The sequence below is a fragment of the Zeus faber genome, assembly GCF_960531495.2.
Source record: "Zeus faber genome assembly, chromosome: 14".
Classification (NCBI taxonomy): domain Eukaryota; kingdom Metazoa; phylum Chordata; class Actinopteri; order Zeiformes; family Zeidae; genus Zeus; species Zeus faber.
In genome coordinates, this window is record NC_137200.1 from 23,631,385 (window position 1) to 23,775,563 (window position 144,179).

The 144,179-nt window shown below is 44.1% G+C and overlaps 7 protein-coding genes across 7 annotated transcripts; 1 reads left to right on the forward strand and 6 right to left on the reverse strand.

The window, feature by feature from the left end:
* Positions 1 to 15,621: 15,621 nt before the first annotated feature.
* pof1b (POF1B actin binding protein) lies at positions 15,622 to 40,772 on the reverse strand. The gene is made up of 14 exons (XM_080013537.1): positions 40,310 to 40,772; positions 33,828 to 33,911; positions 25,902 to 26,012; positions 24,249 to 24,445; positions 21,546 to 21,579; positions 21,123 to 21,203; positions 20,842 to 20,934; positions 20,622 to 20,735; positions 18,992 to 19,144; positions 18,359 to 18,481; positions 18,123 to 18,254; positions 17,213 to 17,283; positions 17,004 to 17,118; positions 15,622 to 16,615 (listed from the first exon to the last, which is right to left on the reverse strand). Exons 1-14 carry the CDS (start codon positions 40,700 to 40,702, stop codon positions 16,595 to 16,597), a joined length of 1,722 nt encoding a protein of 573 aa, XP_079869663.1. The 5' UTR covers positions 40,703 to 40,772; the 3' UTR covers positions 15,622 to 16,594.
* Positions 40,773 to 49,560: 8,788 nt separating this feature from the next.
* slc25a14 (solute carrier family 25 member 14) lies at positions 49,561 to 60,184 on the reverse strand. The gene is made up of 9 exons (XM_080014085.1): positions 60,068 to 60,184; positions 58,847 to 58,991; positions 57,095 to 57,233; positions 54,807 to 54,901; positions 53,018 to 53,103; positions 52,125 to 52,220; positions 51,870 to 51,994; positions 51,279 to 51,495; positions 49,561 to 49,864 (listed from the first exon to the last, which is right to left on the reverse strand). The coding sequence occupies exons 2-9, from the start codon at positions 58,908 to 58,910 to the stop codon at positions 49,823 to 49,825; spliced, it is 864 nt and encodes a 287-aa protein (XP_079870211.1). The 5' UTR covers positions 58,911 to 58,991; positions 60,068 to 60,184; the 3' UTR covers positions 49,561 to 49,822.
* A 6,716-nt stretch (positions 60,185 to 66,900) lies between these two features.
* On the reverse strand, positions 66,901 to 72,800 carry cnot8 (CCR4-NOT transcription complex, subunit 8). Its single transcript, XM_080014406.1, has 7 exons — positions 72,767 to 72,800; positions 70,884 to 71,118; positions 70,279 to 70,472; positions 68,780 to 68,941; positions 68,538 to 68,682; positions 68,314 to 68,424; positions 66,901 to 67,224 (listed from the first exon to the last, which is right to left on the reverse strand). The coding sequence occupies exons 2-7, from the start codon at positions 70,998 to 71,000 to the stop codon at positions 67,096 to 67,098; spliced, it is 858 nt and encodes a 285-aa protein (XP_079870532.1). The 5' UTR covers positions 71,001 to 71,118; positions 72,767 to 72,800; the 3' UTR covers positions 66,901 to 67,095.
* Positions 72,801 to 74,507: 1,707 nt separating this feature from the next.
* On the reverse strand, positions 74,508 to 75,793 carry gpr119 (G protein-coupled receptor 119; the record flags this gene model as incomplete). Its single annotated transcript, XM_080013538.1, has 2 exons — positions 75,316 to 75,793; positions 74,508 to 75,100 (listed from the first exon to the last, which is right to left on the reverse strand). Exons 1-2 carry the CDS (start codon positions 75,788 to 75,790, stop codon positions 74,508 to 74,510), a joined length of 1,068 nt encoding a protein of 355 aa, XP_079869664.1. The 5' UTR covers positions 75,791 to 75,793.
* Positions 75,794 to 77,125: 1,332 nt separating this feature from the next.
* Positions 77,126 to 99,002, reverse strand: gemin5 (gem (nuclear organelle) associated protein 5). The gene is made up of 29 exons (XM_080013539.1): positions 98,738 to 99,002; positions 98,209 to 98,363; positions 97,797 to 97,978; positions 97,289 to 97,416; positions 94,365 to 94,469; positions 94,139 to 94,271; positions 93,739 to 93,904; positions 93,254 to 93,466; positions 92,521 to 92,606; positions 91,886 to 91,968; positions 90,546 to 90,673; positions 90,109 to 90,182; positions 88,653 to 88,828; positions 88,272 to 88,411; positions 86,854 to 87,025; positions 86,400 to 86,534; positions 86,286 to 86,354; positions 86,042 to 86,098; positions 85,291 to 85,422; positions 84,618 to 84,713; positions 84,346 to 84,483; positions 83,625 to 83,772; positions 82,746 to 82,865; positions 82,258 to 82,468; positions 81,141 to 81,386; positions 80,305 to 80,467; positions 78,171 to 79,146; positions 77,511 to 77,598; positions 77,126 to 77,428 (listed from the first exon to the last, which is right to left on the reverse strand). The coding sequence occupies exons 1-29, from the start codon at positions 98,877 to 98,879 to the stop codon at positions 77,261 to 77,263; spliced, it is 4,830 nt and encodes a 1,609-aa protein (XP_079869665.1). The 5' UTR covers positions 98,880 to 99,002; the 3' UTR covers positions 77,126 to 77,260.
* Positions 99,003 to 99,104: 102 nt separating this feature from the next.
* On the forward strand, positions 99,105 to 103,886 carry mrpl22 (mitochondrial ribosomal protein L22). The gene is made up of 7 exons (XM_080014251.1): positions 99,105 to 99,188; positions 99,286 to 99,328; positions 101,052 to 101,169; positions 101,405 to 101,470; positions 102,277 to 102,354; positions 103,415 to 103,484; positions 103,634 to 103,886. Exons 1-7 carry the CDS (start codon positions 99,164 to 99,166, stop codon positions 103,840 to 103,842), a joined length of 609 nt encoding a protein of 202 aa, XP_079870377.1. The 5' UTR covers positions 99,105 to 99,163; the 3' UTR covers positions 103,843 to 103,886.
* Positions 103,887 to 133,492: 29,606 nt separating this feature from the next.
* LOC307239964 (uncharacterized protein) lies at positions 133,493 to 135,722 on the reverse strand (the record flags this gene model as incomplete). Its single annotated transcript, XM_080013540.1, has 3 exons — positions 133,493 to 133,530; positions 134,665 to 135,072; positions 135,530 to 135,722. 3 exons carry the CDS (start codon positions 135,720 to 135,722, stop codon positions 133,493 to 133,495), a joined length of 639 nt encoding a protein of 212 aa, XP_079869666.1.
* Positions 135,723 to 144,179: the final 8,457 nt, after the last annotated feature.

Genomic DNA, 144,179 nt, shown 5'->3' on the forward strand with positions numbered 1-144,179 from the left:
ATTTCCGTCTGAAACCCCGAAGAGTCGTCTGCTCTGCCGGGGAGGGAGGTCGTTCTGCTGTAAAGCCGTTAGTCCGTTTCGGAGACGAGGCCTCCAGGTTTGGACTTTTACGATGCCGAGGAACGGCCGTCTGGGTCGCTGCCTGATCTGACCAGATCTCCCCGTCCCGGACGTCCTCCGGGACATTCCTCTCCTCCGTCCGTAGGGATGCTCCTTCCTCTCCTCCGTCTTCAGAGGCATTCCTCTCCTCCGTCTTCAGAGACATTCATTAATCTCCTCCACCTTTGGAGACATTCCCCTGCTCCGGTAGAAACATTCCTCTCCTCCATCTGTAGAGACATTCCTTCCTCTCCTCCGTCTTCAGAGGCATGCCTCTCCTCCACCATTGGAGACGTTCCTCTCCTCCGTCTTTGGAGATGGAGAGGGATGTCTCTCCTCCACCTTTTGTTCCTCTCCATCTTTGGAAATGTTCATCTCCATCTTTGGAGACATTCCTCTCCTCCACCCTTGGATAAGTTCACCCCCTTCGTATTTAAAGACATTCATTCCTCTCCTCCATCATTCGATATGGTCATCTGCTCCATCATCAGACGTTCCTCTCCTCTGTCGTTAGATGCATTCCTCCTCGCCTCCATCTTTAGAGACTTTCCTCTCCACCACCTCTACTCCATCTTTGGAGACATTCCTCTCCTCCATCTTTGGAGACATTACCCTCCTCCATCTTCAGAGACATTCATTAATCTCCTCCACCTGTAGGGACATTCCTCCCTCTCCTCTGTCTTCAGAGACATGCCTCTCCTCCACCTTTGGAGACGTTCCTCTACTCCATCTTCAGAGATGGAGAGGAACATCTCTCCTCCACCTTTTGTTCCTCTCCATCTTTCGAAATGTTTGTCTCCATCTTTGGAGATATTCCTCTCCCCCACCCTTAAATAAGTTCACCACCTTTGTATTTAAAGACATTCATTCCTCTCCTCTGTCATTAGATACGGTCATCTCCTCCATCATCAGACGTTCCTCTACTCGTTAGATGCATTCCTCCTCGTCTCCATCTTTAGAGACTTTCCTCTCCTCCACCTCTACTCCATCTTTGGAGAAATTCACTATCCTCCACCTTTGGAGACGTTCCTCTCCTCCATCTTTAGAGCTGGAGAGGAACGTCTCTCCTCCACCTTTTGTTCCTCTCCATCTTTGGAGGCATTCCTCTCCTCCACCCTGAGGTAAGTTCACCATCTTCGTATTTAAAGACATACATTCCTCTCCTCCATCATTAGATATGGTCATCTCCTCCATCATCAGATGTTCCTCTCCTCCATCAATAGATGCATTCCTCCTCGCCTCCATCTTTAGAGACGTTCCTTTCCTCCACCTCTACTCCATCTTTGGAGACATTCACTATCCTCCATCGTTGGAGATGTTCCTCTCCTCCATCGTTGGAGACGTCCTTCTCCTCCACCATTGGAGATGTTCTTCTCCTCCATCTTTGGAGATGTTCCTCTCCTCCATCTTTGGAGACATTCCCCTCCTCCGTCTTCAGAGACATTCATTAATCTCCACCTGTAGAGACATTCCTTCCTCTCCTCTGTCCTCAGAAACAACCTCCATCTGCAGAGAAATTACATCCTCCTCCGTCTTCAGAGACATGCCTCTCCTCCACCTTTGGAGACGTTCCTTTCCTCCATCTTTAGAGATGGAGAGGAACGTCTCCACTCCACCTTTTCTTCCTCTCAATCATTTTAAATGTTCGTCTCCATCTTTGGAGACATTCCTCTCCTCCACCCTGAGATAAGTTCACCACCTTCGTATTTAAAGACATTCATTCCTCTCCTCCATCATTAGATATGGTCATCTGCTCCATCATCAGACGTTCCTCTCCTCTGTCTTTAGATGCATTCCTCCTCGCCTCCTTCACCTCTACTCCATCTTTGGAGACGCTCCTCTCGTCCATTGTTGCAGACGTTCCTCTTCTCCATCTTTGGAGACATTTCTCTCCTCCATCTTTGGAGACATTCCCCTCCTCCGTCTTCAGAGACATTCATTAATCTCCTCCATCTTTGGAGACATTACTTCCTCTCCTCCGTCTTCAGAAGCATGCCTCTCCTCCACCTTTGGAGATGTTCCTCGCCTCCATCTTCAGAGATGGAGAGGAACATCTCTCCTCCACCTATTGTTCCTCTCCATCTTTCAAAATGTCCGTCTCCATCTTTGGAGACATTCCTCTCCTCCACCCTTAGATAAGTTCACCACCTTCATATTTAAAGACATTCATTCATCTCCTCCATCATCAGACGTTCCTCTCCTCTGTCTTTAGATGAATTCCTCCTCGCCTCCATCTTCAGAGACTTTCCTCTCCTCCACCTCTCCTCCATCTTTGGAGATGTTTCTCTCCTCCATCTTTGGAGACATTTCTCTCCTCCATCTTTAGAGATATTTCTCTCCTCCATCTTTGGAGACATTTCCCTCCTCCATCTTTGGAGATGTTCCTCTCCTCCATCTTTGGAGACATTTCTCTCCTCCATCTTTGGAGATGTTCCCCTCCTCCGTCTTCAGAGACATTCATTTATCTCCTCTACCTGTAGAGACATTCCTTCCTCTCCTCTGTCTTCAGAGACATGCCTCTCCTCCACCGTTGCAAACGTCCCTCTCCTCCATCATTAGATATGGTTATCTCCTCCATCATCAGACGTTCCTCTCCTCTGTCTTGAGATACATTCCCCCTCGCCTTCATATTTTGAGATTTTCCTCTCCGCCACCACTCCTGCATCTTTGGAGACATTCATCTCCTCCATCATTGGAGACGTTCTTCTCAACCATCGTTGGAGACGTTCTTCTCCACCATCGTTGGAGACATTCTTCTCCTCCATCTTTGGAGATGTTCCTCTACACCATCTTTGGAGACGTTTGTCTCCTCCATCTTTCAATTTTAGAGGCTTTGCTCCATCGTTAGACATTTTATTGTTTTTTGTTTATTGAAACTGTGCCGTTAAAGGATCCAGGGTCAGACTGCAGCTTTGAAGATGCCCCCCCCCTCCAGAACCCCCCTTCCCCCTAAGATAGTGACGCCCCCCCACCCCCACCCCCACCCTCACCCCAAATCTAAATGGGGCTTTGATGTGGCTAGACAGTGCCTGCTGTTATTGTTGTACCCCGTCTTATCACCCCCCCCACTTTGCAGCACACACACACACACACGCACGCGCGCATGCATGCACGTACGCACGCACACACACACACACACGCACGCACGCACACACACACGCACGCGCGCATGCATGCACGTACGCACGCACACATACACACACATGCGCACATACACGCGTAAACATACAGACACGTGCACATGTGAGTTAACCCACATGTAAACGTGCACACACAAACAGAAAGGCACATACATGTGCAGAAATGCACAGATTTACACACACACACGCACACACACACATACACACACACACACACACAAGTATACATGCACACATACATGTGCATACACTCGTACTGTATGTAGAAACACACATCCATAAACACACACATAAACACACATTCATGCACACAAGTAAATACACACAACACTCAAAAATTCACATACACAAGGTGCATAAATACATAAATAAATAAATGTATAAATACATCCATGCGTACAGGTTCACAGTCTTATGGGCACACACAGGCACGCACGCACACACACACACACACACACACACACACACACACACACACACACACACAAAATGCACATGAATAGATGTGACTGGGAAGATTCCTGCCATTTCTTATAGGAGGGATTAAGAAAGTTCTAACGCTTCCTCCTCCCCTCCCCTCCTCTCCTCTGCTCCTCTCTCCTCCGCTCTACTCCCCCTCGTCCACTCTCCTCCTCCCCTCCCCTCCTTTGCTCTCCTCCTCTCTCCTCCTCTCTACTGCCCCTCGTCCACTCTCCTCCTCCCACCCCCCACCCTTCGTCCTCTCCCCTCTTCCTCCTCCTCCTCCTCCTCCTCCTCCTCTCCAGAAGGCCCCAGCAGCCTGGGACTCTAGTACTATCAGCTGCCCTCTGATAAGGATGATGGATGGGGCAGAACTCTGGCTCCACGGCCCCGGAAGCTTCCTGGGAGCGGAGAGATAGAGCGCCGGCCTGCCGGGTGGAGGCGGAGGGGGAGGCCTGCCAGGGAGGGGTGGGGGCGGGGGCAGATTAACTGTATTCTAGATTAGAGAATAAAAAGTTGTCTTCATCGAGATAGATGAAAGACTTTATTCAACTTGCAGTGTCACGGCAGATCACATCAAAAAAGAGGCAAAAAATATATATAAATAAGGACAGAATAGCCATTATAACAAAATGGCAAATTACAATAAACCTAATAAGAATTATTTATTATATTGTCAAAAATACATTTTGTTCATTTGCAAAATGTATTGTAAAATAACATTTTATCTGAAATACACAACAAAACCAAACCAAACCTGAATCCCATTCTATATATAGTTTTATTTTTTTGTAAAATCTTCGGGAAATAATTTGTCAACTTGAAAGCATTCGTCATTTTTGACAAAACGTCAAAAAGCAAATGTACGTGTGTGTGTGTGTGTGTGTGTGTGTGTGTGTGTGTGTGTGTGTGTGTGTGTGTCTTTTTTAAACATCCATCCGTCATTCTTTCTTTCTCCGTCACTGTTTTTACCTTTCTGCCCCACCCCCCTCCCCTCTCTCCATCTCTATAAAAAGGGGCAGTGTGTTGAGAGACGAGTGTTTCACTCGATTCGGGTTGGAGATAAAACTGCGTCAGGGAATCTTTGAGGAAAATGTTTCCAAATAACTCGGAAAAACCAATTTTCTTTAACCTCAGAAACAATTTATTTGGCTCCTAAACTATTTTGGTTGGCTCCCAAAAAAATAAATAAATAAAAAAGTTTTTCAGGCTCCATAAATGTTTCTGTTTTTTTTTTTTCCTCCCAGATTTTTATTGTCTGCCCTAATAAAAATAAAATTGGCAGAAAAAGATATTATAGACAAAATACATGACATATTTAGTGTAATAGGACACATCTTTAGTTGTTATTTTTGGCTCAATGGCACTTTGGTAATTGAATATTTTTGTATTTTAATTTGGAATTTTATATTTTAGAAATATTGCATTTTTAAATTTTAAAGTGACATTTTCAGCTTTTCACGTCTGTAACTGAAGACAATGTTCCTTAATGATCTGGTCCTGCGCGAACATTTCGGCTCCCGTTGACAATAATTGAGTGAATATTTTTTAATTTGTTTTCAAAGATAAAAACCCCCGGCATTGTTGTGGTGCCTGCGGGGCGGCCATGTTGGCTCGGCGGCGGCTAACCCCGCGGCCGCGCTGATTAGCTTAATGGTTTGTTTAGCCTCAGGAACGACAGAACGAACCGACGAACGGATGAACGTCTTATTAAAGGAGAGATTAAGAAGTGTGTGTTTACACAAAGGCGCACGCGCACTCACGCACAGAGACACACACACACACACACACACACACACACACACACACACACACACACACACACACACACACACACACACACACACACACACACACACACACACACACACACACACACACACACACACACACACACACACACACACCACTTTTTTTTTTTTTTTTCTTCCCAGAATTCCTTGGGGCTCTGGTCCGCGCGTCCAGATGATTTAGTCTGTTTAGTGTTTCTTCACTTAAACATTTACTTGTGAGCTGGAGCCGGAGCGAGGGATGAAGGATGAAAGATGAACTTTCTCTCCGTCTGGTTTGCTTCAGATACGGAACAATTTAACAATTTATTCAACCACAGAGAATTTTATTTATTTAAACTTTACACTCAATTAAAATAAACAGCATGCGATGATGTGAGCCACTTCCTGTCACGTTTCGGACGTTTCCATATTTTATTTATTATTCTTCAATTTTTGTTATTCTTCAATTTTAATTATTCAGTTATATATATCATTTATAATTTATAGTGTATAATATGGAATACTTAATCTTCGAGTCAATCTTTGTTTTGTGTATATTTTGAAACAATTATATCTTCCACCAAATTTTTTTGTGTATTTTCCAGTTTTAGTTTCTTTGAAAATTTAGAAAGAAAATATTTTATATCATATAAAATGTATCTCTCTCTGTCTATCGCTCTCTCTCCATCCATCCATCCATCATGTAAAAGTTTGGAGCCCTGTGCCGTCACACCTGAATGAGGCGCTACCCTGCATCTTATTAGAGTGGCCATCTGACGGACTACCACTTTAATGAAACGCAGACCAAACATTATTCGTTTACACATGGAAAATAACAGAGATAATAATAAAAGGTACCAAAAAATACAAAATTCCGTGCATCGGCGAAGGTGACAGCATATGAAGCCGTACAAAACACAACCGGACTACACTTCCCAGAAGGCATCCGGGCGAGACTCATTCAGACGTGTGCTAAAACAAACGCTCACACTGTGGAGTCGAGTCTGATTAGAAGGAGAGGTCAGGGGTCACCTGTGTGCGTGTGTGTGTGTGTGTGTGTGTGTGTGTGTGTGTGTGTGTGTGTGTGTGTGTGCGTGCGTGTGTGTGTGTGCGTGATTGTGTGGTGTAGGAAAATGGCCGACGTGATTAGTGACTGATGGTTAAATGATTTAATGATGATGAGTCTATTTAAATAGACTGCCTGAGGGGGAGAGAGAGAGAGAGAGAGAGAGGGAGGGATGGGGGGGAGTGATTTCAAGCACCTTCATTTCATTTTTAAAGAGAGAGATGGACAGGGGGAGAGAGAGGGTGAGGTGTGTGTGTGTGTGTGTGTGTGTGTGTGTGTGTGTGTGTGTGTGTGTGTGTGTGTGTGTGTGTGCTGACAGATCAGCTTTGTTTTATCTGAACGTCTGAAGTGAATGTGGAGGAGCAGGAGAGGAGGAGGGGGGGGGGAGGGGAAGTTTGGGTGGTGAGAGAGAGAGAGAGAGAGAATATTCCACTCTTCAATTGAAATTAATTCTGATCACATTACACTGGATCAAATCAGATTAGACCGGATTAAATCGCGTTAGGCTCCACGGCAGAGCAGTGCATTGTGGGTATTTAATCTGCAACATGTCGAACGTTAAAAAAAAAAAAAATAATCCCTTTTTTTTTTTAACCTGAAACATCCATGAAATCAAACTTTTTTCTCCCCACAGGAAGAAGTTTCCGCCGCGTTGATCCCCGTCGCCATGACAACGGCTGCGACACAGGACGACGGACAATATTCACAACAACCAAGTATCTACAGTATAACTCCTCCATAACCATCTACAGCAGTAAATAGGCTCCTGTATCTATTTGATATTTTATTTGACATAAAATGCTCAAATGAACATACAGAATGTATTCAGCATAACTTTAAACGCAGCTCCTTCATCAGGATGTAAGCATCAGAAATAGAAAGGTGTGATAGTACAGTGATAGTACAGCGCTATCACAGTACTATCACCGTACTATCACCGCACACAGCGTGGTGTCATACCGAGGGAGGGTGCGGGGGAGGGTGTTGGGATGAGAAGGAACAAGGTGGGAGTCGAAAGGTCAGCGACCAGGAGAGAGAGAGAGAGAGAGAGAGAGAGAGAGAGAGAGAGAGAGAGAGAGAGAGAGGAGTGACGGGCCGAGCGACATGACTGGAGAGAAAGAGAGAGATGTTTTTCAAATTGTTCTACTTTTATTTTAGTTCTTGGCCTCTATCAATCTATCTATTTATTTATCCATCTCTCTATCCATCAATCCATCTATCATCTATCTTTTTATCCATCCATCTATCTATCTATCTGTCCATTTCTCCATCTATGTATCCATCTATCTATCTATTTATCCATCAATCCATCTATCCATCAATCTGTCCATTTATCCATCTATTTATCCATATATCTATCTATCGATCATCTATCATCTCTCTATCGATCCATCTATCTATTTATTTATCTATCTATTTATCATCTTTCTATCTATTTATCCATCTATCTTTCTATCCATTTATCATCTATCTATTTATCCATCCATCCATCTATCTTTCTATCTATCCATCGATCTATCTCTCTGTCCATTTATCCATCTATCTATTTATCCATCTATCCATCTCTATCTACCCATCTTTCCATCTATCTATCATCTATATATCTATCTTTCTATCATCTATCTTTCTATACATATATCTATCTATCCATCTATCTATCCATCTATCCATCTATCTATCCATCTATCCATCTATCTATCCATCTATCGATGCATTCTATTTCTTGTTTGCTCTGGAGGTGTAAATGTATGTTTCCCACGTCATTAAAGCCTTTAGAATTTAATTGAGGGACGGAGAACTATACAGATGTAGATACACATCCCCATAAATAGACAAATACTGTATGTAGACATATCTAGAGGGACATAGTAATATGCAATTTAAACAGAGAATTACACATATATACGTACATAGAGAGAAGGAGAGATATATAGATGGAGACAGATGGATATATATATATATATATAGAACTAGAGAGACGTCTGTCTGTCTGTCTGTGGAGGCATAAAGACGCATCGATACATATACTGTATATATATACGTAAATATATATATATATATATATATATATATATATATATATATAGAGAGAGAGAGAGAGAGACATCGAGATGTATCTAGACACAGAGAGAAGATATAGCGATGTTTCCAAAGAGAGACGTTTAAAGAGGCTTGCCAAGTTGCTTGAGTGCTACAATTTTGTTCCAGAGCAAAATAATCAATATGAAATGAGAAAGGAGAGATGACGATAAAATAAAGCTGACTAAAAGTTTGATTTTAGGATAAAATGTAAACACGAAGTCGGGGAGTCCGGACTTTCAAACACGGCTCTGAGGAGCTTTTTAGAAATGATGAAATTGAAGTGGAAATGAAGTGGAATCTGCGGGAAGCCGCTCTCAGAACGGTCAAGTTTATTTATAAAGCACTTTATCACACACGGTGCTTCAGAATCAAATCAAAGACCAGGAGTTAGAAACTCACTCACACTCATACACATGCATCCATATACAGTGGACACATACAGCATATATATATATATATATATATATATATATATATATATAGGGTTGGTGTTCTCTAGTACTGTAGTACAGACAAAAGAGTCAAAACAGCAAAATATACCAGAATGTATACCCAAAAAATATATCCAGAATGTCTCTTTGCACAGGATAAATTCATTTAGAAGGTCATGGAAGGAGATCGGTGGCAGTATGGCTGCGAGTGTTGACTGAGGGGGTACATGTCAATATAAATATAGTTTTATTTCCCGACAGGATGAATAACGGTGTATACAGTAATGTGGACGTGGATAACAACGAGCAAGTTGCTCACAATCATCACACTGTTGTGAATCATTTATTACAATGTTTTTACAATATAATGCATAGTTACTCCTGGGTCTGGTTCGTAGCACTTTAAAATTGAAGTTGGTAATTTGTAACAATGTTAGTTTGTCGTTATTAGTAGTTTGTAGCAGTGCTAGTTTGTAATTATTTGCATTTTGTAGTAGTTTTAGTTTATAGTTATTAGTAGTTTGAAGTTGTTAGCAGTTTGTAGCGGTGTTAGTTTGGAGCTATAAGTAGTTTGTATTCTTGTTTGAAGTTATTTGCAGTTTGAAGTAGTTTTAGTTTGTAGTTATTAGTAGTTTGAAGTGGTTTTAGTTTGTAGCTACTGTATTAGTAGTTAGTAGTAGTTTTAGTCCATTGTTATTGATAAATTGGTTGGTTGGTGGTTGTTAGCAGTTTGTAGTAGTGTTAGTTTGTAGTTATAAGTAGTTTGTAGTAGTATTAGTTCGTAGTTATTAGTAGTTTGTAGCAGTATTCGTTTGTAGTTATTAGTTATTTGTAGCATTGTTAGTTTGTAGTTATCAGTAGATCGTAGCAGTTTCAGCTTGTAGTTATTAGTAATTTTTTTAATTGTTTTGCAGTGCTTGTTTTTATGAGTTGTTTGTACTAGTTCTAGTTTGTATTTATAAGTAGTTTTGAGTAGTGTTTGTTTGTAGTTATTTGTAGTTTGTAGCAGTGTTAGTTTAAAGTTAGTAGTAGCTTGTAGTTATTAGTAGTTTGTAGCAGTGTTAGTTTGGTTTGTATTTGTGTTTGTAGTTATTTACAGTTTGAAGTAGTTTTAGTTTGTAGTTATTAGTAGTTTGAAGTGGTTTTAGTTTGTAGCTACAGTATTAGTAGTTAGTAGTAGGTTTAGTCCATAGTTATTAATAAATTGTGGTTGTTAGCAGTTTGTAGTAGTGTTAGTTTGTAGGTATTAGTAGCTTGTAGTAGTGTTGGTTTGTAGTCATAAGTATTTTGTAGCAAATAGAACACGTACAATGAATAAAAGTTATAGTGCAGTGCAAGAAATGAATATAATAAACTTTGTTTTACTCCATTATAATACAGTGCACACAAAGCCACTAGTATTCAGATTGTAGCAGAGTTAGCTTGCAATTATTAGTAAATTGTAGTAGTTTTAGTTTGTGGTTATAAGTAGTTTGTAGCAGTGTTAGTTTGTAGTTAATCGTAGTTTGTAGCAGTGTTCGTTTGTAGTTTTTTGCAGTTTGTAGTAGTTTTTATTAGTAGTTTGAAGTTGGTTGTAGTAGTTTTAGTTTGTAGTTATGAGTAGTTTGTAGTTTTGTTAGTTTGTAGTTCTTAGTAGTTTGTAACAGTGTAAGTTTGTTGTTATTAGTAGTTTGTAGTAGTTTTAGTTTGTACTTATTAGTAGTTGGTAACAGTTTTAGTTTGTTGTTATTAGTAGTTTGTAGTACTTTTATGCTGTAGTTATAAGTAGTTTGTAGTTATAAGTAGTTGGTAGCAGTGTTAGTTTGTTGTTATTAGTAGTTTGTAGCAGTGTTAGTTTGCAGTTTGTAGTAGTTTTAGTTAGTAGTTATTAGTAGTTTTGTAGTTGTTTTAGTTTGTAGTTCTTAGTAGTTTGTAGTTCTTAGTAGTTTGTAGTGCTTAGTAGTTTGTAGTGCTTAGTAGTTTGCAGTTATTAGTAGTTTGTAACAGTGTTAGTTTGTTGTTATTAGTAGTTTGCAGTAGTTTTAGTTTGTAGTTATAAGTTGTTTATAGTTATTAGTAGTTGGTAACAGTGTTAGTTTGTTGTTATTAGTAGTTTGTAGTAGTTTTAGTTTGTAGTTATAAGAAGTTTGCAGTGATTAGTAGTTGGTAAGTGTTAATTTGTTGTTAATAGTAGTTTGTAGCAGTGTTAGTTTGTAGATTTTTGCAGTTTGTAGTAGTTTTAGTTAGTAGTTATTAGTAGTTGTGTAGTTGTTTTAGTTTGTAGTTATTAGTAGTTTGTAACAGTGTTAGGTTGTAGTTATACATAGCTTGTAGTAGCTTTAGTTTATATTTATTAGTAGTTTGTAGTAGTTTTAGTTCATAGTTATGAGAAGTGGTTATCTTGTAGTTTTTAGTAGTTTTAAGCAGTGTTATTTTGTAGTTATTTCTAGCTTTTAGTAGTTTTTGTTTGTAGCAGTGTTAGTTTGCAGTATTTCTACTTTTTAATTTATTTTCAGAGTTTTCTCCTCTGACCCAAGAAGCTTCATGATAAACATTAATGGACGATACTCATTAGAGAAGCACAAACACACACACACGCACGCACACACACACACACGCACAATCTAAACAACACACACACAGCCACTTAAACATATACAGGCAACACACTAAACATACAAAAAACACATAGCACGACATAAAGACACACACACACACACACACACACACACACACACACACACACACACAGACGCACTTCAAGAAAACAACATTCCCAGACTAAAGTGCCCGCGCACACACACACACACGACAGTATCCTCTTGTAATTGTTTATTTCAGTCGCGTCTTGTGTTTGTCTGAAGGAAAGAAACATCAATGAAAAGTCATTTAAGACAGATTGTGTGTGTGTGAGTGTGTGTGTGTGTGTGTGTGTGTGTGTGTGTGTGTATGTGTGTGTGTGTGTCTGTGTGACCCGTGGCCTTCTTTCCAGGACATTTCTCTTCTTTTTTCTTTTTTAGTTGTAGAGTTGAAGTAAACTACTGGTATGCAGCCCCCCCCCCGCCCCCCCAATCTATTAGAGCCCCCCGTAGAGAAGGATAGATAAGAAAGAGAGAGAGAGAGACAGATAGACAGATAGAGAGAGATACGGACACAGAGAGACAGGCTTTCTGTTTATTTTGTATCTAAAATTATTTTAAAGAATTACATATATCTTCACGCTGAACATAAATAAGGTCAAATTTAAGGACATAAATGCTGAATTTTACAAGATCTGGCAACGTCGAGAGTTATGATGTTATTTTTATCCATAACGCATAATCCACTGGGTGTTATCTTCCTCCACTTCTTTTTCTTTTCTTAATAATGTGTATTTATATACACACACATATATACTGTACATCTATATGTATATACAGGGGTTGCGGTTGTATTTATGTTTATATTTTACACTTTTATACATATAAAATTTAAACAATGCAGGATAAATATCCATAAACACAAGAGGATGATATTCTGAGAAGGATATTTTATATAGAAAAGCTAAATGTGTAATCAAGGAAACTACTGTAAGAAATATCTGTAATACAGAGGGCAACCAAGGACAAATGTTCTTTTATGACAATGATAATAAATATGAACATATAGAGATAAATATAGAATATTAATATTACTGTGCAGATGTCCAAAGGTACAATAGCTCGTGGTTTTTATGTAGAGTGTGTGTATTAAAATGTACAGTCATGGAGCAGTTGATTTACTGACCACAACAAAAACAAAACATGCACATCTGGTGATCCAGAAATTATTCAAAAGCGCTTCAGAAAAATGAAGTCACTGCATCGGGTGAGGATCCTGGAGGAGCTTTATTTAATTTGGCAATTTCCAAAAGAGTTCAAATGATTTCTTCACTTCACTTTATTGATTAATGTATTCATGTATTTGTTCAGATATCATACCAACGTAAGGAATGTGATGAGAGAAAACATGTGAAGGCTGGAATAAAAATAAAAAATAAAAAACACATATCTAGAAAATTATGTTTTTCATATTTAGAATTTTTGAATTATATTTAAACCATCAAAAAATTGAGCATTAGTGAACATATTTGAGGTGATACTCAAGAGATGATATATCAAATTGTATGAAATTGTATGGTTTTCAGATCTGTGGCGCCATCTGGTGGATATAATAAAAATAATAATAATAATAATAATAATACGTATAAAATAACACGAATATCTTGATAATCTTTCTTTTAAAGCGCTTATCTGAAATTAAATTTGATTGACAAAATAAGTTCAATCAGACCACCAATCAGACCTTTTTAGTTAAGTAAAAGTAGCTGCTCTTAAATGTACTTAAGTATTAAAAATGAAAGTACTTGTCATATGCAGTGTCCTAATATAAAGAGTCTATGATAATTCATAAAGTATTACAGGCTTTGTTATTTCAGGGTTATAACTTGATCCTTGATATAATCATTTATGCATAAAATATATACAGTATATATATATATATATATATATATATATATATATGTGTGTGTGTATATATATATATATATATATATATACACACACACACACAGTATATGCAGTATGAAATAATGTCTAATGTCTGTGAATACATTTATGTATATATGTGTATGTATGAATATACTGTATGTATGTGTGAATATATTTGAACGTGACTGTATAAATGTACGTGTATCTATGAATGTGTGTATGTATAAACTAATGGGTTTACAAATGTATGATTGGATGTGCGTGTAAGTATGAAGGCATGTGTATTTATGTGTGTATGTACAAATGTATGCGTGTAAGTATGCATGTTTGAATGTATGTGTGTAAATGAATGTGTGTGTGTGTGTGTGTGTGTGTGTGTCTGTGTGTGTGTATAAATGCGTGCATGTACAAATGTATGTGTGTAGGTATGTCTGAGTCTGTGTATGTTTGTATACATGTGTGTAAATGAATGTGTGTGTATAAATGTGTATATGTGTGTGTGTGTGTGTGTGTGTGTGTGTGTGTGTGTGTGTAAATGTATGTATGAATGTACTGTAATCTAATCTGTGTATGTTTGAATGTATGTGCGTAAGTGAATGTTAAATGTGTGTGTGTGTGTGTGTGTGTGTGTGTGTGTGTGTTTATAAAGGTATGTACGTCTGTATTCACATGTGTATGTATATTTGAATGTGTATATATAAATGAATGTGTATAAATGTATGTATGTGTGTTTAAATGTGTATAAAAAAAAGTGTATAAATGTGTGTATGAGTATGAATGAAAATGCATATGAATGCATGTATATATAAGTATGTACGCATGTACTAAAACAATTGTGAGTATAAATGTGTGTGTATGATTGAATGTGTGTGTGTGTGTGTGTGTGCGTGCGTGCGGAGACACAGGAGTCGGTTTTAATCACAGCGTTGGTCCTTTAATCTGAGGTTTAGTCCAGGGAACTCAAAGCTTCTTTCAGATCAAGAAAAGAAAAGAAAAGCGGCCTCATAGCAAAACAGAAACACGGCTCCCTACAGCCCTCTCACCGCTCCACAACGTCGCCGCATTTACTGTACGTATCTTTCAAGGAAAAGGCACAATTTCATTTGAAAAATTAAAAAAAGCACACGGCAAGCTTCATTAACGTGTTTTCCCTGTACAAACCCCCCCGAACGGTGAAGTTCTACGGAGGGAATCGGCAAAAAAAAAACAAAAAAAAACAAACTCATTTCACTTTGAATCCGCTGCCGGTGACCAAGCTGCTCCCGGGAGCCAAAAAGAAACAGGCAGCGTCCAGTCAGCACCGCCTGCTCGGTGTGGAATTCGACTTTTCAAACGGATTCCATCTTACTGACACGCAAAACGGCGTCTTTAAAATGAGTGACACCGTGGTTGATTTTATTTTTATTTTTTATTTTTTGAACTACTTCAACTGATAGAGGGTGCTCATTGGACGCAAACCTTTTTTCCCCAACATGCTTCAAACAAGTGACGGAGCGCCCCCGCCCAAACACACACTTTTAGATTCTTAACTACAGCAGAGTTGGGTATCGGAGAACCGGTTCCAAACTCACCGGACACGTGATTCAATTTGGACCATAACGTTGGGATCGTTTCGATTTGTATTGTTTTGTATGGGTGGAGTTGGTGGAGCAGTAATGGTTTAAAGACACCGGGGGCTTTATCAGGTAGGAATTGATGAGGGAAACCAATTGGAGAAATTCAACAAGAACGACAAAACAACGGCTTTTGAAACTGGTGAATTACCGGTGCGACACCCAGCTCTGTCCCCAACTCATTGACACCGTTTTACACCCGACCCCCCGCCCCCCCCCCCCCAAAAAAATTATAATATAATAAAAAAAAAAACTGATCATGCATCTCTCATGCCCCCTGCTGGACCAACGGGGTCCCCCACAAGTCTCAGGTCCAGGAGCCCGGGTGGAATTTAAAAGGTCAGCTCTGGTGTTTCTCGAACCGAGGAGCGACCGGCGTCAGAATCTTCCCGATCGATCCGGAGTTTCGAGAACAGTTTGAGCCGGAGTCTCTCTCCCCACCCCCACCCCCACCCCACCCGGGAATGTGAAGTTTTGACGGTCGCTACGCGTCGCCGCCGACCCCGTCGAGCTGCGCAGAGGAGCGGCCAAAGTACACAAAGGTTTTGCGCGAGAGGTCTTTCCGCGCGATTAACTGCGGCGGTTTTCCCGCCCGACGACACTCCCGAGCCGTCTTTTAAACTCTGGAAAAAAAAAAGAGAGTTATCCCCCAAATAGGAGCCGACGTCCGCTTCACATTCCCTGAACTGGATCAATTAAAAATATTCCGACTCCAATCGCTCCCAATGATTGAAAAATCTGGATTAAAAAAAAATAAATACCAGCTCTCCTTTAAATGCTGCTGGAGAATCGAGTCCCAAGACTCTCACGTCCAATAATAATGGTTAGTATTCATGATTATCTACCCTCGCTCAGTGTACACTCGGTACCCAGCACTTCTGAACACCTAAAGACAAAAAACTAAAACCTTAGCAAAGGCGCTACCGAATCTGATCATAGTAAACGGGGTAACTTACAACCGGGAAACAACCCCCCCCCCCCCCCCGCAAAAAAATAAAAAAACATGCTCTTTCATTTTCCCGCCAAAACATTCACAGGGGCACGGCAGACGTCTACAGGAATATTTACATGCAGGGTTATCACGCTAGTGACGCGCGGTTGTCCCCAGGGCTGGCTGGCGGCGGCGGCACGCGCTAGCTCGTAGCAGGAGCGGCTGCGTGCGCGCTGGCGACAGTTAGGGAGGGGCCGAAATTGTGTGTTAGCGAAACAACTTAGCGCGCCAACTTAGCACGCGGGCGTTTCCCGCTGGGCCGGAACCGCGGCGCGCACCGAATTTAGGGGCGGGGAGGGGTGGGGGGTCGAACCACCGGACCTGGAAGCCCTGAGGACAAGGCGAGGGGGGGAGGGTGGGGGAGGCATGCAAGGGGAGGGAGGGAGGTGAGGCGAGGAGGTGTGGATCTTGCGCTGGTCGGTTCATTCCTGTCGGAGAGAAGCAGTGTGTGTCTTTAGGGGGTGGTAATGATTTCCTGTTTTGAAAACAAACAGAAGAAGGCGGGTCAGCGCGCGGCGTCGCCCAACAGAAGACGCTTGGAGAGAGAGACGGGCGGCCGACGAAAGCCCAAACGCGGTCGGCTGTTTTGGAACGGCGACTGTTGCCACGGGCGACCGCCCCGCCCGGTTTTCAACTCGGAGAGGCGCCACGGAGAGGCCACGGCGGGAGAGATGGAAGGGGGAACGTCTATGCGGCGGGCAAACGGGGCGCGGTCAAGCACCGGCTGCGGACGTCGTCCGCAGCCGGTGCTTGACCGCGCCCCGTTTGCCCGCCGCAGTCCAAATTCGCGCATCATTCCCCCCTCGGGTCCCCCTTTTTTTTCGTGCGGATTTCGGAAAGGGGTTCTCTTCTCTCTTTTTCACCTGTTTGATGATCCCTCCGGACTTCTCGATGACGATGGTTTTGGCCTCCTTGATGGGAGACGTCATCAGGTAGTCGTCGCCCAGCAGTCCCAGGATGGGGTACTGGTTCCTGTACCTGGACACGGCCGCGGAGACACCGTTAGCCGTGGGGACTCGCATTTCGGGGGGGGGGGGATTCTGGGCGATAAAAAGGGAGGCGGGGCTTGTACTTTTTGGTGATGACGGTCTTGGTGACGTTGCGGGAGGTGTCGCTCATCTCCAGCCTCAGCTTCTGGATCTCCTGCGGGTCGGACAAGGGAGAGACCGGGCCTCACAAGGTCAGACACGAGGCCCCACAAGGTCAGACGAGGCCCCACAAGGTCAGACACGAGGCCCCACAAGGTCAGACGAGGCCTCACAAGGTCAGACGAGGCCTCACAAGGTCAGACGTGGCCCCACAAGGTCCGAGACGAGGCCTCACAGGGTCAGACGTGGCCTCACAAGTTTAGACACGAGGCCTCACAACGTCAAATGTGGCCCCAAAAGGTCAGACGAGGCCCCACAAGGTCAATCGAGGCCCCACAAAGCCAGACGTGGTCCCACAAGGTCTCACAAGGGTCTCACGTGGTCAGATCAGGCCTCACAAGGGCAGACGTAGCCTCACAAGGTCAGAGGGGTCGATTCAAGGTTTTTCGTGGGGAAACATAAGAGGGGAAAATAAACTGTCCCGATCCTGATTTACACTCCCGTGTGACTGGTCCCCCGACCAAAAATATTGATAAACAAACAGCGGTTGAAGTCCTTAATACTCTTGGCAAAATGCAGCTGCTGCAGCAATTTTCACCATAGAATGCACATTATGATTTTCCTGCTTCCTTTTTGAAACATATGCCCATAGATTTTACAACGTCAAATATAATTGAATGAATGATCATAAAATAAATGACTATAACAAATACAATGAAATGTTCAGGAATTAATACATATTAGAATATTATTCTATATATAAGAATAATAAATAAAGTTGTTTACTGATGACGTCCTTTTTGACCTGACATTTGAATCCGAGGGATTTTTAGCAGCCCTGTGTGTGTGTGTGTGTGTGCGCGTGTGCGTGCGTGTGCATGTGCGTGCACGGACCTGCTCCAGGTGCCTGATGGTCTTCTGCCGCTGTTCCAACGTGGAGGACAGCTCCGTGATCCTGAGCTGCTGCGAGCGATCGGAGGAGGAACGCTCCGTGCTGTGCTCCGTCTGGAACCTGGTCAGCTGGGTCTGGGGGGCGGAGCGGGGCGGAGGCGTTGATGCTGGTGACCTCACTGACATTTACCCGTCAATAAAGTGTAAATGGACTGAACACACAGAGCGGAGTGCCTCACCCTGAGACCCTGCAGCTCTCGCTCCTTCTCCTGCTGCAGAGCGCTCAGCTCCTCCCGGAAGCGGCGAGACAGCTCCTCCGTCTTCACCTGCAGCGACGCACTGCTGCTGCCCTGCCCTGCCAGCTGGGGGCGGAGGGGGGGGCGGAGAAGGGTGAGAACAAACGGAGCGGGGGCAGGGATCAGTTCGCGGCGGACAAATCGTACGCGAGTCGCTCGTTTTCCCGACCTGCTGTTAAAACTAGTCCTGTGTGACTCATCCGTCGATGAGACAAACGACAGCGTTTACCCCGCAGAACTTTTTATCTTATTAATCATTCATCAGATTCCATGATGCATCCTGGGAGGCATCCAAATAAGATTTGGAAGACAAACTCAAGCGGAGCTCCCTGCCAAGGCGTCGGAGGTGATGGCTGCTCCCAAACACCTGAGGGCGCCACCCTCCAGCTGCATGGGACTTCAACTTAACCAGGGTCACTTGGTGGCTGTGACAGTACTACCGTGTGTGGCACTGCCTGTAGCGTTCTTCCTGTGCATTCTTCCTGTGGTGGCACATTCTGGTGCGCTACTCCCTGCGGTATACTTCCTGAGTGCACTATTTGGTGTGTACTTCCTGCGTGCACTTCCTGCGCCCACCTTCTGCCGCAGCAGGTCGTTCTCCTGCTCTAGCGCCCTCTGCTGGCTCTCCAGCTCCTTCAGCCTGAAGTCCCGCTCGGAGTCGCTGCTCCTGCTGCTCAGCAGCTGAGCCTCCAGGGAGCGCTGTGAGGAGCCCGTCGTCTTCAGGGACACCTGAATACAACACATACATTAAAAGACACACACACACACACACACACACACACACACACACACACACACACACACACACACACACACACACACACACACACACACACACACACACACACACACACACACATATATACACACACACACACATATATACACACATATATAAACACACACACATATATATATACTGTATATAGCATACATATATATATTAAATGGGACCTATTATGCAAAAGTCACTTTTTCAGTGCTTGTGCACTTACATTTGGGTCTCTGATGGGCCTACTAACACACAAACTCTGAAATAAGACGACCCAGTCTGTTTTTTGTGGGGTCCCTATTTCAGAAAACATGTGATTCAACAGGCTGTTCGGGTTTGTGTCTCACTCCGACGTCGAGTCGAGACACGTTCGAATTAGTACCGCCCACCCCCCCCAATCTGAGTAACTCCACCCACGGCTGGAGCGCGAGCTGGAGCATCGAAGCTCAGTGCTAAGCATGGCCGGTGCTCTGTTGTTGGCTTATAGACCAGCACAAATCTTTAAGACCAGACGAGAGAAATGTAAGTATTTGCTGTGTGTTTCTTTCTGTGTGTGCGTGACCACGCTAGGTTGACTGTACTGGAGGCTGCGGTGCCCGATCCGCTCTGTTTCTCCAAACAAGACCATAGATGTATATATTTTGTTTAGTAAATTTTATTTTCCGACGTTTCCGTAATTGACTGAAACAAAAAAGCCCCAAGCCCCGGCGTATCCCACAGTGGCACCACCACCGCGGCAAGAGTCTGGACTAACTTTTAAGGTCTTTTAGATCTAATATGGGTGAAGATTCAGCAACTGGATTGCTAATTTCTCGCTTCAAATTTGTTCGGAAAAACTGAAAGCGAAATCAGTCAAAGTTAACAGAGTAAATACAACAGAACCCGCAAGTCATACTCAAACATCATTGGCTCACAGAACTAGGGGCCTCAGGAGGGTGGCTCCTCCCACTGAAACGGCCCCTTCAGGCAGGGTGGATTGGACGCATTTTAGAATGGCTCCAATGCATGAGTGGTATTTTCAGCAAAAAACTTTTAAAACATGTTTTGGGGACCTCAGAGACCATATATTAACTGAGTGAAAAGGAGTATAATCGGTCCTCTTTAAAAAGCACACACAAACATTAATACACACACAGTTTACTGTTTATTGCCATTTCTTTCTTGTTTATTGTTTATCTTTCAGGTTCATTGTAAAATGCACAACTTTATATTTTTTTTGCTATTTTTAGGTTAATTATATATCGCAAATTTGTATTTTATTTTGTACTTATATTGTTCTATTACCAATATGTTTTTTTTTCTAACTTATTTTAGGTTTATTGTATATTTCATTTTTTGTTACATTGCCAATTTTTAAGCATGTTAGCGTTTGGCACGTCTGTTATTTTTTAACGGTGAGTAATTTAAACACATCAAAGCTCAAAAGACGCTGACCTGCAGCTGCCTGTTGTTCTCCCTGACGGCCTCGAGGAGGCTATCGTACTGCTGAGCCTGGTCGGCCTTGAAGCTCAGATCCCTCTCCAGGGACTCCTTCTCGCCCTCCAGGCGCTTGGGCGAGAGACACAGGGGAGGTGGGGAGAGAGGTGAATAACCCCGGCAGAAAATGAGAGTAAAATCGCGTCGTATGTCGCTTTCGTTGCGGCTCGCCCCTCACCCGCAGGTCGTCCGACATGTGGATGAGCTCTTCCCTCAAGCTGCTGAACGTGGACAGCAGCAGGCGCATGCTCTTATCCGCCGTCAGACGGGTCTGAGGCGCGAGGGGAAAGGGAAAATTAAAAAAGAGAAATTAGTCTCGCGTTTTCGTTATTCTGCCTCGGACTGAATCGAATGCGGAGGGGCCGGCGGGACTAAATGGCGCATCGCGCGCCCGGATAAACCTCGGATTCGACACCGGAGTAAAGGGCAGATTTGACGGGAATGAAGAGTGAGTCTCACCTGCAGGAGGTATCTGATCTGCTGTTTGGTAAGTTCTGACGCTCCTCTGGGAATCAGAGACTCCACCTCCTCCTTCTCCAGCTGTGCGCACACACACACACACACACACACACACACACACACACACACACACACACACACACACACACACACACACACACACACACACACACACACACACACACACACACACACACACACACACACACACACACACACACACACAGTAAAATTCAAGGTGATGATTTTTTATTTATTTATTTTTGACCGCTTCGGGTTTCCTTTGAGGCTGTTGTGCAGCGGTTCAGACTCCCGACTTGACTGTCCCCGCAGAACGTCACGACGGACGGGATGAAAGCCCCCCTCCATTAAATACACCTGACCAGCGGGACCGGCGGGGGAGGGCGCTGTCGCGCTGCTTACCTTGTAGTCGTTGCTGGAGTCCAGCCGGTGCTTCCTGCGAGACAGGAAAGAGAAACACAATGAGAACGTTCCGCCGCACTCTGGAGGAAGGGAGGAGAGAGAGATGTTTGTGTTCTAATACGGTGAGAGCCACGCTGTGTCACTTTTCTACCTTGACATAAGAGCTGCAGAAACATTTTGATGCTACGCTGACCGTCAGTACCAAAAGTTACATAGTGCTGCTTCAACCAATAAGACGTGACGTTCTGATGGAAAAACGGAAACAGTCTCTTCCCATGGCAACTCTGCGTCCACACAATGTGTGTATGCGTGGTTATTTAAATATGCAGGGGTGTGTGGGTGTGTGTGTGTGTGTGTGTGTGTGTGTGTGTTTGGTGAATCAGTCAGGGCTGCTGTCAAAGAAAACAAAGAGGTCAGAGGTCAAGTCAGAGTGGACAAACGACCACACACACACAACGATAGACAGACAGTCTAAATAACTAGAAATTAAAGTAGTTACTTGAAGTAGTTACTTAGTAGAAGGAGTAAAGTAGTACTAACTTTACGGTACTAGTAACTAAAGTAGCAACTCACAAACCACGCACGCACGCACGCACGCACGCACGCACGCACACACGCACACACGCACACACGATCCTCGTGTTACCACAAAAAGCTGCAGCGTCTGTCACCATGACGACACCCTGTGGCTGTACACTAACAACTCCAAGTTATCACCGTCCAAACCAATTGTGCGCTGAACATGCAGAGTAATTAATTTATTGAATATTGCAATTTTTTCTCATTTCTTGTGTATTTTATTGAGGATCATTTTGTATCCTCAATAATTTTTTGCTATTTCTTGATTTTATGGGGTTTTTTTTGGGTGGGGGGGCATTTTATTGATTATCTGTTTGGTTTTTTCTTGTTTATTTATATTGTTAATTGTTCATTTTAAGGTTAATTTTAGTAATTAATTTTCATTATTGTGTTCATGGTATATTGCACATTTTTGTGTTTATTTTATTTTTTTATTTATTGTTACATTTATTTTAATTGCTTAGTGTTAATTTTTGGGTTTATTTTATTGCTGAACTTTTATGAACATTTATTTAATCCTTATGCAATTATCTGCATTGTCTCTGCAGTGCACTTATTTATTGAAATGTATCATGTATGTTAATGTATGTTAAATTAATGTCCACAGATAATCAAAAAATTGAGCTAAGCTGAAGGACTGGGTTGTGTTTAAAAAAAAAAAAATGTTTCACACATGTTAGGAAACGCACAAAAAAAGTAGATCTAAAGTTAAAAACACATGAAAAACACTCCAAACGCTCCAATTCTCTGAGTTTGGTTTGTATTTTGCCTCAATTGCAAAAGTACTTCCAAACAGCTGCTGCTTTCTTTCAAAAGTGGTCGTGGAGGCTCTGCACTTGCCATCTCTAATGAGTAACAACATAACAAACGGGAGTACGTGAGACGAGTGAAGACAGCAAGTTGGTGAGAGGAGGCGGGGCTATGTGGGCAGCAGCGGTGTGTGTCGCTGTGGGAGAGAAGAGAGAGCGAGGAAGCAGCTGCTACCGGTATATCCATAGTGTGGAAAAGGAGTATTGAAGCTGTTTCAAATATTCAGAATCGATATGTATAGAAAAATCTAGATTTTTGGCAACACCAGTCTGCAGACATTTATTATTTATCAGCACAGTGAGCGCAGTCAGCGGCCGATGTCGATTATCTCAAAATGCGCAAATATCGGCGACCAATCAATCGGTCGACCACTATTCCTTACTTTGTCATTTGTCAAATAGAAAAGTTTGCTGGTTGCCCTGGGCAACTTTTTGTTTTACAGAATTACTCCTTTGGGCAATATTAACTAAATCAAATATATTTAAATCACAATATCAAAATATATTTTGACTTATACCATGATGCAGATAATTTGTTTTTTTTGGGATGACTATTGTTTTTTTCCTAAGATATTTCCACTAGGGTTGTCAAACGATTAAAATAATTAATCACAATCAATCAGTTAATCGTGCTTAATTGCAATTCTTACTTGAAAGAAATTTGACACAAAAAAATAATAATTTTGTATTTGAAAAGCATCGAGTTTCATCACTGCAATACTGAGAACAGAAACACAAAATAATCTTTACCAAAATGTATTTAATGGTAATTCCACCATTAACAAGCTACCATTGTATTTTATGCGTTAACATTAACAGCCCAGATTGATCAATAATCGGATAATATTTTGGGTTATGACTATTGGGGCTTTCACAAAATATTTACACAAGAAATACCTGGGAACCGATCATTATTAATGTGGCTATAATGGGCATTGATTAGAACATCTATAACAGTCTATGAAGCTCAGGGAATTGCGTTAATGTTATGCATTATTTGACCGTAATAGATAACTTTCATGCTATGCATTACTTTACTGTAATAGATTATGTTAATGTTATGCATTACTTTACTGTAATAGATTATGTTAATGTTATGCATTACTTTACTGTAATAGATTATGTTAATGTTATGCATTACTTTACTGTAACGCCCCTGAGAGACTATATTTAACTATATCGCAATATTATGATATCTAGTCCCATATAACGCTATTGGTATTATAAAGATATATATCGCCCAGTCCTCGCTGTTCACACAGGATGTTGATTCCTTCCTGAACGAACGACTAATCGATCGACATGTAAGTCGTACCTGCCGCCGATCTTAGCCACGTGCTCGGCGATGCAGCTGTGGATGTCACAGTTCTTCCTGTAGACCTCGGCCAGCAGCTCGCCGAAGAAGCGCGTGTCCATCTTCGTCTGAGGAGGAGGAAGAGTCTCCCTCACCTCCCGCTGCACCTCCACCCTGGACACCTTCTGCACCCGCCCCTCCACCCGCTCCGCCGGCTTCTGCTCGATGGTGGTGACGATCTCCACCTCGTTGAGCTCCAGCTCCTCCTCCTCCTCCTCCTCCTCCTCCTCCTCATCTTCCACCACCTGAAGGGGCAACAGCACCGATTAGAGATGATGGCACTCATCCCATTCCATACCCTCACAGCTCCACAACAGCGGTTGCCAAGTTGCCGCAGAGGCAACCAGATTTGGAACATTTGCAGCCACTGATATGGCTTTTCAGTCCTCAATGGAATACTCTGGTAATCTTTATTTATAACCCAAACCTTTTACATCATTGTGGAGTCAACCAGACTGATTGGATTGGCCATCCCATGCCCTCATGGTCCGACGATAACGGTTGCCCCTGAGGCAACCAGATTAGGGCCAATAGCAACCATCTTCTGTGGTCTATTTGTAAACTTCCGTCGAGGAAAATTAGTTCTGTAAAAAAATGGTGAAAAAGGCGAGACTATTGAAATATCTATTATTAATATCATACGGGATCATTATCACTCAATTATAAAATGATAAAAATTCGGCAACCATTTTGTCAGTCTGGGCAACTGACAGCTGATGCATGGTTGGCAAATACTTCTAAAAGTCAGTGTCGGGCATTTTTTTTATATTTGACAATCTGTATATTTGGATATTTTATTCTTTTTTTTTTTTCTGTTGTTTTTTTTTTCCCCCCCACAGACTATTCAACTGTTATTATTCTAATTGTCTGTGAGGAAAAGTACCTGGCCGAATACACTGATTCTGAAACGCAACATTTCAGTATCGGTAGAGAAGAGGTTGGTTCTTAATAATCTCTAAAAATTAAGATAATAATTTCCTTGGCATGTGCGTCGTGTACAAGCCACAAGTGGCGTTCTTCTCGTGGGAAGAGCCTCCCTCTACAAACATCCATCCCTCAAACACCCAAAAACCACCGCAGGCCAGATTCCCATGATGCACCTGGGATCCGAGCCGTGTTGTTAATCTGTTCTTCTGAAGGCGCTTCTGAAAACAAATGCCACTCAACTATCGTCTGTAATCCCCTCGGAGGGACGGGGAGAGCAGCCGTGAACTGAGGCGGCACACCGCGGCGTGGAGCGATTGGAGCCCAATCTTTCTAACTGACCCAAAATTTTGGCGGAAAAATAATTGAGAGCATTTCCCTGCCTTCAATGTCCCGCCAACAGACACCGGTGTTTCCCAGCCTCCCTTTTTGTTTTTTTTTCTGCCACATCAAGAAGGCAAAAAGAGGTCAAAGCACTTAACATATTTCATAATGAACGCGACTGATTTACATCTTGACACCCCGCATAGCTAAATAATTGTCACGGAGCTTCGATTATTCTGGTGAAAATTCCGCTCACAACTCGACTCCCGTGACTCTCGTCCATGGTTCGGGGGGGGGCGGAGTCCTCCCTCGGCCATGGAGGAGGGTGTGGGACAGGTGGAAAAATTATCACGCTGATTTAATAACCTTGGGCGCAACGGGGTCATTGCGTCCGGGGGACGAGGGCTCCGCCCCCCTCTCCATCAGCGCAGGGAACCGAGGCGGCCCGGGAGGGGAGACGGGGAGCGAAGCGCCGGCCTGAAGGTGGAGGCACGCGATAAAAAGCGAAACAGATTCCGTCGCCTGGTCTCGCGTCACTTCAGACGCCTCTCCCGGGATCCTGGCTGGAAAGTGTCCGTAGCAGTCATCTATGTGGGAACAGACTCCGTACAGAACATTTCCGTAAAGGAGGCCAGTGTGGGGGTGACTCCCTACCGCCTTTGCCGGATGTTTATCATCCAGCAATGTTACGCATTCCACGTGGGAAAGGGGCTTGAGCGAGTGAACTGTCAAGAAGCAAATCCCCCCCCCAAAAAAAAAAAAACATGTCGCTATTCTGTCTGGAACTGAGGAATTGGTGCAGCCTCGCCGTTTTGATTTTGCAACACAACCGATAGTTTTCATTATTTCACGGAGGGGATTTGAGACATTTTCACTGCGCCAGCTGGAGGGCTCACCCCGGCCGGGAAAACTCTCAACAGCAGTGAAATGTAGTCTGTAATGTATATTGAGAAAATGTCGATTACACCGGTTTGGCGATTTAATTCTACCTCACTTTCACTCTTTGAACCGAATGAGACCGCAGGGCTCGCGGGAGGTTTTCGGCCTCGGCGGTTATCTGATCTGGACGCCGAGGCGTTTGCGTTTTTCGGGCGAAACCTCCGATCCGATCCAGTTTATGAAACCGGTTTCAATCTGATAGACGAGACCGGCGTCGGCGTCGGCGCCGTCCGTCGTCCGTCGTTCGGGGAGTCCTCCCTCCCTCCCTCCCTCCCTCGCTCGCTCGCCGTATGTTTACACCAGCTGACCCAAACACTACTTATGGTTCCGATACTTTCAGACTGCGGTTGTGTTGGCGAGGCTCCCAGCATCCGCCAGTAGCTGCTCCCAGTGTAAATGAAACCTTCCAGTCACTGCATGTTTTTTGTTTTTTTTCCCCCTGAGGCCGCTCCTGTAAATTGGAATGTAAATGTGCAGTGTGCACGGGAGGCGCATGCACCTGTGAGGAATTTTGTGCACAGTGCAGGGCTCTCCCCCTCTCCCTCTCTCTCTCTCTCTCTCTCTCTCTCTCATTAAAAACAACCGGATCCTTGTTGCTCAGTGATTTTCCACGGGAAACTAGCTCTTATCAAAACTGCACCAATTATTCCAATTCTTCAGCTCCCGGATGAAACGGAAACCAGTTTCACTCTGAAAGCGAGGCTTGATCAGGAGCGCCGAGGGGTCGGATTCTTTCTTTTTGGAAGAATCACGGGATTTTGTCGAACCAATTTCTTTGGGCGGAATGCAGAGAGTAAATCAGTCGTGTTCAATATGGCGGACGGCAGGCGCCTCGGACCTCAGCTTAGCTCTGTAACCGTTCTCGCAGTTTGCGCGTCGAATATGAACTCCTTTGCCGGAGGGACTCCAGACTCCTGAATCATTAAAAAATAAATAGATAAGAGGACAAGAAAACTGTTTGTTATGATGCAGTCATTTGTCTCGTCCAGACGAAAAATGACTCAGCCTGGCTCTCTGTAAAGTGACCGTAAAGAGAGATAAGAGATTGGAGACGGAGGGATGGTGACCTTTGGGTTTTCTACTCTTCCTGCTCTCAGACCAGTAGCGGGTGTGGTGCTGCTGTAAACTACAGCCTCTTTTCGTGGGCTTGTCGTGGTAGGGAGAACCTCCATGTTGCCCGGCTCACTCGCTACATGGACACACTCCCAGGGTGGGGGTTCTATTCCCGAGGGCAAGGCACTAACACCGCCAGAGTCGGGGGTTCTATTCCCTCAAGCAAGGCACTAACACCGCCAGGGTTGGGGGTTCTATTCCCTCAAGCAAGGTACTAACACCACCAGAGTTGGGGGTTCTATTCCCTAAAGCAAGGCACTAATGCCCCGAAGGTTGGAAGTTCTATTCCCTAGAGCAAGACAATAACACCACCAGGGTTGGGGGGTTGCATTCCCTCAAGCCAGGCACTAACACCGCCAGGGTTGGTGGTTCTATTCCCTCAAGCAAGGTACTAACACCACCAGGGTTGGGGGTTCTATTCCCTCAAGCAAGGCACTAACACCACCAGGGTAGGGGGTTCTATTACATTCTGTTCTATAACGCGAGAGGTCATTTTAAATTTTGTAATTAAGTCTTTAATTACCGCCGCATTCTTAAGTTTGGGAATGGCTCCCCTAGAGCAAGGCACAAGCACCACCCAGGCTGGGGGTTCTATTCCACAAAGTAAGGCACTAGCACTGGCAGGATTAGGGGTTCTACTACCGAAAGCAAGGCACTGATTCCGAAAGACTCTCACGCCGCCAGGGTTTGCGGTTCTATTCCCTGTCGTAGAGTGACTTTTTCTCACCGCGTCCAAAAAGTCACCCGGCGTTTCCCAGGAACGACGCTTTAAAATCAGTTCGCTTGAAGAGAGTTTACTCTGTGTTTACTACACATCGCTGACATTCCTCAGCACTTCACCCTCCAACCACAAAGGGAACGCAGTAGAGTCAGACAGCGTCACCATGACAACAACAACGGCAAACAACCGTACAAACTGTATCAGGGCTGGTTCTCACCATTCCATCTTATCTCCATACAGCTACAGCTTCCGTACGATTCTATTTCTCCAACCTTTTTATAATCTGTATTTTTGTTGTCTATTTTTGAATATTTGGCCATGTATTATGTGCCTATTTATTATGTGTTTCTTTTCTATGTGTCTGTGTTGTACATTTGGCATTTTTCCCCACCCAGCCTTGCTGCGGGTCGCTGCCCTCGGCCTCCTTCCCCCTCAGGGCGTGGACACCGTGGGGAAATTCCTGTCGTTCCAGGAGTGAAAGGGGCGGCGGAGGGGGCGGGGGGGGAGTAAATACTTTCATCTGTGGTAACCCCGGGACTGCTCCAACCAGTTTACCAGCCGCAGCATGTAGCACACGGCAAGCCACGCCCCCCGGAGGGCGGAGGCTGCGTGACGCCACAAGTACAAGCACTGGACGGGGGGTTCAAAAGTCAATAATGCAAGACGTAAACAAATTCTATTTTGAAGTGCGACTGTGTTTTTTGTTGCTTTTCCCCCCCGCGTGGCTTTTAGCCGAACTCACACGGTGAAAGGCAGGATTCACACAGAATCACACCCGCTTATAGCTCACACGGAAAATTTTACCGAAGGACAAGTGCAAATTCCGCTATAAACACACAATTGCTCTTGTGAAAGTACTACACTGGCACAATTTAGAGAGGTGGTAGCTGTTAAAAGTACTTTAAGTGTTAAAAGAACTTGTCATATCCAGTGCCCTGGTATAACCTGGCCTGTAAAAATACTAAATACTACTGTACCTCATGCAGATCCTGACTACAATTTAATACAATTATATAGGTTGTGTTAAAGTTATTTACAAATATGAATCCTTATCAAACTGTTAGGAATGTAGTGTAAGAAAAAGTACAGATATTTATATTTTATACTTTCACACTGTGTTTGTGCCTGTTACGATCTTTTGAGCCTCAGTCAAAAAACTGCACCAATGGCTTTTTGTGTTTTGACTTTAGTATCGCTCTCTCTCTCCATCCCATCATTACCCTTAAACCACTTAATCTCAAAATTAAACCAAAGAATGGAAGAGAAACTGGAAACCTGCTTCCACCAACACTACTTCGATCTAACAGGTGTGTGTTGGACCAGAGTCAAAACACGTACGCACACACACGCACACACACACACACAATATTGTTTCAGGATACAACATCACACAATGGGAGGAGTGTGTGTGTGTGTGTGTGTGTGTGTGTGTGTGTGTGTGTGTGTGTCTGTGTGTCTGTGAGTCCGTGTGCATGCGGCAATTATCAACACTTCTAGGGAACAGAGGGAGGATTAGAAGGTGTTCCCCAGCAGCCAGGCAGGGTTAGGGAGCGTCTGCATGCTCCAACAGGCAATTACTAAAACTTAAACGGTCCCTTACGTCCAAGCCTCTCATGAGAGAGAGAGAGAGAGAGAGAGAGAGAGAGAGAGAGAGAGAGAGAGAGAGAGAGAGTGAGAGAGCAATGATTTGGTTGTTAAATTAACATTCTACCTCTCTTGTGTTGCAAAATCAAAACTGCGGATAGATTCGACGATAGTTCAAGATCAACTATTATAAATAAAAAAGTAATAATAATGTATACACATTTTCTATTCACATCCGCAAAATTACACAATGGAAAAAACAAGCCATCTGCGAGGCTCAGCGTTAGACCACGCCCCCTTGTTGCTAGGCCACGCGAAAATCGGCGTTAGGCCACGCCTCCTGGCTGGATGGTTCGCCGCCCTGTGATTACGGATTCCTCACATTCTCTGGTCGCAGTGATAATGTCCTCAGCAGCATAATGATTTACTTTAACGCCGGAGATTCTTTCACTGCGTAGGGTTCGCTGAGGTTGAACGGTATGTTTTGATGGGATTCAAATGTAAATGCAGATCATAGGATTAAACACCAATTACGGGATTACAGATTATCGGATTAAAAAAATAATAATATACAGATCACAGGGTTAAAAATGAATATGATTTATCAGGTCAGAAACCAATACACTCTCATTTCTCCTACACAGTCCCTTGGTCGTCATGAAAACAGAAAACGAATTAAAATAATTATTATGCATGCATTAAAAAACAATACATCATTCTCTAAAAATGGGTGCAATTTGATATCTTATTATTATCGTATCTTTATAGTGATGAATCCAACAATAAAATCAATCCAGGCTGCCCCCCCGGAGGAAGGACAAGCCAGGAGGGGTTAAATGCCACATTTCCCCGGCCACCACCCAAAGCGTGTGCATGTGTGTGTGTGTGTGTGTGTGTGTGTGTGTGCATGTGTTGTAGTGTGGTGTGTTGCGTGACAATTAAAGATTCTTCTTCTTCTTCTAATATGACACATTATGGTACATTGGTACATCATTATGGTTTAATATGATATAAAGGTTGAACTCAATAAAACCTAATCATTGACGGATTAAGGTGGAAGTTAAATTCTGAACCTGCAGCCTGCCGAGACCCGCTCGGCGTCACCGTGGCAACGAGCGCCGAGCGATGACATCATTATTCGTGTGGAATGTGTCAACTTGGTCAGAAAAGCAAGATGGCGTCAAGTGTCATTCCACAGCAGAGTGAGAAACACGAGATAAACTCACACTTTTCTGTGGATTAAGGCCATGTATGTGTATGTGTGTGTGTGTGTGTGTGTGTGTGTGTGTGTATATGTTTATCCCCCTCACAGTAACATTTAACTTTAAAATGTCTGACGTCATTAGTTTGGTTGAGAGTGTATATATATATATATATATATATATATATATATATATATATATATATATATATATATATAGATATATATATATAGATACAGATACAGATACATACATAATATGTCTAAGATATATTTAAAAATATTAAATAAAAGAGACAACAAATTAACATAACATAACCCCTCCTCCTCCCTGCTGCAAGGAGCCCTCTTGGGGGCCACGGACCCCAGTTTGGGAACCCGAGCTTCTCAGACACTTTATTTCACTTTGGACAAATAGCTTTCAGAGTAAAAACCATTAAAACCATTCCCCCCGCCCCGGCTCCATTTTAAACAACCAGTCTTTTGTTATACACCCCCACCCCCCCACCCCTCCCAACCTCCCCCATCCTGGGTAAGTGCTTCAAGAGTCCTTGAGTCCTTAGGCGAGACAAAGTGAAGATACCTCAGGTCCTCCTGAAGTCAAACATTTAAATGCTACTGCAGAGTTCAGTCGAAAGTAAATAGAAATACCATGAACACCAACTCCACTGGGATGATTTCATTTCATTTCTTTAAAGAAAAATCGGCTTTTAACCCTTTTTTACTTTCTAAAATTTTCCGAAAATAATTAAGTGTTTGATGTTCTGTCTTATATGACATACAAATGTGTTTTATTTTGTTATTTTGGATGTCACAGTATGACCAGAGACTCGACCCTTACTTGTATTTATTCAGATCAGAAACGTAGCGAAGTAAAAGGGAAATGTGTTCGAAATCGAAATATTGAACGACAGTACGAATCAGAATACTCAATAAAGATAGAACGATAGATAACTAGATAGATAGACGGATGGATAGACAGACAGACAGACAGACAGACAGACAGATAGATAGATATATGATAGACGGCAGACAGATAGACAGATGATAGATGGATGGATGGATGGATAGATAAAGACAGACAGACAGATGGATAGAAACCAGGCAATGATAATAAAGCTAGAAAAATGTTACAACAACACACAATAAAACTATCTTATGGTTGCAGTCCGTTACTTTGCGTAAAAACAAAAAAAACTAAATGAAAAAACAAATGTAAAATTCGAAACTAAATACCTGAGTTCAAAGTGTTATAAGACCAAAGAAACTGCAGATATGACGCAACAGCACGGGAGCCAAGCGGCCCTGCCGCAAAGGATTGTGGGAAATGAAGCCCCGCCCCCGCTTAGCCGTTGGTAGGAACGCAGGGTGTCGGCCCACAATCAGAGCGCATTTGTGTTTCCTTTTTCCCAGGAATGACGGGCGTGGCTCACAGCACACATCAGACTTTATTTTATATATATATATATATATATATATATATATATATATATGTATGTACACAGTACATTTTATTTTATTCCTATTTTATATTGATAAAATGTTTTTCTATTTTGTTGTGATCAAAAGGTCCTCAGAACCTTTTGGGTTTTTTTGTTTGACGTGGGGTTGTTTTGCAGTTTTACTCTTTTTATGTGTTTTTCTTATGCGTTTTAATTGGGCTTTCATGTGTTTTATGTGTTCTTTCTGTTTACTTTACAGTGGAATTGCAGGAATGTTTAAAAAATTGCAAGTCAAAGAAAAGAAGCTGATTTCTTTTAACCAGCCAATGAAAAAAATAGTCTTATGACATCACTTCCTGTGATAGTAATGCACATTGTGCAGATCACTGAAACAACTGGAAAACATTGTACTTCTTAAGTCAGTGCAACACAAACAAGCAACAATACAAGAAAACAGAAACAGAACATATTAAAACACACAGTGAAGCAAAACTCCATAAAATTTGAAAATGCATGAGTGTGTGTGTGTGTGTGTGTGTGTGTGTGTGTGTTTGTGTGTGTGTGTGTGTGTGTGTGTGCATATGTGAGTGTGTATGATAGGAATTATTCCCGTCATGCACACACTCCGTCCCAGCAAGAGGGCACCAAATCAAACTAAAATCCTTCCTACCAGGGTTTTACTAATGCCACAGGTATGTACACAATGAGTTTGTAGTGTGTGTGTGTGTGTGTGTGTCTGTGTGTGTGTGTGTGTGTGTGTGCAAGTAATTAAAGTAAAAAGTAAAGAAATAATTACAAGATCTGGGTACTCCTGGATTACATCATACTTGGCCAGTCGCTCGTTCCAAGTCTCATGGAGAGGAGCCTAAGTACTACTACCAGTACTACTACCAGTACTACTACTACTACAAGTACTACTACCAGTACTACTACTACTACCAATACTACCACCACTCCAAGTATTACGTCAACTACTACTACCAAGTAGAGGATCCCTGTACACACCTTGCACACTTAACACTGGAGTCCCTCAGGGCTCCATCCAGGGGCCACAAGTACTCCTACCAGTACTACGAGTACCTGAATTACTACTACTATACATACCATTCCCAGTACGACTACAACTACTACAACTACTACACGTACTATCTATTGTATTAGGGTCTCTATCCCCATTTACTTTCTTTACTTAAATGACAGCATGTAATGTGTGTTTGTGAGTGTGTGTGTGTGTGTGTGTGTGTGTGTGTGTGTGTGTGTGTGTGTGTGTGTGCGTGTGTGTGTGCGTGCACGTGCATCACCTCCTCTGCGCTGGGCTCTGGACTCTTGATGGGGCTGGACAAGTGACTGAACACAGACGATCTGCCACTGACGCTCTGCGAGGAGGAAGGGATCAGGGAGGAGACGGAAGGAAGGGATTAAGACCAGAGCTGCTGACGACGACATCAAACCAAATCAGATCAAATGCGATGCTGAGCACATGAGATCTAAATCACATTGGAATATGATCAGATCAGACGAATAGATTATACAAAGTCAGATTTGATCGTGATGAAATCGGAATTCACATGACATGCGATCGAATCGGATTACGACTCCATCAAATTGGATTATGATCAAATCAGATTAAATCACATCGTTAGATCTGAAAACCTGCCGTCACTTCTTCAAAGGGAGATTGAAGCGGTTTTCAGGCGCTTTGGGCTTCGGGGATGGACGTGGATCATTGGGCCCCCTTTCGCCGTTTGGTAACAACAGTGATTCTTTTTCCACATCAAGGACCCGCAGCGCTCAGACCAATCGAAATACACAAAATAAACTCAAAAGCTACTGGAGATAGCGATAAGTCCAATTTAAAACTAGTGGCAAAGACTTTTGAATCAATGGAGTGTGTTTCTTTTTTGATCAGTATATCAATAGAAAACATTACTTTATGTTATTTTTCAGAAAATAAATGAGTAATATATATTGTATATACGTTATAAACATTTATTGATAATGTTTTGTAGCACTTAATATCCTTTCCCCATAGAAATCTCAATTTTTTGATTCAGATTGATTTGATCAAATTACATAGAGACAGCTTTAAGGACCCTCAGTTTGATCAGATTCAAATCTCTGGTTTAATCCCAATCTGATCAGATTCTAGTTGTTACATATGATTTAGTGTTTATGCTCCAGTTGGGGAGGTAACAGTGAAAATAACAGTGATCTCAACAGTCATGATTGGAAATTGGAAAATTCTTTAACGGTGCCAACTTCTTGGAAGTGAACCTTCAACTTGTAATAATTTTGCCGGGGACCCCCTAAAACCCCTCGAAGGACCCCCTGGGGGTCCCCGGGCCGTATGCTGCGAACCACTGGGTTACAGGACTCTATATTGTTCATAGGATCTACATTTTATCCGCGCGCTAATTATCAGATGTGATACCCAAACAGACATGATGAGTGCATGATGTTGGTGTACGCATCAAAGTACTTCATTCAATGTACTGTAGTATTGTTGTGTAGTCGTCAACTAGCAAACCTCGGGCCTTTGCCACGATTGCACTCTGTGAAGGAATAATGACGCCACCGGCGTTTGGATCGGTTCCCTATCAGCCTCCGCCTCACTGCACATTCGCACTCACGCCGGGCACGAACTCGCCGGGAAAAGGGTGGATTTGCCGACGCGCAACCACGGGTGGTAGATGTGGACGGGGTCAGACAGATAGATCACGTGACGATAAAGAGGCGGCCGACGTAATGACAAAAGATCGCCCCGCATCTCGGATACCTCGGTTTTGTCGCGAGGAGAAGCGCAATCGGAACGGTAGACCGCTCACAACCGCTGCGCCGTGGCTGAGCGTAGAGGACCTTTTATTTATTTATTTATTTATTTATTTTTAAAAGCCTTGAATAACACACCCGCTTCCCCCAACTAATGCCACAGTCCTGTACACCATCATTGTACTATGATGTTTAAAAAAAACAAAAAAAAAAACACCAAAGCAAAGCAAAGCAAAAAAACAAGTCCCTCCACTCTTTTGGTATTTGTTGTCTTTACCCACAGCACCACCAGCTCAATCCAAACCCCAAAGCCCTGGCAGTATCTCTATCACAAATCAAATCCTTACATGACAGCAACGCTTGATTGGTGTCATGTCTGAAAGAACTTTCAGTTCTGCTGCTGCTTTCCAGCCTCGTTTCAAAACCTGACAGCTCGCACCTCATCCAGCCCTTAACCAAACACGGGAGCCACGCCGAAACTCCGTCCCGGCGCGGGGCGTGGCGCTCCACCCGGGGCCGCTGGACATTCTTTTTGCCCACGTCAACAAGCCGCGCAGTGAATCACGGCTGCTCGGATCGTTTGCCGCTGGACGTGCAGGTGCTTGCAGGGAGTCCAACAGTCAGAATAACAGACGGGTGTCTTTAATCCCACCGGACGGTGTACAGTCAATACAGAGGAAAGGCTGACAATGACACTTTTGTTTTGTTTTGGGTGACGGTTTGAGGCAGCGGACTTCGGCCTTGCAACAGAAAATGACGACTCTAGAAACATGTCGAACTGTGATTGTCATTATTATTATTATTATTATTATTATTATTATTGCTTAGAAATAGTGAGTCTGGAGTCACTGCGACAAAGAGTGAAAACTGAAAATAATTCCCGAACTAAATATAAAGTACGAGGCAAAAAGCCGTGAAGGCACTTTTCATTCCACCAATTCCACGATTCTTGTGAAAAATTCCATTCACCGCTCCAGCCAAACCGACTCTTCTGACTCTCATTCGTCGTTCTAGAGGTCCTCCCTCGCCGGCCGCGCGACTGAAACCGACCGAAACGAAAGACACCGAGGGCCTGGCAAACCCAGCGACTCTTTTTACCGAGTGACTCGTGAAGAGCTGAATCTCCAAAAAAAAAAAAAAAAAAAAAGTCATATCACTACTAATAGTTCTCACTTTCAGAGGAGAGATGCACTGATCCACTGTTTTTCAGTTCCGATCAGTTTCCGATACGTACAGTAATGCGCCGATAACGATATTGATTCAGATACCACAGCTCTTTTTTCTCATTGTTGTTGTTGTTGGTATAATGTGTAAGGTTACATGTAGTCAATCACACGGTACTTGTTATTAAAAGAGAAAAACATATTTAAAAAAAATCTGTTAAATTGAAACGTATTCCAAAAAGCAATTCATTTGAACTGTATGTAAAGGAGGCTTCACAAGCTCCACACTTTACCTTCACAAACAAACAGGTGTAGGTTTTCAAAAGTGAATATATTGAAGAAAAAAAACAAAAAAAACAAAAAAGATTAGTAACTGGATCTGAGCCTGGACCTTTGGATCCTACGGAGGGCTCGACAGTAACGGTTGCCCTTTTGCAACCAGATTGAGTCAATTGGCAACCATTTTGTGGCCTCTGGTTGCCCCCTTTTGGCAACCACTTTTTGCCATAAAAGATACGGACAGCAAATCGCAAAACTTGCACCGAAACTAAATAAATTTGCTGCATTGGTGATATTTAAATATTGCTGTTACAGTCGGAACCAGGACGCTGCACGTATGCACAGGCACCAGTGGACGGCAGTAGAGCAGGTTATTACAGCCGGGAATGCAAATCACTCGCTTTTTGGAGAATGTTGCTTTTTTCATGCTAATTTTTGGGACCGGTTCGAATCGTCCAAACCAATCCAAATAGTTTGTTTATATTAGCTTTTTTATTTTAATTATTTATGATATTACGTTGGAACTAAGACAGGGGCACGGGTCCAGTGTCCGGTTGAAAGTGCTCTTAAGCGATGCTGTGTACCCGGGCTCGGAGAACTGCGATGCCTGTTGAAAGGGATGCGTTCATTGGAACTCGGAAAAATGTTGGCTATCACAATAAGTATATTTAAGACCTTTGTTCACCATACATCTGTTTGCGTCCCTGTACAGATAACTAAGACTAAAAAGTAAAGTCTAGTTTTAATTTTAGTTAAAACTAGACGGAAAAAACGAAAGCTAACTGTAACGATATTGTGTGCTTACAAACCTAAACAAAATGAAATAAAAATATACAGGAAATGTCTTTAGTTTAAGTTGTTTTTCTAGTCAGTTTGGTCAACTTTGTCAACATATAGCCGTAACCAGTTCTTATCATTGAAGACAGACAGCATTAATGATGAGCATGGCTCAGACCTCATCTGGTGGAAAACTTCTTTTAAATGGAAAGATGAAAATTAGAATTGACTATTGTGAATAATGAGGGGGAAAAACAGGACCGTTGGGTTTCTTATTGTCTGTGTGTGAGCATATACATTTGGGTGTGACAGAGAGACGGAGACACAGGCTGAGTGAGACCGGAGTTAGTGTTATTACAGCCCTTGTCTGTCTTGACTTTCCTCCCCTATGAAGATTCAAACTCTGTAAAGTATCGGACAAAACACAAACTACAAAGAGTTTTGTCCGGTTACTGTCATAAAGCTTTTAAACGTTCTTTTATCGCACATTTCCATTATTAAGCTGACATAAATTTATCAGCCACAACATTAAAACCAGTGACAGGTGAAATGAATAACATTGATCATCTGGTTCCAATGGCACCTGTCAAGAGGTGGGATGTATCAGGCAGCAAGTGAACAGTCAGTTGTTGAAGTTGATGTGTTGGAAGCAGCGTCAGGATCTGAGCCACTTTGACAAGGACCACGTTATGATGCTAGACGACTGAGTCAGGGCATCTCCAAAACGACAGGTCTTGTGGGGTGTTACCGGTATGCAGTGGTTACTACCTACCAAGAGTGCTCCAAGGAAGGACGACCGGTGAACCGGCGACAGGGTCAATGACGCGGAAGGCTTACTGATGCATGTGGGGAGTAAAGTCCAGCCCACCCCTGTCCACCTCTGAAGGCACCTACAACAGGCACGTGAGCGTCAGAACTGGACCATGGAGCAGTGGAAGAAGGTGGCCCGGTCTGATGAATCACGTTTTCTTCTACGTCATGTGGATGGGCGGGGGTTAGGGTCCGATCCGATGGAGCATCTGTGGGATGTGCTGGAACAACAAGCCTTGATCCTTGGGGGCCCCACCTCGTAACTTCCAGGACTTCAAGGATTCAAGGATCTGCTGCTAACGTCTTGGTGCCAGATACCAAAGGACACCTTCAGAGGTCTGGTGGAGTCCATGCCCCCACGGGTCACAGATGTTTCTGCGGCACGAGGGGGGTCTACACAATATTAGTGGCTATTAGTGGTGGTTTTAATGTTGTGGCTGATCGGTGTATAACTGCATAGTATCATAATTACTCAAAATATAAGGTGACTAAAGAAACCATATTTTCAGTTCTGGCAACCAAAAGCTGATGCCTGGTTGCCAGCCTGGCAACCATTTGTTGAGCCCTGGAATGTCAACTTCGCCGCCAAATTGGAACTGTCGTGGAGATGGAAAGAAAAAAAAAAGAAGGGTTGTTTTTTTTTTAAACCGTATGTAACAGTCAGGCCGAAGGACGTGTCTGTGTAGTTTTTAATTCTCATCCGGTGATTGGTTTCAGTGTGGCGCTGCACAGAGGCTTAAAGACAGCGTGCGTGACAGGGCAGTACAGCCCTGTGTGTTCAGGACTCAATGTACAAGGTGAACCGTTTTATTACTGTTTCGAGAACACGGTTGTTCGTTCGGCAGTGTCGGATCTGGGTTTACACTGAGCCTCGTGCCCGGACTAGCAGACTGATTATGCTTTAGGCTGCTATTTACTCCCGGGGCAAAGACCTTTTTTGGCCTTTAAATAAGTTCAGGAATTACTTGTGAGTAGAAGATTCACTCTTTTGCCGGAGTCACACCCGACTCACTTAAAAGATTTATTCGCTATGAATGAATAGTTTGTGAGTACCGCTGTGCGACTATTTCCCTTGTAAAAAGTGACGTAGCTGAAGGAAGGTGTAAACACTGTAGTAGAGTTCCTTTCTCAGAAGGAACCTGGAAGTACAGGAGATCAGGCTGGCGGTGCGACACACACGGCCGGAGGTGCATACTCTGCATAGCTGCACATCCCTTCTACACCACTGACTACAGCAAACACCTCCAAGCTACCCAAATGTTGCAAAATGTCGGCCCGACTACATCTCTTAGTGTTATTTTTAAAACACAAGAAACCCGATGACTACGCATTGCAGCAGAAGGATCATGAAGACTGGCCATGAAACTGAGAATAGAGAGGAAAGGGACATCTCTGATACTGGGAAATACAAATATACATACATACATACATACATACATACATACATACATACATACATACATACACACACACAGATAAATATATATATATGTATATATATATATATATATATATATATATATATATATATATATACACATACATACATACATACATATACTGTATATACATACATACACATATATACACTTATACACACACATATACACATATATATATATCAATACATATATATAAATACACACACACACACACACATACATGATGCAGCCATCCCCAGATGATGGACTGATAGAATTCTACAGTGTGCGCAAAACTGGGATGGAAACAAGTCTTTAAATGTGTGACGCTGTCCATAGAAAGCCAAGACTTTAGACTTCAGAGTTCTTTAAAAGTCAGGAGAAAGTGGTGTGTTTCTGCCATTACACTTCAGTCCTAGGTTTATTTACTCATTTAGGTTCATTTTTTATTGTTTGTTTGTTTTTTGGTTCATTGTACATTACGGGGTTAGGGTTATCGTATTGGATGTAAAAAAAATATGGGGGTTAAGGGGAGCGAAAGGTGTGCGACCTCACCTCTATGACGTTGTGCTGTCGGGTAACGACGTCACAGTCCTCCTGGCTGCTAACGCTGATCCGCGGCAGGCTCTGCAGGTAAACGGGGGACACCGTCTGCGGCATCACCTGCGACACCATCTGCGGCATCACCTGCGACACCATCTGCGGCATCACCTGCGGCATCATGAAGTAGGACTGCTGGTGCTGCATGGCCTGCGACACCGGGACCAGGTACCGGACCGAGTCGTAGGTCCCATGCGACCCGCCGTCGAAGCTGTACGGCAAGTGGGACAGCTGCTGGCCGGAGATCACCGTGCCGCCGACTCCCATCGCCGTCGGTTCCGACGAGACGCTGATGGTCCGGTAGGTGGTCTGGGTCTGGTTCTGGGTATGACCCACCGGGACCGACATCCCTGCACCGTGGAGAGGAGGTCCAACCCCCCGGGGGATTCGAGTCCGGAGATTGAAAGGCTCGGGCGGTGTTTTGAAGTCGGTGGAAAGTCGCACGGGCCGAAGGGAAGTCGGTGTTTGGGGGGCGGGGGGGAAGGTGCAACAAGTTTTCCGTGCAGAGTTGGAGGAGGCGGGGAGACAGCAGGAGGCGGGGAGACAGCAGGAGGCGGGGAGACAGCAGGAGGCGGAGAGACAGCAGGAGGCGGAGAGACAGCAGGACAGAGACGGAGTTCCACTTCCTAGAGTGAAGAACAGTAGGAGGGCGGGAGGGAGGAGCCCCACCTGGAGAGAGAGAGAGAGAGAGAGCTGGGGGAAAACTATAGTTACAAATAATGTATTTCAAATAAAATACACACACACAAAATATATATATATATATATATATACTGTATATATATACTGCATGTGTGTGTGTGTGTGTGTGTTTTTTTTAATTATAAAACAAATAATTGTGTATGCAAAAAAATATATCGATTTTAACGGCAACGTTTAAATACATATCTTTTTTTCTTCAAATCTGAGATCATCTATGTCATCCAAGCAAATGCACTGGATTACTTAGTGGGTTGTATTAGTATTTATATTCTTACAGTGATACCTGTAAGTACAATATTCCCCCCCTGGACACAAAAAAAAAAAAAAAAAAAACCCACTGCCTTTCTCTCTGTTTATTTCAACTTGTTTTGGCCTATTTAGTCTTGATTTCTCTCTTGTTTCGTGTCTGCGTCTCTCTTTGACGCGATGACTTTGATATCCTTTCCTTCTTCTTCTTCTTCTTTTTTTACGAAGCACTTTGTGACTGTGGCTTGGGAGGTTCTACGTAAATAAACTTGGTGTTGCTCTCCCTCATTTCTCCCCTTTGACCTTGACACCTGCTTTGTCGACGTGTTGCTTTCTCCGATTCGAAAGAACGTACTTCCGGCGGGGCTCCGTGTCCGGTCGCGAACGAGCCGGCTCCAGTGAACGACGAGAGCCCATTTCTTTTGTTTGTTTCTCTTGGGTTTTGTTTTTTTTCGGTGGTAAATTAATACAAATCCCGTAACGTCTCTGCTGAATACGGTCCACAAACGTCTCAGTATTAGTATTAGTATTAGTATTAGTATTAGTATTAGTATTAGTCTCGGTATAGCATGAAGAGCCACCCCACCCCGCCTCCATTTAAATGGCGGAAAAATAATAGTGTATAACATTTTTGACAGATATTTTCTTGTTTCATATCACACAAATTAAATTGAAATATACGTGTCTGTATGGAGTTGTGTGTGTGTTTTTTTTTTTTACCTTACCTTACCAACACGTGTACTTTTTTCGTCATCAATGTGACGAAAAAGGTAAAAATGTTGTTTCACATTATTTAAGTTTTTTTTTTTTTGTTTTGTTTTGTTAATATACCAAACATAACGTGAAATGGCGATATCCCGGAAATTATACGGTTTCGAATAATTACGTTGAAAGAGTCGAGGGGCGTATTTGCAAAGCACACTAAGAGCGGGGTTCAAACATTTCTAGACTTCTCTGAATTATGAAACCCGAAGTGGTACTAAACGGAGGAGCCGTTTGGGAGCCGAAAGAGCCCAGCGCTCCATTGCTGAGTTGAGCCAAATGATCCGACTCGCCGAAAAGAGGCGGAACCCCCATCGCTGGGGTCCGGCCCTGGACAAACGGAGTCGTCGGCGGCGGCGGCGGCGCAGCCTCTTCCGCAGAAACACGAGTTAGAACCACGAGCTGGAACCACAGAGAAATGTTGTTTTTGTGTTTGTTTGTTTTTTTATAAAGAGTGCAATCAATGTCAATGTTTTATATGAGTCTGATTGTATCACGGACCCGTTTTAAATACGAAGAACTGACGTACATGTAATATGTACTGAACAATTGCGGCAATTGCAGTTGCAGCTCACATTTCAGTTGTAGTAAAAGTTATTTATCGCAGACGACTATAATAACTTTTTTTTATACCTTTTTAAGTTCAAGTTCAACAGATTATTTGTCACATACATATACATGCGGTCATACATATAACTGGATACCTTAAAGTGTCTGAGGAGATCATAGGACATAAGCTTAAACAACATTGACATGTTATATAATTTTTAAACAAATAATCGGCAGATATAACACAGATCTATTTTTATTTTTCACGCAATAACTCATCTATATTTTGTAATATATATGATTAATAAATAAATTATATATATTTACATATTAATAATATTATCAGACTGAAAAATAATTTAAATCGCTAATGTTCGGGCATCAGTTTGGTTCAAATAAAAACCGTTTTTCTGACATTTAATGTACATAAATATTAAATATATATTTAATTGCTAAAGACACCTTTCTTTAATCTATCTTCACATAAAACACACCAGGAAAATTAACTTTACGTCGGTTAATAAAAACATTTAATTAGGCCTTTATTATATGAAAAAGTTGACTTTTACAATATTCATCACTTAACTTTTGTAGTCATGACTGAAATATATTTAAAATTATAAAATGTGTTTAAAATAATCTGAACACGAAGGCTTTAATTTACTGTAGATAAAACAACAGCTCCTTGTAGTGGTCAGTTATTGATATTACATCCAAAACGGAGCAGAGGGAATTACAGGCTCGGAAATGTTATTTTATATTATATTTTAACTAAATGTGACACTTGTTATTTTTTCCATTTCATTTATCGTTTTAATTGTGGTCAATTTAATTGTTACGTCAATTAATTTATTTGACTTTGAATGTTGCGTCAACCTCCGCTACTTTAACTGAATTTCCCACCAGGGCACCTGGCACCAGGCACAAGCAGCCAGGGCCCGAACCCGGCCGGCAGGGAGCCCACCCGGCCGCCCCCTGGCCAACCACACCCCCCAAACCAACCCAACGCCACCCCGGAAAACCCCAGTGCTCAGTGGTTGTTGTTCGGCAATTGCAGTTAAAATTGCGGGTTGTGGGGGTGCGAGTCCCCCAAGCAAGTCGAACCCGAACCACTCGCACCCCTCCTGGGTCTGTGGGGCCGCAGACCCTGGTCTGGTGGAGTGTTGTTCGGAGTGGAATTGGTGTGCGAGTGTATGTGTGCTCGGCTAATATGAGTGGGATTCAAATTTCGGGACGGATGAGAAGCACGCTGGGGCAGGAGCATGACTGGCAAGATGGCGGCCACCCGTCACTTCCCCACCCACATAGCTCGCACCCCACCCATCCCGCAAGCCCTAGGCCCGTTGTGTGGTGTATGTACTGAGCATGTGTTTTGGCACTGGGAGAGATAGGGGAAGCGCGACCAGATCGATGCAGGGGCGCAGCAGGCCGTGGAGCGACCACGCAGACCCCGGACCGACCGCGCCCTAGCACGCCCACCTCCCGTACCTGGGTGCATCCAATCTACAGCGACCAGCCACGGGTGCAGAGCGGCCCGCCATGCGCCTAACCCCCATCAGGCCCCAGCCCCTGACCGCTGAGCATGCGGACCACAGAACAGAGGGTGGCAGGCGGCCCCCCCCAGCCACAGCCCGGCCCCCCTCAAACCAACACACGGATGCCAGCTGCAGGCACTCCCCGGGAACACCGCCCGCCAAAGCACCAAGCGCCACGGACGGCCCCGCCGGACACCCACTCAACCGCAGAGCCCCGACGAGCCCGGGAGGACCCCCACATGCCCCAAAACACCACGACAGTGCCCCGACTTAGGAAGAGTCAAGTATTAAATGATGGAGTTATGTCAGTGATAAAAGTAGCTCATATTTCATGAAATGAATCAACATTGTTTTTGGATATTGCCAAACGTTTTTCCATTGAGATGTGTTCTATTAATAAATGTAACCATTGGGATGTGGTGATATTATCTCTGTTTTTCCAATTGAGTAACATTATTTTCTTGGCAATAGTTAAGGAGATCAAAATGGGTTGGTGGTGTTAAGTGGTGGGTCAGCTGAGGAGAGGTCACCGAGGAGACATTCAGTAGGGGAGACTGAAATGCTGTGACCCAGAAGGGTTTATAGCTTCTTGGTGATGTTGGTCCAGACTGTTTGGATAGGTGGGCAGAGCCAGAATCCATGAAAGGAGTCATCTCTGGTATTAAGGGAACAGCGAGAGCAACTGTCTTTATCCAAAAAACCCATTTTATACATTTTGTTTTCCGCGATGTGAGATCTGTGCAGAATCTTATATTGGATGAGTTGCATTTCGTAATTGCGGGTGTTGTTGCAAATAAGCTTCCACAGGTTGATATCGGTGGAAGAAACAAACTCTTAAGCATACGAAGTTACAGAGTGACAGGTATTATTTTATTACTACTAACCTTTTATTATGTTCGAAATAAATTAAGTGAAAGTATTACCAGAACACAATTGGATTAAACAAAATGCAGCATATTAAACATCATATATACGGTTCACCACTGTCAGAATTTAAAGAGATTCCAGAGATATCAATGTATACAATCTTCCTGAATTATAATTACTGGTAACAATAACCATAAGCAATTACAGAATGCAAGGAACATGTATTTATTGTATATGTGTTTTGAAATATTTTCTTTTTTTTGTGTGTTTTTTGGGTTCCCTTCCAGCTGTGTCACAGAAGCCCAAATTCCAAGGCAGCAAAGAACCGATGGGCAGAACGTGCTGTTTTAGAGGCCACTCTCCTCTTTGAACCTTTGAAAAAAACTCTGAAAACTCTGGACAACAGAAAGAACGACTGCAAAAACACCTACTGACGTTGCTGCAAAATCTCTTGACATTTAATATGGATGAAGTTCCTTCAAATACCTGTTGATTCTCCACACATCTGGGGGCTCAGGAGCTCATTTCATCAGGGTGATGCGCGGTTCGAAGACTCCGGGAACCAGCGGTGTGCTGCTGTCAGTGTGACAGCGGTTCTTAAAATGCAAGACCCACAATGTTTCGACATGGACAGCGAGTGACCGACATGATGTTGTGAGAGGAGGAAGCAGCCTTTATCGGGTCCCGAAAACATTTGGTAGAATAAAAATGATGTTTTAAGAAGAGATTATGCTGGCAATATCAGAACTGCCAGGGCAACGTATCTTCCCTAAGACAACATTTGCATCGACGTATGCTGAAGCGCTGACAGGGTCTATTAGTGTTTTCAAATATTATGAAAAAATGATGACTTTGCATTACGGAAGTAAGCCATGCCAGTTCGTGAAGCCATTCAGAAGTCACTGGTGAATCATGACGCATGCTCATTCACAATTCCTTGTGCAATTATTAAGCAGGGATCATGTTATGCAGTTGTAGATTCACATGCACGCAGCACCGTTGGGCATTTGCAGTTTGACTCACCCAGCAGCTTTGCACAGAGCCAAAGCACACTCGTCAATTGAACTTTAGCGCAGGGCCTACTACCCTGCCGCTATATTTATTATTATTATAACAATCTCCTGGACGTGAGAGCAGTGTGAATGTGTGATCAACAATACTACACCTACAGAAAACGATTTAATCCCCGGTATCCTTCACGTTTTGCTCTTAAACCTTGTTGTTACACTTAATTTAAATATTCATGTTTGATCGTGCTCCAGATTCGTAACTTTTTAAAATGTATTCTGATGTAAATACAATAACCAATGGTAATAAAGTAACCCATGTGGAATTCATCAGTGGGTATATTTTATTTCAGAGTGTACATTTCCTTTAAATAAAGCCAAATCCGTTGCCAAAGGGAAAAAAAAAACTAAAGTTAAATTAAAAGTTTTACACAGAAGTTGAACCGTACAACTCCACCAAGCAAACGAGCAGAAAGAGAGAAGGAGCACACTGTAGTTCCATCCCGTCATCTTGGAAAAACGTCTGGATTACAGTAACTGGTTGGAAAAGTAATCCATTACATTTGAACAGTAACAGAGTAAAGGAATTTCCACGTCGCCTGACAGAGCAATGTACAAAACGATGGAGAGATGGAGAAATCAACAAAAAAGCAAAACAAGTTTAACCACATTTAAAGCCTTTGGATCGGAGTAATCCGATTACAGATTATTATTAACCAGATTACATTCAGAAGTATTTTTCTTTTTGTTTCTCAGAGATTCTCTGTTTGTTACAAGGCAACTTTGTCACTATTTCATTTTTAACCTAAAATAACTTAAATCAAGATAAACAAAACTGATTTCATATAAACCGCACAAACAGCTGCAATATGACAAAAAAAAAATTAAACACCAAAAATTACACCTTGTGATTATATAAACAAAAACATGTACAGAAAAACTGGCTTCCCTGGAAATGAAGCTAATTTCTTACTCTCAACATGAAACCAGCTTCACTCATGAATTTTTGAAAGTATTTGACCGATATATTCTACTTTGTACATGTCTTTAGCAACGTTATCTGTTGCTGACTCTGTAAAGGCATACTCTAGTTTTTTTTGGGACGAAATTTCCCAGGAGCTAGGCTAGCTGATCCCATCTGCAGCCATGCATTTGAGCTAACACAGTTTGCACACAGCGCGTCACTATCTAGCTCTGTACTGGACAAACAGCGATGAAATTGGTATCGATCTTTTCGTCTAAATCTGGGGACGATGGATTAAAAAAAAAGGACATTTTGCCCCCCAAAAAAACTGGAGTATCCCTTCATCCCTTTAAATCCATCAGAGCATAGGCTAGTGTAAGCATTAAATGTGTTAGCATGGCCAGGCAGGAATGGGCACGTACACAGCTGTCATCAACAAAATCTTACCTTAAAGCATAATTTAATCAAATAATGAATAAGGAAGTAAATCAAACATTGAAATACTTTGCAATAAAATAATTTAGCCAAACACATCACAAGCAGCTTCACTCTGTTCAGCATTTGGAGTATGGTGCTATTATTATTATTATTATTATTATTATTATTATTATTATTATTATTATTAACAGAACACATAATAAATAAAAACAAAAATATTTCTTCTCCTTCCAAAATGTTCACAGAAAACAAGTTAAAAAAAAGAGAAAAAACAACATAGACAATAACATGGAGGAACAGTAGCACAGTCTGGAGACGTGGAAGTCATTGTGGAAGCCACATCAGTTTAAATATTAAATACTGAAGGGAAACTCAGGCTTTTGTGGGAAGAATTCAGTCCCCGTCGCTCTTCCCCAGATTTAGACGAGTAGATAGATACCAGTTTCATCCCTGGGCGTCCACTACAGAGAGAGCAATGGTGTATTTCGCTCATTACACAGGAGCTAGGCTAGTTGATCCCATCTGAAGCCTTGCACTGAGCTAACTCAGTTAGCATGCAGCCCCTTGCTACCTCTGTACTGGTCACACAGGAATGGAACTGGTATTGTTCTCCTCGTCTGAATCTGGGTAAAAACAAAACTGGAGAATCTCTCAAACGAGTGACAAAAGTGTCGATGAAAGGCTGGATGGAGAATGTAACCGAGCATCTCTCCATCCCTCCCCATCACTACTTTGTTCTCAGAGGAAACAAAAGCGATCTGATCTCAGCCGTTCACATAGCGCTAACAAGCTCTGTAACAAAATGGTAAAAACAAGATTCTCATAATAATAATAATAATAACAATCATAATTAAAAATATATAATTTCCGCAACATTCATTGTTTGGGGATTTTTTTGTAATTTTTGAACCATCTAAGCAAAAAAAAAATAAAATCACATTTTCAATAGTTAAAAAAAAAAAAAAAAAAAAATCTAATTTCAATACAGTCAGTCACATAAAAATGAAATAAAATGTCTGAAATAAGCTCCAACTTCCTCTGAATCATCCAGGTTGAAACTTCAAGTTTAAATACGAGCAAATAAATAAAAACAATGGAAGGACATTTCAACCCACCACACAAACCCTTTCCCCGCGACCAAAACCCCAACATTGGAACCAACAGAAAACATTTTTTGTCGTAAATCCCCCCCAACCCCCCCAAAAAAAAGGAAAATACATTTTTCCACTTATTTTAGCACCTTCTACACCTGCAGCCTCTACAGACTGAACAGGGTACTGCAATTATTCATTTATTCCAATTTCTCTTACCATCGGTTCAAAAATAGTACCAGCCACAAAGCTGCGCCGACCTTCGGCTAAAACATGCGGGGGGTCCGGCAACGCCCACGTACGACCACGCCCACTGGAGCCCCCACGTGACCGCGCCCAGTTAAGGCTGGAGTGGCCCCGCCCCCTAAACCGGTTCTTGAAGCGCAAAACGCTCCGTGGCACGTTTCTTTCTCTCAAAATCAGAACCAGCCCATTTTCCATCTTCCGCGTCCTCAGATAAAAATCATAAAAATAATAAATAAAGAAATATTTTTCTGAATCATAACCCACGAAAAGTACAAACCAGAAGGAACTTGTGCATAGGATCGGCGATATACTGTGTGTGTGTGTGTGTGTGTGTGTGTGTGTGTGTGTGTGTGTATGTATATATATATATATATATATATATATATATATATATATATATATATATATATATATATATATATATATATATACATACACACATACACATAATATCCACATTACTAATGATTGATTTTAAAAGATTTATCGAGTGTAATATCTTATATATATATACACATCTTTCCTTAGGGTCAAATTTGAGTACATTTAAATACTGCGATTAATTGCAACTAACTGATTAATTACTTGAATTGTGTGACACCCCGAGTGGAATTATTTCATGAAAGCACCGAACAGTCATCCACCAAAATATTGTCATATCATCCATATTTGATTTTGTGAATATCGCCCAGTCCCACCCACCAGCTCCCCTGCTAACTGGCTAACAGGCTTACTTATTCCACTTTGGGTTGCCGTCCTGCTACAACCGAACACAGCTGCCTTGGAGGGCGGTTCGTGGCCCGACCGGAGAAAGGTCCGTAACACTCCTCGCAATTGCACAACAGCAAACAAACAAAGCAAAAAAGAACAACATTAAAAACAAAGCAAAAAATAAATAATCAAAAAATAAAATGGAGCGAGATCCACACACACGAACACACACACACACACACACACACACACACACACACACACACACACACACACACACACACACACACACACACACACACACACACACACACACACACACACACACACACACACACACGCGGTTGGGATTAGAAGGGTAGCTTCTTCAGCTGCTCAAACGTGATGAAAAACTGGAGGATTCGGATCAGGAAAAATAAACAGATAAAATAATAATAATAATAATAATAATAACAATAATAAATACAGCTGTACACAGGGTCCGGTTGAGTCATGTTAGGTACGTGTCACAGGTTTCCGAGGTTCCGGAGTCTGCGCTCTGTGATTATATGCGGCGACGTTTGCAGCGGAACGAGGGACCCTCTCTGACCGCGTCAGGCCAGACGTCACGGAAACCTACGAAATGCTTCTTTCTTTAATCGCTCTCCTACTGCTCCTCGTTGTGTGAGGGGGACCCGCCGCATCATTCACCCCTGAGAGCGGAGGAAGCGCCGGCGCTCCTGCCCTACGATTGGCTGTTCGCGTCGCATAGCTGTTACTCTGGCTGCTCGTAGAAGAAAACGGACTCGGTATCGAAAACAAATCTCGTAAATTTGTCATCGTCGCCACGGGCGATTTTATCGTGAAAACGATCCAAGATCGTTTGATCGCCCGGCTCGAGCACCTCCCGCGGTGCAAAGACGCCCCCTTGTGACCGTTTATAGTTCAGGGTTTTGCAAAAAAAAAAAAAAAGCAGCAGCTTCCCAAGTTTCCTTTAAACGCGGCGTCGGCCCGAGTGGCGGCCCGACGCGGATGAGTTCCGAGAGGCGGAGCTTGGGACTTTGGACGAGGATGTCACAAATCGCCCCCGCACCCGAAAACGAATCAAATCGCCAGTAAAAATGACGACACTTCCCCCCCCCTCCAACTCATTTCCGCCGCAAATGTAGATCGATATCGACTGAGCTCCAACGGCGAGATGTCTGGAGCGCCCCCGCGTAACCGCCGCTTGTCGTGTTTCCGATACTTTTAGCCCCCGAAAGACGCCAAGGTTAAAAAGAAAATAAATCCCAGCTGTAACAGTAGGGGCTGCACCTCCAGTGACAACCTGTGTGTACAGCACCTTTATTACATCACATGCAAAGTGCATCCCATGAAACAAGGCAATCAAATGGTAACAGTAAAGAAGGCAAAAAAGGAAAATGAATTTTGGGAAAATAGGTTTATATCCATCCATCCATCCATTCATCCATCCATCTATCTATTTATTCATTCATCTATCCATCCATCCATTTATCTATCCATCCATCCATCCATCTACCCATCCATCTATCCATTTATCTATCCATTCATTCATCCATCCACCCATCTACCCATCCATTCATCTATCATCTATCCATTCATCTATCATCAATCATTCATCTATCAACTATCCATCCATCCATCCATTTATGTATCCATCCATCTATTTACCCATCCATTCATCTATCCATTCATCTATCATCTTTCATTCATCTATCACCTATCATTCATCTATCATCTATCCATCCATCCATCCATTCATGTATCCATCCATCTATCCATCCATCCATCCCTCTGGAAGGATACGATGATGTTCCAGGGCCCAAGCCGCAGCCAGTTGGGCCAGAATCCCCTGTAGAGGGCGAAGAATCCCTCGTTCTTCCAGGTCTGCGTCACCCCGTCCAGGGTGCCGCGGTAGGTGGGGCTCCCCCCCGACACCACGCGCTGGTTCATCATGCGCGTCCGCACCACATCGACCGGGTTGGAGGCCAGCGCCCCCGCCAGGCCGCAGGCGAAACTGGAGCTGCGGGCGCAACCCAAACAACCCAGACGTTTTAGTCGAGAGAGAGAGAGAGAGAGAGAGGGGGGCTTCCAGGTTCAGAAAGTAAAAGGACCACTTCGGGGTTTTGAGTCCACCGTGTGTATTTAATAATGAGCATCTTCCAGCTAAAATCCAGGTTCAAAAAGTAAAATACCACTCCAGGATTTGGAGGCACCCATGTGGATTAGCGTGACATCAGCATCAACCAGCTGATCAGTGCATGGAGGAAGGGAATACATGGAAATTTTTTTCCTTTCTGAACCTGGAATTTAGCACCGGAAATGACACTTTTTAAAAATATTTTTTTAAATAATATTAATAACCGCTAATCAACCAAAACTAAAGTCACCACTCACATGAAGTGCGTCAGGATGGTGTCTCCCATGGTGCCCGAGCGGATCAGGTGCTTCTTAGTGATGTCATAGACGGGAAGCTCCACCCCCACCACGATGGCCGCCCGCTGGGCTGTGGGGATCACGCCCTGGGGAGGAGGAAGGGAAGAAGGAAAGAAGGAAGGAAGGAAGGGTGGAAGGATGACGTTCGTTCAAGTACACAAGGACTCGCACGCCCTGAAAACCAGGGGAGAAGAAGGGGCCGCAGCCCTGACTCACCCTCCAGAGCCCCCGCGTCCCCTCCGCCTGGTAGATGTTGATGAAGTTGGACATCATGCTTCCCTGCAGCAGGCTGCCCTGCGCCTGCATGCGGATCTGCAGCGGCAACGCGGAGAATACGGTCAGGCACGTGCGGTCTATCTACGTACAGTCCGTGCAACAACGCGGGATCTGCCGGGAAATTCCCTTGTGCTGATAAAAAAAATAATAATAATAAAAGTCGGGTTCGACCGCACGCCTTCTTCACACGCTGTCCCCAGGCTGACGATACCTCCATGCACGGCCGCAGAGGGGACCCGCCCCCCCGTGAAATGAGGGAAACGCGCCTTCCAGCACCGTCATGTGTTGAACAATGAATTTAAAAGCGTTCTGAGGCGGACTAATGTCCGGAAACCCGGGCGAAAACAAAGTGCATACTTAAGGGACTTGAAAGTACACTTGGTATCGTTAGCATAGTTTTAGGTACACAATGAATATAGATATAAGATGTTTTAAATGTGTGTTTGGTAACTTTTGTGTGTAATTACACTGCACTTGCAGAAACTGTACTTTAAATGAGTCCATAAAAGTCAATAAGGAAGTACCAAAAATACACTACTAGGCTAATCTACCACCAAGAGGAAACATATCAACTCAAATATAAATATACAGTCATCAGCGAGGTCACGTCACGTCAGCCCCGAGCCACGGCCATGACACAACCAATGGCTAAATCCTAGTTCAAACAGCGGGATCAGGATGTTGAAATTCCTGCTTCAACTTCCAGATCCTTCCTGTGTGTATGTGTATGTGTATATGTATGTGTATGTGTATGTGTATATGTATATGTATGTGTAAGTGTATGTGTATGGGTGCGTGTATGGGTGCGTGTATGGGTGCGTGTGCGTGTCCACCTTGAGGACATCGGTGGGGTTAGCAAGCGAGGACGACAGCACCCCTGACACCACGCCGCAGAACACGTTGATCACCATGGTTTCATCTGTTGGGTGGAGACACGACAGGCAGCACATAGGTCCGAAAAAATCACCCACATGTTTTAAATAAGAATGAAATACAGGTGCTCCTCACTTAGCGACCGAGTTCCCTTCCTAGGACCAGGTCGTTCAGCCAGTTGTTCAATAAGCGAGGACCCGTGTTATTTCACGGTAAGGGGATGTGGCTGGTATAGTGTATATAGTGTTTATAATGTATATAGTTTATATAGTGTATATATAGTGTATACAGTACATACAGTGTATATAGTATATATAGTGTATATAGTATTTTTACTATATACAGTGTATATATATTATATAGTGTATATAGTAGATATAGTATATATACACTGTATATAGTATATATAGTGTGTATAGTATATATACTATATACAGTGTACAGTGGGGATGGTAGCTCAGGAGGTAGAGCTGGTCTTCTAGTGATCTAAAGGTTCCTGGCTTGATCCCAGGCTCCTCCTGCTAGCATGCTGTAGTGTCCTTGAGCAAGACACTTAACCCCTAATTGCTCCTGATGGCTGCGTCCGTCGGTGTTTGAACAATTGGAAGTCGCTTTGGATAAAAGCGTCTGCTAAATGAAATGTAATGTAATGTAATGTAATATATATTATATACACTGTATAAACTATATACACTATATAGTAGATACGCTGTATATCCTATATACAGTGTTTATAGTTTATACAGTGTATATAGTATATATAGTGTATAAAGTATATATAGTGTATACAGTGTATATATATTATATACAGTGTATATAGTATATATAGTGTATATAGTATATATAGTGTATACAGTATATATATTATATACAGTGTATATAGTAAATATAGTATATATACAGTGTATATAGTATATATAGTGTGTATAGTATATATACTATATACAGTGTATATATATTATATACAGTGTTTATGTAGTGTATATAGGATATACAGTGTATATCCTATATACAATGTATATAGTGTATATAGTTTATACAGTGTATATAGTATATATAGTGTATATACTATATACAGTGTATATAGTTCATACAGTGTATATAGGGTATATAGTGTCTATAGTATATACAGTGTTTATAGTTTATACAGTTTATATATTATATACAATGTATATAGTGTGTATATATAGTGTATACACTATATACAGTGTATACAGTGTATATAGTATATATATACTATATACAGTGTATATATATTATATACAGTGTATATAGTATATATATAGTGTATATACTGTATACAGTGTATATCGTTTATAAAGTGTATATACTGTAGTATGCAATATATATTTTTTCTGTATATATGCTACTGGAAATTAACCAAAGTGTCTCAATAGTAAAGATTTAAGTTATTGCTACTGGGTTTCAAGGTACATTCTAGTGTAAATTACTACCCAAATTGCTACAGAGTTCTCGGGTAGATTACTACCGGATTCTAGGGTAAATCACTACCCAAATTACAACCCAGTTCTAGGGCAAATTACTACCCAACTGCTATCCAGTTAGGATGAATGACTTTGTAGTTCTAGGGTAAATTCCTACCCGGTTCTAGGATGAACCGCTTACCGGTTCTCAGACAGATAATACCCAAAACAAGTACCCGGTTCTAGGGTAAGGGTTAGCAACCCTGCGCTGCTAGACGGTGCAAGGAGGAAGTGGTGTAAACTGGGGGCGGGGGCTTGAACGCACCTTCTGGGTGGCTGACGAAAAGCCTCTTGAGGGTGTTATAGGTTCCGATCTTGATGGTCCCGTAGGAGGCTTGTCTGAGCAGCGCCGGGGAGATCCTGCAGGAGGACCACGGGTTCAAAGGTCACATCGGGAAGATTAGCGCTGCCTTAAAACCACAAAGTATAGCGACGTTTGGCGGTGGTTTGAAGTAGACGATTGGATTACGTCGCATTCTGACAAAATATCTGTAATAATGTCGGAAGGACGTTAAACAAGGTCTGATTTTTATTTTGTAGAAGGGTTGCGGTGGGGGCTTGAGTGTAATATATATTGTAATAAATCCATGTATTCCAAGTTTAGACCCTTGATACGTACTTAGTGGGTCGCGTCTTTAAATACTTTAAATGACTTAAAAAGTCGTGGGGGAACTTTAGATCCACTCAGCAGCTGAGAGTCCGTCTGCAAAACATACTTTTAATTTGAAGGAGGAATTAACTATCTGCAGTTTATTGTTTAGGGAGGTGTTCGAGTTATAATGAATACTTTCTAAGAACAAACTGTAAGACTGATTTTGGGACAAACCATCTCTTTGTTATATATTTAGTACTGCAGGAAAGTCTGAGGTAGAAAACGGGTTTAAGGTTATGAACCAGATGATGCTATTGTTGACTGCCTGTTATTCCAACAGTCTCCTTCCCAGAGGTTAGTTAAGTCAGTCGGTGTTTCCAGGTTTTATTTAACTTTGTTTTGTTGTTTTTTTAATACATATTTAGCACTGGAAAGCAGTGTTGAAAAACAAATACTTTCAATTAAATTTTTTTATAAATTGTTTATTTAAAAAAAAGAAAGGAATTCCATAAAAACAAATACAATCGACACAACTGGAAAGTAATAACAAAATACCCCTCCGACTCACCTAACTCCCCGATTACTCCAATTTGTTCCATAACTTCCCTAACTGCCATGATTCTCTGATAACTCCCCTGACCCCCCTTACTCCCCAGATTCCCATGACTGACATAACTCCTCGAACTGCCATAACTCCCATAGCTCCACTAACTCCCCTTAATCCCCAAACTCCCATAAGATGTCCCATAACTCCTTAACTGCCATAACTCCACTCACCCATATAACCCTCCTTGCTCCACTAACTCTCCTAACTCCCATAACCCCCTGACTCCTATAACTCCCATAACCCCCATAACCCCCTAACTCCTAGAACTCCCATAACCCCCTAACACCCCTGACACCCCTGACTCCAATAACTCCCATAACCCCCTGACAACCCTGACTCCTATAACTCCCATAAGCCCCTGACACCCCTGACTCCCATAACTCACATACCCCGCGACACCCCTGACTCCTATAACTCCCATAACCCCCTGACACCCCTGACTCCTATAACTCCCATAACCCCCTGACACCCCACACTCCTATAACTCCCATAAGCCCCTGACACCCCTGACTCCCATAACTCCCTGACTCCTATAACCCCCTGACTCCCATAACTCACATACCCCCCGACACCCCTGACTCCTATAACTCCCATAACCCCCTGACACCCCTGACTCCTATAACTCCCATAACCCCCTGACACCCCGCACTCCTATAACTCCCATAACCCCCTGACACCCCTGACTCCTATAACTCCCATAACCCCCTGACACCCCGCACTCCTATAACTCCCATAACCCCCTGACACCCCTGACTCCTATAACTCCCATAACCCCCTGACACCCGACTCCCATAACTCCCTGACTCCTATAACCCCCTGACACCCCTGACTCCCATACCCCCCGACACCCCTGACTCCCATACCCCCCGACACCCCTGACTCTTATAACTCCCATAACCCAACAATGTGTATAACTCCCCATAACTCCTATAACTACCATAACCCCCCGACACCCCTGACTCCTATAACTCCCATAAGCCACTGACACCCCTTACTCCTATAACTCCCATAACCCCGACACCCCTGACTCCTTTAACTCCCATAACCCCCTGACACCCCTGACTCCCATAACTCCCTGGCTCCTATAACCCCCTGACACCCCTGACTCATATAACTCCCATAACTCCCTGACACCCCTGACTCCTGAACCCCCTGACTCCTATAACTCCCATAATCCCCTGACACCCCTGACTCCCATACCCCCCTGACTCCTATAACTCCCATAACCCCCTGACACCCCTGACTCCCATAACTGCCATAACTCCACTAACCCTCCACTAAATCCCATACCCACCCACCCACCCCCCACCCCCGACTCCCCCGTCCGCCCTGGTGGGTGTGGAGGCGGTCTCACCCGGAGTAGAGCGCCCGCACGCCCTCCTCGCGGCCGATGCGCAGCAGGGCGTGGAACATGCCGCGGTAGCGAACCTCCATGTACTGGGACTGACCCTGCACCTGCAGTCGCGTCTTCGTCAGGTCGATGGGGAACGTGCCTGTGGACAAAGAGATTTTTTTATTTTATTTCATTTAACAATCAATCAGACATGTTGACGGATAAGAGATCACACCGAAGACTATGGCGTGTTATTAACGTTCAGACATTTCAACTGCAGATTTACTGTTAGGGTTGTAGTTTATAAGATAAGATTGTTCATTCAAACAGTTGTATATTTTATTTTATTTAGCATATTTGGCCATTTTTGTTTTCTATTTAGCAATTTTTTGGCTTCTTTGGCAATGTTTTTTATTTAGCTATTTTTGTCTATTTAGCTATTTGAATTTTTTTGTATATTTGCTATTTTTTGTACATTTTGTTTTCTTGACTTGCCTATTTTTTGGGGGATATTTGGCCTTTTTTTCAGACTACTATAAATGAAAAAAATGATAATCAGAGGTTAAAGAGTCCCCCTAAACCTGAAATGTACAGTATGATTATGTATCATTCATTTATTAATTATCTATTAAATTCAGTCACCTACTTACGTATATTTAAAGTGTGACGTCATATTGACAGGAAGAGAGCGTCGCTTGCAGCAACTTTCCAGCCCTTGGCCACAAACAATCAACATTTCAATCAACCAGGTATATTAAACAGTCAGATCAAACACTGACATGGGACAAGTTGCATGCTGGGTAAATAAAGTCCTGAGGCTTGCTGTGACATTGTGTGTAGAGCAGACCAAACAATGACTTTATATTTAATTAAGAAAGGGAATTAACATGTGAATTAACACTGACAAGTTGAACAAGTATGAGTATGACCGTATGTATATGACAAATAATCCTCTTGAACTAAAAGAAAAAAAAACAAAAAAAAACAGGACTTTTAGACAATGGAAGTTTAACAAGCAACAGCCTGCTCGATTTTTTTTTTTGTTTTGCACATTTACATCTATTTTCTAGGTTTATTTGTTTTTATTTTAAAATCGCTGAGGTGGTTCCCAACCACAATTTATATTGTATCAGTTTGCATGTAAGTTAATGTGAGTTTTGTTTATTTTTTTGTTCTATTTTTATTTTTTTCCCCCTCAGTGTCCAAATAACCCCCAAAACAAACAAAAAAAAGGATATATATATATATATATATATATATATATATATATATATATATATAAATAAAGATAGGAAATTACACTGTATATTTGAGCTTCAGTTGGGACTAACCTTGTGGCGATTCTGGCGAAATAATTTTACATACATTTACGTCTATTTCCCTTCATTTTATGTTTGTATTTCACACTGTACATGTCAGCTTCATTTGGGCTCTTGAACTTTCGAATTTTGACGACATGCGATATTATTTAGACATCATACCGATCGTAATCGTTATTCAAACGTATTAAACATAACATGATTCTGCGGTTTTAAAGGGTCCGGACATGAATCGCAGCAGCAGAGATGCTTTATTATTAATCGGGTGGATGGATGCACCATCATCTGATGCACCGACAACGTGCCGCTGCAGAAACCAGGCTGCAGGACGCTTCCGTTCATCGAAATGTTTAATCGAGGCGTTGTTGTTGTCAATATAACATGCGTATTTCTGTGATAAGCAACGGAATGCCAGCATGCGTGCATACAAAGTCGAACGCATCGGCGCACGTACCGAATTCTGCGACGATCGACGCCATCCCTCCGTAGATGAACGGCTTCCAGTTGAGGTTGGCCATCTCCGTGACGGCGGCCGCCTCGACTTGCTGCAGGCCGGCGAGGAGCAGCAGCAGGCCGGCCAGGTAGAGCGAGACGACCTGCTGGAGCCGCACAGGACACGACATGTTGGAACAAAACACCGACGATGGAGGAGGAGAAGGATGCGCGAGGTCCTGTCCTCAGCATCAGCACCGGCACCGGAGACTGCAGCCGCAGCGAGCCGCCTGCCCCGTTAACAGGGAGCGACGTCACTCCCCTCACACCCCCGGCCCCGGAGGGGGGCCTTCCTATTGGCTGAGAGGGGAGTCAATCATATGTCACGGCTGCCGATTGGCCGGGAGAGCGAGGGGCAGGCCCTCCTGGGCGCGACTCGGCTCTTGACAGGACACGCGTTACGAGAGAAAGACTCGTTCGATCCATTTTCGACTCGATCGGTAACGCACGGTGCGCGAGGAGGGACTTCCGTCGAAGGGTGGCTCGGGGTCTGAGTTTTGAATAGAAAACTCACAGGAATAATTATATCCCCGTCAGGAAGCTTATTATTATTATTACACACACACACACACACACACACACACACACACACTATGTATGTGATTCAAGATTCAAGATTTTTATTCGTCACGTACATATACATACTTCCATACGTATATGCAGTGAAATGTAATAATGTATAGACATATGTACATGTGTTCTGGTATTAAGGTGGAATGTGCGTGTAAATCGGTTGTATTAAATATGAATTATGCCAAATTGCCATGGCCCTTAACCGGTCATTTAAAACGAGTCGTTCACTCTGAACGAATCGTCGGCGAGTCGCAAGTCTTGCGCCCCTGAGCGCCACGCCTGCCGATTGGCCGGCAGCGCCCGGGGGGGGAGGGGAGGGGGGCGGGGACTATTTGAATGACAGCTGGCGACAGCAACAGTTTTCGCAGAAAATGTGTGATTCGTGACCGGTTGAACTACGACAACAACACGGAGGCTTCCCGCTCGGTCCCCGGTTTCGCTTCGAGCTTTTCCGAACCCCGAGACACTGCCGATCCGCTACAAAGGTCCGCAAGGTCGGACAGACTGAGACGGCTAGCTGCGCCTGTGCTAACAGCTAGCCCCGGACTTCTGCAAACTCAGCCGGGCAGTTAGCTCTATGAACCGGCACGGCAGCCGAAACTCCACCTACCTGGTGTGTGGGTGGAGGCTGCGGCCCGCTATCTGACGGTGCGGTCCATGGCTCCTCCGATTCGCGGTTTGAGTTTGAGTGAGGGGGAGGTGGAGGCGCTTGGAAAGTTCCCACCGTCCGCACAGACGGGAGGAACCAGAGGTGAGCGGAAGTGGACGGGCGGAGCTTTAACACTGTAACACCTCCACTCCAGTGTTGTTTCCACACGGACATAATACAACGATACACCGATAACGATATCTATCTGTCTGCCTGTCTGCCTGCCTTCCTGTCTGTCTGTCTGTCTGTCTGTCTGTCTGTCTGTCTGTCTATCCATCCATCCGTCTATATATCTGTCTGTCTGTCTGTCTGTCTGTCTATCCATCCATCTGTCTATCTGTCTATCTGTCTATCCATCCATCCATCTATCTATCTATCTATCTGTCTGTCTGTCTATCCATCCATCTGTCTATCTGTCTGTCTATCTGTCTATCCATCCATCCATCTATCTATCTGTCTGTCTGTCTATCCATCCATCTGTCTATCTGTCTGTCTGTCTGTCTATCCATCCATCTGTCTAGCTGTCTATCTATCTATCTATCTGTCTGTCTATCCATCCATCTGTCTATCTGTCTGTCTGTCTATCTATCTATCATCTGCCTGTCCGTCTGTCTGTCTGTCCATCTATCTGTCCATCAATCTATCTTTCTTTCTATCGGTCTGTCTCTTGTCTGTCTGTCTCTCCACCTATCGATCTATCAATCTATCATCCGTCAGTTTGTCCGTCCATCTCTCTGTCTATTTACTCTTTACCGAGTGACTCGCCGAGAACCAAATCTCAAAAAAAAGAGTCGAGCCTCTCATCACCACGAATAGTTTTCACTTTCACAATTAGAACCGATCAACTCGGTGAATTGGTGCAGCCTTGCCATTTTGATCTTGCAACACAAGAGCTAGTTTGCAGGACCGTCACCTTCAGGTGAGAAAGGAGTGGTTGGAAAAAAAAAAAAAAACACTGATCTACCCACACTGGTACTGGCGTTGTTAAAGTGGTAATCCGGGAGATCATTTTATTGAGATTAAAACCCAAATAGGTTTTCTATGGCTTTCATTTCCAGCTGCGTGTGTTCCTCTGTGTGCGGTCCACCGTAGGAAGTGGGAGGCGCGGTAACTACTTGTGGCGGTGTTGATATGGACGAACATTCACCGGAAAAGGTCACGATCGATCAGGAATCAGAATCAGAGTCTTTTTAAGTTTTAGAAAAAGGATGTCGGCTTTATTATAGTAAATGTGTCACAGTATTGTCAGACAGCTTTCTCACACACGTGGCCAGTTCTTGTTCTTCACTTCTACCGTGTGGAAAAAAAAAGATAAAATAATAATGATGATGATGATAATAATATTATAATAATGCTCCCTTCAACATGTCATTCATTCTTAACCATTAAAACCATTTTCATTGCATCTCAAAGTGTATCTTTATTCCAAGAAAAAAAATAAAAAATAAAAAAACAACACAATTTCTCATGATATTTTGACATTTCTTAAACCAGCGGAATCATTTTCACACCTGGATTTTAGACAAGTGAACTTGGCGCCCCCTGCTGGCACATTGCTGCCATGGTTCCATTTCAACATACCGTATATTATTGAATTACTTGATAATTAATCCTCAAACCTGTCAATCGGTAGACAATAAATGCACATCTAACTTGGAATGTTTGTTTCCATCACAGTTGAGAGACACAGCTGGCTAACTATTGTCGAGAAATCGATTTTCCCCAAAGTTGGATCAATCGGATCATTTTTAACATTCGACTGCACTTCCATGGGTGCAGGTGTTTCTGGGGTATCTTCAGGGTGTTTCCAGGTGTTTTTGGGGTATCTTCAGGGTGTTTCCAGCTGTTTTTGGGGTATCTTCAGGGTGTTTCCAGGTGTTTTTGGGGTATCTCCAGGCTGTTTCCCGGATGTTTCCAGGTGTCTTGACGGTATCATCAGGGTGTTTCCTGGGTGTTTCCAGGTGTTTTGGGGCTATCTTCAGGGTGTTTCAAGGTGTTTATGGGGTATCTTCAGGGTGTTTCCTGGGTGTTTCCAGGTGTTTATGGGGTATCTTCAGGGTGCATTCTGGATGTCTCCCGGGTGTTTTGGGGGATATCTTCAGGGTGTTTCCCGGGTGTTCTCTAAGTGTTTTATGGGTATCTTCGGGGTTTTTCTGGGTGTTAACCACACCTGTCCTGGTACATGAAGTCTCGATATTAACCCGCTTCTGTTTAACCCCGCCCCTTTTTCTTTTGCTCTGAGATGGGGGCGTCAGGCTGTTGCGATCTACCTGCATCGGACCGGGTGAGGACCACATCCCTGGAGGCGTCTACCTGCGGCGCTTTGCACCAGCAAATAGACCCTCATAGTGTCTACCTTTTAAATTGCATAGCATAGAAGTCCAATATCCTATGATTTGTCATATCATATTATTATTGTTGCCCACTCGCTATCAATTGCAGCCTGGTCATCCTGAAGGAGGGATTCCTCCTTCTGTGGTCCCTTCAAGGTTTCTTCCTTTTTTCCCCCCCAAAGGGTTTTTTGGGAGTTTTTCCTTGCCCGGATGACGGTTCAGACCAGGGGGTGGCGTTGGTTCCTACGTGAAATGTGGTTTTGTGAAGCCCTTTAAGACTGCATTGTGATTAAGGGCTATACAAATAATCTTGACTTGACGTGCTTTCTGGATGCTTTCCAGGTGTTTTTGGGGTATCTTCAGGGTGTGTCCCATGTGTTTGGGGGGGCATCGTCACAGGTTTTCTAAGTGTTTTCTGGGTGTATCTTCAGGGTGTTTCAGCGTGTTTTCCCAGGTGTTTTGGGGGTATCTTCACGGTGTTTATGGGATTTTCCCCAAGTGTTTTGGGTCTACTTTCAGGGCGTTTTCTGGGTAATTTCCAGGTGTTTTGCGGTTATCTTCAGGGTGTTTGCAGGTGTTTAGTGGGTATCTTCAGGGTGTTTCCCAGGTCTTTTGGGGGTATCTTCTGAGTGTTTCCCAGGTGTTTTAGGGGGTATTTATTACAGGTGTTTATGTGGTATTTTCAGGGTGTTTCCAGGTGTTTTCCAGGTATTTTGTGGCTATCTTCAGGGTGTTCTGATTGTTTTCCAGGTGTTTGGGGGTATCTTCAAGGGTGTTTGCAGTTGTTTTCCAGGTGTTTTGGGGGTACCTTCAGGGTGTTTTCCAGGTGTTTCGGGGGTATCTTCAGGGTGTTTTGGGAGTATCTCCAGGGTGTTTTCCGGGTGTTTTGGGGGTATCTTTATGGCGTTTCCTGGATGTTTTCCAGGTGTTTTGGGGGTACCTTTAGGGCGTTTTCTGGGTTGAAAGCGGCGGTGGATGCACAATGTCCCGGCGTTCAGAGAGTGGTTCTCAGCAGACGCATCACTCGCTGGTAAATCTGCTGGAAAACCGTCACCAGATTCCTGAGAGAGAGAGAGAGAGAGAGAGAGAGAGAGAGAGAGAGAGAGAGAGAGAGAGAGAGAGAGAGAGAGAGAGAGAGAGAGAGAGAGAGAGAGAGAGAGAGAGAGAGAGAGAGAGAGAGAGAGAGAGAGAGAGAGAGAGAGAGAGAGAGAGAGAGAGAGAGAGAGAGAGAGAGAGAGAGGTCAGAGCTGGACAGAGACGCAATAGACAAACACACTTATACACACTCAACACGTGTCAGCCCTGAGGCGGACCCACCGTGCGCCCACGGAGACGCAGGTGTTGCGGTCGGGGCGGAGGCAGAAGAGCGAGGCCAGGCAGTAGACGCAGCAGAGCAGCACCGAGAGCAGACGCCGCCTCAGGGACATCTGGGGGTCAGAGGTCAAAGGTCACCAGGGGGACAAGGTCAAAGGTCACACAAAGCGCACAGGGACATAGCAACCCCACTCTGGATCTCAGAGAATTACCCTCACGTTTTCATGATTGATATTTTTTCATGCATCCATCCATCCATCCTTTCATCATCCATTCTTCTCTCCAGATATCCATATCACCACCCATCCGTCCATGAGTCCACCGTCCATCTCGCCAGACGTCCATCCATCTGTGACCCATGCAGCCGCCCATCCACCCAATAATCCATCCATCATCTATCTATTCAGACATCCATCCGTTTATCGACCCTTCCATCTCTCAAAAATGAATCCGTCTACATCTCCAGACATCCCTCCATCTACTATTTCATCCACCCCCACCTCTATCCATCAGTCCATCTGTCCCGCCCTCCAGGCATCCAACGATCCATCCATTTACTGATACATGCATCATCCATCCATCCATCCATATCTAAATACATTTAGGAGTCCATCTCTCTAGACATCCACCCACCCATCCATTGATCATCCTTCCACCTGTCCAGACATCCATCCATCTATTCATCCACCCACCTACCCAGCCATACATCCATCTCTCAATCTATCCGTTGATCATCCATCCATCTACTGCTCCATATATCATCTCTCCGGACCTCCATCCATTTATCCATCTCTCCAGACATCCGTCCATCCACCCAGGCTACCTCTCCATACACCCATCCATCGATCCATTTCCCCAGACACTCACCAGCCCATCTCTCTGGACATACAACCACCATAAATCCATTCCAATTCATCCCTTTACAACAATTCACCCTCTACTAAATCCTGTGTGTCGTTCTCCACCCTAACAGGCTTATTAGATCTCAGGTCTGTCTGTGCTCCACTAGTATGACATGATGCATCAATCCATCCATCATCCATCCATCCATACATCCAACACGCTGCCCTCCTTCCCAACGTCATCTTAGAGAGCCCATCAGGTCCTCAGGGTCTGGAACAACAGAAACAAATCCACAAATCCAAGACCCCATCCCCCTTCTTGGATATCCAGCCCATCTACCTGTCCATCCATCTCTCCATCCAAAGCCCATCCATCAACCAAGCCATCATCATCCATACATATGGTATCTCCAGACATCCGTATCTCCACCTGTCTATCCCTCCACCCATACAACCATCCCGCCATCCATTCATCCATCCACCCTTCTCTACATCCATCTATCCATATCTCAATCCATCAATCCATACTCCATCAATCCACCCAACGTGCTCCTTCCCAGCATCACCTTAGAGATTCAGTCCGTGTCCTGAGGGTCTGGAACAGCAACAAAATCCTCAGATCCGCAATGTTCTCCCCACTTTCTTGGCTCGACGTGCTTTCACGGCGGCAGTTGCCGTCCCGGCAGGTGGAGGAGGCGGTAGGCAGGGTGGTGTAAACAGACTGGGGGTCGTTGGATGCTGGGCAGGGGGCACCCGCATACTGCTGACTCGCCTGTCGTGCTGAATGGCCCTGAAAGGTCTAGCAGCGGTGAATAACATTCCTATATTGTGCAGTCGAGGAGGGCTACGGTGGCTTTATCTATCTATCTATGTATCTATCTATCGATCTATCTGTCTGTCTATCTATGTATCTGTCTATCTATCTTTCTATGTATCTGGTGGGTGTTACTCCAAATCACAACAGGATTGGCAATACAAACAAACCGACTAGACTTGGGGAAGACCTTCACACCCGTGTTTTAATGCTTTCATATCAAATCAGCTTCAACAACCTGGACCAGTGTTTCCAATCTGTTTCCCTTCCGCGTCACACTTTCTCCACCCCACCCCACCCCACAAAGACACGGCGGCTAGAACCCAGAATCTTACGTTCGGGCCCCGAAGACAGATTTCCGCCCGCCGCCTCGTCTCCTCTCGTGTCTTCGCGGCGACTCGACCGCGGGGGCCCCCGACTCTCGTCTCCGCTGGATGCGTCCGTCGCCGGAAACCTTGTGATTTCTGAGGGGGTCCTCCTTTCCTGCGGCGGTCGTCACGGAAGCCAGAGCGCCGGACGGTTTTTGCGACGGCACTCGAGGATACTTTCAAAAGTTCCTGAAATTTTGCGGGTTGACCGACCTTCATGTCTTAAAGCGATGGACCGCGGCTTATCTTTGCTTAGTTGAGCCGTCCTCGACAAAGACTACAATAACCATTTTGGGCTATTTACTGTGCACCACCACTACCTTGTCACAACAACTGACAGGATCAAACGCATTGAGGACAGGCATCTCGCATATTTACTTTGAACAAGGTCCATTGAAAAACATTCCGGGTGACGACCTCTCGAAGCTGGTGGAGAGAAGGCCAAAGCTGTCACGAAGGCAACACTTTGAAGAACCTAAAGTATAAGTTTGTTGAACACTTTTTTTTGGTAACTCAATATTTCCGTGTGTTAAATGAGTTTGGAATTTTCACAGTCATTCTACAACGTGGAAAATGAAGAAAATACCCTGGAATGAGTAGATGTGTCCAAACTTTTGACTGGTACTGTACATCCAAGCAACAAGCAGCTTTCATTGAAAATAGAAAACAATTTAATGTACAAGTGTTTAAAACAACCATGACATAAAAACAACGTCGACCACAAACAATCTGCAACGAGGACATTTTGGGGAGGGGGGTGTGGCCTCTTAAAAACACTCAACCATTGGGGACACACACACACACACACACACACACACACACACACACACACACACACACACACACACACACACACACACACACACACACACACACACACACACACACACACACACACACACACACACACACACACACACCTTAAAACGTATTTTCAGTGGAAAGAAGCTAAAACATTATTTTTGTCATCGAACTGGAACGTTTTAATTTCCACCCCCCCCCCCCAACTTCCAGCATAACTTCTCACACTCCCGCACACACACACACACACACACACACACACACACACACAATGGTTGACTTCACACTGAACGTGACCTGGGGGTGGGGGGGGGGTGGGGGTGGGGGAAGGTGGAAACGCTCAAATTAAAAGCAAAGCTTCCGTCGGGGCGAGCGGTGGAACCGACAGTCCAGTTTGTGGAGGAAGAGAACGAGGGACGGGCGAGGAGATGGAGGGCGAGCGAGAGTCCGGAGGAGGAGGGGCGGGGGCAGGAAGGGCGGGGCCTGCTGGTGGGGGTTAAAAGATGCGGCGTCCTGGTCAGTGCTTGTTGTTAGACTCATCCTGCGCCGAGCCGGAGACACCGTTCTGCGGCTGGCTGAACCCGGAGCCCAGGCCGTACAACCTCCCACAGTACTTGGCGTCGTCGATGTTGTCCTCGAAGAACAGCTGGAAACATCAATCACTCATCAGTAGTGCTGCTGATATTTTCTCCCCCCCCCCCCCCCCCCTCTATCGCCAACAAGGTGAATTTACACTCAAACACATTGGACTGGACACACAGGGACGCTACGTTTTTTTTGTGGTGGGGGTGAATTCGCTTTTAGCCGGAATTCAGAGAAGACCAACACCAATTTCGTCACCGCATGTCCAGTACCGAAATAGCAACAGGCTGGTGAGACGCAGGCTGTGTTAGCGCAATGCGAGAGCCGCGGAGGGGAAGAGCTCGCCGCGCCGCAAACTCAGGGAAACACACCTTCCAGCGCCTCCACCACCGAGTTCTTCAAGCGATACCACCACCCCATCCCACCCCCCACCCACCGAAGCTGTGCATCGCACCGACCAGCTCAATGCCAGGCTCGTTGAGCACCCCTGGAACCTTGCACTGAGCTAGCCGACGAGCCTAGAACCTGTGACGTCAGCAACCAGAACCTCAAAAGCTGGGTTCTTTAAGTGCCACAGGAGCAAGGCTGCAGCTTTGAAATGTGCTAACAGTTATTTTTCTATTTATTTTTTCATATTCCCTTATCATTACATTACATTACATTTCATTTAGCAGACGCTTTTATCCAAAGCGACTTACAAATGTTCAAACACCGACGGACGCAGCCATCAGGAGCAATTAGGGGTTAATATCTTGCTCAAGGACACTACAGCATGCTAGCAGGAGGAGCCAGGGATCGAACCAGCAACCTTTGGATCACTAGACCACCAGCTCTACCGCCTGAGCCACCATCCCCTGCATCAGTCCCACAACGGGGAAACAACGGGGAAATTTGCAATTTCTCTGCATTTACCCATCCTGGTATCTGACGTATCTAGGAGCAGCGGGCTGCCATGTAGAGGCGTCCGGGGAGCAGTTAGGGGGTTAAGCGTCTTGCTCAAGGACACATCAGCACGCTACCAGGAGGAGCCGGGGATCGAACCGGCAACCTTTGCGCTTACTACACGACCCGCACTGCCTCCTGAGCTACTGCCCCCTTAGCGGACGGCCGAAAAACAGAAGTCCCAACGAGCTGCAGAGTTTAGCCTCCGTACCTCTTTCATCCTGAAGAAGGCCATTCCGGTCAGCAGGGAGTCCGAGCCGGCCTGGTGCTGCCGGCCGATCCGCTTCAGCTCCAGCTGATCTGCCACTTCCTGTAGCCCCCCCTGCAGCAGGAAGAGTCATCCATTAATAAGGGCGCCCAACTCCCCGAACAAGATCATCGAGGTTTCAATGCCAAATGCCGAGACACCGGGACGGAGTGAGCTGACGAGGTTACTTTGAGGTTCTTGCAGCTCTTCATGAGGTATTTGACGTCGTAGATGGCGGGGAAGAACAGGTTGAGGATCTGGAAGAAGTCGTGCTCCTCGTCTGGGAGCCGGGCGTCCGTCAGCAGCTTCACCAGGTAGCCGAAGTCGTAGCCGCTGCAAGGAGAGCCACAAAGGGGGGCGATTGGGGGCTTCACGGTCCGCAGAGACGTTTAACCTTCGGGCAGCCATTTTTTTCCGCCCCATCTCTCACCTGTGGAATGAGAGCCACTTGACGTTCTCGCAGAGGACCAGCCCCGACGTCATGAGCAGCTCGGCGAAGTAGAGCGTGTCGATGCCTTCCTCCTCGTGCTTCTTGAACTGCAGACCCGAGTTCTGCAGGAGGTCGATGGAGTCCTGCGAGTACATGTCCTCCCTGGAAGACAGTTAAACACGCGGTAACAGGGGTGTCCCGACTCCAGGTTCGAAAAAATCGGCCGAAAAGACGAGCGCTCGATCTCCAAATGGCAAGCGGGGTCGCGATTCTCCCCATGTTTTTGTGGGCAATAGTGTCCGACACCGTATTGTCAGCGGCCAAGATCCACCGGTAAACAAATGCCGTGTGCGCCCCCTCCGAAACCGACTTGGAGTCACCGCATCCCTCTACCCACACTGTACCCGCCCACCTGGAACGAAATTTGAGTAGAATTTGAATATTACAAAATAAATAAATAAATATATATATAAATATATATATATATATATATATATATATATATATATATATATATATATATATATATATATATATATATATATATATATATATATATGTGTGTGTGTGTGTGTGTGTGTGTGAATAAATTAAATAAATAAATAGATAGATAAATAAATAGCTAAAAGTCTGATATAAATTCATACAGTTTGTTGCACAGTAAACGCACATGGGAGACAAATAATCCGGTAACAGTGTGAAGTCGGCGTCGGCGGAGACTCAGGACGCACCGGCCCCTCTCCCTCTACTCCAGGGTTCCACTGTGTACAAGGAAAAAGTGTCTTTGACCAGAACGTCCATTGATTCCACTGATGTGATGATGAAAGTGGGAAATAAACCCTGAATGTCCTTTAGTGCGTAGGTTCCCAACCACCGGCTCGTGGACCGCACCGCTACCCGTGAGAACGCAGGTGGGGTTTTTTTTTTTGTTGTTTTTTTTCTCCTTTCAGGGGCGATCTGCTCCACAGCAGAGCAGCAGGAGGAAACAGAGTAAATTAAATACATCTAGAGTTTTCATTTGCTTTGTTTGACGAAAAGGTGGCTCTGATCGGAGCTACAGGTTGTAATTTGCCTTTCACTACCAGCCTCCCCCCCTGGAAAAAATTGCTTCCGTTTTTGTGAGCTTATTTTGGTGAGTAAGGTAATGCAATAAGTAACTTACTGTTAATTATTCTAAAGTCTAGTTTTGCTAAAGTGCTTGACTGTTTAGGTGTGTTGTTTAAATATTCTTATATTTTTGATTAGTCATTTTTAATATTCAAATATAAGTTACTTATTGAGAAACAAGTCTTTTTCTTTACAAATCAAGTCTCTATAGACTAACAATGGCTCAGCCGTCAGTGCTGGGAAAAAAAATACATATGTTTAAATCGAAAATCGAATCCTTGAAATCAAAAGTCAAATCGAATCGTGACACCCCTACGTATTGAACACCTTTTAAGACTCATTTATACTAGATTTAAGATCCGTTTTGGGGAACCGGGCGGAGCGTGACTCACGTCAGGTTGAACTTGAAGTTGAACTGCCAGGTGGTGGTGCCGGGCGGGTAGTCCCCGTCCTGGTTCATGAAGGTCAGGCCCAACTGTATGATCTTCAGCAGGTCCACGTTGCAGCGCAGCAGCTGGTACTGGTAGTCCACCGTGCTGCGGAACTCCCCGATGGGCCGCACCACCACGCCGGGGAACTCCGTGTCCTGCCACAGGGAGGAGGAGGAGTTTAGTTGGGGATGCATGCATGGGTGGTTCCATCTAAAAACATCTATTAATAACCAACCCCACGTTCTCCTTCCAAGAGCATAAAACAACCTCTTGGAATTCTGATGGATCTCAACAGGAATTCAGCTGCAGAATGCTCAAATATGCCACGGCCAAATGTGTGCGAGACAAAACGAAGTGAAGTGAAGACAACCACCACTGGAACTAAGCCAGAAATTAGGGAGTTATGAATGGATTATTATGACTATGAATGGATTACTTTAGTAGAAGCTGTGTTTGGGGACCGATTGGGATGACCAACAACTCACTTCTTTTTGACTATTTGAAAAGTTACTTCGACCCATTTATGACGAGGAACTCATCCCCGGTTCCCGTCGGCCCTCCCTCACCATGGCGATGTAGTTGTAGCTCTGGATGATCTGTCGGATCTTCTTCATCTCCTCCTCCACGTTGCTCGCCCAGACTTCGCAGATGATCTGGCTCGTGTCTGCGAGTGCGGCTGGCATTTCAGCGGCTGAGGAAACGGCCTTAAAAAAAAAAAACCCTTGGAGGTCCTGGATCCTGAGGTCGCTCAGCGGTGTTGGGGAGGAGGGGAGGGGCACAGTGCGATGGAAGTAGTCAACACTCGTGGAAGGAAAGAGAGAAAATTTTTAAGTAAACGGATGAATAAGGAGAAACATAAGGACGGTCGAGAACAACCCTGGGTCGTTTCCATAAAGCCGTCAGTACTGTCTCAATAGAAAGGCCTATTCCCATCGAAATAAATAACTAAATAAATATATATGATATTCAATGTATTCGTAATGTATTGTATAGAATAGCTTTTGAAAGCTTGTCTGGAAAACCTTAAATTGCCCCATGTTTGTACCCATCTTTACACACTGTGTCTGCAGGTATCAGAGAGCTAAATTCAATACTTTTTAGACCTTCTGAGACAAGTTTATCTAAAAAAAAAAAAAAAGATATGGAAAGAAGTAAGATATGGAACTGGACTAGATCAAAACAGTACTTTTTCCCGCCACAGAACTTCAGATGTAATGGTAAGAAAAGATAAGTAATATTTGGCCCCAGTGGCTTCCAAAGGGAAAATAGGCGACACCGCCAATCTGACACCTCTAAAAACACCACAAACACAGATAATGCCAATAAGCAATATTTGCTTATTGGCAGAGTGATCCACGACTCATAAACAATTAGTTCAAATTGATCAAATCTTTTAAATTAGTTGGGGGTCAGGAGTCTCTCTCCAAAAAAACTGGGCGAGTGAGTTAACTCTCAAACTGAAAACAATCACTGAGGGATAAATTACAGACCAAGGCAAAAAGGCATTTGTCATAACTCAAATTTACTGTGACTGATTTACTCTTTGCATTCCACCAATAAATAATTTGGACAGAATGAATTGTCTGTGTGAGTTCAAGATTCAAGAAGCTGAACCAACTCTTGTTCAGTGTTCAGGAAGTCCTCCCTGGCTCACTGTCTCCCAGCTGCTAGACCATCTCCCAGCTCCTACAATGCTTCACAGCTTCTAGACCATCTCCCAGCTCCTACACCGTCCCACCTAGCTCCTACACCCCCTCCCAGCTCCTACATGCACAGATGAATGGCCACACAGGTCAAGCACACATTTACAATTCGTCCAGGAAAGTCTTGTTATAGATTGTTATCGTGATCTGCATGATCATCTGCAGAAAAAGAGGTAACAGTAGGTACTTTAATAAGTATCAGAGACTTAAAAAGTTCTCGTACTTTTACTTAAGTGGAAATACCAGTGATGCTTTCACTTTTACTAGACTTCAGTAAAAGGTGGTGGCACTTCTCCCAGCACTCCCTGACCTTCATCGATTAACGGTATTAATTATCTAATCTAATCGTAACGATCTACATCTTTACTGACCAGGAGAAAGCGTCCGCTGTGCGGGAAATAAACACCTGCATCAAACCGTTGGCAGGTTGGCGTGTGAACATTAAACACCGTTTCTCATCGCACCGGTTTAAAAACATCTAGTGTGACTTTAAAGGCGTGAAGTTAAACAACATTTCTCACCGGTACGGGGATCCGTGTTAGCCTAGCCTAGCCTAGCCGCTAACGCTAGCATCCCACTATTCCCAGTGGCAAACACATTGTCAGGGCTAACCGAGAGGCTTTTTCCGCAGCGCGGTTTTTTTTTTTTTTTTTTTTTTTGTTTTACTGACAAGAATAAGAGATTTAAATCCGGGCAGCGGCTGCGTGGACGTGCGTTTTTTCTTTTAACCAGAACAGCGGCTTTACCTGGTGCGCAGGTGGATTCGCCTCCTCTCGGGCTCTGCCGATGCTACTTGAACCAAGCGCCGTTAGCTTGTCCGTCAAGCGGACCGGAAGTGAGGGGCGCAATGGCGCATGCGCAGCTGGACAAAAAGTAGAGCAAGTCCGGCGACGGGACGGGAGCCGTGGTGGCGCCTCCCGCCCCGCACCCCACCCCCCCTGGTGGCCGGGGGTGGAACAACGCCGCAATTAAAGTGGTTTGGAAGGAGCAGTGAAAGTACAAATACTGACACACGATGACACTGTCAAGGCCAAAGTATCACATTGACATGTATACCTCTCAGGGCACATGTCTAAAATGTACTTGGACTATAAGTATAGCCTTGATACGCTCTCTATTTTCTGCTGGGACGATGTAAATTTCCCCGTTGTGGGACTAATAAAGGTTTATCTTATCTAATTTATCTTATCTTATGTTAAATAGTAAAAGTACTTGTTATTATTATTAATATATATTTGGCTATTTCTGTTATGTATATTTCTGGCTATTTCTGGTTGTGTATTTTTGACTAATATATTATTATTATTATTATTATTATTATTATTATTATTATTATTATTATTATTATTATTATTATTATTAATAATAATAATAATAATATATAATTAGTAGTAGTATTATTAGTAGTATTATTAGTAGTATTATTAGTATTAGTATTATTATTATTATTATTATTATTAATAATAATAATAATAATAATAATAATAATAATAATAACAATATATTATTATTTGTATTATTATTATTGTTACATTAAGTTCCTCGTATATGAAAATGTAGTCGGAATAAACCGATTTTAATTCAGATTCTTATCCTGGTTCTGGAGATATTGCAGATGCACATGTCAAATGAGTTATTTCTGCTGGGTCGTGTTCAAACAATTGCTTCATGGATGCAGGATAATAACTGGCAGAGTGGACTGTGTTTGATGAGGCTCAGAGGAAGGAAGTGCTCTTGACCGGTGGTTATTCAACTATAACGTATTCTGTGTGATAACAAAGCACTCAGCGATAACGTCCTCTCTATGCTCAGGGAATTACTTTACTCACTTATGAAGACCAAAAAACCCAAATAATCAGACCCCACTGGAGGAATTCATTTAAAACTGAATAATACAGTGTCATGGTTATAGTGGAATATCCATAGAGCTACAATCTCATACTATCCAGATCAGACTCAAAGCTTTTAAATGATTCCGCAGGCTTCTTCCCATGCAGCCATATGGCACCAAAAAACAGGATGCCTCTGTTTACATGCACACATTATCCTGGACTCTCGACCGGAGCCATTAGCTCTGCTGCAACATGTGCAACATGCAGGTTTGTTTTTTAACTTGGACTTTTAAATCCTAACCAACAGTAGTGAGTGCAAAACCTGTGATATATATGAACATGGAAATTAATCCAACGTTATGTTGGCATTTGGACCCAGAGAACAGTCTACACTGCAGGGATATGAGCATACAGATGAGGTTATGAGGATATGAGGTGATGAGGATATGAGGACAAGACCATTAGTTTCACACAGGACAAAAACGGATAATTCACTGAGTTTATTATTATTACGTGCAGCTGTCAGATATTGATTAAAAACCTATTATTTGGCTGATCCTGAGGTGGACTTTTCTGTAATTATTGAGTAACTAATTTGATTTCTATTATATAACTTGAGTTCCTTTCTGAAGATGATTGGATCCCACCATGGAGCTCAAACGCTGGCTGCAGCCGACGGCGGCGTGCTAAGAACATCTTCAGCCGAAGGTTCTCCAGGACCGGCGGAACCCGGACCCCGCAAGGTCCTCCGAGGGTCGCAACTCCTGGTGAACGGCTTCCGACCCGACATCCAGCCCCTGCAGCAGGAGAACATGGCGGCGAGCTGCCAGCGGACCTCCCTCTGCCAGAAGGCGTAGACCAGCGGGTTGATCAGCGAGTTGGAGAGGCCCAGCAGCCACAGGTTGTTCTCCAGGACCTTGGTCAATGTGCAGCTCTTACACAGGACCTGGACCATGCACGTCACGAAGAACGGGCACCAGAGGACCAGCAGGCAGCCCACCAGGACGGCCACGGTCCTCATGGCCTTGACGTGGTGGCCCCGGTACGACGCCCGGTGTACCTGGTTCTGGTGGATGCGGGTCTGGTGGCCACAGGCGATCTTCAGGATGTCCAGGTAGATGAAGAGGAAGACGGAGAGCACCGGGAAGAAGCAAACACAGAATATGACCATGATGGTCGACTGACGGATGACGGAGAAGAAGGCGCAGAACCCATTGTAGTCGCTGGTCTGGAGCTGTGGAGCCATCACTGTGGAGCAGAGGAAAACCAGAAAGTCATTATGAAACCTGAAGGGGAAGAATAATAGAACCCTTTTCAATCAAATCAAAAACATTTAAAATCCTGACAGCAATGCCATAACTGAAAAAAACACAAGTCTAGGTTTTATCAATGAGATCAAAGATCCCCAGATGGGCTCTCTGGTCCCCAGATGGGATGCCTATTCTCCTGGTGGGATCTCTCACCTGGCAGGAACCCCACCATGAGGGAGCTGGCCCATAGGGCCACCAGTGCTCCAGCCACAGCGCACCTCCCAGACAGCTGGGAGTAGTGCAGAGGCATCTTGATGGCGACGTAGCGGTCCAGGGAGATGAGGAACATGGACATGATGGAGGCAGTGCAGGGCGACGTGATGAAGGCCATCCGGACCAGACACCTGCTCTTTGCCAGAGCGAAGGGGGGCGACGTCACGGGCACGTGGACGCTGTTTCCATGGCGAACGCCCCCTGCGCTGCTAACAGTGTTGTTGCCGTTTCCGTTGAAGCCCTCGGTGGCGAGACCGGTGATGGCCACGCCCACCAGGGTGTCAGCCAGCGCGAGGTTGAGGACCAGGCACATGCTGGGACAGCACTTCCTGTGGACCAGGACCAGGAGGGCGGAGGCCACAAGCAGGTTGGTGGAGATGATGAGGCAGGAGGCCACGGTAAGGATCACCGCCATCACCCGAGGGTGGAGGGAGCTCTGAGCGTCCAGAGCAAAGTCCATGATGCCTGGGTCCGAGTCGAGGGTGCGGTGCGGTGCAGCAGGGACTGAACCCATGCAAAGGAAAGAAAGAATGCACAACAAAGAATAAAGAATATGGAAACCATTCAACTGTTTTAACAATGTTATTGGTTCTGTTCATTTCAATGACTCTGACCCCCCTTGCATTTTTATCAAGTTTTTATCCATATTCTATCTCTGCTACGCTCCTGAATCCCCCTGGGACCAAGTCTTATCTTAGTCCTCATGAGAGCATCAGAGAAAAGTCAGAGGAAGCGACTCTTTTAAATTCATTAATTTATATTAAAATACATTTTTATGCAGTGCGTGTGTGTGTGTGTGTGTGTGTATATATATATATATATATAGAGAGAGTATTAAATATCATTAAATAATAGTATGTTTCGGTTAATAACATACCTGACATAATGATATAAACATAAACATATATTTTTTACATCTGCACACAAATAAGCACAAATAAGACTCATTTTGATGACTGACCAAACCCAAAGCAAATGGTTTTACACAATTAATAATGAACAAGTAATTACATAATATTTACAATCACGTCTCACCTGGGATGATGTCTGGGGTCAGTTAGAATAAAACGGGAGTAATTGTAATCCAGTAATTCCACATGGAACAATATTACATGACTGCTGCAATTCCTCGTGGAATTCCATCCAGAGCCAAGCGTCCCTCTGAGCATCATCCACGGTGTGTACGGTAACAGTCATTTTTCGGTGACCTTCAGATTGTAGGAACAACAGCATCTGTCCCTCCATTTACTTCTAGATCATTAGAGAACACACACACACACACACGCTGGACATGACCTTTGTGCAAATTCAACCAGTCTGTTTTCTGTCTGGACTACAGAAGGATCAGCAGCTATGGATGAAAAATAACATAATACATTACAGTATTAATAATACACATGATTATATATACTATTATTATTGTTATTATTAATAATAAATAACATCTATGATCTAATATATAATATACATTATCATCTAGTAATGATGAAATAAGACATTATTCTACGGTTTTTATTATTATTATTATTATTATTATTATTATTATTATTATTATTATTAATCATATAACTTGCTTTTTTATATTATTTTAATTATTGTTTTCTTTTTTTATTGACAGCTCAGCAGTCATTCAGAAATAACCAACCGCTGACCGGAGTCAGGGAATAATAAAAATAAATACATACAAATACTCAGAGGCTTATTGTAGATTATTTTGCAAAGACATTTTATTCAATATATAGTTGGAAAGTATGTTTCATGGTTAGTACCCTCCCCAGGTTACAATACACACAGAAAAAATGTGTTTTATAGCAGACAATTCTGACATAACAAATCTCCATGTTCATGATGGTGGTGATGAAGAGCAGGAGCAGCAGGTCTGGACTCAGCAGAGGAATCTTTTGGAAGCTTTCTGGACAGACGGCCTGCTTCCAAACTTCCTCAGCAGCTCTGTCGCCCTCTGCTGGACGGGCAGGGGAACCGCTGGACCGCCACAATTCCCAAGATGCAACAGGGCCAGGCAGCACTCCAGCACGTCGGGGTGGGCGTAGGTCTGAGGGAGGTGGAGAGAGTTTGAGAACACTGAACTATGCATTCCCAGCATCCCATAACACCCATGGTGCTGGAGCTCTGACCTTGGCGGTGTCGGGCAGCAGATCCAGCTCTGCCTGGAAGCGGCTCATCTGGGAGGCGAGGCCAAGCAGAGAGTCCTGCTCCTCACACCTGGAAGGAAAACGCGGTCATTATCAATCAATAATAATCAATATAAATACTAGTGAGTCCTTAAAACAGTCACTTCCATCAGCATTATGACGTTTTTTAATCAACATTTTTTTATTCAATTTTAATCTAATTATTTGTTATCAAAATGTTATCCATAAATAAAATTGTCCAATTTATGATCATTTTCATTTGTTTTTTAAATTTTTTAAAAATTTGGAACATTTCCTTTAAAAACTCAGTTTAATGTTGTTGTGTTTTTACAATTTGTTTTTATATCAACATTTTTACCAATATTTTAAAAGTAGCCATCTAATTTCTGAACATCATGATTCCATTTTATTTCATTTTTTTTTTTAATCAAATTTACGTATCTCCTAATCAAAATTGTATCTATTTTTTGAGAGACATTGATAAAAAAAACAAACAAACAGACGATCAATAAAAAATAAAGCAGATAAATCAATAAAATCACCTTTTTTCATCAAATTATGGGGGATTTTCGTGGATGAATATTTTAAACAAACAAAATAATAATAATAATCAATTATTTTTCTATCAGCATGCACTCTTACCCTGATGCAGAATTGGTAGGGTGGTGCATGGGGGTGAGGCTGCCTTCCAGATCTCCCTCTTTGGTGGTGGTGGGGCAGGTGGAGGGGAGGCTGTCTCCCCCATCTCCCTTCTCCACAGGAGGGGGTTGGGTGGAGGACAGGCTGCCTCCCCGATCTCCCTCCTTGGTGGTGGTGGGGCAGGTGGAGGGGAGGCTGTCTCCCCCATCTCCCTTCTCCGCAGGAGGGGGTTGGGTGGAGGACAGGCTGCCACCCTGATCTCCCTCCTTGGTGGTGGTGGGGCAGGTGGAGGGGAGGCAAACTCCCCCATCTCCCTTCTCCGTAGGAGGGGGTTGGGTGGAGGACAGGCTGCCTCCCCCGTCTTCCTCTCCAGCGGTGGGCTGCCCTCCTTGGGCTTGGCTGTGCTGCAGCAGCAGGCTGGCTAGCCGCTCCTGGATCTCCTTCACCCCCTGCTGGGCAGCCTGCAGTGCTGCATGGGGCTCCGACAGCAGCGCCCAGGCGTTGAAACCGAGGGCCCGCCCCATTGGGTCCGAATGCCCGTTGGTGACCCCGCCTCCCGTGCCCGCGACCCCATTAGAGACCCCACCCCCCGCTAAGTCTTCGTTGGTGACCACACCCTTCTCTGAATCTCCATTGATGACCTCGCCCCCCGTGTCGCAGCCTCCGTTAGAGACCCCTCCCTCAGCCGAGCCTCCTTTAAGGAGCCCGCCCCGTACCGAACCCCCATTGGTGACCCCGCCACCTGGCAACGCCCCACTGGTGACCCCACCCCCTGCCGAGCCTCCTGCTCCCTGATTTGCTGAGCCCTGCTCAGCGGCGGTCCGCCACCAGCACTCGTACAGCAGGTGATAGTTCAGTAGGGCCTGCAGGGCCACACCCGCCTGCGGGGCCACGCCCTTCTCTGGGGCAACCCAGAGGGAACGATCCTCCATGGGATGGAATGTTGTGGAGAGTTTGCCTGAACTGATACTGACATCCCCTGAGAGAGAGAGAGAGAGAGAGAGAATTATAATACAAGTTCAAGTTCAAGTTCAAGAGATTATTTGTCACATACATATACATACGGTCATACATATATGCAGTGAAATGTCAATACAATTTTATATATAATAAAATCATATCATAATAAAATTATATTCTTAATGGCATAATAACAATAATTCTATCCTTCTGGTTCCGTATCACAAAATAAAGTATTTACTAAAAAAAGTAAAAAAAATGTTGTATTAATGCATATGACTGACTGGTGTCATGACATTTTACTGCATGTATGTATGACCCTATGTACTGTATATGTATGTGACAAATAATCTCTTGAACTGCAGGGGTTAGGTTATATGAACTTCCAAATTCTTCCAAATTCTAGTTGGTGATGTGGCTCAATGCATTTTAACTTTATTCTATCTATTTTGTAAAAAAAAAAAAAAAAAAAAAAAAAAAACCTTTTTCAGTGCTCGTGCGCATACATTTGTCTCTGATGGGCCTACTAACACAAAATGTGAAATAAGACAACTCAGTCAATTTATTGTAAGCTGTCTATTTCAGAAAACACATAAAAACAGAAAACAGAAAACAAAAAAAAACGTAGACGAATATATACATATATATTTATTGTTTTCCGACGTTTGGGAAAAAAATCCCCAAGCCCCGCCTTATCCCCTGCTGCTCCGGACACCGCGGTGAAAGTTGGATCAAACTTTTAAACGAGGGCTTGTCGATCTAATATGATGAAGATTCAGAAACTGGATTGCTTATTTCTCGCCTCCAATTTGCTCAGAAACAAACGGAACCCGGAAGCCATACTCAAACCCCATTGGCTCACAGAACTGGGGGCCTCGGGAGGATGGCTCCTCCCACTGAAATAGCCTGTTTTCAGACAGGGTGGATTGGACGCATGTCACAATGGCTGGAATGCATAATCGGAGTGGTATTTTTGGAAAAAAAAACTTTAAAGTTTGGGGAACTCAGACACCATATATTAACTTGGTGAAAAGCAGCATAATAGGTCCTCTTTAATATAACTTAAATAAACATATTTATAATATAGAAAAAAAGTATAACAGTGACAATTATTAAATATTATTATAAATTCTCTGCAAACTAGAGTGTTGAGCGAGTCAGCAGTGGCAGTACGCACCGTGGGGGAAGAGGGCGCTGCAGAGCTGAGCGGACAGAGTGAAGCGGTCGCTCTGCCACGGCCACGATGCCGCCTCCCAGAGCCGCCGCAGCATCTCTGCACCGTCGCCTAGCAGCCAGCTCAACACAGCCAGGCTGAGCGGGACGGAGAGGTAGAGCATCACCTGGTGGGGTTGGAAAGATTTGTTCCCTACGAATTAATTACTTGGGAGCCAATCACCACCCAGTCATAATAATAACAACAATTGGGAATATTTGACTCTCTCTCTCTCTCTCTCTCTCTCTCTCTCTCTCTCTCTCTCTCTCTCTCTCTCTCTCTCTCTCTCTCTCTCTCTCTCTCTCTCTCTCTCTCTCTCTCTCTCTCTCTCTCTCTCTCTCTCTCTCTCTCTCTCTCTCTCTCTCTCTCTCATAGGGTTATAATGGAACGCTCTATGATTGATAAATAGCGGCACCCAGCTGTATTTCTGAATAATGGCTGCTGATCTGGCTGTTGCCAGGGGCAACCATTTCTCTGCCTAGTTTTTTTTTCAGGTCCCTTGTATCACTCCACCTACAAGTTAATATCTAGCGTTGTTGTTGTGATTATTTTTCCCAATGGAAACTCTTTGGCGAAACATAGCAGTTATAAAATAATTTCAAATGAATATTCTGTCACATTGTTTTATTGTTATTTAGGAAGTAGTCGTTAAATAAGCAGGATGATGTACTGACGATGATGAGGAACTAGGGCACCTCTGCGGAACTAGGAGGTCTAGGGTCTCTGAGGGAGTAGGTGGTATCTGATGAACTGGGGATCTGTGGGGGTCTGTCCATGGTGCTGGTTAACCCTGCCTGTACCTGCTTGGGTGGAGCGTTGGGACCGGGCTGAGGGTTGTCCACAGCTCTCAGCTCCCGGTGGAGCTCGGCGACCGCGCCCTGCTCAGCCTCCGAGACGCCAAACTCCTCCTGCCAGATGTCCCGGATCTGGTCCGGTAGGGGGCGCTGGAGGCCGACGGAGGCCCAGCGGTGGTTCGAGGAGAGCTGCTCACCCACCGTCAGCTGCGCAGTGAGCAGCTCCGCCACGCAGAAATATAAGCTGTGGACCTGGAGAGAGAAGAACCAGAGCAGCGGAGGTTCAGTCTATCGGCTGGAAGACTGAAAGTTCACTTGCTTGAACTTTTGTGCGGCGCAGTGCTTGAGTTATCCGGTAATTTGCCGGTTTTTGACCGGGAAAGTCCGACATCTTTAAATCTCTCCGGTCATTATGTCCAGTGAAGATAATTCCCTCCAAGCACAATTTGAATCACTGCTGGGTGGATCATTTCAATAAAAAAAAAATGTCCACAGATCTGCTTATGTCCGCACTCGGCAAGTTGAAACGGGAAAAAGCTGATCAGAAAGCTTTTTACCTCTGACCAATCAGGCTTGTCGATATAGAACTAAGCCCCGCCCTCTCCCTCGTGGACAGGTTGATGCTTCTCTGAGGAGCATCAACCTGTCATCGGCCTGAGCATAAAGATGATGTACTATCGTTTGGACACATACATCCATAGTTTGAAGTTGTTTTGTTACATATTGTCTACAAACGGAAATTGTTTGATTTCAAGTAATAATATTTGTAATTACTAATTATTTATTTTTAAAATGCCGTTTACTGATGGGACTTATTGTATTTTGAATATTCAATAGAAATATCATAAATCTACATGCCTTGATGATGTAATTCTCTATATAGCCTGCTTTACAATAGTTTTTAAGCTCAATAAACTGATAAAATTGGACCGGAATCACTCCTATTTGTCTTGGAAATTGAAATCCTCTAGGACACGTTGACCGGCACCAATTTGTTGTAACGGAAACTCTGAGGGGAACACTGGAGGAAGGCTAGAGAAACTCTAGAGAAAGGCTAGAAGAATGCTAGAGGAAGGCTGGAGGAAAGTTGGAGGAAAGCTGGAGGAAAGCTGGAGAAACTTACCTTCAGGCTCTCTTGGCTGCTGAGCTCCTCCATGGCTCCCCTCCAGTCCAGAGTGGACGCAAGGTCCTTAGCACAGCGCAGCGACAGGGAGTGGGCTAGAGCTCTCTCTCCTGTCAGGCGGGCGATGGTGGCGCCCGTCTGAAGCGATGCCGTGTCGCTCTTCTTCGACACCACCTTCGCTGCCTCGAAGCCGGCGCCTGCCGCCAGATAGCTGCAAACAAAACACACAAAGAAACAAACAGAAAAACAAAACAAATAAAACACAACAAACACAAAAAAAACAAAAAAACATGTTTAAAAATTGACAAAATAGAGAAACGGCAACAATTTGAACCATATTCCAGCTGTAGCAGCAGAATTTGACATAACAACGGTATGAACATTTTTCTGAAGGGAATAATCTGTACGGAAACTAAATATATTTTTAGCGTTAATGAGTAACTGTAAGGAATAACTAGTAACTGTTTCCAGTACACAGTGTGGCTCACCACTTGGCAGCAGCAGAGAGGTGTCCGTCCCGCTCCAGCACAGCGGCCCAGGACACGTACAGTTCCTTCAGGACAGGGTCGTCGGCCGGGAGGCGGGACTTCACCAAAGCAATGGCCTCCCTGGAATGAACACACACACACACACACACACACACACACACACACACACACACACACACACACACACACACACACACACACACACACACACACACACACACACACTTTAAACCACTGTCAGGTGAGATGAATAACATTGATGCACGTAGGGAGTGACGTCTAGCCCGTCTGGTTCAATCCCACAGAAGAGCTACTGTAGCACTAATTGGTGAAAAAGTTCTTGCTGCTATGATAGAAAGGTGTCAGAACACACAGTGCATCACAGCTTGCTGCGTATGGGAGCGGTCAGAGTGTCCATGCTGACCCCTGTCCACCTCTGAAGCACCTACAATGGACAGGTGAGCGTCAGAACTGGACCATGGAGCAGTGGAAGAAGGAGGCCCGGTGTGATGAATCACGTTTTCTTCTACATCATGTGGATGGGCGGGGTAAGGGTTCGATGGAGCATCTGCGGGTTGTACTGGAACAACAAGCCCGATCCACGGGAGGGCCCCACCTCTCAATTTCCAGGACTTAAAGGATCTGCTGCTAACGTCTTGGTGCCTGATACAACAGGACACCTTCAGAGGTCCTCGTGGAGTCCATGCCTCCACGGGTCACAGTTGTTTTGGCGGCAGGAGGGGGAGCTACACAACATTAGTGGTGGATCTAATGTTGTGGCAGATTGGTGTACATACACGTACATATTATATACACATACATACAGCGTGGAAAGGTTAGGACAGCTGGACAGGTGTGTACAGGTGGGCGTGGTCAGACCTGTAGAGGCGGTGGGACTGCAGCAGGTGCACGGCGTCGTGCACCTGATGCAGGGACAGCAGGTAGGACGCCGCCTTCAGATGCTGATCCTGGAGACACAGCTGCTGGACGTAGGCGTCCACCGCTGTGCGCCACGCCCCGAACCCCGCTGAGGGACACACGAACAGGGACATTCAGCTCAGCTCATATTATCGGGAAGAATTCTGCGGCATTACATACTGAATTTCCACACCTGAATTGTGACGGGTCGTTTATGAACTATGCCCAACTGGTAATAGGGTTTAGAAGCATTCACAGAGCCCTCCGAGGTACCGTGGTGTCAAGTTGCCCTTAGCAACACTAACCCAGTTCCAAACATCAGCCGGTCGGCCAATTTGATCCAATTTTTGATCAAAGGACTGAAAAAAACCTTCCTCTAATTATCTGTCACCCAATGGTTCTATTCTCTGGAGTAGTCAATTCTTATTGGTCGATAGCAGAAATCAGCGATCACTTATTTCTCAATAACGAGCGACGCTTAAGGCCACCACTTCACGCCTGACACCGCCAACATTCCACCAATATTATCGCACGGATCGATTCTCCGGTGTTCCAAGACGAACATCGATACCTGAGATGTTTATTTCAGCATCAGCGGCGCAAAAATAAAACTACGGGGTTTTCATCCAAACTCCTTTAAAACACCGGCTCTGTGGTTCAGCGTGCAGCTGCTCCCTCTTACCCATGGGGGCGATGGAGAGCAGATGGTCGTTGAGCTCGCCCCGCTCCGTGGCCAGCTGCAGCGCCCCCTGCAGGTCGCCGCTCCACAGCCGCAGGTACACCACCGAGTCCGGGTGCCCTGCCGCCAGGTGGCTCTCCTCTGGACACACGGGGAACAGTACCCAGCTTTTAGACACGCATAGTACTTAGAAGTTGGACACACGCGTTTTCAGGAAACACCCATCACAAAATAACACACGATGAAGATAATGGTGATGATGAAGATGGTGTTACCTTCCTCTTGGAACATCTTGTAGAGCGCCTGTCTGTCGGAGAAGAGGCCGAGGTGCACGTGATCTGCCTGGCCAGGGACGCATCCTGCAGGGGGCGCTGCAGAGCACACATTATATTATTTAATTTTAACATAACATGAAAAAATACAAAAAAACTAAAAAATGTATATATGAAAGGCTCCATTAAACTTAAAACTGTGAACTTCGGCAAAACTGAAGAATACATTTTGGTTTATTTTTGTGTTTGAAATTAATTCGAAAACAAAAATAAAGTGAAAATATATTATTTTGAGAATTTGCGATTCCTGGAAAAATGTCCATTATTTTTAAAGTGGGTTTAATAACTTGTCAAGCTGTAAAAAGTCATTATTTAAAAAAAATATATATTTTTATTTTTTATTTTTTACAGCATTGCATTAATAGCTATAAATGACAGTGAGTGACCATGTTCCAAAATTCACAAAAAGTAAAATTGGAAGATTTTGGTCTTTTAAAATAATATATTTTTCCTTCCTGACAAATCCGCCTTTTAACACACCTTTAAAAGTAATTTTTGAAAATGTTCCACTTTGTTCCATCGCACTCTGAGCTAACAAACTCTTCTTGGCGTACATATCTCTCCGTACCACCGGCCCCACCCAGCAGGCGGCGCCCGAGGAGGTGGAGCTTCCTACCTGAGCCGTGCGTGATGTGGGCCAGCATGACGCAGTCCTGCAGCAGCTCATCTCTGGAGCGGTGGTCCATGGCCGTGCTGAGAGGAAGCATGGAGCGAGGCTTCTTCCTCTTCAGCATCTGAGGCTCCAGAGCTATGGAGGCATTTTTTCCATATACATGTATATACACTGTCTGGGCAACTGGCTCAGTGCAAAGGACGACATAGGAGAACAAATCGGGGCTTATTTGCAGTGAAAATGCCATTGTATACATTTTGATAGAAAGATAATATTAGATTATTTTATTATGTGTACACACGCACGCACACGCACACACACACACACACACACACACACACACACACACACACACACACACACACACACACGCGCGCTTCCAACCAGATCACATGAAAGTCTGTTTAGAGCCGGGCGATGGGCACTAGACTCCGGAGGGGATCGCACCGCCCAGCCAACACTGCATTTGTTTACCGGTGGACTTTGAGCGCCTCAATATGGCGACCGTGTTGAACAACATTACCCACAAAAACACAGGAAGAATGGCGAACCTGCTTGTGATTTTGAAGTTGGAAATCCAACGCTCATGTCGATCGATTTTTCAAATCTGAATTGGGACACCCGTAATATACATATACTGTATATGTACACACACATATATACTGTAGATATACAAACATACCTACATGCTTACCTACATTCATATTGTATATACACATACACATATACGTCTAATATTTAATAATACACATACCTGTTTTTTCTCTGTTCTTTGCTGAAGGCACAGACTTTTTCATTGCCTCAAAAACAGCTGAAATTGAATTTCACAATAAAATGAGTTACAAATACAAATATGTAAAACCATAAAATTGGTAAAAACAAAACAAAAAATGATCATGATTGGAAACAAACCAGAATGGTAGGAATGTACGATTAATTAAAAACACCAAATTGCCGTGATCTGATTTGTGCTTAGGAGCAGTAATCTAGCGCGCTACCTGCTGTTGGTAGCGGGCTCCTTGTCCTGTCCTGCTTCACTTCTGTCCCATTTTCTCTTCCGTTGCGTGGCGGACCACCACCACCCCCACCACCACCCCCACCACCACCACCACCGTCCTCTAGGGGAGTTGCTACGTCTCCGTTGTCAGAAGATGGACTCTCGGTGGGCAACAGCTCCTCAGCGCCGCCGCTCTTCTTCTGCCGTGCTTTGGCCTTCGCCTTCTCCCGGAGCTCCGTCGTCCTTTTACCTGCGACAGAGATCACAATCACTACCTGGAACGCACTTGTATATTCTGTGTATTTTTTATATATATGCCAATTTCTGCTTTGTATTTTTGGCCATTTCTGTATCTTTTTATTACATTTATATTAATTTGAATCGAATTCTTTTTTTTTTTTAATATAATTTCATTTTAATTGTTACTTTTTTTTTTTAGTTGTCCAAAACGAAACGCACCAATCCTCACCACGACAAATTTGTGGTCTATGAAAATGTACTTGGTGGAATAAACTGATTGTGATCGAGATCTTAAAACTGGAGCGTCGTGTTGCAGTACTGCTGCTGACTTTTAGGGGGTGCTGTGGCGTCCTGCCCGGCCACGGACCACTCGTGCAGCGAGAAGTCGTCCGCGCCCGTCCAGATCCGGTCGGGCTCGACCGGCGACCACTGCACGCACATCACCCGGTTCAGGTGACCACGGTAGTTCGCCAGACCCGTCTCCTTCAGAACGTCCCACACCTGGCGAGAAAACACAAAGCATACGCAATAGCATAAACAAACGATAGGGTAAACAACAAAACACAAACAATAACACAAACAACAGCATTAACATAAACACAAAATATAAACCACATGAACACACACATACATAAAACAAACAACACCACAAACATAAACAACAATAACATGAACACTCTTAGGGGCCAAGCAGTTAGGTAAGATTCCAAAAAAAAGTAAAAATAAAAATTATTTGATTCATCAACAAAAATATAACGATAATCAAACAAGGATACAAAAATATATCCAAAGAAAAGTACACAACATTAAAAGTACATATTGTGTTACATAACACAATTATGTAACAGACAAAGGGAACATTCTGGGACGCACAAAAGAGGTAAACTCAACTGAAGCACACATGGCTCTGCCAAACCAAACATGAGCTGAACTGAAACTCACCTGCCACAAGGCAAACCTGGGCCTTTATATAGTGGCCGAGGAGACCAATAAAACACATGGGGGGTAGACAAATATACCCAAATTCCCAATGAATATACCAACACAAATTATCAGTGATCTGGCTCTAGAAGATAAAAAGTCTTTTAAGAAAATAAATAAATCCCAAAAACGATTTTTTAAATAAACTTGAACGAATAACAATGTTAATTGGAGGAGTCCTCCCCCCCAATTGCAACAGAGGACTTGGTACAGTCCAAGGAGCCGCTTCCTGTATTTAACGCCTCTGGTTTTAGCAAAAAAATCTTTTATGTTATGTTATGCTTTACTCTTTCTTGAAATGATCCCGTTGGGAAGGTTTAAATTTCTACGCAACATGCTACGATTAGGGTTTAACTTTTGACAACCTCGGACCCGGGACCCCGGACCCCGGACCCCTCTCTGATCTCCAGCGCCCCACGAAGGGGGCCACAGACAACGCTTGGGTTGAATAATATGTCAGAGGACTTATGACAGGCGGTGACCCAGTATACTGCATATATTGGCGGGCCGGCCATATGGTGGGTGGGTCCGAGTGGCCCAATCACAGCCGGTCGGGGCCAAGTTGAGACTCGGTCGGTTGAAAAGTTGAGACTCGGTCGGTTGAAAAGGGCTTTCAGCTTTTATTCGGTGGAGCTGTCTGGAGGCAGCCTAGGGCACAGTGAGAGCTCGAGTTTTCGAAAAGTTGTGAAACCACTCAGAACGGAAACCAGCGGCTTAGTCCCTGGCGTCCACGTTTACTTTTTTGTCTCTGTTTTGTTGGACTGACCTGCGCCGTGCGGTCGTAGCTGACAGTGACCAGCTGGGCGGCATGGTGCGGGCTCCAGGACAGACCCGTCACCTTGGCCGTGTGGCCGCTGAGCGTGCGGAACGGCTCGGTCACTACCAGGGGGCAGTCTGGAGGACTCTCTGGGGAAAGAGTGACTTATTCATTATCATATTATTCCCATTTATTTATACTATTTGCGTGTTCGATCTGTATTCTCCACCTGTCTATCGATCTATTCATCTATCTACCTACGTGTCTGCCTATCCATCCATCTGTCCGTCTATCAATCCATCCATCATCCATCCATCATCTGGGAGAGCAATGTCATTTAGACCGGCGTCTCCATCCAACCACACAGATCACCGTCCCCCTTTCCCTCACCTATGACGGAGCGCAGGTCGTGCACGTAGACCTTGGCACCGCTGGACCCGGAGGCCAGCAGGGTGTGGAGCTGGGGGTCGGAGCCTGGGTTCCAGCCCAGGGTGTTGATGGTCTTACGGTGCTGCTGGATGCTGCACAGGTGCCGCAGGGTCGGGGCGCCGTACACCTCCACCCAGCTGGGGCGGGAAGTACACATGTTCATACAGTTTCGACAGTGTTTTATACATTTTTACACTTTGTATCAACACCAATTACAAATGTTCGAGTTCCCATGGAACATAGGGTCAGTTCGTGCTGTCACTCGTCTTCACATCAGCACTACTACCAAAACAAGTACAATTTTCCGAGTTTCCATTGAACGCAGCATCGATTGACGTAATGACGCGGCGACGCGAGTTTTCCGAGTCCTGGTGACACACAGAATTACTACTACAAGCCGATACACTTGTTGCGTGTTATGACTTTATCCTTAAAATGAGAAGGTGTCTGTCTACTTCCTGTAGTGCACAGAGTCCTGCCTCACGGTGACTCTGTGGAAGGAAATCACTCCGTGTGGAAGTTCCCAACAACACACTTCCATTCACACTGATTCAACACTGCATGTCCCTCACAGACATTTCATCGACTTTTTAAACTTTGGGACTAAAATAAAACGGACACGATTGAGACCCCTTGCTCTGGAGCTGCAAAGTGAACTCCATGTGTGAAGACACAAACACGGAATATGTTTCTGACTTCTTCAGTTTGTGTGGACTTGCGTCTGGATCAATCAACGTGCACCTACATAACTGCACGTTGCTCTTCCAGTGTTCAGTTTAAATATCCCTGAATAACAGTGTTTTCAGAAATAGGAGCGTTCCTGGATGACTTGCGGACACAAAAGACAAGGTCGGTTCGCCCAATGGTTCTTAGAACTTCCTGCGGTGCAAAAACGTCTTCTTTGAACAATTAGTTTCCGGGGTTTTGTAAAACGCAGCATGAGTTACAGTTTTCCGAGTTTCCTTTAAACGCAGCCCCGGCTCAAGCGGTCCGTCTAGATGTCGTACTGGCAAGAGGCTGGAGGGGAATCACTTCCGAAAGACGGAGATTGGACTTAAATAAATTTGGATAATGATGTCACAAAGCAGCGCACTCTTGAAACGAATGAAATTATGAGTTTTTCACAAATTTCTGCTCCAAATGTAGATTGATATTGATAAAACTCGAACGACAATGCGTCTGAAACGTCTCGGTTGTAATGAGACCTCGACCATGTCTGTGCGTGCTGTGGTCGTGGTTCAGAGACTTTTAGCCCGAAAAACGGGCTCGATCGCCAATTAAAAAAAAATTAGATAAGTAAATAAAACCAACAACAAATATTATATGATAGAAGGGTGTGTTATCATATCCACAATCCAGTTCCTTTGCAACGCCATAAAAAGGATCTCCATCATTCTATTATGGGCTGGCAACTTACCCGTCATCGTTGCCAATGGCAAGCACCTTCCCATCCGGCTTCCAGCAGAGGTCAGTGTGTGGAGACATTTTGTGCTGTTGGGACAACATTTTTTTTCAGTTAAATTATAATAATTTAATTGTTTGTGTTTAAATTAAGCAGCTTATTAAACCAGTCTTGTCCGCCCTCCAGAGGGACATGGTGGTATTGCAGGAGGATTAAAAAAGGTGTACTGGTTGGATTTAAAATTATGATGATATTTTATACCTATTCATTTTAATCATACATCTATTTATTTGCTTGATGTTGTTGGTGTTTAAATTAAACAGGTTATTAAATCAATGGTTCTCAATCAGACAGAGGTATGGCAGGAGAATAAAAATGACTGAACGAGTGAAACTTAAGCTATAATCCTATGTATTATACATGCTTTTTAAATTATTTTGCATTGAACTCACTTTGATGTCGTTGGTTTTTCGGATCAGGACGTCTATGTCCAAAGCGTCTGCAGAGAGGTTGGAGGGGTCGTGCTGCAGGATCACACCCTCACCTGCACAACTGTACAGGGTGTAGGGCAACCGGTCACCTGTGCACACGAAAATTCACTTATTTGGGCTGTAGGAAAAACGTTATTACTTGATACTTAGATATAAACAGAGGGGATGTTAAAAATGAATCAACTATCAATTAATTGCTAATAGTAATTTTTTGGATAACAATTTTTGTGTTATCGTTATCAATGTGTTATCGGAGGCTTCCAGAAGAATGACAAACAACAACTATGGCTGCGCGCACGTCGATGCCGAGGAGGACACTATGTTTATTTTTCCTCAACAACTAACACTGCGTTCAGGTGGAAGAGAGAAGATACGGATAACCGCACTTTCTGAACGGCACGGGGGGGAGGGGGAAAAAAAAAAAATAACCCTGAGTGAGGGAGAGGTACGACCGCAAAACAAGCGTATTGCTGCTATGGTTATGACTCCCGAGAAATTATATTAAATTGTGTTTATTATTAGAAATTTTAGTTATGTTTAGTCATTTTATGAGCCTCCATTGTCAATATCTGCACCAGACTTGATCGGTTACATAACGCCCGACTCATTCCATCGTGGAGGATGGCAAAAAGTTGAGATGTTTAACTCGCGCCAAGACGGGTAGTAAATACTCCTGTATGAGTGACCCGGCTCAGCGAGTCTTGCCTCCAACTTCGCGCGTAGGTCCCCAGGCGCCATGGCGGCAACCCTGGTGATGTCATTTTCTTATATGTTATCAATGAATCGACGATTGTTTGTTAAGGTTAACAACTACCGATTGAGGAAATTCCTTTAAATTTGGATTACTAATATACAACACATCAAAAATATATATATAAAATTCACATTTCCACTGACGAGATTTTACATTTCCACTGAAAATAGGAATATCCATTTAAAAGAGAACACAACATGTACAACTACGTTTGCACAAATAAATAATCAAAGCCGAAATTTAGTTTAATGTTTACCTATTTACATACAACACAATTGTAGTGTATCAAACTTGCTGTACAAAAAAGGGTATTTTCATTATTGTTATTCTTGATAATAAAGACATAGTAAGAAATAATACGGTGGCAATGCCTTCTAGTCCCACTAAACTGATAAACGTGTGTTTGTTTCTCAATTCAACTGAACCATCAGTGACAGAGTGACAAAAAAAACAGTTCACCTGTCTAAGTGTCTCTCCATCCATCCATCCATAAATCCATCCGAGCATCCAAGCATCCAAGCATCTTTTTTTCCGAGCATGTTCTCACCTGCACAGAGCGGAGGGAGGGGTGGCCCCCAGGCCAGGCGGTACACCGTCTTCTGGTGGTACGAGCTGGAGATCTGTGGAGGTCTGGAACAAAAAAAACAAAAAAAAAAAAACACAACACAGCACTATAAAGTTATAAACTGAATAAAGTTTGTTCGGACATTAGTTAACCTTAACATTTTTTTAATCGTTAGGTTAATCCTTCTGGTTTGCCATTAGGTTTTATTAGTTATTGCATATGACCACATTTTTATATGTATATGACCGCATATTTTTTACTTCATTAGTATACATTTTTTGTTTTTCCTGCTCCTTTATGGGTTACATGAAAGAAAGAAAGAAACATTTGGTCATCATTAGGTTTAGTGTGTATTGCCATATTTTTATTGGATACAGTTATCTGTTAGGTTTATTATATATTTTCACATTTTTCCATTTTCTTCTTTTTTTGTTTATTATACTGAAGAATTTTATTATACTGGGCAAGCAGACCGCACAGGATGGTTATCAAACGGCCCAAATCTGGCGGATCAAGGAAACTGGGCAACTGTTATGGTTGACACTGGGTGGGGTCGAAAGACTTTTTTTTTTTGCACATATTACATTTATTAGAAATCCTTTTAAGAAGGTCCTCACTTGTTGGAGAACGCATCGTAGATCCCCACTTTGCCATCCTCCGTCCCAAACGCCAGCGAAGCCTCTTTGCTGGGATGCCAGGCCAACTGGGGGTGAGGGTAGACAAAAAAGTGAAACCAGTCACGAGGGACACCACTGTTGAGTGGGTTGCACCGACAAGTGTTAAATTGACGTATTGTTTAGATTAGAGATAATCATATCTTAGTGAATCCCAGTTTAAAACATATTCATCTAAGATTTGAACTCATTTCAGACGTGTTGCACTTCAACTTAATCTCAGATTAGTAACCCTTAGATTAATTAATTAAACAGATATTTAAATCTGGATGTAAACCAGGATGTGCTAGACTATGCTACTGAAGAGGTCAATAAATCACGTCAACCAGTAGGTTTCAGGTGGCTCTAATGTGTCGCTAGTGAAAACAAATATATAAATCAGAAATGTCTTTTTTAAAGATAATTTTGAGAAGTAGTTACAGTAAAAATGTTGCTTAAGAAAAGAGCAATTGTGAAAAGAAACCTACAATGAAGAGAGAGAAAGAAAGAAATTGTAAAAGAAAGAACAAAATAAAGGACGAACGGACAAAAAGATTGGTAGAAAGAAAGAAAAGCGAGAGACTGAAAAATAATAAGAAAAACAGAAGAAAGCAAGAAAGTCAAAAAGAAAGAACGGAAGAGGGACTGAAAGACAGAATGAAAGACAGAAATAAAGAAAAGACGCCCTGCCCCGTACCGCGGTGACCCTGGCTTTGACTCCCTGCCACAGGGTGCGGGCGTGGTGCGGGTCCTGCAGGGACAGGGTGTCCCACACCCGGATGGCGTGGTCCGCCACGCCAAGCGCTAGGACGCCCGAGGCCACGGGAGAGAAGCCAAGCGCACACACGGAGCCGCCCAGGGTGGGCAGCGACCAGAGGCACGCCAGAGAGCCTTGGTCCCAGCATTTCACCTGAGGGTTAAATGTATTTTTTTTTTTTATCATTTTAATCAAATCAATTGTACCGCTTCTAAATAACGGTGCGTAAATAAATAAACACACGCGCAGACACACACTCCGTAGCTGCATTGGCTGTCATGTTCCAGACACTTTTATCCCCAAAAAAAGCCAAGGAGCGAAATAATAAAAATCCAAACAATAACAATAGGGTTCAAGCCCTGGATCTTACAACTACTACTCCTACTAATAATAAAAAGAAAATTATTCATAATAATAGTACCCACCTCCCGGTCCATGGAGGTGCTGAGCAGCAGCTTACTCCCGTCCTGCAGCGTCACAGCGTTCAGATTGAACACCGTCCTGCTGTGGTTTTGACCCTCAGACCCGACTCCCAGCATGGACCACTGCTGCTTCCCACTGCAACTCAGGTCCCACAGCAGCAGCTCCCCACTGGAAGGACACACACACACACACACACACACACACACACACACACACACACACACACACACACACACACACACACACACACACACACACACACACACACACACACACACACACACACACACACACACACACAAATACTCTGTGGAGCTACGGCAACATAAATAAAGTAAAAAGAAAATCATCTAAAAAAATAAAATGGGATAAACCAGTAAATGTAAGGGTAGCTGAACCCACCTGAAGCAGCTGGACAGCAGGTGTCCTGCTGGTCCCCGGGGCCAGAGGACGCTGAGCCACAGACGCTCCTTCAATCCAGGGTTCCCCCCCGTACCTCGCCTCTTCAGATACGGCAGCTTCAGGGTCACGAGGGCTGAGGTATATACAAATATACACCGATCAGCCACAACATTAAAACCATGGATGGAGAGATGAATAAAGGGAGGGATAGATGGGGGGGTCTCACCTTTTCCCGTTTCTGTGCTCCAGATCCTGATGGTCTGGTCTTTGCTTCCAGATGCTAAATAACATCCAGGCCTCCAGTCGTCAGCCTCGCCCACACTGTTAGACTCTACCACACACACACACACACACACACACACACACACACACACACACACACACACACACACACACACACACACACACACACACACACACACACACACACACACACACACACACACACACACACACACACCGAGAGAGGGTCAGACAGTGTGACAGGAACAGCGCAACGAACAAAGCAAAAAATAGATGGAGCGAGGGACAAACAGACAGGGTTACAGAAAAAGCGACAGGAGTCTCATTTCAATTATCTGAGTTAGGTTTACGTTTCCCCATTTTCCATACAAGTGAGAAACTGAGGAAAGAAAATCAATCAAAATCATTGTCTATGAGATCACAGGCCCGCCGATGGGGCGTCCCCTCCCAGTGCTCCGCTGTGCTGCTCCCGTTTGGCCAGAGTGGCAAAATGCCGAGAACCCGAGCTGGGGGTCCATGTGCCTTTTCTTTTCTTGAGCACCTGCCCCTTTAAAGTTTCTGTATGGAAACGTAGAGCAGGGAAGTGAGTTGCGATCCCAGGTGGTTACTTGACAGCTCTGAGCAGAGCGGGGGAGAGCCTTCACCCCCTCCCTCTCTCTCTCTCCGCTCCAGTTTCAGAAGACGGTAAACTGCACTAACAGCGTTTCAATGCTCTGATTTTTCCCTGACGGATGAAAAAAATAATTTGTCATCAATGTGAATCGCGATCCATGGAGTCGGTCGCCGATAGACCATTTAATCATAAATCTGCCCAAGCCTACGCAGCAGCTACGCTCCGTGCACGAAGATCTGCAAGGAGGTGAATAACTGGGGCATGATAGAGACAGCATCAACACGTGACGCGCTCACTCCCTCGCTGTGAATGATCTGGACAATCACCTGCTCCATTCACACATGGGCTCAATACCCGGACTTTGTACGAGGGTGCTGGGTGGGTAAAGTCCGGGTCAAATGATCCGGACATTTGCGCTCACACATACAGCTCATCCGGGTAGAGTCTGGATAATTTCAGGTTTACAGTGCACGTGTGAAAGCAGCATAATTAAGGATTACATGTGATTCTTTCTCCCAAGCACCCTGGGCCCATTAGTCGATCGACGGATGACGCTATCTCCCATGTGCTGCACACCAGGGTATCCCACCTTGACAGCGAGGGCGAGGCAACTATGTGAGAATGCTTTTCATTGACTATAAGTCAACTTTCAACCCCCCCAGACTGGTCACCAAGCTCAGGGAACTTGGACAGTTCACCTCCTTCAACTGAATCCTCAAATTTCTGACTGGCAGACCGCACGTGGTGAGTGGGAGCTGCCAGACCCCCCCTCACCCTCAACCCAGGAGCCCCGCCAAGGCTGTGTCCTGAGTCCTCTGCTGTACTCTCTGTACACACGACTGTGTGGCCAAGCGTAGCTCTAGCATAAGGTTTGCTGACGACACAGTTGTGGTGGGCCTGATCTCCAACCACGGTGAGAAGGCCTACCAGGGAGAGGTGGGGGACGTGACACTGTGGTGCAAGGCCAGCAGCCTAGCTTCTGTTCCTCTCAGGACCGCAAAGCCCTGCAGAGAGGGGCATGTTTGGCTGAGCGTACCACCGGGATGACACTCACCCCCCTACAGGACTTAGACACCAGGTGATGCAGAACCAGGGCTAAGAGGATAATTAAGGATCCCCACCACCATCCCATCCATGGACTGTTCCAGTGGCTGCAGTTAAGCAGACGCCTCCACAGCCACAAGACCAGAACAGAGAGACTCAGAAAGTGCTTCTTCCCCAAGGTCATAAGGACACTGAACTCTGTCATAACAAACACTGATCAGCCCCAACATTTAAACCAACTGCCGAATATTGTGCGGGTCCCCCTTGTGCTGCCAAAACAGCTTTTACCCATAGAGGCATGGACTGCACCAGACCTCTGAAGGTGTCCTGTGGTATCTGGCACCAAGACATTAGCAGCAGATCCCTTAAGTCCTGTAAGTTGTGAGGTGGGGTCCCAATGGATCTGGCTTGTTGTTCCAGCACATCCCACAGATGCTCCATCGGATTGAGATCTCGGGAATTTGGAGGCTAAATTAATACCTTGAACTGTTTGTCTTGCTCCTCAAACAATTCCTGAACAATTTCGGCAGTGTGGCAGGGCGCATTATCTTGCTGAAAGAGGCAGCTGCCATTAGGAAATACCGTTGCCATGAAGGGGTGTACTTGGACTGCAACAATGTTAAGAAGGTGGTTTGTGTCAAAGGAACATCCTTATGAATGCAAGGACCCAAGGTTTCCCAGCAGAACATTGCCCAGAGCATCACACTGCCTGCGCCAGTCAAACATTAACTTCAAGTTGCCTCCGCCAGCAACACATCAACTTCAAGAAATGTCAAGCCTAATATATCCCACCCGTTGACAGGTGCCATTGGAACAAGATGATCAATGTTATTCACTTCACCCGTGGTTTTAATGTTGTGGCTGATCTGCGTAGAATACTAGTGGGTTCCACTTCATTGTGGTAACACTTGTTTTTTTTCCCCTTTTTTTATACATTCCTTGATATTTTTCAGTTCTCAGACACTGCACAATAATTTATACACACACACACACACACACACACACACACATATATATATAATTGTTTTAATGCTGTTTAGATTTTTTTTTTCTATCTCATTCCTATTTTTTTTATATACTATTTAATTTGTACTATGCCCAGCAGTCTCACAGTCTCTCAAGTCTTTCCAAAACATTTCACTACATGCTGTACAGTACAATATGTATGTGACAAATAAATCTTTTGAATCAGAGCAACAGGTAACACAGCGGGACAGAGAGACAGATTGAGAGACAGACAGGCTCCCCACCTGGCTCCTCCTCCCTGACAGTGGGACTCCAGGACAGGGAGTGGATCTCGTCGTCGTGGCCCCGGAGCCGATGGACGACCTCCCCCTTCCTGCTGACATCGATCACCAGGATCAACCCCTGTTTGTACCTGAGAGGGAGATGGAGAGACAGACAGTGTCACAGCAGCTTGCACAAAAAAAAATTATAATTACATATAATATTATATTATATTATATAGGAAAAAATAAGAACAAAGTAATAACAATAAAAATGGAATCAACGTTTTGTCACAAATTCCTGCTCCAATCATAGGCCAATGTGGATCAAACTTGGACCACAAAAATGTCTGAAATGCCCCGAATCCAACGAGACCTCATTCATGTCTGTGGGTTCGGCGCTTGCCGTTTGCCAGACACTTTTGGCCGGAATAATGCCAAGGAGAAAAATAATAATAAAAATCAGAACAAAACAATAGGTTTCCAGCCCTGCGAACTGGAACACTAATTATAAGAGAAAACAGGTCCATACCCCAGAGCGACGTGGCTCCAGGTGTGGGGGGAACAGGACAGTGAGAGGAGGTTCTTGACCCCGGGGCAGAAGCGGGCGCTGTCCCCGGTGTGGAACCAGTGGCAGAGCACCAGGCCCTGGTTGTCACCTGACACCACCAGGTTCCTGTCTGCCGGCGACCAGTGGACGGCCACGATGATGCCCTGCAGCCACACAGACGGCAGTGATGTTAATATTATACATCATAACATCAGATACAACTTTTTTTTAATCCCCGGGGAGAAACCCAGGCGTCACAGCAGCATCAAGCGGTGAATGTCCAGAAAGGGAAGCAAGACGTCAGAAAAATCCCCCTATCATTCACAGCTTTTGGGTGTTTCTGCCAGGGTTGGACAGAGGAGGCAGCGGGAGGAGCAGCGGCAGCAGCCTTCACCTGGTGGGACGCGTGCTCCTTAAGGACGACCTTCTCGCTGGAATCCCAGAACTTGACGGTTCCATCGTCAGAGGAGCTGACACAGAGGTGACTCTGTCCTGGATGCTGGCAGAAGGAGAATCCAGAAACACGCTCACTGTGGCCGACGAGACTCCCTGAGAGAGAGAGAGAGAGAGAGAGAGAGAGAAATAATTTCAATACAAATAGGGCTAAAAAAAGCATTCAAATAATGAATTAAGATTAATCGTGCGATATTGGTCGATTAATTGCACCACACCCTCATCCAACACCCTGCAGGTCTCACCCTCACCCAGAAGGTCTCACCAATACACAGCAGGTCTCACCCAACACCCTGCAGGTCTCACCCTCACCCAGAAGGTCTCACCAATACACAGCAGGTCTCACCCAACACCCTGCAGGACTCATCCTCACCCACAAGGTCTCACCCAGCACCCGGCAGGTCTCACCCAACACCCTCCAGGTCTCACCCCCACCCTGGACACCAACACCCTCCAGGTCTCAGACTCACCCAGCACCCGGCAGGCCTCGGTCCGGACCTCCACCAAACAGACCGTATTCCGGGCTCCGAAGCCCAGGATCCCCGCATCATTTACGTCGCTGGCCCGGCAGCAGTACCAGTTGGGTGACGCCGGGAGCGCGCGTTCGTGCATGTTGCCTGGACAGACGGTACAAGTACTAAAAACACCAAGATGAAGTCCAACGAATTTCAACCAAGCTGTCGCCTGCCTCAGCTCATCCACCCATGCTCGTTCGTAGGCACAGCGACCGCACTGTTGTCAACCATCTGTCGTAAATTGTCATAACTCGCCGGGTTTACGGTATTACGGAAGCCGACACAGACCAAACTTTACTGTCGCCACTAGCGAAAAGGCCAATGGGTACTAGGTCAAGCACTGCCGTACACCGAGACGTTTTACGTCGCAAAACCTGCAAAATGGCGACTCTCGCAGCAGGACGCGGTGGGACGTCTATGATATTTTGCAGAATAACCGCGACATTCTATTCATTTAATGTTGAATAGAAATAACTTGTTTCTACGTGTGCTCTTGGTTTCAGGGCTTGCATCGCTTCGAGGTCTCACCGGGTTTTTACACTCGAGGTAAGCGTTTACACCGAGCTGCAGCTGGGGGACAAAACGACCTCCTGCCGCAGCTCACCCAGAGAAACGTCAAGTCGGGCGAGAACCGCCCGTTTAGCCCAGTGTTGAGCGAAACAAGATATATATCATATCACACGGGTTCGATTCCCGCCTGGGGCGCTGTTGGCACCGTGCTCCGGCGGGTTATCTCCCAAACAGGAGCCTTTCTGTGTGGAGTTTGCATGTTCTCCCCGTGCTCACATGGGGTTTCCTCCACCTCACGTCAGTAAGGACCCCCACCAAAAACATGCACCCATCATTGTCTGACCAGCGATGGACATTTATCACCTGGTCCCCGGGCGCGTCTACGTATGCTGCCCACTGCTCCTGGCTGTGCCCCCGGAGGAAGGACAAGCCAGGATGGGTCAAAAGCAGAGAATCCATTTCACCGGCCACCATCAAAAAGCATGTGCATGTGTGTGTGTGTGCAAGCATGTGTTGTGGTGTGTTGTGTGATAAATAAAGACTGTTTCTTCTTTCTTCTTCTTCTCATATCTATACACGCTTCTGGGTACTTCTGCATGGCCTTGCTGATCAGTAACGTCTCCTCCGTGTGTTTTAGCCGTGCGCCAACCAAATCTGTCTCGGCAGAAAGATCAAACTGTGCAGGAGCTGCTTGTAGTTCCTATGCTAACAGCGGCTGGAATACCCTGCCTGTGGTGATTAGCGATGCAAGGCTCGCAAACGATTCATCCATAGTGAAGAAATGTTTAAAATTAGTCCGGAGTCACTCCGACAAAATAGTCGTTTGTTCGCGGCTTCGTAACTGCAACAGGGTCGCACAGGCTCAGCTGAGACTCGGCCTGGGGGATTAAATGAATGTGGGGAAAAGGCCGAAGTCATTTACGCTTCACATTTTGGCAAAAAATATTTTTGACCGAATTCAACCATTCTGTCAAAATATGAATTCCATTCACGACTCAGACTTGAACCGGCCCCCACTGTCGTTACACTGACTGAATCAAACGCACAGTCGGACAAATTGAAAAAATGTTTTTACAGAGTCACTCGTGTAGAACCAAATCTCCAGAAAGAGACAAGCGTTTCATTCCCATCTGCCTGAGCAAACTGCATCTGCGCCATCAGTATTTCAAAATTGGCTTGCAAATGTTCCCATTTGCAATTGATTCTTTACAGTTTTCTGTAAGGCTGTCTCCTTTTGAATTTTGTGCATATATTGATGTGTATTTTATGCATCTAAGTACACATGTATATATGCTTTTTCAGTTTTATTTTCTTCCATGTGCAGAACATCGTATTTCATGCTCAATGAAAGGTTCAAGTTCAAGGGATAATTTGTCACATACATATACATACGGTCATACATATATGCAGTGAAATGTCATTTACGCTCTAAAAATAGTAAAATGTGTGGCACAAGGTGCTCGCCCAGGCGGCCACAAGGGGCGGCGCCACAATCGCCTTTCTGAGTTCTATAATTATATAATAGAATTAATTGTCTGTGTTGTTTTAAATATTCATTTAGATCCTCCTAAATGAAACTTACCTTAACTTACCTCCATCATTTTCCAGAGTAGAAGTCATGGCATATGAATGAAGTGTTGCTTGCCTTCTGTCTTAACTGTAAGGGAATGCATTTGGCTGACAAATGTCCATTCTCAATTGAAGTTTTAAGAGGAATCTCAGACCACAGTGAAGATCTTTCCGTCTCTCTATCTTTCAGACCTCAGTCGCTGTCGTGCTTCCACTCTGGCTGTTCGCTGGAATCTGCCAAGAACTGGGAGAGGAAGAACCTGACGCTTCACCCTCCTCAGCTCCCTGAGGAGCCCCGCCGGCCAGCGGTGAGTGGACATCCGGGAAACCAAAGGCACGATGGGAAATGATGAAAGTATTGTAGCTCGTAGTAAATTCTGTGGCTATATAATGTAAATAATATACAGTATATGGCTCAGAGTAAATACTGTGGGTTCCATGACTATAATCACATCTGCAGAGATGGATGAATGGATGGATACGTAGAGATCTATTCTTCTGTTTTGTATCTGTATCAGTTTTCAACCCTCCCTTTCTATCCAGGAAGTGCACCACTGCAGGAGACAGATAAAGTACAGTAAAGACAAGATGTGGTATTTGGCTAAATTGGTAAGATCCAGTTTTATATCTGCGCTGCTCACCTCATTATTTTGATTATTTCGATCGGTATGTCCAACCTTTTTATTCCACGACACTTTTTACAATGAAATAATCCCATGGCGACACCGCTACCCTGTTAACTACTAGAAACATCAGAAACATGTAGGACTGTGCAAATAATAATAATACTAATAATAATAATACTAATTATTATTATTATTGTTATTATTGCCTACTAATAGTTATGCAAGGCTTTTGGACAATTCGCGCAAGTATTTTAAATTACTCGGAAATCACTTTGGTAAACGAGTGAATCTTCTTTTCACCATCTGAAAACAATAAACTCTCTCGTTCACCGTTCAGGAAGTCCGCCCTCACTCACTTGTATAAAACGAACCAAAAGTCGAAAAAAAAACCCATACGATTCTTTATACTGAGTGACTCTCAAAGAAACGAGTCTCAAAAAAAGATTTGAACCTTTCATTTCTACTTTAGTCGTTTAATTCAAGAGTGAAACTTGCTGCTTTTCTGGTGGAACTGATGAATTAGTGCAGCCATGCAATTTTGATATTGCAACACAAAAGCCAATTTCCATTTCTTTATACTGTATATTTAAAGTGGGATTTGAAAGATGTGCACAGTGCACTGCAGCACAGTGGTTGACAAATGCTGCTGTCGACACTTGCTTTGAGAAATTATCTTAAGAATTACACAAAAAGCTGTTGGTCTCATCCCTGAAAATATCATCAGGGCTTGGGTGCGGATATGATTGCAGAGTCCTCTAATCCACCTCCATCCCTCCATCCTTGTTCCAGATAAGGGGGATGAGCATCGACCAGGCCCTCGCTCAGCTGGAGTTCAACGATAAGAAGGGAGCCAAGATCATCAAGGAGGTGAGGAGACGTTTCCTCCCTCATCCCAGGATGCAGTCTAGGAGCTAGGAGACAGTGCAGCAGCTAGGAGGCAGTCTCGGAGCTCAGCGGCAACTGGGGAGCTGGAGGACACTCTAGGAGCTAGGAGACAGCCGATAAAGTAGGAGACAGGATAAGGAGTTAGGAGTGGAGATGTTACCTTTAACACCGAAGCCCCGATGCGCGTCACAAACTCACAGGTCATTTCGACCGAGGTGCTGCTTTAGAGCTTGCTTTGCTACGGATGTGACCACGTGAATGAGGACGTTTGAGGCAACTATTGCTTCGTTCCCTTCAGTGAATCACATGACTGCTTTGATTTGCCGTGTATCGGTTTTGCCAGGTTTTGAAACTGTGGCGGGCTATAATAGCATAATACATTTCAGAACACGTCCTGAAATTGCCTCTGCCCCGTTCCTTGCATTTACTGTCCAAAAAAAAAAATTCACACTCAAGATTTTATCAAGTTTGAAACATATTGAAAAACACAAGTCAATGAACAAGTGTGAGTTGTTGACACAAGGGAAATCAAACCTGGGTCTACTGTGTAGGAGGGCAAAATCTTCCGTGCGTGTGTTCATATATATATATATATATATACATGTACTCTGTAGTCGTCAGGTTTGTTGCACTACATTCATGTCACCAGTAAATGCCGATCTTCATTCTCTCAAATGAAGCTCAGAATACTGAACCCATTTTCAAACATAGTGTCGGTAAAACCGTTACGCTTCAGAAAGTTAATTTTGCCATCCCTAGCTAAGAGAAACGGTCTAGGAGCTAGGAGACAAGTCTGGGAGACAATCTAGGAGCCAGGTGGCAGCCGACGAGGTGGATTAGGAGTTAGGGGACACTCGACGAGCTCGGAGACGGTCTGGTGAGCATGCTCAGACTTCCTGTTCTGCCATGGACTGCAGCCTGAGGGAGGCCGCTACAGCTAACCAGCCTAATGTTGCCGTGCAGTGGAATTCCCCTTTTTAAGGGGGCGCGCAACTACTTCCTGCTCACTGTACTAAAGCACTTCCTGTTCCTGTTCCTGTAGGTGCTCCTAGAAGCACAGGAGATGGCGGTGAAGAATCACAGTGTGGAGTACAAATCAAACCTTTACGTGGGTGAGTAGTAGTCTTAGTAGTAGTAGTAGTATTATGGTGTTTCAATAACTGGTGTCTTCCACTAGGGTGTGAAGGACCAACATAGTCTCATTCATGGATGTCACATATTGATGCCCTCCTGTCTCCCCGCTACTCCTCTCCTCCCCCAGCCGAGTCTTTCTCAGGGAAGGGTCAGTATTTGAAGAGGATCCGATACCACGGCAGGGGGATGTTTGGCATCATGGACCGGGTTTACTGCCACTACTTTGTCAAGCTGGTGGAGGGAGCGCCCCCTGCTGTCCAAGCCCCGAACAGCCTGGACCAGGCCCACGACTACGTCCAGGGCCTCAGGAGCCGGACCATCATCCACAGTCTGTAGAGAGTCTGTGCTGTATGGGATTTGTAAATAAAATGGCTGTTTAAATTAAAAATGTGAAATGTTTTCTTTATTTTTTATATATATATATTTTAATAATTATTTTATTTGTCAAATTCAAGTAGCAAAAGTGTGGGATGTGATGAAATGCTCCTTAAGGTGCCCCCAGACTGCACGGCTTTCAGAATCCTCACGTCGCTGGGGTGTTACACTACACCATCTGCTGTTGTGGGTTCAAACTACACTTCTTCTACTGCTACACCACCATTCCAACACTACTAAACTACATCCACTATGCCACTACACACCCGTGGAACTACTATTAAACTACTAACCAATACTACTACTTCTACTACTAATACACTACTAGTAACTACTCCAACACTACATTACCACTACTGCTATTACACCACTTGTTGTGGTTTAATTAGTAATCTTTTATGATTAAATCTAGTCACCCCACATGAAAACCCTCTATATGTTATACAAAAATCGATGCAAGAACAACCCAACTTATTACCAAATTTAATATGAAACTATCCTTGAAAGATTCCTTTGAAAAAATGCGCACTCTGTAAACCACCAGGTGGAGTCACGGAGGGGAAGTCAGTGAAAGAGGAGGGTCCAAGGCACGGTTACATACGGTTATATAATATGCTAAACTATATGATACATCATATAGTTTAGCATATTATATAACCTGTATATCTTTAAACCATGACTTTACATTGCATTTTGCCCTATTCCTTTTTTGCACACATAGGCCTACAGAGGTATAGCACAGCGCCCACATACATTCTGCACCTGTATTTATGTATTGTATATTAATTAATAGTCTAAATCATAGCTTTAAAAATAAATACATTGATCCTGTGGATTTCTCTATCCAATCTGTTCATATTTTCCCCCCAGTCTAAAAAGAAGACAATAAATGTGGTCTTACCACAACAACTATGGGAGCTTGCCGGGATCTAGTGGAGCTTGAGGAGCAAAGGATGATGGGAGTGCCCCCTCCCTCAGAATGATTGACGGTTTGATATTTATTACCTATTAAATGATTATTAATGAAAACATGTGGTATTAATATAAATCAAAGTGTGCCTGGTTCCAGACCTGTTCTGTGCAGCACAACTCGGGGACTCATTGCAGCGTCCAGTAACTTGCGTTGCTCATTGTTTTCTTCTTGCAAACAAGAAGCTTTCTCCTCGTATTCCGAGATGTTTTTTTCAAATAATCCCAAAATCTTGTCTACAGCTGCAGCCAGAGGATGGTTGATTTCTGCTCTAAGGGAGTCTAACCTTCACATTTTAACACGATGAAGGAAAACTTCTGCGGTGAAAGTAAACAAGTTGAGCTAACGACCATCGGGACCTCCGGTGCGTCGCTCAAAATGTTCCCCGGGGAAACAGGATGGTCTACAGCTTCTACTTCTTCCTCGGGGTTTAACGACAGCTTGCATCCTAAATGTCACACTTCTGCCAATCTTCTGGTGTTTATTAACTCCTTTGTCCAGTGTGTCAGATTTTCCTCATCAGTCCAGATAGATAGAACCTCGCCGTGGTTGTCTCCTCTTTCCTACTTCTCACAACCCCAACTCTTTTTTGAATGGAATGTAGCCCTCTTACCTCCCCATCCCACTCCCCTGCCGCTCTTCATTGATTTCATTCCATGCCGTGCCCTTTACTTCAGATTTTCATAGACTAATACATGTTGAGTGACTGTACACTCAGCTCATCCCTTACTTCTCCCCACTCCAACCCCATCACATCCAGGTAGTGCACTGCAATAACCTGGAACTTTTAGATTTGATCTCAAATGTTGACGTTATCGCCCCTGCGATGTCGCGACTTTCTTCTTTTCTCCCCACAAATTTCTCAACTCTTGTTCTTCTGCATTCAGTGCTTTGTCATATTCTCCGTCCTTAATCTGTTTTGTTCCTTCCAGCCCTCTTAACTGCCTCTGCATGAGACATTTTTTCCTTGGCTTCTATCTTCTGTACCTCCACCTCTCATCTCAACACCTCAACTCCCCTAAAGGCAACACAGTGGTTCCCTCCACAGTTACATTTACTTATAGCTCTCCTTGTTTATCTTCATACATATTTTATTTGTAATTAATCCAATGTACTGTCTGTAACAGTGGTATTAAAATAATTTCATGTGGTTCATGTTTACCCACTTGTATTGTATTATATTATTCTCTACAGAGCGCAAATCTTCTAAACCTCATTAAATTCATATTGGAGCAGTTTGATGAGATGTTTAATTTAACATCAACATGTTTCTACTGGAACTGAACAACAGTAAAATAAAAATACAATGTCAAGTTAAAAAGTCAGAAATATGTGTATTTGTTGCAAGCTTGTGCCATGAAACAAATGAATTCAGTCAAGACAGAGCCTTCTTTTATAAGCCACCACCTGTGTCGCATACACCACACAACACCAGAAGCAGCTTCCATTTATTTTCGCAGAATAACACATAGAACCCCTGAGGCCATAACCGGCTACATCAGTCAACGTCACGGTCCTGTCCTAGTCAACAACAAAAGTCAACTCAGTCACCCCCCAACACCAACAGAATATCCACAACAATTGAAAACACAACAAAACACAATGGAGACACCTAACATCTCCGGACCCATAATCCTTTGCATCAACATAACCAAAGGGCCTGGGCCCACCCCCATGGATGGATACATAGCCCCCACCTGAGAGGTCAGTCGCCCCCGACAACCCCATCACCCAATACAAGGTCTGCAAAATGTCCCGCATGGCGACGTCAACGGACTGGCTGCTTTGCAGCACCACCACGCGCCCCCGACCTGCCATGCACACCCTGTACACCACCTCAGTGATCTGTCCCAGTATTTCCCCAGGTCCTTGCCAGTGACTGCGCAGCTTGGGGGACACCCCTTTTTGTGCGGGTAGGGCAGAAGACCCACACCCTGTCCCCAGGCACAAAGGCTCGCCCCCGACAGCGGGTGTGTCTCTCTTCTCTTCTCTTCCCCAAACTGGCCTGGGCCTGGTGGGTATACTCGTGGACTAACCGCAGGCAGTCCGTTAGCCATCGATAGTAGTCCAGTTCTGTGCCCCCGGCAATCTCGGGCTCGGGCAAGGCCCCGAACACCAGGTCCACAGGTGTCTGAAGTTCCCACCCGAATACAAGGGCCGCAGGCATAGACCGGCTTGACTCCTGCACAGCAGTTCGGTAGGACCACAAGACCAGGGGAAGGTGGCCATCCCAGTCCCGCTGGTGAGGATGGCCAGCTGAGTAGCCAGCCCATCCGTCTGGGGGTGCAGCAATGTCGTCCTCGTCTTGCTCACCCCCAGCTGCCTGCACACCTCACCAAACACCTGGGACTCTAAATTTCGCCCCTGGTCACTGTCGAGCTCAGCAGGAACCCAGAAACGGGCAAACATCTCCTCCACCAACCCCTTAACCATTGTAGCCTCGCTCTGATCCGGCATCGCGTAAGCCTCGGGCCACTTGGAGTTGGGTGAAGGCCGTGTCGCAGGTGTCATCCCAGCAGGGGCGGCTGTTGTCAGTGAGGTGGTGAAGCAGGGTGGCTATGGTGGAAAAGTCCCTCACGAACCGGTGGTAGTAGAAGGCCAGGCCCAGGAAGCTTTGCAGCTCGCTGGCAGTAGTCTGCATTGGCCAATCTCAGACTGCAACCACTTTTGCTGTATCGGTGGAAACCCCCTGCGCGCTGACCACATTCCCCAGGAACGTTGGCAGATGGCACATTTTCGGGTTAAGCCTCAACCCGGCCTGTCCAATGGCAGCAAAAATCTCCCGCAGGTTGGCCAAGGCCCCCTTGAAACTGTTGACGTGTAACAGCAGGTCGTCCAGGTGCGATCATGGAGAACGACTGCCAACACCCTCTCCATCAACCTCTTGAACATGGCTGGAATATTACAGAGTCCAAATATTATAATAATTATAAACGTCAGACATCTCCGTCGGACATATAATAATAATAATAATAATAATAATGATAATTATATAATTATTATTATTATTGTTATTATTATATAGAAATGCACAGGGTCCAGTGTAGTCACAGCAATTACAAGTACCAATTACACAAATTACAGTTGTCAGAGTTTATGGGAAGCACAACGAAAAATTAATTATAACTAATTCAACCAACCCCAAATAGAAGATCAATTAAGGGTATTTTATTCTAACTTTATTCAATGTTTATTTTGCCAAAACAGCGCGGATTAACAACATACAACTTAAACAACAAAACTACAAAATAAAACTGTTTATAAAGATCGCCTGACATGTAATCTCTTCAGTGCATAAACAAAGCCATCTTAAGGTAATTAAATACATTTTTTAAGGAAAATAAATAAAGTTACTGCTGTTAAATTGATAGCTGCACACTGCTTGTTCCGAGAGTCTCCAAACTGGGCATCACCCTGATGAAATGAGCCTCTGAATACTAATATGTACAAGGAATGAACAGTTCTATTTAAGGGCTTCAACTTTTTATATAGGCTCTTTTAGTCCTCATTTCAGGTGTTTTTTCGGTTGCTGCGAACCACGCCACTGAATAGCATATTGTGTCATGGTTTAATATAAGGTGTTATTGTTAATAAATTAAGGGATATATATGGGGGGCAGTTGCTCAATAGGTAGAGTGTGTTCTCTACTAATCTGAAGGTTGGCGGTTTGATCCCCAGCTCCTGCTTACATGGTGAAGCGTCCTCGAGCAAGACAACTAACCTCTACACTGCGCTCCAAATTATTATGCAAATTATATTTTTGTCTGATTTTCCTAAATAGTCGATGCAAATGACAGTCAGTATAATTTTCAAGTCATCAACCGTTAGGGTATAATTCGAATGTTATTGAACAAACCTCCCAATAATAACAGTATTTTTTTCAAAAATAAAAAACTCAAAATGCACTGTTCTAAATTATTATGCACAACAGAGTTTCAAGACATTTTATGGGTTGTAAAGAACTGAAAATGGTCATTTGTTGAATTTGCAGCATTAGGAGGTCATATTTACTAAAATCAAAAGCTATTTCAATCAAAAACATCGTAACAGGCCAAGTTACATATTAACATATGACCCCTTCTTTGATATCACCTTCACAATTCTTTCATCCATTGAACTTGTGAGTTTTTGGAGGGTTTCTGCTTGAATTTCTTTGCAGGATGTCAGAATAGCCTCCCAGAGCTGCTGTTTTGATGCGAACTGCCTCCCACCCTCATAGATCTTTTGCTTGAGGATGCTCCAAAGGTTCTCAATAGGGTTGAGGTCAGGGGAGAATGGGGGCCACACCATGAGTTTCTCTCCTTTTATTCCCATACCAGCCAATGGCACAGAGATATTCTTTGCAGCATGAGATGGTGCATTATCATGCATGAAGATGATTTTGCTACGGAAGGCAGGGTTCTTCTTTTTGTACCATGGAAGAAAGTGGTCAGTCAGAAACTCTATATAGTTTGCCGAGGTCATTTTCACACCTTCAGGGACCCTAAAGGGGCCTACCAGCTCTCTCCCCATGATTCCGGCCCAAAACATGACTCCGCCACCTCCTTGCTGACGTCGCAGCCATCCACTACTCCATCCATCTGGACCATCCAGGGTTGCACGGCACTCATCAGTGAACAAGACTGTTTGAAAATTAGTCTTTGTGTATTTCAGGGCCCACTGCAACCGTTTCTTTTTGTGAGCATTGGTTAGGGGTGGCCGAATTGTAGGTTTATTCACAACTGCAAGCCTCTGGAGGATCCTACACCTTGAGGTTCGCGGGACTCCAGAGGCACCAGCAGCTTCAAATACCTGTTTGCTGCTTTGTAACGGCATTTTAGCAGTTGCTCTATTAATCCGATTAATTTGTTTAGCGGAAACCTTCCTCATTATCCCTTTATCGGCACGAACCCGTCTGTGCTCTGAATCAGCCACAAATCTCTTCACAGTACGATGATCACGCTTAAGTTTTCGTGAAATATCTAATGTTTTCATACCTTGTCCAAGGCATTGCACTATTTGACGCCTTTCGGCAGCAGAGAGATCATTTTTTTTTCCCATATTGCTTGAAACCTGTGGCCTGCTTAATAATGTGGAACGTCCTTCTTAAGTAGTTTTCCTTTAATTGGGCTCACCTGGCAAACGAATTATCACAGGTGTCTGAGATAGATTTCAGTGATCCAAAGAGCCCTGAGACACAATACCATCCATGAGTTTAATTGAAAATCAAAAAATTAAATGTTTATGACACTTAAATCCAATTTGCATAATAATTTGGAACGCGGTGTAGCTCCTTATGGCTGCGTTCATCCGTGGATGAATCCTTGCAAGTAGTTTTGGACAAAATCATCTGCTAAATGATGATGTAAAATATTCCCATGATCTGGGTTAAACCCCATTCAGTCACAAGTTTCTGTTGCTTCAGCTCCACAGCTTAGAATCCTATAAGCCTCGTCCACATTGTGTTTTTTTGTTTTTTTTTTCCTTTTTCTCTCAATCGTGAATAAGGGTGGTCCTGAAAAAGGCCTTTGGTTGGAGAAGCTGACAGCTCGGACTACTTGGAGCTGGTGTACTTGGTGACGGCCTCGGTGCCCTCGGACAAGGCGTGCTTGGCTGGCTCCCCGGATGGTAGTCTGGATCCCCCTGGAAGTGACGGTGGAGCACTTGTCGTGAGCCAAGCGAGAGACCTAACCGCAGATGCACTGCAAGATGTTGACGAAAAGTTTGTGATGCCCATGGCCTTGGAGGAGATCCTGGTGTCGGGATGGGCCTGCTTCAGGACTTTGTTCACGTCGATGGCGTAGCTCTCCTTCCTGCTCTTCCTGCTACATGCAGGTTCAAATATCTAACTAGTTGGGGTGTGTGAGAGAGAGAGCGAGAGAGAGAGAGAGAGAGAGAGAGAGAGAGAGAGGATGAAATAAGATGTTTCCCGTTTTTATATAGTAAAGTGGCTGTCAATGTTGATATTTTGATCATAAAAAAAACAACAACAACCTTAAAAATACATTTGAAAAACCCACCGGTGCTTCGGCCCAGCAGCTAGTTCCCAGGGGAAGCCATGATGTGTGTCGGTAAACCTCAATGCTTCATAAAAGCTCCGTTTCGCCATGTTGTTTCCCCCCCCAAGAATCCCCAAATCTCGATCCCAGCTGCAGCCAGGGGACGGCTGATATCGGCTCCAAGGGTTTGTAACCTCCACATTCTAACACGAGGACGGAAGAGTGCTGCGGGGAATGTAAATAAACCACAGACACGAGCTTCCGGACTTCCGGTGTGTGGCTGAAGTGGTTCCCCCGTTAACAGGATGTCTGCATGGTTACCATGTCAGATCAATTACGGATTCAAAGACCATTTGCAACTCAGTAAACATTACTATATTAACGTTGTGTCGCTCTTTATAACGTTTTTGTGCCGGCTTGTCAGAATATCGGTTCCGAAAAGTGGATGCTGTCCGACTTGATTCGTCCCTGTAAGAAAACTAGAGATTGTACCAACAATATATCAGCTACATTATAAATAGATATTATGAAGCAAACCAAGTAACTGTTGTATATTAAATTATTATAGCACTACTACAGCCTTCATATACTAACAACGACGGAGTTCCAAAGGGTCGTAAATTTCGAATTCACGTGACAGTGGAACCCTGTAGTCTCTGGTGTTTCCGGGGGAATATTTCCAGGCAAACACAGAAAGTCCGGAAGCTCGCCAGGTGTGTTTTGCCTGTTTACGATCGCCGCAGCGTTCGTCGCCGTGTTAAAATGTGGAGGTTAGAAACCCTGAGAGCAGATATCAGCCGTCCCCTGGCTGCAGCCGTGGACGAGATATTAGGAGTTTTTGAAAAAACCATCTCGGAGTACGAGGAGAAAGTTTCTCGTCTACAAGAAGAAAACAATGAGCAACGCGAGTTACTGGACGCTGCACTGAGTCCCCGAGTTGTGCTGCACAGAGCAGGTCTGGACACGGAGCATGGAACTAACGGTATTTTGACCAACACACACACACACACACACACACACACACACACACACACACACACACACACACGCGCTTCCATTGGTGGCCGGTGAAATGAGATCTCTGCTTTTGACCCATCCCGGCTTGTCCTTTCTCCCGGGGGCAGCCAAGAGCAGTGGGCAGCATAGAGCGACGTGCCCGGGTACCAGTTACAGATGTCCATCGCTGGTCAGGCGACGATGTTCTTTATCATTTTGGTGGGGGTCCTTGCTGATGTGACATGGAGGAAACCCCATGTGAGCACGGGGAAACATGTGAACTCCACACAGAAAGGACCCTAACCTGGAGTTGTTCTGGGTTTTTATAATAAAAACTGTTCAACAATGAACTGTGGATTCAAATGTATACAAGGGATGGAGAGTAACTCAACAACACAATTAACATAATTTTGAGGTTTTGAATTGTAGTCTTTCCATGCTACACTTGGAACTATTCAGAAAATACAGTGATTTGATAAAAATATAATTACCATACTACATACATACATACATCACAGCCATATTTAGCCCTGCTAATTCTAAAGCACTTTAAGATAACTGTGTCCAGTTATTCATTCTTATACAATTTTCATTTCATTGTAATTTCATGTTGTCTGTCTTTGTGGGCCAAAATTATAACATGCCAAGAAAAAATGGGCGGATGAATGAAGTTTTGGTAATACGGACATACGGTACATTTGTTTGGGTTTCTCTCCAAAACATGTTTATTTTGGGTTCAGTTGGAGCTGAGTGCGTGACAACACAGGGTCACTTGAACGACACCTGCACCTGTCTGCCTCTTTCCCCTTAACATTCTATCTTTCCTGTTTTACAAAAGAATCATTATTTAACTCTACTCATCTACTTATTAAAGAAGGTTAAGCTGTGAATGTGACATACAGTTGGTTTGATACTGTGAAAAAATGTGCTGATTGTAAGTTGTTTTGGATAAAAGTGTCTGATCAATGACATGATGTCATGTATTTGTCTCATTGTCCTCATTTTTCTGCCTGTGTCTGTATCGCAGTGTTCCCTCCAGAGCTCCAGCAGCTCTCTGTCTGTAAAGAGGAGCTTCCCCCTGATCAGCAGGAGTGGAGCCCCAGTCTGGGCCAGGAGGGGCCAGGGCCCCCACACATTAAAGAGGAAGAGGAGGAACTCAGTGTCGGTCAGAAGGCTGGTACCACCCAGTTCCTCTTCCCTCCTGTCCCTGTGAAGACTGAACATGATGAAGAGTGCGCTCAGTGGTCCCAGCTTAATCAGCGCCAAACTGTGGCAAAGAGAGAGGCAGAACCTGTAGCCAGCACCTCAACTGAACAGATGGAAGCAGAAATAGAAGTGGAAGTAGATCCAGAAGGTCCAGCTGCTGCTTTAGAACCAAGTGGTGCTGAGCAGCTCCTCTCTTCACACTGTTCTGAACCTGAGACTGAAGACAGCGATGGAGGTTGGAAGGAGACCACAGAACCTCAGACAGGTAACTTTTTTTTTTGTTCCCAATTTGTGTAGTTGGGTTTAGTTCACTTATTCAAATTGCCTTAGATTTAACAGGAGGCGATTTTAGATTTATAACATACAATAATACACAGGGTCTGTGAAATCCCATGTGCTGTTAAGGGGATTCTAGGCAGCTCCACAAGCTGTGCACCTTTGAGGCCTAATCGGTTGCCCCTGGTTTAGTGCTGCATGATTAATCTAATTGCAATCGCAATCGCAATCGCGATGTCAGCCTATGCGATTATAACCACAAAAGGCTGCAATTTATTCAAACAAAATAAAATATGTGCGTGTGTGGTTGGGATCAGAGCCACTGGTGTTGTGTAGGCTAGCTGTTGTTGTATTAGCTTAGCCTGGCTCAATTCATTTTTTCAGTTTTTAGATGCTTTTATTTTATTTAGTCAAAATGGATACAGACAGAAATATACAATTACAAGAAAAATAATACAATACTCACACTAGTTCTCAACAATTCATTACTAGTCACATTCTCTAATATTAAAAGTATTAAATTTGTTATTTTTTATTTTTCTTAAAAATACATTCATACATTTTATCATGATTAAAATCAGACACGCAATTCTTTCAGTTCTACACTTTTATATTTTCGTTTATCCCTTATTATATAATCTCGGACCATGGTAAGACTTGCATTTAGCACATATTCTGTTCATACTAAAAGTTTCTGATGCAACAACAGATTTCTATATTTCCAAATGCCCTCTTTTACACAATTGATGACCTTCCACCATCTTTTCCATCTATCATCGTCCTTCGATTCTAATTCCCCATACAAGATGTCCATTTCTGTTGGGGCTTGATAGAGTTCAGTCAGTCAAGGTCTTAAAGTTCCCACACTATTTGGGTGAATGATCATGACCATAGTAGGTGGGTTACATTCTCCTTGGAACCCCAATTTTGTCTTGGACATTTGGCATTTTGTGAGGATTGCCCTCTCCTCATAAAGGTTATTGTTGGTAGTCAGTTCAGAGACTAGCTCTTGAACTGCCGTTCCACCTTTTTGTAATGGCCTGTACATTATATCCCTTTGACCTTTTCCTGCCGGGAACCCCATAGGAATTGGAAAATCATTCTTCTCAGGGATACTGAAAAATATTTGGTGACTGGAAGGGTAGCTGCTAAAAAGGTCTAGGAGGAAAGTGTTTAAGCTTTGATTACCATTACCTTCCCTGTAATGTAAGATCTCTTACTTCCCGCTGTAAAAGTTTCCATTTGACCGTTGGGATTCTTGAGTCCCAATTCACCCTCTCCATATCCTTCCCTATATATCTATTCCTAAGATCCTGATGCTTTCCTTTTTTTCAAGTCCCAAGTAATTTTTTCTGTCCCAGGTCAACTGGCTTTTCATGCCAGTTCAAATAAAATATATTACTCTTGGCTCTATTTATCTTTGCTCCCGATGTAAGTGAAAAACAATCACAAGGCTTTGCAAATTGACCTGTTATCTGTGCACAGGACTGTAAGGTCATCCATGTACAATGTCAGTATGGCTTCTTTGCCACTGCTGCCAGGGACCAGGAGGCTATGGATCATTGGATCTTGTCTTAATGCACAAGCCAGAGGTTCTGTCGCCAGGATGAACAAAATAACAGAAAGAGGGCATCCTTGTCTGACCCCTGATTGGACCTTTCAAGTGTCTAACACATGCCCATTTACAATAACTTCGCGTTTACAGTCGGTATATAGTAGGTCTATCCAGGCTCTAATATTTGGACCAAAACCAAAGCTACTCAATACTTATTTTAGATAGATGTGGTTAATCCTATCAAATGTTTTTTCTCAATCAAGTCCAGCAATACAAAGTGGAATGCTTCAGTCGACTGCATAGAGGTAGGAGTCCCTCACTAAAACTAGGCTGTCACTTATGGATCTACCCGGTATAGTACATGTTTGATCTTCCTCTACCACTTGCTCTGCAACCGCTTGTAAACGGAAGAACAGCACTTTAGCTAGGATTTTTCGATCAACCCTGAATAATGTAAGGGGGCACCAGGTCTTCCCTTGATAGAGGTTTGAGTAAAAGTCACCAACACTTGTGAGAATGTCTTTTATATCTGACTGTTGGTTTCCATCCTGATCTTTAAGTGATTCTATGATGTTTCTTGCTTGGGTCAGTTTTCTGAAAAAGTATCTTAAACGTTTCTCCTTTGCTTCTAGATGTTTTACTCTGCAGCGCATTAGCATCCCTTTACTTGCCTCATTAGAGAGACGCAGCAGCTCCCTCTTAAGCTCTGCTATGCTTTCAGCAATATCCTTCCTGGGTCAAAGTGTATAATGACTTTTTCACCAAATAGTGCAGCCCTAGACTTGTTCCTTCTTGGCGGCCAACACCCATCTCTAACTATCATCATGGTCCTGATCTGTTTTCTAATCATCCACAGCCACTGATTCTTCCTTTCCGCTGTTTCAGACAAATCCTTTCGAACCATCAACCCCCCCATCACCACTGGTCCAATCTGTCTGCCAGCCATGGCCCCTTGCTTCAGCCATTAAACCTGTGTGATTTAACCTCTTCCTTTCAAGGGCTTCCTCCAATACATCCACAAACAAGATTTGGGGGGGGGGGCGATAACTCTCTAAATAAAGGCGAAACTATCGTTAGCTTTGTCAGTCCAGCCTTTTTGTGGCGAGATGGAGTGTCAGACCTCTGTGTGATGGTAGCTCAGGCGGTAGAGCTGGTCGTCTAGTAATCTAAAGGTTGCTGGTTCGATCCCAGGCTCCTCCTGCTAGCATGCTGTAGTGTCCTTGAGCAAGACACTTAACCCCTAATTGCTCCTGATGGCTGTGTCCATCGGTGATTGAACAATTGTAAGTCGCTTTGGATAAAAGCGTCTGATCAATGTAATGTAATGTAATGTGATCCCGTTATCTATTTTAACATTCTACTTCCGCTTGGTTTCTTAGAGGAATTCCAGTGACATTCACAGAGTTTTCTTCAGCCTCAGGCATATTATGTGACCATTGACATGATGTAATGTAACTGCAACCTCCCTAGACTCTCTCTCTCAATCTCCAACTTAGCATGCTTTAATTCCTCACCGGCAGCTCTGAAATCCCCTCGCCATGTACTACACACTACTTACAAACGGTGGCATTTCCTAACCAACCTGCCCATCATCCTCTCAATGTATTTTTCTTTTGTCATTGAAAGCAATCTCATAAACTGCCATAGGCAACTTTATATGTGGTAGCATTCCCAACTGCAGGAAACCACAATTTGAATTTACCATGTGATAATGACATACCCATGTGTTCAGTGACTTGCACCATGCTATATATGGGTCAACCATCTAGCTGGCCTCCGAACAAGTAACATCATTGAAAAAGGATTTTCTTCCCCATCAATGTAAAAGCTTAAGTGTACCATTCGCCCCTCCTAAAAATCAACAATTAATAAGATTGAATTATTTAGCTATTTTTGATTGTCACTCAATTAAGCCGATAGCCTATGGCAATTTATTTTTCCACTGGGAAAATGTTGTCTACAAAAGGCCCGACCAGTCTATATATACTGGAGATGTTTGAGGACTGCAATGCAAGCTGCTGTAGTTACACTTCTGTAGCTTAGCCTTTGCAAAAAATGTTTGGGATTCCAGCATCAATAGTAACCCCAACATTTTTAATGGCCAGGCTCTGTAATATGTTGATTAACCCCTCAAACAAATTGCTGTGGTTGGCTTTTCCAACAATAAGCAGGTCAGTTTCATCAGGATTTAATAGCTAAAAGTTCTCAGCCACTTTTTTTTATATCACACAGTTGATCTGAGAGGTTAGAGTGTTACGTACTTGCATATATATATTTTTTACTTAACATCCTAAATCCTCAGTGCCCTCTGAATTTTTTGTAATGCACTCTCTTCTCTCTCACCTTCCCTTTTCCAGGAACTATATCCCAGTCGGCCCAAACCCATGGATTTTCCTGTCCTGAGTGTCAGTGCTGTTTCTCATCTCAGCTCTTCCTCCTTAAACACATTAAGAAGAGTCACAGTGAGCTTTACGTCCAAATGTTGAAAAATGGAGAGATCAGAGCAGAGAGCCTCCTCCCCTCTGGGGCTTTCAAGCAAATTAGGACCTCTGGAACTGCCCAGAAACGGAAAGATAAACCGAGGAATCATAGTTGTGACCAGTGTGGGAAAGCATTTAGCTTGTTAGGTGACCTAAAAGTTCACCAGCGTGTCCACACAGGAGAGAAACCACACCACTGTGAACAATGTGGAAAAAGTTTCACTAACTCAGGCCACCTCCAGGAACACCAGAATACTCACACAGGAAAGAAACCTTTTGAATGTTGCAAGTGTAAGAAGCGCTTTGCATATCACAATTCCCTACTTCAGCATCAGCTAACTCACAATCTAAGGAAAACGCACCACTGTAAACAGTGTGGGAAAAGTTATAAATCTCCAACAAGCCTCAGGTACCATCAGCGTATTCATACAGGGGAGAGGCCTTACCTGTGCCAGCTGTGTGGGAAGGGCTTCCTCGAGAAGAATAAGCTCCACATCCACCTACGCACGCACACCGGAGAGAAACCGTACGAGTGTCAGGAATGCGGGAAGCGGTTCAACGAAGCAAAGAACCTCTACAGACATCACCGTATCCACACAGAGAAACGTTACCAGTGTGGAGAGTGTGAGAAGACCTTTCCCGTGAAGAAGGATCTGGAGATCCATCAGTGCAGTGACACAGAACCAAAAACAAGCCCCACAGAGAAACGTCTCCGCTGTGAGCAGTGCGGGAAGTCGTTTCGCGGGAAGATCCATCTCGAGCTCCACCAGTGCACCAGAGTGGAACCCAAAGTGTACCACTGCGACCAGTGCGGGAAAGATTTCAATGATAAATATTATTTCAAGGTACATCAGCGTCTCCACACGGGGAGATGTCACCGCTGCGAACAGTGCGGGAAGAAGTTTCTCTATCAGTGTCATCTTAAGGTACACTATCGGACGCATACTGGTGAGAGACCATATCACTGCCAACAATGTGGGAAGAGTTACCGGCAGGGAAGTGCTCTCTACGCACACCAGCGTTTGCACGAAAGCGAGGCTGCCCGCTAGGCTTGGCCAGTTTTGCGAATTAAATCAGCAAGTAACGATCGACTCCAACGATCAAGATTGGGTGTAAGGTGCAGCACACCGTGTTCTGAAACTGGGTGGCGGAGGTGCGCGCTCAGTCCCCGCTCGACATGCAAATATTATGATTATAATATTACGATATATAATCTCATTGAGAGATATTCTGATTTGTTTTACCTCCTTAGTTTCTTACTTGTATGCAAAACGTAAGCCTAACTCTGAATATTTGAGTGGAGCTTTTCTTTCTTTTTTTTTTTCCTCCAGACACCTGGCTCCCGTGCCTGTGTTTTTATTTGAGATCTATTTATTTTTGTTTGTTCCGTACATGTATGAAACGTTTTTGTTTTTTTTAAACACAACTGAGGTAAGTGACTGTTCCGTCGCATTCCAAAAAAATCCTGTCTCTCCATTGCTTTCAGTTGCTATGAGAATTAATTTAGTAAAAAACAGATGTTTTTGTGTGAATAGATTATCTGTAAATTATAAATCTTGCACATCTGTAACTGGGCAACTGCATTTGCTGCATTACTTTATGTTCTGAGAGCGTGCACCCCACCTTCCCAATTAAAATCGCCAATTTGTCAAAATTCCAATCAAGTTTTGCACAATCGCCCGAGCCCAGTGCCCTCTGCGGACAGTTTGCACAGGATGATGTTTTCTTTGATGCACTGAAAAGATTAAGCTCTTGCCGAACCGGTGATCAAACCCTTGTCCTCATTGTGATGTCTTTCCAACCAACATTACCAAGCAATGGTACCAACATTGAGTCTCCAGTAGGTTTGAGATCCATTCCTTTTACATCATTGAAGTAGCAGTTAAACGGCGTCTGAGGGGCCAGAGGGGTGAGGCTGTGAGCCCTGGGATGGGCCTGCTCCTCCACCACCATCGAGCCTCCAACCTCCTTCAAGCTGACCGAAAACCCTCGTCAATCAATGGCCGCAACAGCAAAATAGCCCCGGAACAATGTAAATAAAAGTGTCCTGCTACCATGTCGCCTAACCAACCAGAGGGTGTCACTACTGCTACTGTACACAGACCAAGGTGGAGGAGCAATGACACAAGGGGCGGAAGAGAGACTGAAATCTTGTAAATACCATTAGACAATTCCTGGAGAAATTGTGAAAAGTGTGCAAGCCCCTGTGTGGCTGTTTGTGTCTGTATTACGTGTGTTATTGTGTTATCAGAAGTAAAGTACTATAAGATTGAATAGTTTTGATGTAATAATGAAATCATTATATTATATAGTATTTTATTATAATACAATTATTATGTATTATCAGATTGATACTTCCTATCCGATAAGATTATATACACAGAGATCTCTCTTTTTTCTTTGTGAGTGAGGAGGCAAATCTCAGAGTTGTTTAATTTGTGTATGTGCGTAAAAAGCTGTGGGAGTTGTGGCAGAAATGTGGGTCAGGTTTAGCGGACCCCCCCCCCCCCCCCACACACACTCTATTTTCCTGTAAGAAACCTGGGAAACAGGATTTACACGGTCGAATCCAGCCTGCGAGTCGAGACGGAAATGTATCTCGAAATCCCTGGGAGGAGTAACACCCTGGGGACTGTAATAATAATAGTACACTGTAAACACATCACAATCCATGAGTATGTGTAGTACGGTGGCTCAGTGGTTGGTACGGTGGCCTCACAGCAAGAAGGTCCTGGGTTAAAACCCCGGTCGTCCCAGGTCCTTTCTGTGTGGAGTTTGCCTGTTCTCCCTGTGTCAGTGTGGTTTTCAATGTCTAACAAATGAACAAATTTCTGTCTTCTGAGAAATTACAATAAATAAACGAATCTACTAAATTATGATACGAACATGATTAAATGTACATTCAACTATTTCCATTCTAGTGTATCTCGTGGTGGTGTACGGTGGTGTTGTGTATATCGTCCTGGGCAAACGACTCCTCTAAATATGTCAAGTTTTGCAGGTTTTTCAGTATTTGCCATTTGTAAAATTAAAGCACCTACTGTATATGGAACAGTGACAAAGTGCTTCACAAGAAATAAAATAGTGGTAATCACATTATGCACTACACTGCACACAGTTAAAAGACTGACTTTTAAATGCAAAGCTTATTATGATTCCAATCATGCAATTTAAATGGTGAGAATGTGAGAAACTTTACAGAAATAAACAAAATATATGCCCTTTGTTTTTAAGATTAGATAAAACTAAATTCATAATGGGCAAGTCCAGGTGCAATCAACAGTGCAAGTCAAGAAAGTGATAAGTACAGGTACTATATACTATGTGGTATATACAGTATATCTCTCAAACGCAAAGACAAGGCTGCGGGTCGGTGATCACAAATATCGATCTTATGACACTTAGCATTATGTACGTAAGGCATTAAGATGAGCATCCACCAAAAATGATCAATTCTTGTGTAAACATTATGGACCTGTGAATGAAAGGGGCACTCCCTGCAGTTCTCCACACATCCAACACATTTGTGTTATTTATATAAGTCTTCAAGAATTTGCTGGGTTTGGGGGTAGAAGTTCTTGCATTGGAGGATTTATCCAGATACTGGTCCAACGCACAATATAATTCACCACCGATTATCAAATTTGTTTCTGAAATATCAGCAACCGGATCAAAAACCTTCCTGAAAAAACTCAGGATCGCCGGAATTGGTGCCGTAAATATTTCCAAGTGTCAAGGTCACATACCTGCCCTTGTCCCCTGCCACCGAGGAGTGATGTTCGAGTGAGCTCCCCTATCAATGAGAAATTGCACTTCCCCTTCGCGCTGGCAGAGAAAGCGGAGTGATGCGTGCGTCCATTCCATTTACACTTTAGGGTGAGAATCCCTTATGAGGTGGAATGGAACTGGGGTTCGGGGGGGAATAATGTCAGACGATAAAGATTTGAGATGGGCTGAAACTTCGCTCGCTCTTAACTTGCTTCATTTACTCCCAGTGTAACCCAACTTCAGAAGGATAGATACACACCCCAATCACTGGGCTGTAGATTAGGCGGCCAATCCCAGGCCGTGTTATTGACAGCTCTTCGACCTCCATTGAGCACTCCACTAAATGCAGGGTGGGACGCTGTTAGACTCTTCACGGAGAACCACCAAGTATCGATAAATATCCTGTATACATGTACTAAAAAAAACCTTCCACCGCCGCTGTCAGCATCTAATCACGTCAACATTTTGATGTGAAATCCAACAACGGAAAGCCTCCAACGCATTGAAATATAATGCGAATGAAGGCAAATTTAAAAATTAAAATTCAACATTTCCACAGAATAATTCCACTTCTGCGTGTTGGTAGACAACCCTCTAGACATCACAGCGTTCCGATGTGGAATTTCAAAATAAAAGGCCTTAAAAATATGCTACGGATTGAACCCAACTGTTCAGTGTTAACAGAACTGGACAAACTTCGGACTAAGATGACAAGAAAACTCCACGTGTCCGCAGAACGTGAATACACAGCCGCAGGGCATCGCCCGCGCAATTTCACAACATTCTGAGGTGTCATTTCAAAATAAAGGACCTCGAAATGGTACACAGTGAATACAGTAATTTAGTGTATATAAATGAGATAATCTTCAGAATAGGATTTAAAGGAAAACTCCACCTTTCCACAGAATAATCCCGTTTCAGAATGTAAATACACAGCCTCTATACATCCATGAAGTTTCACAACATTCTGATGTGGGATTTCAAAATAAAAGACCTTCAAACGACGCTACAGAATGGACGGAGCCGTACAGTGTATGTACATTATGCCAATTTCAGAAAACTCCTCGTTTCCACGGATTGATTCCACTTCTGAGTGTTAGCGGACAACCTCCAAAAGTATTATGGTATGGTATGTATGGTAACAGGGCTTATAGCTTTTTCCCTCAATGAAGTCCAGCACAGAGGCAGTGGATGGGAGGGATGGGAGCCCAGCTTGTACTGATGGAGTTATAACACTTTTTTTGCAGTAGGACAGGGTGCTTTGTGAATGGGGCACGTGGTCTCTCTCAGGCAGGGAGCAGGAGGTCCTGACAGCCTAAGGATCACACTTTTTTCCTCATCAGTGCTGGAGATCAGTCTCTCGATGGTGGTGACATCTGCCCGATGGCGGTGGAGTTGTGGATTGTTATCGGCTTGTCAGTCGACTGTGGGGAACAGCTTGCACCTTTCTGAACAGGAGCCTAAATGCAGACATCAGAAAACTTTAAAGTGCAAAGTTATAGACGCGTAACGACAACTGTCTTCAGTCCTAGGAAGATGTTGAGCCGAGTGGAAAAAATTCAGACCCGTTGCCGAAAAGTGTAGAGGAAATATGTTGTGCCGAGGGGGGGCGCATGAGGGATGGGCACATGGTGATGATAAACTACAATAAGACACAAGAATTTAACCAGTTGCAAGAAATGGAAGGACAGGATAGAAATAAAGTACTCGGGGTTAGTATGTATGAATGGTGGAAGCAGCACAAACCGGTTGATTTACATTTTCAAAGATGGAAAGGAAAGCAGCTCCATCATCTACTTCAATTTGAAAGGTAATAAAAAACAAGTGCCATTTGCTCAATTCACCACCTCATCCAGCGGATGGAAGCAAAGCGACAGAATGTAGATATGATATAGAACATAGAGAACATTGCAAATGAGAAGTCCTTATGCACAGTGTTAATAACAGGATGAGTGCACTTCCATGTTGTTTCTTGTTTGCTCTTGTTCAACTCCAATCATGTTTACAGTGTGATGTGCGCTACTCGCCCCCAGGGTGACACTAGTTCCCATTATGGCCGAATAACATGAAAATCAATGGGGAAATATCACCATTTATATTTTTATGGAAAAAAAATAAAGAAATAAAAAATAAAAAAAGAGGAAGGCCTCACTGCTAATATTCTCTGTATTGTTACAAGGCTGTGTTCCTGCCACAAGGAGCAATCGATGATAATTTAAACAATAAACATCCCGTCACACACAGCGGAACCCTGTAGACAGCGTGGTTTCCCGGGGAACATTTTCAACGACACACCGGATGTCCGGGAGTTCGTTAGCGTATCTTAGCTTGCTTACGTTCCCCGCAGTAGTTTTCCATCCCCGTGTTAAAATGTGGAGGTTAGAAACCCTTAGAGCAGATATCAGCCGCCCTCTGGCTGCAGCTGTGGACGAGATTTTAGCATTATTTGAAAAAACCATCTCGGAGTACGAGGAGAAAGTTTCTCGTTTGCAAGAAGAAAACAATGAGCAACGCGAGTTACTGGACGCTGCACGGAGTCCCCGAGTTGTGCTGCACAGAGCAGGTCTGAAACCAGGCACACTTTTATTTACATTAATACCACATGTTTTCATTAATAGTCATTTAATCGGTAGTAAATATAAAACCAGTCAATCATTCTGAGGGGGGCGGAGCTCCCATCGTCCTAGATCCCGGCGAGCTCCCATAGATAAGGTGGTAAGCGGTCTTTTCTTTAATCTGGGGGAAAACATGGTGTTTGGTTTTGATAACAGATTGGATGGAGAACCCACATAATACACGTGATTTATTTTTAAAGCTATGATTAAGACTATTAAGTAATATACAATACACAAATACAATTGCAGAATGTATGTGGGCGCTGTGCTATACCTATGTAGGCCTATGTGTGCAAAAAAGGAATAGAGCAAAATGCAATGTAAAGGTTTAACGATATACAGGTTATATAATGTGATATATGAAATAATAAGCTATGATATAATGGATATATAAAATATTCTAAATACAAATCATACAAGTATAACATACTCAATGCAAACAGGTTTACAGTCATATACCTCATCACATTCTATCTTATTCTATCTTAATAAAAAGGTATACATACTTTTATGATTTGGGCTGTACATTCTGTCTAAGCCAAGCGAAGGTAGTACAAAGAGAGTGAACAAAAGCCACCGGGTGAGTAGTTTACACATCCATTGAACCAGTATCAAATTGTTTATAAAAAAGATGAATTGATTAAAATTTATACCAGCTATTTGAGTGTTCACTTAAACCAAACCTTACTTTTCACACTTTTAAAAAGACAATAAAAAAGGGCTTTGACTTTGTGTATTTGCAGTTGTAGATATGAAATTTAGTCAATAGGAGTATTTCACCTATCATCTGAATATCTTTATCCAACCTGTTTATCAAAATTGACAAAAATCAGACATCATTTTTTTTCCAGTGTAAAGAGAAGACACATTAAATGTGGTCTTGCCACAACATCTATGGGAGCTCGTGGAGCTCATACAGCAAAGGATGCTGCTGCTACATCTACTAACTGTTCTCTGGAAGACAAGATCTGAAAGACGTTACTGAAGTTTCCACTTCCGCTTGGGCTAACTGTCCTAGTTTTCCTCCCTGTGTCTGTTTTGCAGCGTTCCCTCCAGAGCTCCAGCAGCTCTCTGTCTGTAAAGAGGACCTTCCCCCTGAGCAGCAGGAGCGGAGCCCCAGTCTGGGCCAGGAGGAGCCAGAGCCCCCACACGTTAAAGCGGAAGAGGAGGAGTTCTCTGTGAAGGGGGAACATGATGCTCAGTGGTCCCAGCTTCATCAGCCCCAAACTGAGGAGAACAGCGAGGCAGAACCTCTAGCCAGCACCTCAACTGAACAGATGGAAGCAGAAGTAGATCCAGAAGACCCAGCTGCTGCTTTAGAACCAAGTGGTGCTGAGCAGCTTCTCTCTTCACACTGTTCTGAACCTGAACCTGAGACTGACGACAGTGATGGAGGTTGGAAGGAGACCAGACAACCTCAATCAGGTAAGTTTTTATTTTTTCTCCTACCAAGCTGTTGGTCAGATGAATGTCAGCAGGTAATAACTTTATCAATTGTTTGCCAGATGACGTAAAATTATTCATTTGCTGTCTTTGCAAACACGGTCCGGGATGGAGCCCCAGGTCTCACTGGCAGCAGTGCGGCGGTTCGGTTTAAAACCGCTCAATTTGGAGTTTTAAAGGATCAAATCATATAATTATCTCAGAGAAAGCTCATCCTGGTCTGGGTCTGTGCGTCCCGGAGGAGGAGGCGGCTGCGGCTTCCCCGGTACGGTCCCCCCGCCCCCCAATAACAGGTGTGTCCGAGTGCCTTTTGCACCGCCGTGTTGTTTCTCCAATATCTGAACCGAACCGAAGAGAGAGAGCCCGTTTCAGAATGACCTGGAAATAGGGTTTACGGTGATCTCTTTTTTCTTTTTTGAAGATATATAATAAATGCCGAGCTTTTGTAACAGGGTAACGCTCTATTTCCAGACCAGACTTAAATATGACACAGTTTATTGTTATTTATGTTTTTTAGGTTTATAATTATAATTTTTTCATACATTTCATTTATTTGACTGTTTTTTTAAATAGGTGCACAGTGACATGCAGACAGTCACAGAGTTAAGTAAATGTTCTAAGTTAAGCAACTTTGTGTCTCATTTGTTATTCTAAAATTGTTGTATTTTATCAGATACAAAAAAAAATATATTTAATAGATTCAAGGACTAAATTAGAATTTGTGTCATAGCTTAAGGTGGTTTTCATCTTATATCTGTAAAACACATGTTTTACTGTGTTTTACTAGTGACTGTTTTCAGCAGCTGCTGTAACATGTCGGGTTCCCCAAGCTTCATGTGGTGTGATGATGGTGTGGTTTGAGCGGCCACACCTGTCCTGGGTCTTGGTTGTCGGGGCCCAGGATCAGAGTGGCTGCATACCTGTTGCTCGTTTGTTGGTCTAACGAGCAACAGGTAAAACCCCCACCCCCACACACACTCAGGAGAGGAGCCCTTGTCATGACACATGTCCATCTGCTCCTGGCCTTTTTCAAACTCGTCCACTCTCTACAATAAACTGGTGTGTCTACAACCCCGTCGTCTGTGTCTCTGTGCTGGAGGTCCTTCAAAACGCCACTTGGCAGGTGTGTGGCAGGCAAAACGGCCACAGTTCAGTTCTTTGTCTAAGTTTATTTTCTCTGTACTTGCTTTCCTTGGGCTGCATTATATTCCGTTTTAGTGTGTCATTACTATGCCAGTGATACACGACTGCACCTATTTGTCAACCCCACTAATCCCAGTATTCTGGGACCACTTAAATTTTTGAGTCTTAAATCCACGTCTTGAATTGTTCTTTCTAGCTCCTTGCGGCATTCTGAGTACAGGAGTGGAATAGCGGTGTTCTTCACCATTGGCAATATTGTATTTCTCTTGAAGTAAATGTTAGATATTGTCTAGTTTCACATTATTAATTATAAATTGGTTGGGTTATATTCCTTTTTTTTTTTTTTTTTGATCAAATATTTGTTGCAGTGTTAACTGCATTATTGTGGACTATTTTTCATAGCGGAAGCTAAAAGGTATGCAACGGTACAGTGGACTCACAGTTCCGTATGTATCATGGTGTTTGGCCCACGGTAACGGTACGGTTTCAGTATCTTTTATTTATATATTTAAAAAAATGTAAACGTTAAAAGGTGTAAAAAATGTGTTTATAGAAGTCTGCCACAGATAACTAGTGTAATGCTCTGTGTTTATGACTGTGGGGGGAGTGGGAGATTGGGGTTCAAGTTCATTGCTGGGTTATTATAATTTTCACAAGTTCATCTGATTGGAGAGGTGTCCTGGGTCGTGTATAATTTAAATATTAACTTAAGAAAATGTTATATATATATATATATATATATATATATATTTATTTATTTTAGCGTAGAATCATTTCAAATCAATAAGTGGGATAGTGCCATAATGCAGCCAGCCGCTCATTATTGCCAATTAAGCCTCTTTCAGTGATCAGCCTTTACTCAACATCCTAAATTCTTAGTGCCCTCTCTGACTTGTTTTATAATCCACTCGTCTTTCTTTCCCTCTCCTCTCTTAGGTTATCACAGGAAACCTCACTCGACTCACGGAGGAAAGAAACGATACCCCTGTGGGCAGTGTGGGAAGAGGTTCAGTCAATCAGCCAAACTCAAGATTCATCAGCGTACGCACACGGGAGATGAACTGTATCGCTGTGATCAATGTGGGAAAAGATTTAAACAGGCAAACAATCTCAAGAGTCATCAGCGTACGCACACAGGAGAGAAACCGTACCCCTGTGAACAGTGTGGGAAGCGATTTAGTCGCCTCAATAATCTCAAAACACACCTGCGATTTCACACCGGAATGAGACCATATGATTGTGAACAGTGTGGGAAGAGCTTTACGACAAGAGGTAATTTGAAAGGGCATCAGCGTACACACACAGGGGAGAAACCTTACCCCTGTGAAAAGTGTGAGAAAAGATTTGGTCGACTGCAAGATTTCAAAATGCACCAGTATACGCACACAGGAGAGAAACCTCACCACTGTGACCACTGTGGAAAAAGATTTGGTCGATTACAAAGTTTAAAACGACATCGGCGTACACACGTGGGCGAGAAAAACCTTACCCCTGTGAACTCTGTGGGAAAAGATTTAGTCGCCTCAATCTCAGAACACATCAGCGATTTCACACTGGAATGAGACCATGTGACTGAACAGTGTGGGAAAACCATGGCCCTTTCTCAATCTGCGTTCCTGTCTGTACTTGTGTTCTTGTGGACTTGTGAAACGTCATCAGTCGCAGCCCAAGTACTGTTCCAATTCAAAGTATGCTTCAAGCCAAGTCCAGTCCAAAAGCCCGGATGTGGACTTGCTCCGCCCATTTTATGGAGGATGCATCGGTGGTGACTTTTGTGGACTGGGGACAGCCAGGTATCCCAGAATGCATTTCGCAGAATGACCGTCCTGCGTCCTCCCGTCCCCGGGAGTCTGTACTCCCGAGTCGAACTTGCCAGGTCTGAACTACCAAGTCCGGACTTGGTAGTTGGTACGCGTACTTGGTATTGAGAAATGGCTCTTGTATTTCAAAAGTCGTCTCAAAAAACATCATCTTAGCCATAAAGGAGAGAGACTGCACCACTACACAGAATGTTGGCACCTGAACTACTGGTACCAGGTGAGAGGGGCCAAGTCTCTCCCCGGGCGCCGCACTAAGTTATTTTCGGTGTTGGCAAGGTCTTGGGTTAATTGTGTGTCTGTAGACTGTATCGAAAATATGTTTTTGTGTTTTAACGTGTTCTAAAGTGAAAGTATTCGTAAATGGTACAAATATTTGTTAAATTAAAGGTCACAAAGCTGTACATAGTTGTTTTATTGACATTTGCTCAAACTAATTTCAGTTAAACAATGGCCTCAATGACAACATACGTTGTGACGTGACTGAAATGTTGGTAACAAAACATACTTGTCTGGGTATGCAACATCATTTCCCCTTTCCACAGACGGCTGCTGGGGTTGTGTGACATCAACTACCGGAGCACTACGGTCCTCAACTGCTGCTTTTATTTTCCCTTATTACCATTATATTTATTGCAGCATCTTCACCTTTGTACCAGCACGGCGGCTTCGTGGTTCGTATTGTTGCCTCACATCAAGGACCTGGGTTTGAGCCCTACTGGTGAACCTTTTGTTTAGGGGGGGATTGGTGCATGCAATGGCATACAAATACCTTCTGTTGTAAACCATGTGTTCCGCCCCCAGGCGGGAAGGGTCCATAGCATTGTTACAATAATGTGACATCGGAACACAGGCATATAAGACAGCTAGGCAGAAACACACGCAAACAGTCTTATCACGCCTCAGACTTGGACTGACATCTCCTTCCATCTGCCTCGTCATTGCCCTTGAGAAAATACAATCTGTGAGTTTATTCATGTATTCATACAGTGTAGGAGCTATGACAACGTATTAATGGGTTATTTATATCTGCATAGACACTGACCCTTATATCGGCATATTTCTGTACTGTTCTACAGTTTCGCACCGCTTCTATTAAGGACACCTAAAGTGAGCTCCTGTCTCAGGGTACTTTTTAGGAGAGTGTTTAGCCACGTACGTCTGTACGTGGTGAGGGCAGAAGACCATGCCTGCCTCCATCCATCCATCCTCTTGTGACGTATACAGGTCCAGGTCAGTCTGTCCATCTCATACTTGCTCTAATCCTCACTTCAAAATACAAGACAGAGCCTCCTTTCTCCAGGCAAAAACCACAGCTTCAGTTTTGGAGGCGCTGACTCTCATTCACAACACCTCACACTCGGCTGCAAAGCGTTCTAGTGAACGCAGGAGATCAGTCTAATCAAGTCAAGAGGACAACATCTGCAAAAAGCAGGGATGGCGCCCTCATCCCCAAAAACCGGATTCACTCTCAGCTATGCCCATTGACATCCTGTCCGTGAAAATCCCAAGCAGAATTGGAGACTTGGTACAGACTTGTCCACAACTTCTAGCAGCTGCTTCCATGTCCTCAGCCTCCTTCGGGACGGGAACACAAGAGAGATGGCAGATTCCGCATCATAGTCCTGGGTCCACTACGAGAGCTTAAGGAGTGTTTAAAATTGTCCCAACAATATTCAAGTATTAGAATACCATTTATTTACAAATACAATTGAGGAATTAAACAATCAATTTACAATTACTTCACAAATAGTAATATTTTCTGGCCTTACAATTAATGCGTTCGCAGAGTGTTGTTGAAAGCCGAAACTATTTGAGGCTGTAAAGCAGTTGAGGCTTGAGAAAATGTTTCTTTGAAGGGAAACACAAAGCAAAGCAGGAGCAAAAAGAGAAGAGTTGTAAACTAACCCATGGTGTCAGCACCTCAGCTGACCCCTCTCTGTGACACTTGGATCTCTAGTGTCCATGTTACAATCATATCAACACACAATTGCTTTTATCTTCTAGGGAAGGATTACACTGTATAATAACTTCAAATTAATATTCGACAGCACAAATAACACAAGGCAGGGTTTAATGGCAGTTTGGATTGCTCCGTCAGCTGTGATGACCCGGTGGACTCGTGGACACCGTCTGTCTCCTGTGTTACTACGCTGATGTACTTTGAGTTGACACTTTGCACTGCACACGGGGAGAGGAGTGTGTGCGGGGGGAAAAAACGAAACAAAAAGCAAACTGCCGCTCGTCTCAGTCTCATGATTTTGTTTAATTTATACGCACGAATAAAGAGAAAACTATCGTTGCCTTGGTTCTGTTCTGCATTTTGGGAGTGAGGTGGTTGGAGTGCCGCAAAGCACGCGATTCCATTTAGAAAAAATGAAGAACTGATGTCACCACCCCGTCCCGTTATCCAACTTTGACATTCCACATAGTGCTTGGGAAGCTTCTCTCACGGGTGCAGGATGTGAAAAGGGGTCAATGCAGCGCCCGGGGAGAGACTTGGCCGCTCCTCACCTGGTACCAGTAGTTCAGGCGCCAACATTCTACGTAGTGTTGCAGTTTTATCGAGACGACTTTCAGAATAAAAGCTCTTCCCACACTGTTCACAGTCACGCGGTCTCATTCCAGTGTGAAATTGCATTGTGATTGTGTTTTGTAATGGAGGCAACACCCCCCCCCCACAACGTTCACAGGGGATACGGGTTCTACCGCGCGTGCGTATGCTGATGTCGTTTTAAATGGCCCCTCGTCGTGAAGCTCTTCGCACACTGTTCGCAAGGGTACGGTTTCTCCCCTGTGTGTATGCGCTGGTGCGTTTTGAAATGCTGCAATCGGCCGAATCTTTTCCCGCAGCGCTCGCAGGGGTACGGTTTCTCTCCCGTGTGCACACGCCGGTGAATCGTGAGATAGGCCGATTGGCTGAATCGCTTCCCACACTGCTCGCAGGGGTAGAGTTTCTCTCCTGTGTGTGTGAGCTGATGTCGCTTGAGATGTCCTAATTGACTGAATCGTTTCGCACACTGATCACAGTGATAGGGCTCATCTCCTGTGTGTGTGAGCTGGTGTTGTTTGAGATGTCTTAATTTGCTGAACCTCTTCCCACACTGTTCACAGGGGTACGCTTTTTCCTCCGCGTGGATGCGCTGGTGTACTTTTACATCGGCCCTTGTTGCAAAGCTTTTCCCAATCTGTTCACAGTTGTATACTCCTTTTCCTCTGTGAGTAGGGTGATGTTTTCTGTCGTAACCTACGAGAGGAGAGGGAAAGAAAGACAAGAGTGGATTATAAAACAAGTCGGAGGGGGCACTAAGAATTGAGGATGTTGAGTTAAGGCTGATCACTGAAAAAGAGGGTTAATTTGCAGTAATGACCAGCTGGCTGCATTATGCCACGAGCCCACTTATTCATTTAAAATGATTTCATAACTAGCATGCTGAATCTCATAGCTAGTATACCGAGTGCAGCAGTGCGCTCAACAACTGCTAAGTTTCCACTGTTTAGCTTCCGCTAAGAAAAACATTTCACAACAATGTAATTAACGCTGCAACTACAGAGCAAACTATTTGACCAACAAAGAATATTTATAACCCAACCCATTTAATTAAAATTAGACGAAATTAGACGACAATATAACCCCGGGAAAGCAAGTACAGAGAGAATAAACTTGGACCGAGAACTGAACCTTGGGGGACCCCACACATAACAGCGGCTGCTGAAGACAGTCACTGGTTTCAACAGTAAAACATGCATTTTTACAGACCGATACGAGGAAAACCACCTCAAGCTGTGAAACAAATTCTCTGACCTTGGATCTATTCAATAAAATTGTGAGTTGGCAAAATACACTACCAAGTCAGCATAGAAAAATAAGGTTTTTGGGCAGTGAGGTTTCTGTGCTGCTTTAAAAAGCCTGACTGAAATGTATGAAAGATATTGTTGAATAGTTTCCATGAGGAAAGGAGGAGATAACTGTTTACAGATGGAGGGATGTGGAGGGTTGTTTGAGATTTGGGAGGTGTGCGCATCGGCTGCTCTGCGAGCCTTTGAGCTACGGTTACCCATGAGCCCTTCGCTGCGTCACTCTGCAGAGACATTGACATGTACCTACAGGCTTTATAGTTTCCCCTAGGATGGAGCTGTAGTAGTGGAGGTGCATGTGCGAAAAATGTCTTTCAGTGGCCCTCGCGCCTAGTAAGGCCTGCCTCCAGGAAGAAGAACCGGTGCATGTGGAATACCTGCCATCTTTGGTAAATACTTTTTTTTGTTTTTTTGTTTGGCACAAAACAACCCCCGTAGACCCAGGTCAGCCACGACATTGAACTCCCTGACGCCATTAACCAGTTCTTCGCACGCTTCGACACCAAAACAGCAGAATGAAAGAACAAATGACACCAGCCAAGGAGGAGCATGTACCTGTCGTCTCTCTCCCTCTCTCCCTCCCTCCGTCCAGTGAAAATAATTCCCTTTCAGCACAATTTGAATAACTGCTGGCCGATAAAATCGCAACAATTATTGCATTTTTTATCTTCGATGTCAGAATAAAATAGACTATCGTTTCGACAAATTCGGCAAACTCTGCGTTTGGCAAGTTGCAGTGGAAAGCCAATCAGTTTGGACGATGTAAAGCTGACCTTTCGCCCTTAACCAATGTTTGTCGATAGAGAAATAAGCCTAGCCTCCTCCCTTGTGGACATGTTGCACTTGTAAACACAGTGCACAAGGAGCGCAGTGTCCAGAACTCTGAGGAGAAGCAGAAAGATGATGTGTTGTTGACAACAGGGACACATACATCCACAGTTCGGTGGTTTCTTTCAGATATTTCAGTTGGGCTGAAAGCAGACGGTAAATATCAATTGAGTAAAACATGTGGACGAGACGTCAGCACCTCAAACTTCATTATTTATTTAGACCCACTTAGCGTACTTATTGTTTTTATTTGATCAAAATTTCATCTAAGTTAAATGTTAACTAAAGCATCTGCACTTGTTACTTATTGTTCACAAACGGAAATTATTTGATTTCAAGTAGTAATATACTACTACTAGCACTCTCTGGTTCATGCAAAGATCCTGAGCCTTCGCAGGAAGTGCAGCCTCCGCTGAACTCTGGAGCAGACATTTTCCACCTGGACACTCCGTGTCAGTTACATTACGTAACTTGTTGTATGTTATTAACGCCGACTGACAAAGCCATGCAACGCTCATCGGGGGCAGTTAGGGGTTAAGTGTCTTGCTCAAGGGCACTACAGCATGTGAGCAGGACGAGCCACCCATTGAACTGGCAACCTTCTGATTACTAGATGACCCACTGCCCCCAGTTGGTCATCTCAGTGAATGCCCAAGTATCTATTAGAGCTCGTCTGTCCTATCCTCTGGTTATGGAGTACCACTGGCGATTCGTCACTAGGGTTGCCGCGGTTATCTGTGTTACACGGTGTTCGGGTGTATACCATTTACATTTCTTGTCCACCACGCCCACCATCGTTTTGCTTCCTCCATCCATAATAAGCCCAAATGCATAACGGAGACACTACGTGCGCTACCCCCATGCCCCATTGTAAAATGTCTGATGTTACCGGTGTTGTCATGAGTTTATCAACTGGTGGAAAAAATTCCTCACCTTGGCATCCCAAATGATCACCAATGGATTTGGCGTCAAACACTGTTTTATTAACTTTGAGGGTGAGAAAGTGTTCAGGTAAACCTCTTTCTATACCAAAAGGCTATGTGAATATCTGTAGTGCTCATATCATTTTGCTTATTTTTATTAAATATTTTTATTAAATTGTAATAAATTGAACAATTGATTATGTTATTACCTGCTGACATTCAACCGGTCAAGTTTTCTACCAACCTCAAGCTTGGTAGGAGAAAAAATTAAAACTTACCTGACTGAGGTTGTCTGGTCTCCTTCCAATCTTCATCACTGTTTTCAGTTTCAGTTTCAGAAGAATGTGAAGAGAAGAGCTGCTCAGCACCAGCTGGTTCTAAAGCAGCAGCTGGATCTGAGCTACTGGCTGCTTCTGTTACTCCCCAGTCCTCTCCATCAGCTTCTGTATCCATCTGTTCAGTTGAGGTGCTGGCTACAGGTTCTGCGTCTCTCTTCTCCACAGTTTGGCGCTGATGAAGCTGGGACCACTGAGCGCACTCTTCATCATGTTCAGTCTTCACAGGGACAGGAGGGAAGAGGAACTGGGTGGTACCAGCCTTCTGACCGACACAGAGTTCCTCCTCTTCCTCTTTAATGTGTGGGGGCCCTGGCTCCTCCTGGACCCGACTGGGGCTCCACTCCTGCTGCTCTGGGGGAAGCTCCTCTTTACAGACAGAGAGCTGCTGGAGCTCTGGAGGCAACACTGAAATACAAGCACACAGAAAGATGTGTGAAACCTCAATATGGACTGAGCTTAGCACCATGGTTGAAAAACGCTGGCATAAGTGATTAATGCAGCATTACATTCAAGTGTGAAAGGAACAAACAGTTACGTCGGAAGTGACTCAGTACAATAGCTTGGTGGGAGAAGAAAAACAAACAGTTACCCGACGGGGGTTTTGTGTTCTCCTTCCAACCTCCATCACTGTCTTCAGTCTCAGGTTCAGGTTCAGAACAGTGTGAAGAGAGGAGCTGCTCAGCACCAGCTGGTTCTAAAGCAGCAGCTGGATCTTCTGGATCCACTTCCACCTCTATTTCTACTTCTGCTTCCATCTGTTCAGGTGAGGTGCTTGCTAGGGGTTCTGCCAGTCTCTTCTCCTCAGTTTGGGGCTGATGAAGCTGGGACCACTGAGCGCACTCTTCATCATGTTCCCTCTTCACAGGGAACTCCTCCTCTTCCTCTTTAATGTGTGGGGGCTCTGGCTCCTCCTGGCCCAGACTGGGGCTCTGCTCCTGCTGCTCAGGGGGAAGCTCCTCTTTACAGACAGAGAGCTGCTGGAGCTCTGGAGGGAAGGCTACGATACAGACACAGGGAGGAAAACTCGGACAGTGAGACCAAGCGGAAGTGGACACTTCAGTAACGTCTTTCACATCTTGTCTTCCAGAGAAGAGTTAGTAGATGTAGCAGCAGTAGTAGTAGTAGTAACACTAACAGATGTAGCACTTCTTGTAATTATAGTAACAGCAGTAGTTGTAGTAATAGTTGCCTCCTCTCCTTTGTCGTAAACTGTCATTTAACAACAGAAATACTAGATTTACTTTTTCAAAATCAAAACCACCAATTTACCAAGTGGTGAATATAGTCATACTTACTATCTGAACAGGCTGTAGGTCAGACAGAAATATAGTTCCACCTTCCCCACAACAAGACTAGTTCAGGAAGGAAACAATTAATTTCATCTTATACTTTTAAATGATAATTAATGAAAGCATGTGGTATAAATATAAATCAAAGTGTGCCTGGTTTCAGACCTGCTCTGTGCAGCCCAACTCGGGGACTCAGTGCAGCGTCCAGTAACTCGCGTTGACCATTGTTCTCTTCTTGTAAACGAGAAACTTTCTCCTCGTACTCCGAGATGGTTTTTTCAAATATTCCTAAAATGTCGTCCACGGCTGCAGCCAGAGGGCGGCTGATATCTGCTCTCAGGGTTTCTAACCTCCACATTCTAACACGGGGACGGAAAACTGCCGCGGGGAACGTAAACAAGCTGAGCTAACGAGCTTCCGGACTTCTGGTGCGTCTCTGAAAATGTTCCCCCGGAAACGGGGTGGTCTTCATGGTTCCGCTGTCACATTCAATCCACTGTTTTCCACTCAGTGATCATTGAAAGAAAGAAACAGTCTTTATTCGTCACGCAACACACCACACTACAACACATGCTTGCGCACACACACACACACACACACACACACATGCACATGCTTTGATGGTGGCCGGTGAAATGGATCCTCTGCTTTTGACCCATCCTGGCTTGTCCTTCCTCCGGGGGCACAGTCAGGAGCAGTGGGCAGCATACGTGACCGCGCCCGGGGACCAGGTGATAAGTGTCCATTGCTGGTCAGACGATGATGGGTGCATGTTTTTAGTGGGGGTCCTTACTGACGTGAGGTGGAGGAAACCCCATGTGAGCACGGGGAGAACATGCAAACTCCACACAGAAAGGCTCCTATTTGGGAGATAACCCGCCGGAGCACGGTGCTGTGTGAACGTTGTGGAATTGTCTCAATCTGATAATGTGCAATAGTTCCTTGTTTATCTTCATACATATTTTATTTGTAATATTTCTCATGTACGGTGCGTACTAATTCTTAGCACGATGCAGCTGAAGTTCAAGTTCAACATACATGCAGTGAAATGTCGTGACACCCGGTGATTACGCACTGAAGTTGGACCTTATTCACACAAAGTTGACATTTAACAGACTTAATGTGAAGTTGGTCTATTCACATACATTTGGAGTTGAATTCATACATTTGGTGTTTAATACATACATTTTATGTTTAATGCATACATTTGATTTTCAACACACACATCTGATGTTTAATTCATACATTTCATGTTTAATACATACATTTTATATTTAATACATACATTTGATGTTTGATACATACATTTTAGATGCAGCTGCATTTGGAATCAGTATAAAAATTGATCCGAAAGATTTTTTTTAAATAATTTGAATTGTTCCACAGTCTTAATATACTATATATACAGTATATACATGCATAATAAAGAGAATGCTCTCACGCTCCTCTGTATCTATACTTCTTATCCAAACAAATAGCTCTGTTTGCCCAAATAGCTGCTGCACGAGGCAGAAACATGTTCTGAATGTTGTGCAATGGATGCTTGTTGCATTGCTCAGAGACAGCTGAGAATGTTCCTGAATGTGGGGACGCAGGTGTTCTACAGGGGGATGCATGTAGATAGTAGATGTTAGAACACTCAATGCTGACAAATACTGATACTGATAATTGTGTGTAATTTTATTATGTTGTGATTAGAACTAATAAAAGGGGGAAGTGTCATGGAAAATGACCAAATTACCATTATGCTCTTAAGTAAAACCAAATGCCTCCTGATCTTACCTCACAAAGGATTATGGTAAGGATTTTGGATGATGAATGGGGTTTCCTAAGAGGGCAAGTTTGTGCTTATGCACCTTTTGTCAGTGCATCGCCACCCAGTGTATAGAGGTGTTATGACACCATGCTGCGTGGGCTGCACGTAGCCTTCACAGTCGTGTGAATTGCAGGCCGTTTGCGACATTGTGCGCATCACAAAGAATTCAAAGAGAAGTCACGCAGAACCGAGGTTAAGCTTTCAGCAGTCATGGCTAAGCACGCAACTGAAATACCTGACCATATTGGAAATTGCATGCAAATAAAATGCTGCCTGTTCAGAAGATGTTCAGAAGAAACAGGAATCAACCAATAACCAAAAAAATAGTTGTGAGGTTAAACTAGTAAATGTAGTACAAGCACTGAACTCCATGTTTGACGCAGTCGCCATAATGCACCTAGACTATACAAAGTGATAATCTCTTATTTACAATAAATGCTGAACAGTCCTTTGATGGAGGCAATCAATTGACCCTGAATTGCTCCCCCATGTGCACATTCTACTCCTGTCGGCCCACGGTGGCCATCCCCGCCAGTGACAAAAACTTTTTGCGACCTGGTGCCCCTCGACCCTGGCGTCCTGGAGAATCCAGAGAGGCCGCTACTGGGTGGAAGTGGGGGGCGCTAGAGCGTGGCATCTGAAATGACGGAGAGAGGAGAGAGCGGGTGGATGAACAAATACTGCCTGGAGATTTGCTCCCTGGGGTTGTGGCTGGCTCTGACTGCCTGGCCGATGAAGGCCACCTGCTGACCGTTAGGTCGTCTTCCTGACTAAACCTGCGATAAATCTCCATTTCAATCAGGAGAGACTAGATGGAAAAAACAGAAATTTAATGACATGATTTGGCAATAGGACTCCATGAAGCTGCGGAGCTTGATAAAAAAAAAAAAGAATATAATGATATAAATATAGAATGCAGGAAGGATCTCGGAGGCCGCTGGAGAGATCTTTCCCCCCAAAATTGTTAGAGCTGGCGTTGAGGCCAGTTTTGTTTGCCCAATGCAGTTGGTGGCTGTTATAAGAATTTTATATTTCTATATATATTACTGTGCCTTTCACAAAAACTCTTGTATGACGTATATGTACTCTGCTCTCTTTCTGTAGGCTAAGCACAGTTCACATTTTATTGTTTTGTTTTTCTCTCAGATTCTTGTACGATATATGTGTACTCTGTTCTTCTTCTCAAGGCTAAGTAAGAGTTCATATCTTAAAAAGGACATAAACGAATCACTTCCTGTGCCTTAATGTAAAGAGGAGGAAGGCAACATGTCTCGATCGTAAAGTACGGAAACATCAACATTATGGTCAGTCTCAACGAAAACGATTTTTTTTGGGGTGCACTGAGAATAGCGGCCTGGTCTGGACGAATGTAGGAAGAGTCCGCGGAAAATGACCATCTGCTAAGTTCTCGTGGGGCTGCAGATGAGATTCCTTGCATGGCAGCTGAAGTAGCTGCCCCGATTCTGAATGAGTGTCCCCAGTACCGCTGGGTTGATCATTTGCATTGAGAGAGGATTAGGTTTAGATGACAGGTAAAGCAAGCTTAGACATGGCTTTGTTACCTGGGATCTTGAAGAGCGGCGACTCCGGGCTGATTGAGGCCTTGAAAAAAAATTATCCGACATTGACATATACGGGCAAAACATGGAATTACTGCAGTGGATGGCTATGGAGCAGGCGCCCCGGGGCTTTGAAAGCTTGATGAAAAGGCTACAAGGATTGGGGTGAGAAGGGCCTAACCCGACCCTAACCTGTTTGGGTAGAGCGTCCAATATTTGCCTGAGAATGCAGTAAGAAAAGGCATCGGCGCATTTGAGGATTACGGGGAAGGTTCAGACTTGAAATGCGATCACCACCGCAGGCATATGCAAATCGTACCCTTAGACGAGGTAAAAGGGATTTTGCCGCATAGTTGCCGCTTGGTCTTACGTGAGAGCTTGAGAGGCCATGGGTTGTGAACCGCCGTCAGATAAACCCCGCAAAAGCCACAGGTGACACTGCAGTCTGCTGAATCCACCGTCGGACCACAAAATGTACTAGTAATAATAATAAATAATAATAACTAAAGCCGCAGGCAGCAATGCACGGGGTCCAGGTTAATCGGTGTGATGTGTAGCTAACAAATTCCCAACGTTGCCATCAAATAAGCGTATTTATTCCATCGAGTGTGACATAATGCGTGACCACTCCTTCAAACACATCCTGTTATATAGACAACAATTCCAAATTTCCCAATTCTCCAATCTCAAATATGAGACATAGTTGAACAAATTTGAATTATACATCTTTTTTTTTATGCAAAATAGACAGTGGTAAGTTTGGAGGAAAGGTGACATGACAGGTCAGATAATCGTTTTATTGAAAAGTTGGCCAAAACATCTGGACATGACAACCGCAACAAAATCTCCCAGTATTTATAAAGATCACTTGACATGCAGTATTTGCGTAGCACAAAAAAAACAAGAAATCTTCAGAAATCCAAAAAATATATAAGAAAAAGAACAATTGGCAACTTAGACGAAGTTGTCAAATGAATATTGAATATTGAATATTTCTAAAGATTGCCTGGTGTGTCATGTTTTTAGAGAAAAAAAAACCCCAAAAAAAACAAGGCCATCTTCAGGAAGGTCATTTTTTTTTTTTTTTATAAAGACTGCGTGACATTTGTTGTTTTTATTACAAAAACAAGGCCAAGGTCAATAAATCAATTATTCGCCTTCGTTTTCTGATTTTAACGTTTTTTCAGCTCTGGCGATGTCAGTCACCATATTGCTGTTGGTGCACCCGACACGGAAGTAGCCCCCTGTCACAAACGGCCGTTGGATGGCCGAAATGTCCGTCATCAGGTTGACAGTTTTGTATTTCGCCAAGTTATGGTGGAGGACGGACATTGTAATGGTTACAGTAACATCCACATTCGGCTGCACCGCTTCATTTGTAATTTCTAGACTGCCGCCGTTGTTGCAGCTGCGTTTATCCTTGAGCTGGAATCTATGACAACCCTGGCAGGTGTGGTCGTCGGCGTCGAAACCTTCCTGACCGCCCCCCACACTTGTTGCATATGTGATCCTCTTCCATATTTTGGGCGGAGTGATACCTCAGTGTGGTATTTTAGAAGGTGTTGTATTCATGTAAGCTTGAGTGTGGGGCAGAACTTGAACTGTTAAGGATGACACCAACACAGTTAATCAGAATGCAAAGTAAAACCAGAGCAGCCATTAACGACGCCTGGCGTTGCCAGACCAATTCGCAAATCAGCATAAGTCTGGAATCACTCTATTCATTTTCAACTTCCAAGGGGTGTTGCCAATGGGCACAGACCAATATGTCTCTGGACGCAATTGGATAGACCTACAACCAATCAGAGCATTGGACAGACCTACAACCAATCAGAGCATTGGATAGACCTACAACCAATCAGAATATTGGATAGACCCACAACCAATCAGAGTATTGGTTTGACCTACAACCAATCAGAGTATTGGATAGACCCACAACCAATCGCAGCAATGAAACTCGGCACGACATCCATCTTGTTAAGCTGCCCACCGTGTTGAATCCACGGTGATAGTGGATTCAACAGACTGTTTCATGTCAGTGGCAGCCATCTTGGTAAGGTCAACGACTCTCCTCTGCATCGTCATGGTATCCAACCCTCCCCATATCAAATAAACGGTTGTGATTGGCCCGACCCTGGCGTGGTCGGGTGTAAGTCTGTTTGAGTGGGAGGACGGGCAGACGTAATGAAACATGAGCTGCAGCCTGGCCTTGTTCCCAGGCTCATTAACGACCTTCGTCTCTGTGAGAGCAGGAATAGTTCACTTTTATGATGTTCAGTCCGTCTTTATTACACTGCAATTTACGTTATAAAAACTGAGGAGGCCAACAGCACACCCCGCCACCTCCGACTGGAAGAGGCAGGTAAAAAAAAACATCACATCAATGAATGCTGAACGCCCAACGGCATGACGGCGTCCTCATGTCCAAGTCTGCGGTCCACTATGAATGTGTCTGAGGAGAGAGAGGAGGGCGTCCCACCCCCAAAAGCCCTCTGTCAGGGGAGCAGGAGAGATAGAGGAAAGCCAAGAGTGTCCCAGCCCCAGCCCTGCCCTCCAGTCCCCCGGTCTCCTTGTCTGTCTTCCCTCCCTTTCCCTCTTGTATCCAGTATGTCTATGCCTGGATGGTGCAGCGTGGGCGTGGCTCCCGGTTCCAGGTTTGGCTGGCACAGCTGATGCTTGTCCCGCTCATCACCATCCTCCATAAGAACCCCGGCTCCTCGTCCAGACCTCGTCTGATTGTGTCGTCGCCCAGCGTGACATTCCCCAGACGTCGGCGCCGTGAATTTGGGCGTCCTCGTTGCACCTTTCAGAGACTCTGTCCTCCCCTCCCCTCCAGAAACCTCCCTCGTGCCGGCCTGCCTGACTGCCTGTGCCTCACCACCCGCCTGTCCACACCCCCCGAACGACCTACCTGCGCTTTATTCCATTCCCACATCATTATACACCACACCACACCCCCCCCCCCCCCCCCCCCCCCGTGTAAACAAGCCTTTTATACTCTCCCCGTGGTGTCTGCTGCGTTTGGGTCCTATCCGACTCGTTCATGACAAAGAGGTGAGATGAGTGTTGTATTTATCAGATGCACGGTACAGCACAGGGTCATTCAGAAAGTGAAAAAAAACGTACTACGTTGAAGACGTTGAATTTTATTTTTCCAAGAAGGTATTCAATTGTTGAGAAGAAACATCTAAAATAAAACATCAACAAAATAAAAAATACACTTAATTAAAAAGAACCATAATAATGGGACATTAGCAGCAGTACCAGTGAATGTAAAATTTGGGAGTATGCCGTGTAGTCTGATCGCTGTAGACCGAGGGAGAGTGTGACTGGACCGTAACAATAGAAATGTCATGAATTTGATCAGTAGCTTAGTTTTGCTGGTTTAGAAGCCCAATGGCCTGGGGATAAAAGCTGTTTGTGAGTCTGGTCGTCTGTGCCCGAATGCTCCGGTAGCGTCTACCAGACGGCAGCAACGTGAACAGTCCATATCCCGGGTGGCTGTAGCCCTTTATGATTTTCCCTGCTTTCCGCAGGCGTGGTGTGTGGCAGACGCCTTGCACTGCGGGAGCTGACAGCTGATGAAGCACTCCGCTGTCTTCACCCCCTGGAGGGTCTTGGATCCGCAGTGGAGCAGCTGCTGTGCCAGGCAGTGATGCAGCCAGAGAGGATGCTCTCGATGCTGCACCTGTAGAAGTTGGTGAGACATGCCTAAACTTCTTGAGCCTCCTCAGGATGTACAGGTGCTTTTGGACGTTTTTTTTACCGCCGAGTCCGCGTCGTCGTCTCCACTGTGCCGTGCACAGTGCGCACACAGCCAGGTGGCCACGGAGGAGCCAGAAGGGTTTTTTTTTTTTTTTCTCAAAAAGCGTCAAAACCAAGGAAAAGGAAAGTTTTTGTTCTACAAAATAGGTCTGAGTGAGTAATGGTTATTGTACAGTTCAACAGATAAAAATATCCTCTTCTCTCCAGTAACTGTCGCACAGTACTTTGAAATTTTACACTGTTAACATAGAGTATTGATCTATGAGCTTCAGTGCCCGGGGCCCCGTGGGGTTCTAATCCAGCCTTGGGCATCGTCTGCAAATTTAAGGATGACGTTGGAGCTACAGGAGGGGACAAAGACTGCATGTTTTAATGTCTTTTACACCTGCTAAAACACATTTACACACACACACAACTTTAACCATATGCAGACATTCATATACACACATTCATACAAACACAAATTTACACACACACACACAACTTTAACCATATGCAGACATTCATATACACACATTCATACAAACACAAATTTACACACACACACACACACACGAACCACTGCATACACACATACACGCACAAACAGAAACACACACACATGTATGTATGTATATACACACACATTCACACACACAGTTCTATACACACATACAGATTCATAAACAAACACTTTTATACACACACACATTCATGACCACACAAAGTTCTAAACACACATCCATACACATTCATACACAGTCATACCGATTCACACACACACACTGTTATGGTCCGGCTCTTGACCACAAGAACAATGGAGACACACCAAGGGGGGTTTCCCTTAAGGAGGTTAAAAAACCCGCTAGCCTGACTAACTTCATAACATAAGGGGGTTCCTAAGATCCCTTAAGAAAAGATGGCGGCTAGGTTACCAGGACAATCTATGCCTTGGAGCTGGTAACCAGCCTGGTAACCAGCCTGGTTGCCATGGTAACTCGCCTGGGCGCCATGGTGACTCACCTGGTTGGGAGCAGGCTAGTTTGAGGACTCCCGGCTAAGAGCGTCACTTTTCGTCGTCTGGAACAAAATCTATGTTCGACCTCAGTTCCGCACGACACGTTCCGCATCGTGACTATATTTGTGAATATAAAAAAATACATATGAAATGTATATATTTTAATGACCTAGATGTCATTACTGCAATCCTCCTAATTCCTCAAAATGCATAAAGGCAATGAAGTCAAGTATGTATGTATGTATATGTTTCTTATATACATAAGAAATTATGTTTATGTGTTAATATATATCTCTTTGTGGACATTTTATTGCATTTTATTACTGTGTGTGCGTGTCTGTCTGTGTGTGTTGGAACGTAGTAGAAAGCCTGTCCGGTTTGGAGTATTTAACTGTTAAACCCCGGGGCCAATAAAGGTTGTGGTGTTGGGACGGCGCCCGTGATCCTCGCATTTATCTTTCCAATCTCTTCCTCTCCTTCCCTCCCTCCTGCCCTCTCTCTTTCTCTAGTTTCTCACAGCTCTGAGCCACGCATTTATTATCTCGAATGAGGTTTTCTTTTGTATTTACACTTTGATTTCATTTAAAGAAAGAATTTTTTACGTATTAATTTCCCTCCCTAAATGTTCAGACTCCAGAACCACCATGGGGGGTCCCTACAGACCAGCAGTGGCTGGGG

Bases quoted from the DNA above. Each gene is read 5' to 3' on its own strand.
- pof1b (XM_080013537.1), bottom strand. From the start codon at position 40,702: ATGTCGGTCCCGGTGGGTCATACCCAGAACCAGACCCAGACCACCTAC. The intron at 24,446-25,901 runs GTTATTAAATCA...ACCATCGAGCAG, and splicing joins ATGACCCCGTTGCGCCCAAG to AAGCCGGCGGAGCGGGTGGA. The intron at 21,204-21,545 runs GTAAGCAGCGCG...GTGTGCGCACAG, and splicing joins ACTCCAGCAACGACTACAAG to CTGGAGAAGGAGGAGGTGGA.
- slc25a14 (XM_080014085.1), bottom strand. From the start codon at position 58,910: ATGGCCAACCTCAACTGGAAGCCGTTCATCTACGGAGGGATGGCGTCG. The intron at 52,221-53,017 runs GTGGACACGCAC...TTGCCGCTGCAG, and splicing joins ACCCCACCGATGTCCTCAAG to ATCCGCATGCAGGCGCAGGG. The intron at 51,496-51,869 runs GTGAGTGGTGAC...TTGCGCCCGCAG, and splicing joins ACCATCCTGACGCACTTCAT to CTCCAGTTTCGCCTGCGGCC.
- cnot8 (XM_080014406.1), bottom strand. From the start codon at position 71,000: ATGCCAGCCGCACTCGCAGACACGAGCCAGATCATCTGCGAAGTCTGG. The intron at 70,473-70,883 runs GTGAGGGAGGGC...TCCCTGTGGCAG, and splicing joins GCTACAACTACATCGCCATG to GACACGGAGTTCCCCGGCGT. The intron at 68,425-68,537 runs GTAACCTCGTCA...TTCCTGCTGCAG, and splicing joins AGAGCTGCAAGAACCTCAAA to GGGGGGCTACAGGAAGTGGC.
- gemin5 (XM_080013539.1), bottom strand. From the start codon at position 98,879: ATGCACGAACGCGCGCTCCCGGCGTCACCCAACTGGTACTGCTGCCGG. The intron at 92,607-93,253 runs GTACGGGGCAGG...CCTCACCCCCAG, and splicing joins TCAAAGCCAGGGTCACCGCG to TTGGCCTGGCATCCCAGCAA. The intron at 90,674-91,885 runs GTGAGAACATGC...TCGTGTGCACAG, and splicing joins CCTCCCTCCGCTCTGTGCAG to GTGACCGGTTGCCCTACACC.
- mrpl22 (XM_080014251.1), top strand. From the start codon at position 99,164: ATGGCGACTCTCGCAGCAGGACGCG. The intron at 99,189-99,285 runs GTGGGACGTCTA...TCTTGGTTTCAG, and splicing joins GACTCTCGCAGCAGGACGCG to GGCTTGCATCGCTTCGAGGT. The intron at 101,471-102,276 runs GTAAGATCCAGT...TCCTTGTTCCAG, and splicing joins TGTGGTATTTGGCTAAATTG to ATAAGGGGGATGAGCATCGA.